Raw genomic sequence first — 144179 nt, forward strand, 5'->3', positions numbered from 1 at the left:
TGTTAATAGTTCAAGGTAAACAGTGTTTCATTGACCCCACAACTGTGAAAACATCAAATGGTGATCATCAGAAAACTCGACCCCATCATTTCAGAATACTGTCAGACGCTGCTGTTATATACACATTTGTTATGTGCCTAATGACAAATTGTCTATTTAAAGGTTTCACTGTTTAGGTCAAAACTCTTAGTTTGCAGAAGCGGAAACAGTCTAGCTTTTTTATTGATCTCCCAAGTTAACAAATCTCATTATCTGTGAAAATGATCTCTGAGATACACAGAGGAGAAAAAAGCTGTGAGCCTTTCTTTCAACATGAGAGGGTTATTTCAAGAACTGTGTCTGGCTCTGATGAAAACCATTAGACATAGGCCTTGTTAAGAGAAGACATAGTTTTCTGATCATTTATACCATAACAGTATGTGGTCTGCACATATTTAACTCGATTGTCGAGCTACTGCGCTGGGTTATTTTCTAATTTAAATATTGAGGATTTAACTCATTTTGGGCTCCGGTGGGCTTTTTTTTTTTTCTGCGAATCTTTTGACAGCATAACAGAGGGTCTGATAACCTTTCAGTTTGTAAATGAAATGTCCGATGAGTGGCACTAAAAGCATGTTCAATTTTATCCAAAACAGATAAAATAAAATATTTTATTAAATTGTTTGTTGAAGACAATTACATGTTTGAAAGACAATTACATGTATTACTCTATGTAATATGAGTTGAGCAAGTAAGAAGAGGCTGATATTAGTACTGGCATTAGTATAGATTCTCGCGGAGTAAAACAGCATACATCATAAGCCAATTAACTGATTGTGTTTAAAAAAGCAACTGTGGCATATAAAAGCATTTACTGAAGCAATCATGCAATTTTAGCTTGCGCCTGAAGTCTTTGTGCTCTTTGTTTCAAAGGACTCGTATCTGAACACTCTGCATCTCAAGTGCAATGCTGCACCAGGTGAGCTACCAAGCAAGTTTACTCTATCATAAAAGTCACATGTGGAGCTGGTTATATGGTGCAAATGTCAAAATGTATTAATTTATGAATCATGCACTATGGTAAAAGCATTTTGAGGTCATAACATAGTAATGAGCAAGGAATCATGGAAAAAATAAGCATTTTTTCACAAATAACTTGCCTCCTAATGATAATTTATGTGAAAAGTACAGAAGAGGATGAGGGCCACGAAATAATAAAAAAAGAAATAAAACCATCTCGAGACTAAAGTCTTTAAATTTAGAGAAAAAAAAACAAAATAAAATGCTGCGATTAAACTCGTTAAATTATGAGAAAAATCGTTATTATTAAAATCAATGTTATTATTGCGTCCTGTTAATGTACAACAATACTGAGGTGCAAATAGTATCTGCCACTATTTATAAGTATAAATAGCATCTAATTAACTACTGTTTATTTACACTTATGGCAAAGATCTGCTACTTTTACATAACGTAATTAGAATGGCTATTTTCACTTAGTGTAAATAGTACATGTCTAAAATGCTGCTGTTGTCACTTATTGTAAAAAGTACATATAACTATTTTCACTGTAAATAGCAACTGGCAGGGGTATCCAAAGTCCAGCCACGGGACAAATACAGCCCGTGGATGAATTTCAAACGGCCCGCAGCTTGTCTATTGAAATGTAGGCTATTATACAGGTATGTGGCCCGCCAATCATAATTTACAAATCATGCAGTTTCACAATGTCAACACAAGGTGACAGCACTAAATTTTAGGCCAGATGTATCAGTAAAACGTGAGTGACAACAATTTGATAACTCATAATCTTGTGTGAAGCGCGCTGCATGGACCGTTATTAGCTCTGCCTAAAGACAGCGCAGCGCAAGCTCAGATAAAATGCGTCTACTCGCAGGTTTCGATCAGGGGACCACTGAACAGTACTGTGAGACGTGTTTGAGTTGAGCTGAGCTCTCCAATACAAACCACAGATGTCACAGTGATTTAAACTAAATGAAACCGCTCTGCCATTCTCAACAACACTGACGCGGAAAACAGGAGAAACACAGTGTGACAACAATCCAGTTAGAATACTTTTCAATCCACAAATTAATATTAACAATGGATTTACTGTAGTAACACTAAACCTACCTAATTAATACATTATTATTAAACACTCATTAAGCAATTGATTTCCAATTTTCGAATGTGATATTTGATGAAGAAAAGCAAGTTCGGAAAAAGATGGACTCGAACCAAGTCGATCATATCAGTCGCTGCTCCAATATGCATTTTTTTTGATGTGATATTTGTTGAAGAAAAGCGAGTTTGGAAAAAGGTGGTTTAGATGAGCAGGTGGAGAGTGTGTTTATTCTCAACTTTTTTCTCAAAATTTAAGAACTTTTTTCTCGTAATTTAATGAGTTTATTCTCAACATTTTTTTTTTTTCTCAAAATGTAATTTTTTTTCTCAAAATTTAATGACCTTTTTTCGTTATTTAATGAGTTTATTCTCAACATTTTATCTCAACTTCTTTTTCTCTGAATTTAATGACTTTTTTTTTCTCTGAATTTAATGAGTTTATTCACAATATTTTATTTAGATTTTTTTTTTTTTAACAACTTTAATCTTGAGATGGTTTTATTTTTTATTATTGCTTGGCCCTAATCCTTTTCCATAGAAAAGGAATACAAGTTGTTGGCATTTCACTGGTAATTTATATTTTAATTGAAGGAAGTATACAATACTTTGAGAAAAAAGCTCAAGCCCATTAATTAAACAAAATGGCAAGAAAGTTAAAAAAGAATTGGGCATTACATGATATTTCCTTATATATACCAGTGTTTTTTTTCCCAAAGATTTGTGGATTTTCTCATTCAAAATATGTGTGTGATTTCACCAGAATCTCAAATACTTCCATTTCAACTTCTGTTGACAACATGATCCCCTAAGTGACCTATTTCTGGATCACCGTGTGAATGCAACACACAAACGTTTGTGCAGTATATTTGGCCATAATGGCAATCGATTCTTTTTGACCTACAGGAATTGGGTGAACTTTCCAAACACACTCCCCTGAAGTTGTTGGAGGCTTAAAGGTACAATTATATGGCTGATTTAATTGAATTAAGCTCTAGCAAGGTTTAAAAGGGTCAGCTTGAACATTCGCTCAAATAAATAAGTTATAACGCAGCCATGCTAATTTAATCTAAGAAGGCAACAGCTCAATGGCACAAAAAAAAAAAAAAAAAAAAAAACATTGTGTTGCTTTCCTCGCTAGACAAGTTTTAACTATAATTGTACTGTTTTTAAGTTCTCCTTTCACGTCCTCTCAGTCGGAGCACCTCGTCTCTTTATGTCACCCTCTTGGACGTCTCTCTGTTCCCACGTCTTGTCTCGGCTGTGGTCAGATGGGAGCAGCTGTCAGTGTCTAACTGGGTAACTCATTACCTGGCAGCTCTTATTGAGCTGGTGCAAAGCTGTGTCGGGATTTGTAAGGCTGACTAAAGGTTATATCAGACTGTAACATGATAATTTGAGGTGTACACAGTGTGTCAGATACATCAAACCTAATTAATGTTGACAGCAAGGTCAAGTGCTCTCCTTCATTCAATTCACAGCAACATGCTAAAGGAGTCTTAAATTATTAAGTGGTTGGAAAAGATAAGAATGATGGCTGTGCAGATGACCAACAAAATAACTCTGGTACCATTCACAGATAGGCTATTCACACTGCACTTAACCCCATGGTTATCGTTGTTTTTTAAAATGTTTTTAACACTGGTTTTAGAAACGTTCAAAGAAAGTTGCCTTTGTGCGTGTATTAGGCTTAAAATGGCTAAGGACCTGCGTGGTGACTTTTTTTAATAACTGGCAAGACATGGGAAAAGCCGTGTAAACAGGTTGCCTGCTTTTCGTCCAGTCAGTTATATGCAAATAAGAACTTTAACCCGGGATTTGGGAATGTACAGTGTGAAACGTCTGTTAATGAATACCCAGGATTAACAGTTAACCCCAGGTATAGTATGGGCAGTGTGAAACGTGATTACAGATAACCCAGGATTCCATTTATCCGGGCTTTAGGATGACCCAGGGTTAATAATTTCAAGTGTGAAAAGCCAAAAGAGTGGATTATAAGACCTAGAGTTTGTTGCATGTTCTTTGTATTTCTGAGAACTGTAATGGTGAATAGTGATTAAATATCTAAGTTGGAAAGCTAAAGGTTTTTAGTTTGAACAAAAACCATGAAACTCAAATTGGGTAATGCATAAGTTGTTACCATTGTGCAAAACATTTAATACCAGGTTGGTCCTGTAATAAGCACTTTGTGGTTCCCATTCTCTACCAATGCCAGCATTTACTGGTGCATGTATAATTAATAAGGTTTGACTGTATGTTTAGTTGTTTTTACAATTTTGTATCATTTATTTGTAACTTCTTGTCTAGTGATGTCAGTATGCATTTGTTCCTTTGTTCAAATTCTTACCGTTGCTGTGCTGTTTTGCAAGTGTTGTCATCTCAGGAGTGTTCATGTAGCCTAATGAATATTCATGTGATTTTATCAATAGTTTAAGACAACAAACTGTTGATTCACAAATATGTTACTGCATTTCTTAACAGAAAATGGGTTTGGAAATCCGAGAGCTTTCTGACCCTGCATAAACAGCATGAAAACAAAAATAACGACTTGTTTTCTAGTGTGCAAAGAAAACCAAAAATAAAGACTTCAGACGACAAATCTTCCCTTCTGTACCAGTCTCCGCCACATGTTCGCGAGAGTATCAAAAAAGTAGCACAAGAAGTATTCTCATAGCTTCAAAAATTAGGGTTGAACCACTGATGTCTACTCAGCTGTCATCGAGTCTGTCCTGTGCACTTCAATAACTGTCTGGTTTGGTTCAGCTACAAAAACAGACATCAGAAGACTACAGAGAATGGTTCGGACTGCAAAAAGGATTATTGGTGCTCCCCTGCCCACCCTTCAAGAACTGTATACATCAAGAGTGAGGAAAAGGGCTCAGAAAATCACTGCATCCCTCACATCCAAGTTACCCCCTATTTGAACTTTTGCCATCTGGCTGGCGCTTCAGAGCCGCAAATACCAAGACAGTCAGGAACAAGAACAGTTTCTTCCCCCAGGCAATCTACCTCATGAACAGTTAAATGTTCCACACTTATGCAATAAAAATGTGCAATATCCTTATATTTTTTTCTTACCCCTCCATCCAAGTACATCTCTGCATCTTACTCTATTCTATTCCATTATCATCTAAAGCACAACTGTTCATACAATTTATTTATTTGCAATTTTTTTTTCTTTTTTTTTTTCTTCTCTGTGTGTTGTTGTTGTCTCTGTGTACTGGAAGCTTATGTCACTAAAACAAATTCCTTGTATGCACAAGCATACTTGGCAATAAAGCTCTTTCTGATTCTGATTCTGAAAACCCCCTGTTTCAGCACTGGTTAGTTCTCACCACTTTTTTTTGGTTTAAAAATAACGCTAAAAAAGTGGGCATGGTGCGGAGTGGAGGGGGAAGAGGGGAGACAGACAACACAGAAAACTTTGGTTTCAAACAGTTTCATTTCACTCCCATCGAGTTAAAAACACAAATAAATGCACAGCCATTTGCACTTTGCATCGAAAACATATGAACGCGCTGTTGCACCTCTGATAACTTTTAAGGCTTATTCTGCTGTGTTTATAGTATAAAAGCCTTCGATGGGTTATATCAGAGCTTTAAAAACGGTTACACTCACTAAGTGAATGAATCGCGTTTGTACCGAACTCTTATTATGTGGTGAAATCTTGCAATATTATTAGATAAATGAATATTTCTGTCAGTTAAACGTTTCTCTCAGTTAATGTGCGCAGTCTTACAGTCTGATGTGCTTGTGAATAATTAAGCGAAGCGTCTTCTCATAGGATAAGAACATGTAGTCTCATGAACAATTTAATAGACACAGACGCGTCATGGATGTACCTTTGCCATGTCACAAATTGTGACGTCGCACAATGTTTTAAACCCAGAAGATGAAAATAGTGCCAAAAAAGATTCAGTTTTCTCCTAAAATTAACAGATGCTAACATGGTCTTCTATGATGTGCAACACAAATGCCTCTGCTAAATTCTCTGAAAAAGTAGTCTTTCATGTGTTTTTCTTTGTGGAATTTGGCACACTACTAGCATATACTGAAACCTAGTGGTGTGGATGCAGCATCACAAACAATTTACAGTTATCAACAGGGTGATAGTATTCACAGTCAGCCATGATTTGTTCATTCTATAAGCATAAATTGTCTAGTAATGTGGGGTTTTGACCGGTCATGTGATCTCAACATGACAGCCCTCATGAGACAACCCACCCCATGTTAAATAAACAGCTCCTATTAGGCTGTACAATTATTATTATTTTATTTTATTTTTTTGTAAAAACCTAATTTATTTTTACAGTGCACTGTAAAATGGTCTTTTTATGAGTTTCAATGTTAATCATAGTAAACTCAACATGTTCTCACAGCACTGTATCCAAGCAATGTCCCTTTTGGTCATGGATGCTTACAAGCACACAAATGTTCATCGACTGGCTTCCGAGAAGGAAGTTCATTGAACTCCATTTGTCAAGAAGTTTTATGGCAGATATTTTATTTATTTTTTTATTTTTTTTCAGTATCAGAGTTGGTATGACAAAACCTTTTTTTCTGCAGGATGAGCTGGGCCAAGAATGATCTTGTCCTTACGTGTACTTGGTAAATTATTCATCTGGGCTCAGCATCATTCACATTCATGGCTGCTGATTACTCTAAATGCTTTAGCCCTGGGGGCTGAACAGTCCCCTGACTGCTCACATTAATAAAAGCTCATTAATGGAAGGGTTGGAGAGCAGTATGGGAGTGATGAACGATGGTTAAAGCTCTGATCAAATACTCGACCATTAATTGGTTTTACAAAGTAATCCTCCACGATCACAGTATCTGCCATGTCATTGACTCTGTGCTGTGTACATTTACAGACTAGAAGCACAATGAGAGAGAAAGATTTTGTGTGTAAGAATCACTTTAAAAAATCCATATTACAGTTACATATATAGCCACCAGAGTGCTGCAGGGATGATGAATTTCTGTAGGCCAAACTGTAAGTTTGCATCACCCTGGTTTCCTCAACAGAAACCCAACAGGATTTTTCATTGAATTTTGAACTATAGAGAGTAGAGGAATTAGCCTTTTTCACAAAAATCGAAAAATTACGTCAGCGCAGGGTAAAGTTAGTTCCGTTACAGGTCTGCACATATTATTTCAGTATGCCCTTTCCTCAAATAATGCTTCTTACCTTTTCTGTTTTGTCTGTTTTCCAAGTTGTTGCTAGATAATCTACAAATAAATAACATTTTACTTGTTAGAAACTTATATGGCCACTCAGACTGCTGACTCGTGAGATAATATGTTCAACATAGCGCCGGATGGTTTCTATTCTCCAACTCTGAGATCCCTTTTTATATAGTCTTTGATCTCCGGTACATTTGAGAGTATTATCTCAATTTACTCGGTCATTTCCCTCGAATCACCACATGATAAATTACTTAAAAATGACAACATTTATGTCCAGATGCACATTTTTTCCAAAAATACATTAAACGATTCTGAGTCTGGTTGAAGCATATTAAACTCAACACAACAACGTAATCTGATAAAATAGGAATAAAATCATGAATCCAAGTCATTTCTTGTTTAATATTTATTTCCAAGGGCACATTATACAACGTACATTTAAACCATCATGTTAATAATGCAAATGACAGCAAGTAGAAAATACAATATTACTTTAATAATAATAATACAGAAAAAATTCACGTGGAGAGTCTTAATGCACAGCCAGAACCAAGGGGACAGAATGGCAAATCTAACTGAATTATAACTGCCACCATTTAGAATTAAACATACTTGTATTTGTAAAGTACTAGCAGTTCAAGCATTTTCATAATCTCTTATTTGTATAAAAAGACTTTGATTCTTGAACTCATTCTTGTTAAGTACGGCCACAGTTTTCACCGAAAAAACTTTTACTCTGCAAGCACCAATCCAGATGCCAGAAATACGGAAGTGTGAAAAAGGCTAATTTTCCTGTTCATTGGGATATTTATTATCCCAGACAACCTTCGTAGTTCTATTTAGCCACTTGTTAGCAACCACCTTTTTCAAGACAAGTAAAAGCTTTAAAACAATTACAAAGAAAAATGTATTAGATATATTTTATGTCATAGAATAAAACATTAAAATATCTTTTTTCAGACATTAACCAAAAGCCTTTTCAAAAATTTAGCCTGCCTTCAGGTTGACGGAGCCTGAAGTGCTAAAATGATAACTGGTTTCTGGGTTTTGGCCTACAAAAATACATCATCCCTGCAGCCACACCAGAAAACAATAACTTTGTTTATTAGTGTGCTGTAGTTATGTCATCTGCCCTTTTAAATGACCTTTAAAGTAGGGTGGATTCTGATTGGCTGTCAATAATTTTATCATTCATCAGCTAAAAAAAAAACTTTTGAAAGTGAGTTCAGTGATATCATTCTTCAGTGTCATTAACATTATAGCTGTAGTGCGGATGTCTCTGTTCACATAGAACTAATATTAAAACAGCTGTGGCCTAATAGTTAGAGAGTTAGACTTGTAACCAGAAGGTCGCAGGTTCGAGTCCCGGTGCTGGCAGGAGTTGTAGGTGGGAGGGAGTGAATGAACAGCGCTCTCTTCCACCCTCAATACCCATGGCTGAAGTGCCCTTGAGCAAGGCACTGAACCCCCAGTTGCTCCCCGGGCGCTGGATATATAGCTGCCCACTGCTCCGGGTGTGTGTTCACTTCTCACTGCTGTGTGTGTGCACTTGGATGGGTTAAATGCAGAGCACCAATTTCGAGTATGGGTTACCATACTTGACAAATGTCACGACTTTCACTTTCACAAAACTATATAATTGTTATAGTTATCCACCTTATTCCTGTAGAGCCCATATAATGTCTTTTGAATTATGGCTGGCACTACCGATTTGGGGAACTTCAATTCAAAAAGACTAAACTAATCATTTCAAATCATAAGGTTGCCCTATAAATAAAGCTCATCCATCTGTTTGACTGAATGAACTGTCAATTTTCCTTCATGTTTTATTTTTCAGACATCATGAGAATAGCCTAACACTTGGCATTTTAACGTGCCAGGTTATAAGAATATCTATGGTAAGAGCTCTTTTCAGTCGCTGCATTCTTTTTCTCATTTTTCCCTTTGAATTCCACTGTAGTATTATGAAAAAAGACAACATACACTGGACATTTGTGGTCTATTCTCCTGATTTAATTTACTGGAATGCAATCTCAATTTTTTTTTTTTTTTTTTACTCGTATCTTTACGTGTTTTTTTGTTTTTCAGTTAAATTTATGTTGTGTGAGATTGATTTGAAATAGCATTACACGATGAGGAATGAACATTTTTGATTAAGGCAATGTATGTTACATAATACTAGGGCTGTGTGATATAGAAGAAAAATGCAATATGCAATATTCGATATGTGTCACAAATCAGAAAATGTAATTTTAACATAAATGTAAACATACAAACAAAAAAAATAATGACACCAATTTCATATCTTTGTTGCTTTGCATTCCATACACCAGGGATCTCCAACCCTGCTCCTGGAGAGCTACCGTCCTGCAGACTTCAGTTCCAGCGCTGCTCCAGCACACCTGTCTGTTATTATCAAGTAGCCCTGAACACCTTGATTAGCTGGTTCAGGTGTGTTTGATTGGGGTTGGAGCTGAAATCTGTAGGACGGTAGCTCTCCAGGAGCAGGGTTGGAAACCACTGCCATACACTTTAAGTACTTATTCATATAACTAAAATTATAGTCTGAGACAGTTCAAACATGATTAAAGGCAAGTGAACAGTCAGTAATAAAAAAAGAAAGAAAAAGAAAAAAAAAAGAAATGCACAATTTACAAGCATAGATAAAATAACAGTAGTATTCAGGTACAGAAATTTAATGATTAAGTGTGAAGGTTCACTGCAATTTGTTCACTTAATGAATTAAATTTAGATTAATCTTTTTATAACTGTTTTTTTGTTTGATTTACATTAGTGACATATTCAGCAGCACACATTTATAGGCTGCTGTCCCTTTAAAACTGACAGCACGGATCCAGTATAATGATACGCATCTGATTTCTTTCTCAGCTGTTTACATTCATTTAAAACATAAACAACTATGTTTACGAGAATGATCGTTGAGACGGGTACTGTTGACATAATTCTGTGTGTATGGGTCTGTAGGAGGAAATGCGAAACGAAAGACGAATCAACTCTGTGTTTGCGCACCGTCTGAAACGCGTCTCTGTGTGTATGCACTTCAGAACTGAAGAGACGCTGTCTGAGATGCAGCTTGTGCGTGCGCTTCAGGTGTGAGTCAGACAGCATGACAAGACAGCAAAGAGTTGTTTTCTGCAACTTATTGCACTTAATAACTCTTTTTAACGTCGAGCAATTCTCTGCTGTATGCGTCGAACTACAACCTTGACCTTTTGCAACGTTTTGATTGAAGTAGCCTATTAATAAAATGATTCAGATATCGCACGCCCTTCAGTATGCTTATTGCGATATTTACATTTGTGGTATTTCAATAATTTTGATATATCGTGCAGCCCTACATAATACAGATACACAGTGATATTTCACCTGTCTGTTATTGCTGTGGAAAGAATCGTGCTTTTGGTGTTATTCTTGGTCTGTTGAAAGTAACTTGTTTTTGTAGTAGAATAATGCCATCTCATTGTACCCAGTTTAAAAAACAAAACAAAAATGTTATTATTGTGTTCATAGAGCGAACCCTTAACTATTTCACTCATGGGGCATAGGAATAAGGTGGATAGGTTTTGTTCTTTGTGTGAACAGGCATCCACTCTGGGAATCCTTCAGTGTTATTAGTTCATAACTGACTTTGAAGCAAGAATCATATTTGGTTATGTCTAATTTGAAATAGAAACCCTTGCGTGATGTATATTTTAGTATTGTGAGGCTTACTGTAGATAGTATATTTACTTATAAACACTGCCATTCAGAAGTTGGGATCAGTCATTTTTATTGATTTTTAAGAAGTCTCTTCTGCTCATCAAGGCTGCATTTATTTTACACACACACACACACACACACACATTACACATTCAGAAGTTGGGATATATATATATATATATATATATATATATATACATACATTTTTGTAAATATTTTATCTTTTCATGTGACAACACTTAAGGAATGACACTTTGCTACAATGTAAGGTAGTGAGTGTAAAAAAAAAATTGCTGTCCCCTCAAAATAACTCAACACACAGCCATTAATGTCTAAACCGCTGGTGTACTCACTTCTGTGAGATACTGTATATACAAAACAGTATTATGAAATATTATTACAGTATAAAACAGCATTTTACTATTTTAATAGGCTATAATTTAAAATATACTTATTCCTCTTATGCTAAGCTGAATTCTCATGGCAAGCCTGCAGGCCGCTCCTATGGTGGGCCTGCCGGCTGTTCCTATGGCAAGCCCATCGGTTGCTCCTGTGGCAAGCCTGCCAGTCGGGGCTCACTTAAGCCCGCTGACCACACCTTTCACCCTGAACCAGAATAAGAATCTAAGGAGCAGAAGGCGGTCGGCTCCAGCCCCAGAGCTCACTCCCGTGTCGGCTCCAGCCCCAGAGCTCACTCCCGTGTCTGTTCCAGCCCCAGAGCTCATTCCCGTGTCACCTCCAGCCCTCAAGCTCGCTCCAATACCAGCTCCTCAAAAGCATCTTGCTCTGTTTGCTCCTCCAGTGCGCCCTCCAGTGCCAGCACCTCATAAGCGCTTCCCAGTTGAACCCAGGGAAGGCTTCTGACTACCCGTCGAGCCCAGTGAGGGCTCCAGATCCCCAGTTAAGCCCAGGGAGGGCTCTGGATCCCCAGTTAAGCCCAGGGAGGGCTCCTGATCCCCAGGGAGGGCTTCTGATTTCTCGTTTAGCCCAGGGAGGGCTCCTGATCCAGCCGTAGAGGCCGGGAGGGGAGCTGGGGCCACGGCCTCGGCCTCGGAGGTGGCTCCGCCTTGGTTTCCTGAACTGCTTGCTCCGCCATGGTCTCATGAGTCTCCAGATCCGCCATGGCCTCCCAAAGCTCCTGATCCACCATGGCGCCTCAAACGGGTACCGCTGGCTGTCCTAAGGGACCTCCAGAGCACCCACCCCCCTCCCTGTTGGATGTTGTGTGGCGCAAGGACACGCCTTCCGGGAGAGGGGAGTAATGTCAGACTCTGTTCCATGTCTTGTGTGTGTTTCCCTCCCCATGCGCCTGTGTTCCCCCGATTGCCCTGTGTTTATAAGCCCCCGTCTGTGCTGTCTGTCTTTGTCCAAGATTGTAGGTCTACACCTCAGTCTCCTGTTTTCCTGTCTGCCCCATGTTCCCCCTTGGATTTATGGATTAAAAGAACCGTTGTGAGTTTACGCCTTGTTTCTCGCTCCTCACCTTAGGGGAATGTGACACCAGCAGTGTACATATATTGTTACAAAGATATCTTTTTTAAATAAATGCTGTTCTTTTTTACTTTTTATTAATCAGAGAATCCTGAAAAAAAGTATCACAGGTTCCAAAAAAGAAAGAAAGAAAGAAAGGGTAACACTTTACTTGAAGGGGTGTGCATGAGACTGACATGACACCTTCATAATCATGACGCGACACGTGTCATGAACATGAATGAGGTTTTATGTGGTGAAGTGTCATTCGCTCAGTTATGTCATTTTTTAATGCAAAGATGACATTGATTAAAATGCCTTTATGACAACTCGACATAAACCAATACATCAGGGCTATTCAAATCTTATCTTGAGGGCCAGTACACTGCAGAGTTTAGCTCCAACCCTGATCAAACTCACCTACCTGTGATTTTCTAATGATCCTGAAGACACTGATTAGCATGCTCAGGTGTGTTTGATCAGGGTTGGAGCTAAACTCTGCAGTGCACTGGCCCTCGAGGGTAAGATTTGAATAACCCTGCAATACATCATAACCTGTCAGTGTCTTTGTCATGACAGCTTGATGTTACCAAGACAACATAACCTGTCATAAATCTATCATGAACATGACACAGCAGATTAATTATCAAAATTAAGAAATTACTTAGCTTTATGGGTTAACATTTACATTAAATTGTCATCTGGTTGTTTTTGACATTGGCTGTCATAAGGCCATTATAATTGTGTCATGAATATTTTTCTGACCACTTTTATTCAATGTTACAAATTGAAATTGTCATTAAAATGTCATTAAGTGTTACTCTGTCAAAATAATCATATAACAGTGTCATGAATAATTTTCTTGACCTCAACTACAGTGGTACAAATTGAATTTGTCATAGAGGAAATCGTACTCCTGAGTCATTGAAAACTCACCTCAAAATGCCAAACGTTCTCACTCTCTACTCGTCACATATTGAAGCTTGCTCAGGACCACATTTGGAATCGCTTTTTGATGCTCAAGGTACCCTTTAGCGTAATTTTTTGACATGCAGGATCCTCCATTGTTTTCAGTTGTTTGTCTTAATTTAATGGTTTGCATGCATTTGTTTGTAAAAAAATATGTGTATAAATATAGATATTTTTTTATATATTTTTATTTTTTTTTTGGAGCATATAACCACCCCTACCCTAAACCTACCCACTTCTGAACACTATAAAACGTAACAGGCAAATATGTGCAGTCACAGGTATTCATTGCAAAAACTGGCCATAAACAAGCAGTAAAAAAGCATTATAAACAAGTTGTGTTGCATTCCAAGTCATTCTGTAGCCATACGATGACTTTATGCGAAGAAAAAAGTAAAATATAAGGTTTTAATCACTGAAAATGATCCCGCTCCATTAACGCACTCAAAAGCATACTACCCGTCCCGTAAAATGATGCAATCAGTCACGAGACATACAAGAGCCAATAGCATTTCACAATCAAGGCTGACGTAAGGCTTCTTCTGGCGGCATTATTTGAATTTGTGCGCATACTGCAGCACACAGGAAGCGCTTTACGGTGGCGGCGGGAGACTGTCTATTCCTCTCACAAATCAATTATTTTGCCTCAGAAGACTTGGAATATTAATACTTTTTGAATAAATTATGACGGTTGTTGTATCTGCATGTTATATGTTGTGTTTTATGGTAGGTTAAGGGGCAGTGGTAGGGTTACATGCTCATAAATGTGTAAATAATGTAATATAAATAAAACGGATAGGTGTAACTTACGCCATTATGATGGTGTCTTAGGTGGACTTATCTATGATGTAAAAAAGCATGTCAAGAAAATATAAATGTTCGGGATGCTGTAATTAACTTATTTTGCAGTGATATGAGCCAAACACTGCATGGCTTAAACCACCATTGTACTGTTTTCATTTAATTTTGTGTGAATTGCTCTTCAAATACAATAAAATATAGTTTTAGCAATTTTAATTATTATTATTAATATTGGACGATTGATTTTATTTATCTAAGACTTTTTTATGACATTTGAAATTGCCTATTATCTGACCTTCTGTTAGAGGAAACTGAAAAAAAAATAATAATGAAAAATATTCATGACGTTGTTATAAAATACAGAGTATTAACACTTAATGATGACCAACTCAATTAGTACCACTGTAGTTGAGGTCAAGAAAAGTATTCATGATTCTGTCATAAAAAAAATTTGACACCGTATTAACACTTAATGACATATTCAGTTTGTACCACTGAGTAAAAGTGATCAGACACAATTATAATGGCTGCCTCATGACAGCCAATATCAAAACCAACCACATGACAGTTAATATAATGTTAACCCATAAAGTTAAGGAATTTTTTAAGTCTGATAATTAATCTGCTGTGTCATGTTCATGATAGATTTATGACAGGTTATGTTGTCCTGGTAATGTCAAGCTGTCACGACCATGACACTGACAGGTTATGATGTATTGGTTTAAGTTGTCATCATAAAGACATCTCAAACAATGTCATCTTTGCATTAAAAATGACATAACTGAGTGAATGGCACTTATTGACAGTTGTCATAAACATGCATAAAACCGCCTTCATATTTATGACGTCATGTCATGATTATGTAGGTGTCATGTCAGTCTTATACACACCCCTTCAAGTTAAGTGTTACCAAAAAAAAAAAGGACTGGTATTCTGTTGACACTTATTCCCCAAATAAAATCTGAAGCAATTCAGCTGAGAATCACTATAATATAAGATTAGGTTAACACATAAACCGAGAAAAAGTCTAGATATGTGTCAGTTCGTTAATTAAAATGCTTCATAGAACTGTGAGATCACACACTTAATTGCAATTAAATGATTCTGCATATACCATATGGGCTTGCTTCTTGTCACATTTTCTCAATATCCATTTCGTGCTAAAGAGCCTTATGTGCACAGCCTATTATCAGTTTCACAATGAGAAGTCATATCTGCACCATACAGTACACAGCTGTGTTTCAGTATAGCTTATGTGTTTGTCATACCCTCTTTTTCACTATGACATCTAATAAAGTCTGTAACGTATGATCTGAACGACCAATCAGAGCATAGCTAATGAATAAGCATCAAGTGGGTCAAGAATAAAGATGTATGTGTCATGTTTTAGTCATTCTTAGTTCACGGTGCCTTTTTATCCTCTGGAAGCAAGCGGCTATATCAAACCTCTCTTTCAGTCCTTTTATAGTCTTCTAGTCGACACTTCCTCTTGTGAAGATTGCTGTGAAGCTGCCGTTTGGTGCCGCCGGAAGGTTGAGACCCTCAGTGTTTTTGTAGAGATCTTTCTTGACATATCCATCTCCGCTATAAAACGGTGCCGTGCCATGATGATAATTACTGCCGTCATTCCCCGAAGGCACCTTTGGTCACCCAGTGCACTACTAGAATTGAGCTTTAACTGACCTGTCAGAGCAATGTGCATATCTCTGTCATGCAGACGGCATATCTCTATCATGGACTATTTTAGCATTTTCCCACCCACCTGCTCAGATAATGTTTGCTCTCATGTTTGTTTATGTCATCCTTCCCTGGGGATGGCAGACCTGTCGGCTGTTGGTTTGATTTTTCTGCATTTGCTGTTCTTTTTCTGTAGTTATGCTTATTCTGGTCCACCCATTTCAGACTGCTGGGGCTCAATATTTCTGTCAAAAGCCCATCTGCCCACTGAGCTGGCTAATTTCCAGCCTATTGAGTTCTTCCTCAATGTCACCTTTTGTATCAGCTTTATTAGCCGCATGCATGTTTCACATCTCCATAATAGAGCACCTAATAAAATATTGTTTGAGAATTCAGCACTCAGGGACTCCAATTTAAAAGTGACAGAAATGTTCAGGTAGTTATTTAAATGGAGTGCTTTCATTGAAATATGCTGCAATTTTGACCAAAAGCCAGAGTATGGCTCCATCCCAATGACTACTGTGCCTAAAATCTCAAGGTAGCATCCTAATGGCCATGAAATCTTCGCTCTGTGTTGATTTAGGGTGCTCTACTTTAGTAGTTCAAACGCTTTGCACACCAATCGAGGGACTTGACTAGCAATCGATTTCAGTGAACCCTTTTCATATTTTCGAGGTTCTCAGAAGCGACAGTAGTCATTAAACTTCTAAAGCAGTGAACAGAAATGACAACAAATATAATTTTTGAGTTCCCATTTGCTCAAATAACAAAATAAAGAATCTAAGATAGCGTTTCTATGACTTTACAAAAGGGGGGAGGGGGTATTGAGATATTGATTACATTGGTCAGAAGAGAGAAATATTTCAAGTTTGCAGTCATTCCTTCGTATATTGTATTAGAAATGCAGCAGCATTTTCAGTATTTTAATGCAAAGGTAATGTAACACCATGTATAGTGTTATAAATGTACATTCATTTTTTTATTAAAATTATAAAAACTTGCTAGATTTACTGTTAACTGTGGAAATCAGTCTGTAAAAAGTCTCTAAATAATGCATCTGATCATGATGCTTTTTTAAATAAAAAGTGTAATGTCATTTAATCATGGATCAACTCGTGAAAGCAGATTTAAAATTTAAATTGTTTTGAAAATGATTACTTAATTTTCCTCAGGGCACCCAGTGTCAGTATAGCCCCAAAATCTGGCAGTAGTTTACACCACATCTTAACCTCAGAGCATATATTCTCTAATCAGCCACTTTTGTCTGTCTGAACCCCCTCAGGTTTTCAAGATGGTGCTACTGCATGGATTAGACAATTACTATAATCCCTGTGTTCTTGTTGCTTAGCAATTTGAGGCAGAATGGAGTTTTCCTTTACTACCGAGTGTAGCTGTGCTAAATTAAAAGTTTATTATCTCTGAAAGATATCAGCATTTAAGCAAAATTAACTTAAAGGGGGACATCAACTAAGAAACCAAAATTCCCTTGATATTTTGATATATGAGGTAATTGTGCTATAAAACATCCTGTAAGTTTCAGAACTCAAAAATTTCTCATTAATCTAAAAACAGCTTATATTGAAGCCAGTCTGCCAAAATGTAATAGTGTGGCTAAACACTGCCTTCCTTTTGATCCCAACATCAGGAAAGAGTGAATTAACTTTATTTTTAATGATGTTCCAAACCATGTCAATAAGAACTCTGTCCTTTGTTCACTTCATTTTCGGATTCATTTTATTTTGGATTCATTCATCCACAGATTAATTTACAAACAAGGCACAATTCGACGTGGGATTTTCAGAAAGACTATATTGGATCCAACAGTAATGTCACAACACACAAGTGTGAGTAACTGTTTTTACTATGTGGTCACTATTGCTTTGTCTCTTCTTACAGATCGTTTGATATGTACTGAGTATTTATGCGTTCAAACATACACAACTTTTAGCCAATCATAGCAGTAGGTGTTTACAGTACTTCCGAGTCTACAATCTGTCATGCCTATTCAAATGAAGTGTTCTGATGAGGGGGTTAAAAACAGGACAGAATATAGCCTATTTCTTCTAAATTATTATTATTATTATTATTATTATTATTATTATTCATGTAAAAATCTTGATAACATTATAAGGGGACCTCAGAGGACAGTACAAAATAATAAAAAAGGTGGTTCATGACCCCTTTAAGCAATGTATTTCATTTATTTTTTTCACCGCTATTTTAAAGTAATATCAAAAAGATACCTCAGCAAATTCACTCAAGCAGTATTCTTGAGCATCAGCACAATTGAAAGTGTCATTTTTTAAATGATTTCTGTCAAATCTCAGAGAGTTTAGCATTGTAATAAACATGTCTTGCTGCAATAGATCTGCAATAGATCTGCTATGCTGCTGCAGCAGAGCAAGTACTAAAACTTACTACTGCAAACACATCCACAGACATGCTGCTGTGAGCATGTAAGAAATACTGCTGCTGCAGGACATATAACATATATGAAATAACCCCCTTATATAACATGCATGAAATCACCCTGTAGCTGATCTAGACAGGTGGAGCTGGGGAAGGTGAAGGGTTTCTGAAGCACACTGAAGCTGCTACAACAAGCTGTAGCCAAGTATTTGAATGCTGAGCCGCAAGTTATTTGGCTGCTGATGTGAAAAGAAATTAATCAGCTGCACCATGTGTATAATGATGTAATTATGTCAGATTGAGTTAGAACCTATCAGACTCCATCTGGAGTTTATTTGAATTAATATTGCGCAACTTAAATTTCAGACGAAAATCAGAGAGTTGGTTTTTAGAGAAGAAGCCAGAAAATCAGACTTTGTAACTGATCTGGACGGCATTTGAAGATATTTTGAAAAATGTTGGTAACCAAACAGTCTTGGTATTATAAGATTTTTCCATCTACTGTATGCAGAGACAGGGAAAACCTGCAAAATCCACACAGAAAAGCCTCCTAGCTCAGGGACTCAAACTGGGCAGCATCTTGCTGTGAAGTCTAAAAATGTTTTGCAAAATGTCATTCTGCATTTCACAGAATGAAGTCATAAAAAATATGGAATGACATGAGGGTGAGTTAATGATGACTGATTTTTAGGTGAACTGCCTTTTTAAGTTAGACTCAAGTAGCAACATTGTGGGACCACTTAGGCACTTAAAGTTGAACTTGCCGAGTTGACCTATCCATAACTTTGTCTAATTTTTTTTAATTTTGATCTTTTTCGTCTCAGATATGTTTTCAAACAGCTAAAGAAACAGTATGCTATCCAATTGTACAAGATTCCATAGGTAACCATATAACTCTTCATTATATTAATATACCATATATTTTTAAAAAGATTGTGCTGGATTTCCAGTGTGACTAGCTAGCTAGTCTATAAATGTAGTCTCCATAAATGTAAATGTTAAAGCCAAATTACTTTAGGTGTAAAATTAGTACTTATGAATGCATATTAATATCTCTTCTTGCATTAATACCGCAGTGCTATTATTTGACCTGTTTGCTATTCTTTTACATACAGTAAGTGCTTCTTTATTTGGCACTTTATTATGCAGTGCAATGCAAATTTCAGCAGATGTTAACCAGCCAGCATGATGAAGTCCCAGAAGGCCACAGGCAGTGCTTGTGGCTGAATGGAAGCTAAATGGATGAGTTCACACATACCTGCATATGACTATGCTTAAGTGATTACATCAGATGGAAGGCAGATTTGCACAGGAAGTTGAGGATAAGTATCACAGGTTTCCATTTTCCATAAAAATAAAGTTTGTATGACTATACTGTATGTTTTCATTAGAAATCTCATTGGACGGTCAACAATTTGCATTCGTTTTGTAAGAAGTTTTACAGTTTATCTTTCTATATTTATTCTATACAAATATGTGATTCAAAATCTATGTTTTCAAATATATTTACATAATGCTTTACTCAAATTATGTTAATGATGTAATATGTTATGAAAACTGTCTCAAATAAGAAAATTAATGCGTTGTTTTGCTGTTTTAAACTGCCCTTGTAGTTGAACAGCAGATGTGGACCTTTAGATTATTAATTAGCTGTCATGTTTTGAGACAAACTAGTGAAGAGAGATAGACACATGATGGTTAGATGATGGGGGAAGTGGAGCAGATGGAGAGTCACTGATGGAGGACATCAAGATGGCAAACAGGAAATAGCTAAATGTAGTATCTCATGGGTATATATTATACTTAAGTTTGTCATTATGCAGTCTAATGATTAAAATCTGTGATTGCAACTTAAAACGTCAAAATTTTTATATTTAACCTTAATAATAATTCAATCTGTTGTACTCTCAGTGAGCACGTGTTGTCACTGTCAATAAGAGTATGCTTGCAATGTGTTGGCCGAGCATTTGTGAGTATTTTTCTGTCACTTTGGATAAAATTAGAAGGTTAAATGCATTAATGATCTTAGGGAGAAAAATAACCCATGAAGCTCCAGCAACAAATAAGCCGAAGCATCAATAAATAGTAAAAGCAACTGAATTGCCAAAGCTGGCAGGCACTTTGACAGCAAACATCTCGCAGCGACAACGTCCATGTGTTTGTGTGTTGATTCCATTTGTAACTGCAAAGGATTATCATCAGACCTTGAGCTGATTTCTGTGGGGCAGCGGTGTTTCTCACAGCTGTTTACTATGTGTTTATGAAATGACAGTCTCTCTGGGGAAAAATCTGATCAGACTTGTTTTCTTCCAAAACAAGCAACATTTAGTACGTCACTTGTTGTTCACACATGATGAGAGACACATTTAAAGTCAGAGTGAAATGTAACCCATTTTTCCTATGTGATGGATTTTTTGGAGCCTGACCAAATGCAAGTTTGCTATTGAGTAAAATTAACCAATAGAGTACAAAAGTCAGGTTCTGGAAGTAAAAATTCCATTTATTTTCTTCAAAGGAAACTCGTATTTAATGATAACCAAAAGAACAGACATACAAGATGTTGATAGACAGTATATGCTTTTGTTGAAGCCATCAGTTTGCATTATTTCAAAACTACATTACCCATGATCGTGCCTCCTTTGTGATATGATTGGATATGACTTATGTTCAGCTGTGATTGGTTCATGTGATAAATCCTACCTGTTGTGTTTGTGTGTGGTCCAGAATCAGTCTTAATGAACAATATAATGGCGTTAATGGGAAGACTAATTTAAAAAAGTAAAGAAACATCTCACACACTAAGATATAACCACTTTGTTTTGTCAAAATAAGACTTAAAATGACAAAACGTGATCTTTGGGAGTTTTTAGTGAGTAATCAGCTTGGTGAAATTTAAAACGTTTAAAAACACAAATTTGATGAGTTTTCTGTAACAGCTAAGATGTAATAAAATATTTTCTGGTCCTTGTTAAGTCTTAAAATTTGGAAAATAAAGCCTCAGATGAACAATATCACATAACATATCACACCTTGTCATTATTTATTTCACAAAAATAAATCCAAGATGGAAAAGCCATGTGTGACAAAGATTGGACACCCTATGATTCAACTGCCTGTAGATCCAGTTTTAGCAGCAATAACTTGAAGTAGTCATATTCTGTATGACTTCATCAGTCTCTCACATTGTTCTGGAAGAATTTTGGCCCACTCTTCTTTACAACACTGCTCCAGTTTTTGAGGTTTGTGGGCATTTGTTTATGCACAGCTCTCACCACAGCATTTCAGTCAGGATGAGCTCTGGACTTTGAATGAGCTATTCTTTTCTTATCAGCCGTTCTGTTGTAGATTTGCTGGTGTGCTTGGGATCATTGTCCTGTTGCATGACCCAATTTTGGCCCAGCTTTAACTGTCCTCACATTTGACTCTAGAATAGTTTGATAAACAGAGGAGTTTATATGGTCAACTCAATGACTTCCAGGTCCTGTAGCTATAAAACAAGCCCAAAATAATCACCGCTCCACAAGCATTTGTGCCTTATGGATTTCAACCAAATATGGCACTGTGCATTATGGCAAAACATCTCCACTTTGGTCTAGTCTGTTCAAAGGACATTGTTCTAGAAGTCTCATGATTTGGTCAGATGCAACTTTGAAAACCTAAACCATGCTGCCATATTTTTATTTTTATTTAATTTTTTTCATAGAAGAGGCTTTCTTCTGGCAAGCATTCCAAACATGCCATACTTGTCCCATATTTTTCTAACTGTACTGTCATGAACTTTATCATTTAACATCTTAACTGAGGCCTGTAGAGTCTGTAGTGTAGTCTAGTTTTTAGGTTATCTGTCATTTCTCTGAGCATTACACGGTCGGATGTGAATTTGCTGGGACATCCACTCGAGGATTGGTGTCTATTTTGAATGTCTCCAACTTGAGAATAAACTTGCTCAATGTAGAATGATGGACTCTATTACTCTTTCCAGTTTAATGGCAGCAACGATTGCTTCTATAAGATGACCGACGAATTGGGATATCGCTTCGATAGACCAATCTATTTTGAGTGTAAACTAAACGAGCCAATGCACATTGGCATGCAATTATTGCATCCAGCTGCTGCTGATCACAGCGTGAGTATAATAAGGCAGCAGTTGCAATGCATACCAGCTTTTTGCTTCAGAGCCGAGTGTTAATATCGTTCTGCTCAAACTGTGTCTAGTTGTGAACTACGAGTTCAGCACGCTCTTGGAAGCTTTGTGTGTTGGTGAGACGGCGCTTCAGTGGTGGTCGTTCCCGAGTCGAGTGGGTTGTGCACTTCAGGCTGCAGTACCAGAGGTCGATCTCAGCATCGGAAGGAGAGCTGTCCGATGAAGATTCGGCCGCGCTGCCACCCTCCGGGACGGTGGCAAAGCCTGAATTGGATCCAGAGATGACAGCTATGCTTTCCCGGGCGGCTGAGTGGGTAGGGCTCAAGTCCAACGCGTCCCTAGCCCTCGAGGTGGGAGGATTGGTTTCTCGAGGTGGCTCGAGCTGGTTATCAGCGCACCGCCCCGGTGCCTTTCTTCCCAGAAGTGCATGACAAGCTTACCAGGTCGTGGACGGCCAGAAACTGGCCGGTTGGCTCCTCCTCCCTCACCACCCTCGATGGCGAAGGGGTATTCGGCGATTCCCCCAGAGCAGGCGGTAGCAGCGCAGTTGTGTCCTAAGTCTGCTTCCTGCTGGTGGGGAGACCCGGTGCTTCCTTCCCGGGCCGGTAGGCATTTGTCTGGTCTAACTGGCAATGCCTATACGGCTTGTGGGGAAGCTGCTTCCACCTTACATGCTGTGGTGTTACTGCAGGTGCACCAGGCCAAGGCACTGAAGGACCTGCATGAGGGTGGTCACGATCCGGAAGTTCTGAAAAAACTCAGAACCGCCACTGACCTCGCGCTCCGAGTGACGAAAGCTACTGTGAGTTATCTAGGTCATGCGATGTCCACTCTTGTGGTCCAGGAGTCTGGTTGAAATGAGGGATGCTGACAAAGATCGGTTCCATAATGCCCCTGTGTCCCAGACCGGCCTCTTCGGTGACGCGGTCGAGAACCTGGCCCAGCAGTTCTCGGCTGCATTGGAGCAGACTGAGGTGGTCCAACCTTCTGCCAGGCGGGCAGCTGCTGCCTCCACCCATCTGCCAGCCACAGCGCCCCAGCCTGCTCGTCGCCGAGGGCCTCACTCATCCTCCTCCTTCACCAGATGACAGCAGAGGGCGGTTCGAGAGTTTCAACAAGGGCCCTACTCACGCACCCCACACTCACACCCCTCTCCGGCCCGCTCACAAGCCGCCCAAATTGGGTCCCTGTGTTCCACCTCGCTGTCCCACTGTGGGTACGGCTGTGGTTCCACTGGTCCTGCTTGTACGGTTTCTAAGCGCCTGGTCAGTGCTACCCAGCCCGTCTTGCTGGCTTCTGCAGACCATCAGCCTCAACTATGCGATTCAGTTCACCCGGCGTCCCACCAAGTTCAGCGGTATCCGCTTCACTACAGTGAAAGTGTCCGATGCCCCTGTTCTGCGGGTAGAGATTGCAGTCCTACTGGCGAAGGACACGATAGAACCGGCCCCTCCAGCTAATATGAGGTCGGGGTTGTATAGCCCTTACTTTATTGTACCCAAGAAAGGCGGTGGGTTACGGCCAGTCTTGGATCTGCGAGTTTTGAACCAGGCCCTTCATTGGCTACCGTTCAAGATGTTGAAGCAGTAATGCATCTTTGGGTATGTCCATTCCCGAGATTGGTTTGCAGTGATCGACCTGAAGGACACATACTTTCTTGTGTCGATCCTTCCACGCCACAGACCATTTCTGCGGTTTGCGTTCGAAGGATGGGCATATCAGTATTAGGTCCTGTCCTTCGGGCTGTCCCTGTCCTTCGGGCTGTCCCTGTCTTTCCCCCAGTGAGCCTTCTCGCACAAACACTGTGCAAAGTCCGGGAGTACGAGGAGCAAGTCTTGATAGTGGCGCCGTATTGGCCCATTTGGACCTGGTTCCCTGAACTAGTTCTCCTCGCGACAGCCCCTCCTTGGCCCATTCCTCTGAGGAGGGATCTACTGACTCAGAGATGGGTCACCGTTTGGCACCCGCATCCAGACCTTTGGAAACCCCATGCCTGGTCCCTGGATGGGACGCAAAGATTCTAGGTGACCTACCCCAGGAGGTAGTGAACACCATCTCTTCAGCAAGAGCACTGTCTACGATACACGCTTATGCTTTGAGGTGGAACCTGTTCATCGAATGGTATTCTTCTCACCAAGAAGATGCCGATTGCTGTCATGCTTTCCTTTCTGCAGCAAGGGCTGGAGCGAAGGCTGTCTGCCTCCACCCCCAAAGTCCAGGTTGCCATTATTGCGGCGTACCATGACCCCGTGAATGGGAAGTCTTTAGGTAAGCATGACCTCGTCATCAAGTTCCGTAGAGGGGCCAGGAGGTTAAATCCTTCCTGGCCCCCCTCTATACCCTCCTGGGACCTGACTCTAGAGCTAAAATCACTACAGCAGGGCCCATTCGAGCCTTTGCATTCAGCTGAGCTAAAGTTTCTTTCATTGAAAACTCTGTATCTGCCTGCACTGGCCTCCATCAAGAGGGTAGGGGACCTGCATGCATTTTTGGTCGACGATTCGTGCCTAGAGTTTGGGCCGGCTGACTCCCAGGTAATCCTGAGGCCCCGGCCCGGTTACATGCCCAAGGTTCCCACTACACTCTTCAAAGACCAAGTGGTGAACCTGCAAGCGCTGCCCCTGGAGGAGGCAGACCCAGGCCTGGCTTTGCTCTGTTCCGTCCGAGCATTGAAGATGCTAAGTAGACGAGACACAAAGCTTCAGGACCTCAGACCAGCTCTTTATCTTTTACGGAGGCCGGCAGACGGGGAATGCCGTCTCTAAGCAGAGGAAGGCCCACTGGATTGTGGATGCCATAATTGTGGATTATCAGGCACAGGGTGTGCCCTGCCCATTCAGGTTGCAAGCTTACTCAACTAGAAGTGTTGCATCCTCCTGGGCACTGGCTCATGGTGCCTCGCTGACAGATATTTGTAGAGCTGCGGGCTGGGCAACCCCTAGCACGTTCGCTAGATTCTGTAACCTTTGTGTAGAGCCGGTATCCTCCTGTGTTCTCACCTCAAACAGGTAGTGGCACCGAGAGGCCCCGGTTAGTGTCAGCTTGCTAAAACTGCTCTAGAGTGTCCGTACTGTAGACCCTGTGGAGATCCTCCATCAGGCCAGGCCTATTCAATTGGCTAATTCAGCCCGCCAATCATCTTCATCCGGCCCGGCAGAAGAGTCGCACACACGCCTCGAATTGTCTTTGCTCTAATTAGTTTGTCCACAAGGTGGCAACACTGGCCCGGGCCGTTGTTTCGAAAAAGAAAAAGAAAAGGAAGTCACTCACCAACAAGCGCTCATGTGAGGGGATTATGAGATATCCGCAACTCTAATTTAAATGAGTATAATGACCGTGGTATCGGCAGACAAAAATGCACACAATTACATCCAAATGTGCGGTTATGGCGAGTTACCTCGTAAACATGGTCTTAAAGGACTGTAAAATTTTGGGAGAAAAGCGAATGTGTGTGTCAGATCCACGTCATGTGCATCAGGTTTTAAAGAGATAGCGCTGCTTTTAAAGTGAAACCTGATGAAGTCTGTCATTGATGGCAATCAAAAACAAAAGAAAAAGGAGAAATTACTCCACTGCTCTAGTCGCTGATTAACTTTTGTAGTTTGAATAATGAGTAATTTATATTAATTTTATAATTTATACATATACAATTTATAGGTTATGTGAAGACTTTTAAGTTCACTTGAATTTAAAGTTGTCATATTTTTCAGAGCCTTTTCTATGAAGTGTTAAAAATAATGGCTTTCAATTATACTGTAATGTTGAAAGACTATAATTATTGGCTAAAATTAAGGGAATATGAATTTAATAGAGATATCAGTAACATTACTGGTATCAATAAAACTGGCCTTCATTATCAGTATGCTACTTAGTAAAAAGATGCCATTAAACCGTATTTAATATATACAATCTTTACGTTATTTCTCATTAATTTGGAGGTTCAGTGTGAAATTATTATAACATAAATATATTAATATGCAAGTAATCGCAATTTATTAAATAAAATAACTTTAATCAATTGATAGCACTAATGTTAACCTTTCAATGATGTTATTGTTGGTATAATATTTGTTTTTTACAGCCGAATATGTTTTTCAATTTAATTTCTTATTTTATAGTCCCCCCACATTGGCATGACCACCCCCACCTGGCCCCCTTCAAATTTTCAATTCAATAATCTGGCCTTCAAATTAAACTAATTGAATAGCCCTGCCCTAGGCAGCTGGATGAGGCGGAATGTCCGGCGCCAGGCCTTCATGATGAATCCGTGAGAACCGTGGAAGGCTCGTATGTGTATAGTCCACGGTATAGCCTTAGAGCCTGTGTTTCCCTGGCAGACTGCTGCCTTCCCAAGAGGGTTTTAATCACCTCCAATTTCTCCATGTACACCTAAATGGATGCTATATGTGTATTTGCTCCTGAAAATTCCTTCGGGAAGGATGGGGTTTCCGCAGCATCCCTGTTCCAGGTGGAACAGGTACGTTTTCCCAGTGTTATCTAATCTCACCCAGTGAGGTAGTGATTTGACAATGGTGAGTGGAACTACTTGTTCCGAGCCTCGGCCTACACCAAATAGGGGTGTAGTAAATTTCCCAATTTATTTCTGTGTCGCAGTGCTGAATTTTCATCAGCCATTACTGCTGTGCTGCATCATGTTTTTTTTTTTTTTTTTTTTTTTTTTGGAACCTGTGAAACATTTTTATTTGATTCTTTGATGAATAAAAAGTTAAAAAGAAAAGCATTTATTCAAAATAGAATCTTTGCAACTTTTACAATAAATGTAAATTGTAGTTTTTTTATATACTCAATCAACATCTATCGATTAAGTTTTATATTTTTCCACTGTTTTTGTTATAATTTTTGCAATGTTTCATGGGATTATGTTCTTTCCCTTATTACATTTGTCACCCCAGTTAACACTTTTTGTTGTTGTTTCAAATCACAGTTTGTAATGTAAATCATCTCATAGCTGGTTGCATTGGTTGATGACTTATAACTTCTTAACAAATCCTTTTTTTAAAAAAATCCCTTTGCAATAAATGAATGGAACAATAGTGCCAGAACCAAGGTAGCTGAAAACATCAGCAGAACATTTCAGGTGAAGATCAAGCTGGCTGTTTCTAATAACACATTGATATGAACAGACCATGAAAACATTTTTTCATTAGAATAATGTTAAACAGGGTCAATAGTGATTTCGTGTTGACTTTAAATATGAAATTTTAGGTTACACAAAGTATTTCAAAACTTATTCCAAGATAATCACTCAGACCTATTTTAATTCTGCAATAGGTGCTGTTAAAGTCATGACTCTTCGAGACATTACTAGGATGTTTTTATTCAGATTTAAACAAATATTTCTGACACATTCTTGAGCCTCATTTTAAAGCATCACAAATGAACCAAGACCTTTTTGAGTCACAGGAGCTGCTATATTTGAACGTCTGAAATCATATCAGTTGGTCTTGGCGGTACTCTGCAAGTGGTATGGTCTGAAACCATTACATAAGAGAGAGGAACAGAGCAAAGACAAAAAAGTAAGGCCACACAATAGATTGCACACTATAAAATACACCAACAATTGACCCTCTCCGAAAATGGATCTTTTGTTCCGCTCTCCCTGGAGCATTTTTCTTTGAATATAATCCAAGTCTTTTGGCAAGAACGAAATGATTACACATAATAACAGCCTAAACATCATTGGCACTGACGGCTCTCCATGGTGATACATTTCACATAGCTCTCTGCTTTTGTTCTAGTTCCCCGCGTCGCTCAGATTTCCAGCACATGCTAAAGGTTCTTTAGAGATAAAACAGGGAAAAAAACAATCTCATATACTTACAAACATCATTATACACATTGTACACAGGGCAGTAGGTCCCAAATATCGCTAGATTGGAGGATCCAAACGTGTTGCGGATGAACCCTTATACATAGTTCACCGGAAAGAAATTTGAGGGCACAAATCGAGATTTCATCCATATTTTTTTTCTTTGAACAAAAGAAACATCTACATGGAATTATTGATAATGATCAAGGCAGTGAGCACTATTGTACTGATGTGTGCGGGTGAGATAGCGAAAAGTTTTGTTTTTATAATGGATGCTCTATATCTCTAGGTAAATATACAGAGTGTTCATCAATGGGTCACATAATTGCATTTTATAGCCTGTTCTCGATCAACCATCCGTCATGATATTGGAGAACCCAGTGGGCTGGTTTCCTTCTAGCATAAGATGTTTGTAGAAGTTATCCATGTTCAATGTTAGCCGCCTGGCGTTCCTCACATTCTCTTCAATGGGGCAGTGGTGTTTCGAGTCTTTTAGAAGCTCCTGCAAAGGATTTGTTGTTTTTTGTTCTGACTAGTTTTTAAAGATGGCGTGTGATTCACACATACACACACACTAAGAGAGAGAGAAAGATCAATGTCACTTTAGAGAAGTTCTTTGAGGTCAGAAGAATCCATCAAATGCTTCCTGGTGTTTTAGGGTCAGGCTGTGTTTACAGAACCTGATTGACCAGTGCAAAGGCCAGTGTCAGTGTGGTGGCAGAAACACTGATTGAAGTCACAGATGAATGTCTGGCTCTGTTGTTGTCAGCCTGGTGAGAGCCCACCGAGTCAATGGATCCCTCCATATTGGGGTTCATCACATTCTGAGGAAATATTACAAGCTTTTTTTCAGTTTTCAGTTCAAGTATTAAGATTGTGTCATTCCCAATTACTCGCCTTCTCATAAACGTTTAAAAATGAATGTGTTTGTGGTATGTCTTTAAAAGTGTACCGGAGACTTTCATAAATGTGCTCTTGTAAAGCTCAGGCGCTTAAACTTTATTAATCTTAACTTGATTTGTTAACATGCTTTTTCACTGACAATGACTGTTGTTGAATTAATGTTTCTGCTGTTGTTTTTGCTGCTGTCTAAGACTTGATGGCTGCTCTGTCAATTCTTCGTCATCAGTCAGGAGCCTAGGTGTGTTATTTGATAGCAAACTTTCCTTAGAAAGCCTTGTTTCTAGCATTTGTAAAACTGCATTTTTCCATCTCAAAAATATATCTAAATTACGACCTATGCTCTCAATGTCAAATGCAGAAATGTTAATCCATGCGTTTATGACCTCAAGGTTAGATTATTGTAATGCTTTATTGGGTGGTTGTTCGGCACGCTTAATAAACAAACTCCACCTGGTCCAAAATGCAGCAGCTAGAGTTCTTACTAGAACCAGGAAGTATGACCATAATACAAAACTCTGGCAATTTAATAAAACCTAGAATATCAAAATCAACTGCGGGTGGCAGATCCTTTTCCTATTTAGCGCCCAAACTCTGGAATAACCTACCTAACACCATTCGGGAGGCAGACACACTCTTGCAGTTTAAATCTAGATCAAAGACCCATCTCTTTAAACTGGCTTACACATAACAGACTAATATGCTTCTAATAACCAAATCCGTTAAAGGATTTTTAGGCTGCATTAATTAGGTCAACCGGAACTGGGAACACTTCCCTAACACCAGATGTACTTGCTACATCGTTAGAAGAATGGCATCTACGCTAATATTAGTCTGTTTCTCTCTTATTCCGAGGTCACCATAGCCACCAGATCCAGTCTGTATCCAGATCAGATGGTCACTGTAGTCACCAGGATCTAGTACGTATCCAGACCAGATGGTGGATCTGCACCTAGAAAGGACCTCTACAGCCCTGAAAAACAGCGGAGACTAGGACTACTAGATGAGCCCCAGATACAGATCCCCTGTAAAGACCTTGTCTCAGACAACCACCGGGACAAGACCACAGGAACCAGTTGAGTCCTCTGCACAATGTGACTTTGCTGCAGCCTGGAATTGAACTGCTGGTTTTCGACTGGCCGAGAGGAGAACTGGCCCCCTGACTGAGCCTGGTTTCTCCCAAGGTTTTTTCTCTATTCTGTCACAAATGGAGTTTTGGTTCCTTGCCGCTGTCGCCTCTGGCTTGCTTAGTTTGGGACACTTCATTTACAGCGATATCGTTGACTTGATTGCAAATTATTGCAAAGATACTATTTAAACTGAACTGAGCTGGATGATGATATCACTTAATTCAATGATGAACTGCCTTTAACTTGAAAAACTTTACTATTGTCATTTTGCATTATTTACACACTGTTTTCCTAATTAATGTTGTTCAGTTGCTTTGACACAATCTGTATTGTTAAAAGCGCTATATAAATAAAGGTGACTTGACCTTTTCCTGAATGAAGTCACGTCCTGGAGCATGATGTCATTAAAGTTAGACTAAAAGATGGAAAGTGATATTGAGGACACTGGAAACACCTATTAAATAACTGCCAATCAAATTGGCAAAATATTTCAATTAGAGGCAGAAAAAAAACCCTAATAATTTCCATTTTTAAAAACTGTGCATTTAATAATTTGACAAAATAATTTGACGTGATTGGCTGAATACCTCAAGCGTGTGACGGAAATGTTACGCCCCTTACCATACTGTGATGCCGTCTCCCGACGCGTTGAGACAAAACCAATTAAACCCATTACAAACGAGGCATTTGTTGCATCCAGTGGGGACATAATTACTGATTATAATGACTTATACTGTCTTTTTACGAGTTGCGTATCGCATTTCTTAAACTTTTAGTTTTTTATGAATTTGTTATCTCTGAAAAGAGAGGTGTGATGTGGTTGTCTACATTGCTCAAAACTCTCATTTGAATCATCAGTGGCAAATTCTTTAAATATAAAAAACGTGCTTACAGGCTGTGAGTCAGAAGCGCCAGACTGTCCTTAGTTAGAACTGCACCACTTTAAAGAAACAGCCTTTGTGCATAGACACATTGTAGGCTACTCTGCAGGTTCAGGAAACAGTCCTCCATAAAATGCGCTGCACACATCTGAATATTTGGGTTGAACTGTTCTTGAACAGTGTTGTAAATACAACTTAACCACTGATCTCTAGTTGTGTCCTCTTTTGGAAGGCCAAACCAAGTAGTTTCACTTTCACAATGAAACACAGAGCGTCACATATGGCGGTGAGTGAGTTACGCCTTCTTTCTTTGCGTGAACATTTGGGCGGTGTTATGCAAATCTTCCCACACAGTGACGTAGACATGTGGGGGCGTGTTTAAATTAGGTGTTTTAGGAGGGAGTGGACAAGTCTTAACTTTTATAAAGAATATCTCTGGGTTTGGGACTTTAGTCTTTTCAACTTTAGGGATCTATACATTTTTTTTTTCTTTTTTTTTTTTGAGAATGTTAGTAAAGACTAGATAACTCTGAATGAACATTCCATTGATGTTACAGGAAAAACATTTGCTCATAACTTTAAGAGAACCTTTCCAGAACTTTAACCAAAGTTCTGAGAAAGGTCCTTATTAGCTGGGTATAGAAATTTTAAGTTTTAAGGTAGGTATGACTTTCATAAATATGTAATAATGTATTGTACAGGTGAAATGTGTCTTACCTCATCAGCACATTCAAAACTGTTAGGACACTTATGCTCACTGTCCTGTGAAAATAGAAATAATTAATATTATTACCATCACGTGACCATAATCTGCATACTGTACTGTTCAGTGTTAACTGTGTATGGCTGCCCTATACATTCGTCATTCCATCATAATCTACTGTACATAATTTCAGTCCTGGGTTTTAAAAAAAATACATACACTTAGCTGTAGTAGACCTGTGTAATATGGATGTTAAAGTTGATTGTTACTTAGCTTATACACAGTTAAGAGCTTAACATGAAGAGACTGTAAGTCATCTGCAGCTTGGTTCCCCTGAGAAGTGTAAACTGTGGCACTCTCAAATAATAGATAGACACAACAATATTGTCTCAACCAATGGCATGCAGCTCTGTTTGGCTGACCAGTGACAGATGGCGGTGCAGCCATTACAAACCTAACCCTTAAATACTCAGTAAATGAGAGAAATCAGCTGATTGTACTGAAGATGGAAATCATGTGGCCAGTCGTCACTTCTGTACAAAATGTCACTCATATCAACTTCAAGGTGTTTTAACCAGGTGTTTTTTCTCGTGCCATAAAGCAGAATAAATGCATTAGATACTCTAACACTTGAAAGATATGACTCATATGCAAACACTTAACATGTTCAAGAAGTTCTCAGCTGGTCATGGTTTGTTAGCTACAAAACAATTATAAACATAACACCTCGTGTTTGCGTGAAAAAACAAAAACAAATGCAGCCTCTTTGATGTAAAACCGTAATTAAGAAGCTTTACGAAAAATCGCACAATGGTTTGCTTGATTGATTCTTTGAATTGCTTATCCCACAAGGAACATGCAAAGTTTTAGAGCTGTTTATGGTTCAGAAGACAATGCTGTAAAATGCAATAGTAAGAAAGAAAGAAAGCATGGAAACACTAATTTTTTTCTAAGTTTTTTTTTTTTTTTTAGCAATAAAACACTGACTTACGACTAACAAGCTGCTTGAAACAAAGGCAAACACACAGAAACCCAAGCAGAACTTCACAGGGAGGATGACATTAATAAGCATAATTAATAACTGATAGTTTCAGTGCCCTATTTAACAGTGCAGTCAAATCCCAGGCTGCATCAGGAAAATGATTAATCTCAGAAAACGAATTTCCTTTTGTACCCCTCTGTAAACATTCCATGGCGAATTCGCTAAACAGATGTGGCCATTTTACATCCACATTATTTTAACACAAAAACCTGTATACTGTATATTCACCCACCACCTGTAATCTAGTTTAACCAAGTGCTTCCTGCTCCTTTGTAGCAACATAAACAAAAAAAATGGCCTTATTCTTTTATAATGTCGTGCTTTCAGTGTTGTAAATACATATTTCCTAAAGAGAGCTGGGTATTTTGTCATATTTAATAGAATCTTGAGCAGTTCCAGTAATCTTTCTGTTAATTTATCCATCTTTTTGGATAGAAAGTAGCTCTTTTGTTTCCACAATGTAGATAATCATGTTTTTCAAAGTTTTTCTTCTTGTGGACAATTGGTTCTGTTCACACATGAACTTTAAACACAAAAATGCAAATAAATTTATGGAAAACCTGCATTTGTGAAAGCGCCTATTGTCATTCTATTCAGTAGAAACATGCCTTCTTTTTATGCAACTATACCAATTTTCTTCTTCATAATAAAACGTTGCCATAGGTGGAATAGCATTTGAACAGAGATTCAGCCAGCACAATTATCAAGTAAAGCAATCTTGAAACAAACAAAATCTGATGTGTTATGCCTGACAATGTCCACCCTAAAATGTCCAAAGTGGGCATTTTTTGTGGCTAAAATTGCACTCAGAAAAAATAGGTGTACAACAGCTTGTCACTGGGGCTTCAAAGGAACACATTTGTACCCTTTTTACTGCTAAAGGATTTATAATGGTACCATAAAAGTACATAATATTATTCTAAGATATTGATATGCACCCTTTAAGGGTAAAGAAGGTACACAAGTCCCAGCAGGCACAGGACGTTAATATAACGTTAGGTTGACTTTGGACATGGCGTCGGACAGATATCGCATTTTGGTTGAGAATGAAATTCGGGTTTGACGTCAGTATTTGACGTTAGCTTAACTTTGGATTACACAGCCTAAAAACAACATATCAACATCAGTTGACATCGATATTGGACATCAAATTAACATTGACATTATACTGTATGTATCAGGTGAAAAACTGAATATTATGGAAATTGATGTTTTTCCCCATTTTATGGACAGCAGTAATATATGCAATGAGATACACACATAATCAGAGACTTGACAATTTTGAGTATGGCTGCTTATTCAATCAACACATTCCATACTCTAAAATTCTTTACATCGAGCGCGAGTTCAATACCTTCAACTTGTAAACGCACCAAGTAATCAAGTAGATACAAGCTGCCATGTCAGATAACCACTTTTCACAGATTGACTGTTGCCTCCTACAACAGTTGCCGGAGACATAAATTAAAATATTTATTTCCCGCGCGACTATATGATATTTCTGTCTGTGGAGTTTTTATAATTTGTTTCAGCATGGATGAGAGAGTACAGTCATTTTCTTCAGTACCCAGGGGCTTATAACTGAATCCTCAGGACTTAGGACAGAACTGCGAGGCACGATAGGATGGAAGTGGTCACACTAAGTCATATCTCTATAATGCAGGTCCTTTCAAACTTGAATTAGCTGACAAATTAGTGTTTGTGATGACATCACTCATTTACATATTACATAGCTTCCTGTAAGCAAGACAAATCATACTAACATCCTTGAAATCAATGCGATAATCAACATACACTATCTAGCTGAGTATAGAGACACGATTTTCATGGGCCTGATTCAAAACGTAATCTTCCATCTGAGCACCAAAGCTCAATATTTCATGATTTTCAGGCATTACAGACCTCGTTGATGTGGACAGCCATGCTGCAGGTCCGCTCTAAATGGCCTCTGTATGAGCTGACAAATGCGCACAGTTTATGAATTATTCACCTGCATACTGAATTATACAGAAGTGTTTTACCTTCCACTAGACACTCTGCATATCTTCAGGTAAAACAAGATTTTTTTATTTTTATTTTTTCCATACAAAGAGGAATTCTGCTTCCCTCAGTTATTTTAATGATTGTAATAGTTGGTGTTGGCCTAGTTTTAAGGGGGAGTTTAATGGAATTTGTGTGTTTTGCTTTTGTACATGCACAAAGCAGCGATACAGGTTTTAGCACTGATCTTGACATTCAGGGCAATTCAGGACTATCCTCTTTGCTATTAGCTAGTCAATCATATAGCACCGCCCCAAACTCACACCATTGGTTGAGCTGTTGCTGTGTCAGGCTGGTTGGAATTCTCAAACAAACAATGTTTTGAAAACACCTCAGCATATCAGTGTTTGCACTTTTTTAATGATATCATCCTACAAATAGCTTTGTATCTGCAAGGTACAAAGCTGTCACTGGGGTGGTGTACTAAGGTTCTAAAAGGTATAGCTGTGTACCTTATTTACCCCTAAATGTTACATATTAGTACCTAAAGTGTACATATAAGTAACTAAGCCTTTGTAACAGTCTTGTACCTTTTTCTGAGAATGTAGGTTAAACTGAAATTGAAAATAATAATATTTAATAATAAAAACGGCACACTTCATCTTTAAATTCACTGGGTAATAATAACACAATGCAGTGAATGACACAAATTTTCAGACCTACCTGAAGGTTAGCGCATGTGGAGAAAACACATGCACTGTCGATTTGCTTGACATCATTTGAGTTAATGACATGTTTGGTGATGATAGCCGGTTGCAGATTGGTCCGTACTGATGGGACCGCTGATTGAGACTCAGTGATGGGAACTAGACCCGCATCCGTGCCATAACCGAATGCCTGGATAGCATTTCCTGCACACCGAAACACACACAAACACATATGCAAATAAAAACACATGCATGAAACTTCCATGAAATTTTCATGTGGCAAAAAAAAAAAAAAAAACCTCAGCATAAGAGATCACATGCCCGTAAAACATAGCATTTCTCATTAATGTGCTATTTAGGTTAAGCCCATAAGGATGGCTATTCAGGCTGTGAGGCTACATGAGGTTTCATCTCCACTCACTCAAGCAAGTGTTCTCTCTGAAGTCTCGGAGGAAGGCCTCGCACTCAGCTTCATGATTTCCACTGCCTCGACAGCCACACCAAGGGGAAATGGTGATGTTGGTGTGGCTCGCATCCACATAGTTTGGAGTCACATCTGATCCTGTAAGGCCAAGGGTAGAGATTCTCATAAATATTCATTAGGTGGGAACATGTTGGTTTATAGATCTCACTGTCTGGAGTATAATGTGCTGTTTGGCTGAGTATAATGGCCAGAGGTTGTTGGTCTGCTCACTTTTAGAGGTCTGTTTGTTCACAGAATGACAGGATTTTTAAGCCTCCAGGATTTATTTCAGGTAAAAGGCTACAACAATGCAATTTAAAATTTTCTCTGATGGTTTGCATGACAAATTTACACAGCAGCAGTATTATTTATTTCAGATTATTTTATGTAAATTGTCAAAAAGATGAAAAAAAAAAAGTCTAGTAGTATTATGACAATCTTTCATTTGAACAATTTTACATGTTGCCTACTTTTTCAGTATAAATATAGCACATCATAATTTATTTACTTATAAATATAATTTATATATAGTGGCTTTTAAATTTTAGGAAAAGGGACTCCAAAGGGATTGTTATATTTGGGGTCGTTGGCTTCAAAACATTTTAATATCCCTTGCCTTCATCTGTTCTCCTGTTCTTTATAATCTTTCTTGAAATAAAATTCCTGATGCATCACTAATTAAAGCAGCTAAAGAAGGCAAAATACATGTTCCAAAGAGTCAGTCCATTAAAATGCAATTCCAAATTCTTATTATTGCCGTGCAGCAGATTTTTCTCATAATCACTCACCAATGAGTCCAACGTAGGACACCAGACAACCGTGGTAGTTATCATTAGGACAGCTTGTTATTGAATGTGGTGTCGTCTGGCAATTCATGTGGAAGTCTGCCAGCCTGGATCTAGTCCAAACACAAAACAAATTATAGAATTTAAGAGGCCTGAAACATTTTTAGCACATTCGACTGAATAGGATTTAGATGCATGCTCAAATAAGCTACTAGACTTTCTATATTTACAAAGCACATTACAGTACATGACGCTGAAGAAAGGATGGATTTTTATATTCTCAAATAATCGCCGTCTGCACCTTCTCTTTAAGGTGCTCCAAGAGTCACACGATTTTGGATCAAGCTATAAGGGAAGATTTATTCTAACCGTTATTTATCACCACAGCTGCATCTGCTATCATCAATGCTCTAATATCCAAGACCGAAACAATACGTAGCAGTGAATGTGCAATATGAGATGCGTTCTGTCAGGCCTAACTAGTGTCTGGTGGGGTTCCAATTCAAGGCCATTTTCTGCTCGACTCCATGTGGTATTTCTCAAACTCAAGCAATCTGCTTCAAACAACCTCTTCCTAGGGGGTTACCTGCATTCAGAAACAGATTGCTCCAAGCACTAGACCTGAGGTGGGCAGGGGGTCACGTTAGTACTTATTCTTGAGTATGAACTCTCTCCCCTAGCACCTTACACACACATAAACTCGGAATAATAGCCCTGCGCATCCTTCCCTCACATAATGCCGGCGAGATGGAGATCTCAGGCTCGCTGCCCTCCTGCGAGACCTTGATTAATAGTGAATCATCGTACACGGCAGTATGGACCCCTGACTCACCAACTCAGCTACGGTGTGAATATTAACCGAACCGTTCTTGCTGTTGGGTCCACAGGTGCTGCCTACTGGGTGTTTACCTCCCAGAACAAAGAATGGTGTCTGCTTCGCTCTCATGAGTTCTTGCCGAAAAGGTCATCCTTTCTGCTCTGCTTTATTGACATGGAAATGGATGTTCCTCTGATGCTTTTTGTGCCGTGTTTTCACCCCAAGCTTTATCTCTAGATAAGCGCTGCCGTGACTCACGGCAAAAAAGGCAAAGGCATGAAGGTGTGTGAAATCAGCAATCAAGGAGCGATGCATGCTGATGAGACTGCAATCCAAAGTGGACCGCTCTGAAAGGGTGAACTGAAGTGCTCCCGAATTATGGCACTAGAAGTTCAAAGATATTACTCAATTATTTAACTTCCCAACTACATCATAGATTCATTTTTAACAGAGCTGGAGTGTAAAACCTTGCTAACATAGTGCTACTAGATAAAACTGTAAAACCTTGCTGTCATTTTGATAATTGATAAAGATGTTGAGCTATCATACATACATAATCACCAGTTGTTTTCGGCTTTGATATTATAAGAAATATTTATTGAGCAGCAAATCAGAAGGATTTCGGAGTAATGATGCTAAAAATTCAGCTTTGCATCACAGGAATAAAGTAAATTTAAAATATATTAAAATAGAAAACAGTTAATTACATTTTATTAACATTTCACAATATTATTGTTTTACTGTATTTTAGATCAAATAAATGTAGAAGATTATAAAACAAATGAACAGACATATATGGGAATTTAAAAAGCACAAACAAACAAAAACAGTTAAAAAATATAGAAATTAAATACTACTTTCTTGTCACATAGTTTTTTCTCAGGATCCTGTCAAAATCTTATTTTTAATCTTATCTTTTTGAAACAGCATGATTTTTAAACTAACATATGCCAAGTTATTTTAGGGCCACTGAAAGAAAGTTTATTGTGAATTCAACATGCCACATCACTTAGCTCAAGTTCTATTCAAAGATCATGAATATTCTATCAGTCTGCCATCATGATTCAACCCCATGAACTTACACAGCCATGTCCTGAAGCAGATACGTGAAGCTTGTAGACATGGCAGTAAATACTCTTGAAAAAAGTGAATGTGGAGTTTTTACCTTAAGGACCTTTTTCTACTGCATCTGACCCTTAAAACTACTCTCAGTGTCTGAATCCAATGTATTCAGGTCTTTTTTTTATTAACATTAATTTATTTGATTTGAAGAAAACAAGTTAAATGTTAAGTGTGTAATTTCACCGAACAAAACAATGATTGTTTTCAAACATGTTTCTAAACTCTCCCCCACCTGCCATTGGTCAACCAAACAGATAACCCCGCCCCCAAACTCACACTATTGGTTGAGCTGTTGCTGAGTGAATCTCAAAGAGAGATACTGAAAACACCACAGAAACCATTGTTTTAAGGAAATGTAGTTTCATAGAAAATAACAAATAATTTTCTCAAAAATATGCTAATTAAAGGAGAGAGCTGTTTTGGGTCTGTGGAACGTTCCTACAGATTCATAATATTATTGTATGATGAGGTTTGAGTTTTTGGCTAAGCAGAAAAGGTGTACGTGGACTGTCTTGTTTTTCTATTAGACCAGGAACATAATAACGATGCTTGCCTAAATTAAAGAATCCCTCAGTGGAGCTGATGATTTACATTGTTAATTACCTTCTGGCTGGCTCAAGGAGGCAGAAGGGTGGGAGATGTGTAAATGAATGCCCCTGGTAACAGGTTTGCAAGGCTGGAGTGTTAAACCGTCATCATCAGCATTAACGTTACCTGCTCCCCCTAGGAGACATCATAAGCCCGCTATGTCATTCAGGGACATCTCTAAACGGATGTCATCCTCTCACTGCCAAACATCATGTGTATTAGTCAGACCTGTGGCGACTTGCAGATGATGAACAAGAGTTACTGAAAAATAATTACCGGGTTTGGTTTTTCATTTTTACTTTGAAGCTGGTCAAACTGATTTAATCAGCAATCCTGTATCAATTAAATGAACACATTTCAAATTTGCTGTTTTATATTTGGTCCAGTTTATTCATAGTTGTGCTACATCTAACAATGGTCTAGATGGTTTATACTCATGAATTGCCACAGATGTAGTCTTATGTAGTGTAGCGACTAAATAAATGCAGAAACTACTAATTTACCTATATTTTTCAGTAGATCTAAATGAGATGGTTTATGTACCCAATAATACTGCTCTGATTGTAAAAATATATTATTCCAGCTAAATCCATCTTAAGTTGGAAGCTGTTATTTGGAACGTGGTAGCTGGTATCATTAGCCCGTAATCGTGTTCCAAAACTAGCTTGACCACCTTCGGCTGATATGGCCATCTGCTTTTGTTGATGATCTTAGACAGTCTAGCAGCTTACACTAGCTAATGATAATATTAAAGCCTATTGGGTCTAATTTTTTTCCATGCAATTTGTCTGTTCAAACCAATGTGTTAAAAAGGAAGATGCATTATTATACAGATGTATTATCTGACAGTAGGTGGCGCTTTTAGAAAAGCAGAAATACCCTGGGTTACATAATACTTTACATAATATAGTGAGCTTTTAATACAGTAATACAATAAGATTTTAATCAAGCAACTCAACGTTCCTTTTTTTACTAGCTCTAAAGTGGCATTTTTGAATTGGTAACGGAGGCTTGGGCTCAACTGTTAAACTGTCAAATTGAGATTTGAATCTGTGGTGTGTGGAAGTAGTTCTGCACAAAAGAGGGTTTTTAAAGACAATTTGTTGACAATTAGTTGTTATTTCGTATGTACACACTTGTTCCATCGAACTATTGTATAATATGTTTACTGTAAAGAGCACTAGCTAAAAGCTCTATATAAAACAAAGTATTATTATTAGTAGTATCAGTACCTTGCAAGGCTGGTCATATGATATAAACATTGTGCAACCCATTGGGGGAGATCCACTTCATGAGGAAAAAGCAACTAATATATCTGAAAGTTTAAGAATAAATCTCTATCCTTTCATTGACATTTCTGTTTAATGTTAATTTCTTTAAGCAAAACATTTTTTAAACTTTAACAAAATTACTTGTGCACCATTAAGATGACAAATGTTTTTCATTCTTCAGCAGTGAATCATGGCAGCCCACTCATTTCCTAACTGGAGTGTTTATCACTGATGATTTAGGAACAGATGGTTGGAGTGCTTGTCCTCTTTATACTCTGGCCTCGGCCCAGCATGGATATCTGCAAACAATAGACAGCACATACTCGGACAAGCAGAGTATCAAGGCCAAATATTTCAGGCAGGCTATGTGTCTTTCTGTTTCTACGGTTCATTTGAAAATGGTGCTTCAGCTGTTAGGTTGTTCAGCTCATTGTACTTCAACTTTAACATGTCCATAGTTTCTGAACATCTCTTGACTGTGCTCTAATAATAAATACATATTGTACATATTTTCAGATTTGGAGTCTTTAGCTATTAAATAAAAGGGAAGCACCGTTTTTAAACTCTAAACTTGTACCTATTTTTAATGTGATTTATTTCCTGCGACTGCATGTGTGTGCATATTTTTACGCTTGTGTGGTTAAATTAGCATCTTCTAAGAAGTCCGGGGGTCCAGCGGGATTCAGGACAATGACCATGAAGTCTAAGCAACAAGACCATGAGTCATTTACACAACTCCTGAAGGCACACTGAATCTAATATCCATGTCACCTGACTCAAATAAGAGTCTACGACTGGCTTTTTCAGCATTCAGGCTTAAGCCAAAGCTTCATCTGTATGTTAGCTTATTCAAAATGCTTTTGGACAATTTCAAAAGCTCAGATTAATCGTATTTGTGTTCAGGTATGAGATGGAAAAGCATCAAAGTGTATGGAATGTATCAAAATGCACCATTAAACACTGGATATCAAATAAATAATGCATTTATGTTAAAGTAAAAGAAAAACTGAGTAAATGAAAGCAGCCAGAAGCATTAATGATTAGAGTTATGTGGCCTCCAAAATGTTTTTAGGCTTTTTAGTGTAAGTAAATGCCACATAAAATCTTTAGATTAGTACTTGGCATAAGAACTGCCCTTTTATTTACTGTACTTGTCCCATTACAACACTGCAGTTGGCCCTTGGATGGATGAGGCACTAATGAATTAAATAAACTATCGCTTACTAGTAAATTAGCACCAGTTTTTGTTAAATTACATATCCAGCTAAATTTAATATTTTGTATTCTTTACATTCACTTGTGAACAAAAATATGTATTATAATTACATGAAGAGGACAATAAATAATGTGTTTTATTTTTTATTTATATTTTTATTTTTTAAACATCCCAGTTTGAAAGCACTTTTTTAAAACTATGGGACATTGAGTGTCTCTGAAAATTCCAGGATGTCCTCCTTAAGATACACTTAGATTACAAACAAAATGCCCTTTACAGAGGACAAAATGAATGACAGGGTCTCAGAAAGTTATTCAAGTCAGGCATAACAATACATATGAGTGTTTCTGTTTACTGTATCCTCAGCCTGGCCACTGCACTCAGTTATCCTCAGTTCTGTTGTTGGATGTCCTCCAGTCTCCTGCTATGAGAAAGGCAAGGTGATTTCTGGAGGCTATGACAGATAGAAAGGGCAGCCAAAGTCCTCAGGTTGGCCTGGTGGGGGCCCTCGCTTTTCTCTCAGTTCACACATCACACAGTGTTTGAGGACAAAGGGTCTGGAGCCTAGTGGCCATACATGTAATAAGTGCAGAAGTTAAGGATGCACCAGACAAGCTTGTTGAATGCAGGATAGATAAAATGTCAAGCTTGCATGCATTTTCCTCGCCTTGATGTTTTATTTGGGTTTGTTTAATAAAGTATATGGGTCATTCCTACGGTGCAGTACATTTTAATGTGAAACATGTCTTATTATAAAAAAGAATACCTCATTTGTTTTAAAGATCATATTATCATATTATTTATTTTAACACACAACTATTTAACCCTGTAGAAGCTGACATAATCCCTATAGCCTGAAATAATACATTGTTGTTTAGTTTATTGTAGTTTATTATCCTAAAAAAAAAAAAAAAAACGTTAAGTATACATAGTGTTTAATGTTTTGTAATTTATCTGATGTATAAGGCCTTTATGGCTCATATAGTATGATATAGTGAGCAAATGGTGCTCATATTTGAGGAGGGGAAAAAAAACAGCACAGTTTTATTCAGAAGCTCCCCAAAAATATGCAGTTTGGTATTTGGATATTTATATGACCAGAAATAATGCAATTCTGATGGCTTATGATGTAAATGAATGAGATTTGTTTAACACTTTAACAGATTACTTACATAAAATGACAACAGCACTGTGGCATTTCGTTTAATGCAATCTTTAGGTCTTGCAATTCAGTTAAATAGTGTTTGTGACCCCCAGCTTTTTAAGCATGAGTAAGAAGCTGGCTTTTAGAGTTGCTTTTTCATTCAGTGTCTTTCAAAGACAGGTTTATGTTTGGGCAATCTCTTGCAGTCCCAGGTGACTGTTGATGAATGGCACATGAACTGAGAGAGTTGAGCACAGGGTCAAAAGAGACTGTTTCATTTGACACAGCCCATCGATTTTCTCCTAGTTCATCATACTAGGATAATTATGATTCCCTACTCGATAAGACACCTATTCTAAATGTTGCTAATAGACGGTAAGTGTTCACTGGTTGCATGATTGCTCACTGATTTTTTTGTACTTCTGACATTAAGTGATAAGACAGGGTCAAGACATTGCATGCTTGAATATAACGTATACTGATCAATTAGCTTTTAATGGGCTGTGTGTTCTTGGCTATTTAGATTACATATCGGTTACTTCTGTATTGAAGTGTTTTTTGACCACTTTAGGATTCAATCTCTACTATGTTTTTGAGCATAAGGATCTCCTACTGATTCAATGTTTGTAATGTGTGTTGAGTACAGTATGGATCACCTACTGACACAATGTCATTTCTGTTGCTACTGTTCCTTCTGAAGGTAATTTATAGTAGCCCTACTATTTTAGAGTTGACCTACAGCAGCAACTCAATAATAGTCAATAATACCAGCAAAAGATGATGAATTGTATTATTTATTATTTAAGTCTTTGCCCTGTTGACTTCAGGGATTCTGCATGTTGGTTGCACCTCATGACTTAGAGAAAAAAAAAAAAAAAAAAAAAAAAAAAACTTAAAATATGTATATTCAAGTAATTTTATTTTATTTTTTAATGAGACTTAATAATTGATATCAGGACAGTTGTGTCATCCTGACATTTTTGATTTTGTGGCCTACAAATATCAAAAGTAATTTTAATTCAGAAATGGGGTGAAAACACAAAAGAGGTATATTCAAGTCATTTATTTGTTTTTATGAGGCTTTTTTACTTAATTATGGTATCAGGACAGTTGTGTCATCGTGACATTTTGACTTCATGGCCTAAGATATATATATATATATATATATATATATATATATATATAAAATACTTTTAATTCAGATAAAAAATAAATAAATAAAAGAGGTATATTCAAGTCATTTAACTTTTTTAATTAAACTTTTTCTCTTAATTATGATATCAGGACAGTTGAATCATCCTGACATTTTTGTGGCCTAGAAATATCAATATTAATTTGAATTCAGAAAAAAAAAAAAACTATTTAAAAAACACTGTGAAAGAGGTACATTGAAGTCATTTAATTATATCAGGACAGACCTGTCATCCTGATATTTTTTGACTTTGTGGACGAGAAAAAAAAATTTGAAATTAGAAATAAGAAAAAATTAAATAAATAAAAGGGGTATAAAAGAGTTCAAGTCATCTAGAACTTGAACTCAGATAAATCAGATATTGCCGTAGTCCTGTGTTTATTAGTCACGTTGAATCAATGAAAGCAGTTAAATCTTCTGTTTATTCAGCTACCGATAAAGGGATCTCTTGGATTTCTTCTGAGGGGCATATCTGGAGTTTCCGCATGAGAGTGCCATCTGGCCTTCGGATGGAGATTTACTACTGATCACAGAACCGTGCTTCACTGAAAGATACACATGATAATTGCAGCTTCTGCCTCATAGCGATTGCGATTTCATTCTGATTTGTCGTGCAGCCCTAATTTAAATTTAGAAATGAAAAGGTAATTTTGACAAAAGTCATTGTAGGTATGAATTGATTATTATAATTCTTTTTATTATTATTATTGTATTTTAATAAATTACTAGAGTCAGGTCAAGTGAGGGATTAAATGTCACTGTCATTGTTAGACCTTCAAATATTTTATAGAGCATGCACATATTAAATCATTTATCAATATTGTTAGCTGCAGCCCTACCAAAGAGTCAGCCTATTTGTTGCATTTCTAGTGCCGTGACCCAGATGAAATAACCTTACCTGCAGAGCGGATCTGAACGGCAGGTCCTCCTTAGCTCAAGGCAGTTTGGTTTTGTCTTCTCCTCAAAAGAACAAGCAGGCATGATGGTTTGCCGGCGACGTTCGGCACATGCTTTATCCCGACAGGAGCAGAAGAGCAGCGGGTAGCTGAATTCTGTTTGCACGCGGTCAAAGAACTGCCGCAGACCCCTGTGACAGCGTTTTCGGTTGCAGGGTTCCTGTGCTTGCTGAATGGGAGTTGCGGGGCTGCAGGTGGCCATGAGTGCAGTACGCTGTTTCTTGCAGGTGTCGTTGAGGTTGCAAGCTTTTGCTGCGTCCAGGCATGGATTGCAGTGCTTGCCCGTGTCAAAACATAGATTCCCTTTTGCAGAAGCGGAGTCCATGGCTGTCGGCACAGATAGAGGAGAGCAGTGAGGGTCAGCATGCTTGGTTAAACAGAGACAAGTCAGATTCAAGTGAAAATACGTATTTAGATGTGTCTACTCAGGCACACAGGTGATACACTGTCAAGGTGCTTCAGCTTTTGAGCCTGCAAATGTCAGTGCACATGTATTCCTCTAATAAAGGTATTTTGCAATACTCGTACATGAAAATAATCAAGACAAGCACATTTATTAAATATTACCCTGGCTGTGCATGCATCCTCCAAATTAGCCTCTATTTACATCTCCGCTTGAAAACCATGACATTTTATGACCTTTTCTGACTTTTTGATAAGAGCTAACATGATCTCTAATAGCGTTTTTCATTTCAACATGCACAGGCGGCTTCATGCTAGTCAAGCTTTTGTCCTTTGAAGCATGTTTAATTAGATTTTACCCAATGAGAACTGCTGGATAAGCCATTGTTAGAACTCTTGGGTGGTTCCGAGTGAAGATAGTCATTTAGAAGATAGTCTCAGTCTTTTCTGAGTTGAAATTCTTACTGAGATGGTTTTGTCATTGTCATGCTCCAGGCTGAGACTTGTCACACAAGCATGATTTTGTGAATCATATTTAATTATCTACTTTTGGAAACACTCTTAGTCTAACGGTTGTTAAGGCAATATTTACACAGTGATATTTAACTTTTTATGTTAGTCCTTTTGGTTTAGATATTTGTGAATGCTCTTTTACATTCAAGTCTGCCCATTAGTGGATCTGGATGCATATTTTGCTTAACATTCCTGGAACTTGCATTTTTGTGTCTATTCTTTTTAGTGAATCAATATTGTATAACCAATGTGGTCTGATTCATGAATGAATTAATCTTTAGGAACGTTTCTTCTTGGGGTCTCAAAAACATGTAGTGCAACCAGTGTAGTAGTCTGATTCCTGAAAGGATGACATTTATAAGTATTTTTTTTATATAACATACAACGTGACATCACTCTTATGAGTTGATTCTTTTTGGTGAATCTATAACATAAATTGTGACTATGTTTTAGTCTGATTCCCAAAAGAATGAACACAATCTTTTTGGTGATTCATAAACATGCAGTCATTGTAGTGTTATTCCTGACAGATGGCTCTTAAGAACAGTGTTATCAGTGTAGTCTGATTCCTGAACAAATGATTCTTAAGATCTGGTTCATTTTAGTGAATCAAAAACATGCTGCACAGCCTATGTATGAGCCAAAAGAAAGACATCTATTTTGGTAGAAAAATATTTTTGTATGTATACTGTAATGAAGTAATCACATACTTTTGCTGTTGAACAGCAAAACACATGGGAAATATTGTTGGGCCAAATACAACGTTTTTTCCTGTGTGAGGTCTGGCAGCAGACACACAGCCCCAGGAGGCCCCCTTTATCTGTAATGTGTGTGTGTGTGTGTGTGTGTGTGTGTGTGTGTGTGTGTGTGTGTGTGTGTGTGTGTGTGTGTGTGTGTGTGTGTCAAGGTACTGATTTATTCTAACCAGTGTGTGTTTTTAAGGAGTCTTAACATCCCACCCCAAAGGAACACCGGCCAAAATTTCCTCATATTTCCAAAACTCATTATCTCATTTTGCATCTTCAAATACGCTGATAAAACTTACAGTTTGCAAAGGGCAAAACTGTTCAAGTGAGAAAAAAAAAGAGGAAAAGCTCTCAAGTTCTGCCAGAAGTGATAAATATTCTTTGCATATAGGAACGCAATGGCCAATTAGCACTACGCCAGAGCTACCTTGTTATCTCTCTGACAGACAAGGTTTTTACAGTATCCCTGGCTCAAAGCGCTTTCTCGCTGCACGCTCGCACATGTTTTATTAAAGCTGAGGGAATCAGGCAGGGGCTTCAAAACAGATCTCACTGAGGCTTCGCTTCTCACAAGGTCATGTAAGTGGAAAGTGTACCTGTCCGCTGATTGCCTCACTAGCAAAAACATCCCTGCTCTCCTGCCAGACAACAGCTCCTCATCCCACTTTCCAAATGACTTATGACGCAAAAACAATCTCACTTCTTCTTCAGAAACCCCTAGAAGTCCTTAGACAAAGACTGTGTTCATCAAAAATCCTGTTCTTAATGGAATTGATAAAAACAAATATGTATTGATGGCCATTGAGAAATTTCTTTGTTCTGACTTAAAAGGGTCATGAATTAAAATCAGATTTTCTTTGATCTTTTGGCATGTAAGAGGTCATTGTACTATAAAATCATGCTGTGAGTTTCAGAGCTCAAAACTTCCTTTTTTCAGGTTCATTGCACCAGATGCCTTCATCATAACTAACAGTGATGTACAGTAAATAAGAAATTTCATTGTGCAGTGTAGACTGCATCATTGATAATAAACTCACGCTGTGTGACTCCAGCGATTATAAAGAGAGCATTCATTGATCATTTTCTGTATATAATTTAATCACAATTTAAATGACTGATTATTTTCACTCTATTAAGAAAAACAACATGTTAGTCTCTAGCTTGATTTACTGATGCAAAAACAGCAATAAATGATTTTGAGACAAAGAACATCTGACTGTACACAAACTCATTATATATTAGAAATCACTGCAGATGAGCTTTAGAATGAACGTGGTTACTTACATGTTGTGGTATTACTGTCAGGTCCAAATCTTGCAGTAACAGTCTGTTTGCACCGAAACTGTGACTTATTTGCCAAATATTCACAGTGAAACACACAAATAATGATCTACTGAGACATCCACATAGTTTAAAAAGCACTTTCCAAGGATTAAAATTAGGGCTGCATGATTAATTGAATGCGATTGTCATGAATCACAGTTCTGTGATCAGTAGTAAATCTCCATCCGAAAGCCAGAGGGCGCTTTCGTGATGAAACTCCAAATATGCACTGCAGAAGAAAGGAAATGCATGTCATCCCAGGGTTGTGGCTAGAAGGGATACCGCTGTGGCCAGAAACTAACAATGAAGTTCACTCACAAGCTAACCAAAACACAGACCAATTTAATAACGCTATTATGATCAATGAAATCGTTCAGCGATTATGACAACAGGTTGCATTGCTTGTCAATGAACTATGGCTCTGTGTAGTAAATGCTGCTCCATCTAAACCTGCTTCTGTATACCATCGAGCCTTTACCCGGCAAGTTTGAGTCATTTATAATGTGCATTTGGAAAAGCAACATGTGTCAAACATCTTTCCAAACATAGGAAAAAGTTATGAACCTCTTGTCCCACAAATGATTTTATTCCAAACTCACTTAGTATTGCATTATAAATATACTGAAATATAACAAAAATTATAATAAGAACTCGGGTAAACCATATATTGTCATAGTCTTGTGTTTATTATTCACGTTGAATCAATGAAAGCAGTTCAGTCTTCTGTTTCCTGGAACACATGCATTACTTTTCTTCTGTGGGACATATTTGGAGTTTCAGCACGAGAGCGCCGCCTGGCCTTTAGATGGAGATCTACTACTGATCACAGAACCATGAGTCACTAAAAGATATGCATGACAGTCGCAGCTTTTAGCATAATCGCGAATGCAATTTAATTTCGATTAATCATGCAGCCTTAATTAAAATCCTTTGGAAAGCAATGTTATTTTTAGCTCTTCTTTCCGTCTCATTTCACTAACACTCCAGTGGGTGGGGCCAAAGATGTGATGACGTAGAAGTGTTGATCTGATTCTGCAGAGGCAGGTTTTCGTTACACTTTTACACCATAAAGTGACAAAATCTGAAATAAAATAAAAGCTGATTTTGGACTAACAAGGGAGTTTTGAGCTCTGAAACGCACAGGATGTTTTTATAGTACAATGACCTCTTACATGTCAAAAGATCAAGGAAAATTTGATTTCTCAATTCCTGACCACTTTAAAATGCTATCATACACCTAATACTTCCTTATCGATTATTCATCACGCTCACCATAAACCAACTCAGCAAAATCTGATTATCATGCATCCGGCTCCAGGTTAAAATAAAAATTAATCCATGCTCCTCAGAACCTTTTCTTGCTTTCAAATCTGCTGGCAATTGCAGAGCATAAACACTCTTTCAACATCACTCCCATCTTAGCTGGCTGTTCCACAGTAATCAATTGGAAACACTCATCGAAAGCATCCTTTAATGTTCCACTGCTCTCTCTAGTGTGGCCATTCTTTTTTTTTTTTAAAGTCCCTTTCTATTATCCTCTTATCTCCCATTCCTGTCTTGAGAATCTATCATACCCATGTCCGATGGCAATTCTTTAAAGAACCAAGCAGATGTGAGCGGTCATCTGTTCATTGACAAATGAACAGGAGAGCCATGTAACAAGATGTCTGATTATTTTTATGTTATGAGTGCTTTTCCAGTTCTGCTTTAAAAGAGAAACGTGTGCTCAGAGGTGTGTTCTTTTGGTCCTGATATTCATCTTATCTCGTGTCAGAGGGAAAGGGTCTCTAACAAATCTTCAAGGAGAGCCAGTTTACAGAGGCTTTCGCCAGAGAGGGAAAGGAATTATGAAAGGAAAATATTCGATTTTGTTTTGGCTTCAGCCCTGAGTGGAGAAAATTTGCTGATTTTAGACTGCATCTTGCACATTTTGCTTTTGATTGAAGCAACTAGTCATATTTAAGGGAGACTAGGAAGTGTAAAAACATGTAAAATTAGTTTTATAATTCAATTTGTGATCAGAAATCTGGTATAATCTGAATCAGCATGTACTGTATTTTTATATATAACATATGCATAACCTTTGCAACTATGTTTAAAGAACAAACCAAAGTCATTCCTTCAAATTGCTCACATACTGAGTGCATTTTGATTTCAAGATGCAATAAATGTGAGGATTTGTTCAAATGTGGCTAACATTTCTGTACAGACTTGCCTTAAGGCAGTTGTTGAAGTGTATAGTAATAATTTAAGCATTTATTCACGTGTTACATGTGCTTTTTATCGTCGCATACAGGCACTTAAGAAGTAACTCACAATCTATGTGCATTATGCAAATATTCAAGGATCAGTGCCGCCCTGTGTATTCAGGTCACTTAGTAGATTATTAATACTAACACCATCTCGAGTGTGCTTGTTGGTCCATGTATTTAGTCTTTTTTTCTTATTCTTGCAGAAAAGCTATTTAGAGGGTTCAGATTTGATTTCAGAAACCTGTAAATGAGTGTTTCTTCAATTACAGGCACATTTGTGTCCCAGGGGTAGACTTTTATTAAAACTAACACCTTTTTCTTTTCTTTTTTGTTATATGAAAGTCACATTAAAATTCTTGGAAACATCTCACTAGGCTTTCCTAATTTATTTTTGCTGCTTATAAAGGTGTGCTGGACCCAGACTTTTAAGCTTAAAATATGAAACTCCATCACAAAATACTAATTAGTAGTAAACAAGAAGAAATAAACAGAGAGAAAAAAAAGAAGCAGATGATTGTGCCTTGAGTTTTATTTATATACTGTTGTAGTATTTATTGATATTTTGAATTGGCTTTTATTTTTAATATTTTCAATTTTCATTTTCATTTTATTTAGTTTTAGTAATTCTGTTATTTTTTAATAGTTTTTTTTATTTTTAAAATGTCTATTTAGCTTTAATAAAGTTTTATTTCAGTTTTAGTTTTAATCATTTTAATATTTATAATAGTTTCATATTTATTATGTAATAGAAATATTATTTTTTACATTTTATGATTTTTTTATTTATTTACTTATTTATCTTTTTGTTGAGGTATTATTTCCATCACAATCAACAATTTCCCACTACTAAAGTTTTTTCAGGAGTTAGCATTTTAATTTTCATATTATTAACATATTATTTATTTTTGCGTATTCAGAATAGATAAAATAATACATAAGAAAGGTAGACACAGGATTCTGCCATGTTATTCCAAAAATGTTTAAAATGTAATTTTACATTTAAAAACAAGCTGCTTAAAATAAAACCTAAAATGAAGCAAATTCACATTTCATATGTTTTTCTTACGTGGGAATATAAAAGGGCAGAACAGAAAAACAGGTGACAAATACTGCAGCAATAATTGAAACTGCCATGCTTCTCACAAAACACCTCCTTGCCTATAACATATGAAAGCATTTTCTAATAGTGCATTTACCACCTAAATGTCCCTGACATACCAAATAATTCTCAATATGATTGCATATGTGCCTGTACATGGTCTGGACAGCATCTGCAGCCTGTAGAGATGGTTTTTCAGATGGCCTCCTAGTCGGTTTTATATAAGGCTGCAGATTACCTCTGCTGTGATCGAAGAAATGAGAAACGTGAACAGTCGCATAAAGAATAGGAAACAAAAATAGCTTTTTTGTGGCTGTGTGGTGGATAGCTTTTGTTAAAAGCCGTCAGCGAGACCGCAGCATGTGTTTAATTTTCTATATATGTGTTTTATGTTTAGCTTTTTCACCTAAAGCCATGCAAATTGGTTTCTGCCTCCCGTAAACTGTATTCCAGCAGCCCCAGCACATCATCATGAGGCTTGGCTGTGAGGAAATGTTTAAAATATGTCAAAATCAAATAACAATGTCAATTTGTAATAATTAAATTTGTAATAATGTCTATTTTTATTTATTTTATAAGTAATATTAATGATAATGAGTTAGGAACACATTTTTGGCTTAGTGTCAGTGATGAGGAGACTAATTAAATATAAACATATAAATATATTGATATATATACACTGACACAGTAGGGATGTTGAAATTAATCGATGCATCGCGATGAGGATGTGGACGATTCTGCATCGATGCAGTAATAGACTATAATCGATTATAGCCTTCTGACGCCATTCGCATTATTAAAAAAATGCAATCGCAGCAGGCACGTGCATATTGCTTGACTGTGCTTCTGTTTGCTGTTATTTTAGTCTTTATGTTTTACTTTATGTTTTCATTTATGCCGTTTGGAATGCAGTAGCCTATGTATAAGATACACGAATATTTACGTACTGACAGACTTTCACATGCGGTTTGTGCTTTTAAATGGTTAAATGCACTTGCATCTACTTTTATGATACGAAATTGATGTAAACAATCAGTTGTTTTTTTTAGAACAGGACAAAACAAACATCTGATATGTCAAAATTGATCTGTGCATTCGTGTGAATGCAGCCTATTAAAGCTGCCACTGTCTATGATCTCATCAGTGATAATCAAATGGCAAAAAAAAAAAAAAAAAGAAACAAAAAAATAAAAAAAACCCTTAACTATGATTAGCCTATCTGTAAACTTTCGGATACTTAAAGCACTCCCAGATTATGGACGTGCCTTTTGTTTATCCCTTGTAATTGTTTTTCCCCCCATTTGCTTGTATGTTTTAAAACCTATATTTACTTTTAATTCTTAACAATAATTTATCAATTATATATTAATTTATATAATATTAATAATTTATTAACATAATTATTTTAAAAAGTAGCCTTCTTATATAATTTAATAAAAATGCGCCAAAAATTAATTTTATATAATTGTGATGCATCATGATATCGAATTGAATTGAATCGTTGTTATAATAATCATAATCTAAATGAATTGTGAAACCAATGCAGATTCACACCTGTAAGACACACACATGTTATATATAAAAGTAATTAATTTTTGTTTGATTGTTGCTTGCTATGCTTAGTGTTACAGACGGGATAAAAACAAGTTTTAAAATACACAGTCTGGATCCACAAAGAAATTACTTCTGGATGTGTTGACACTGAAGCATTTAGGCATATGCAAGCAATAGTTCTTTTCACTGTTGATTGGATACAATTGGACATTTCTATCATGCTGGATGTGCTAATATAACATTACTGCTACACAGAAAACTGTACGTATGTAGAAATAAATTAATCACACTTAAACTGTCTGAGAGTATGAGAAGATGTATGAATATAAAGGACAGTGCTAACCTTGAACAGAAAAACTGGGCTTTCTTTAACCGCTGAAAAAAACATAGAAAAGCTCTTAAGATGTCTTCACTTACCAGAAATAATGGAGGCGAGTCTAAACTCATCAGAGAGATGCATTGGTTCATATGGGGAGGTCTCATACAGTTCTTCTCCTAAAATAACACAAAAACAGAGAAATATTAGATAGTAGCCATGTTTGGATTTTACAGGAATATAATGTCCTGGTTAGGACAGGGCATATGCGTTAATTAATAAGTCGTTTTCGAATACATCTATATCTTGTAAAGGTTATAAAGATAAATACAAATTCTATAATACAAGATTCCTTAATATAATGCTTTCAAATGGCCAGACTCCTCTAAACTCTCACACTGTTTCAAGTAGACACTCTCACAAGAATTACAGCTCAGCAGTCTTTTGTCCAGATTTGTACTGGCCAACAATCACAAATTAGGTCCCCAGTGTTGCATCCCGTTGGATGTGTCCAGAAAGTCTGCTGTTTTTTAATCCAGGGCCTTGAGCTGGAGCCCACAAAGAAGTGCAACCAATCTGCTAACTGGTCCCAGCAGAGGTGCCGCTATAACAATGAAAGCTGTGACACTAGACCTTCAACAGGCTGATGTGGGGCTTTCAGATGAAGACTTCCAGCTGTCTAGCTCTTTAATATTTTCCTTCGAGATCAATAGAAAAGGTTTCTGTTGGGTGGTTAGCACAAATTCTCCAGACACATTAACACATGGTGCTCATTTGGGAAATGCAGGATTGAATGTGCCCTGTGTCATGTACCAATTCTAGCAATCTGCTTCTAATCTGTCTGATTAATATCATTAGAGTGATAGTTCAAAAATGAAAAATGATCCTTTTGTCGTTCCAAACTTATGACAGTCTGCTGCACTACATATTTTTATTTTTTTGTTTATTTCAATTTAACTAATAGTAAAATTCTGTCAAATTGAACAATCCTTACATATTTTAATTGAATGATTGAACAATCCTTTATTCAATTAAATGCGTAAGGATTATTCAACTCATTTTGATGGAAATGTACTATTAATTAAATGGTGTAAATCTTAAAAAATGTTTTTTTTTTTTTTTTTTTTTTTTTTTTTACAAATGTGTACAAACATAAAAAAATAAATATAATCTAGACTTCAGTAGCATTTAAACAAAATACTGTGGAAGTCAACTGCTACCATCAAATGTTTGGTTACAAAAATTATTCAAAATATCCTCTTTTGTGTTCAGCCGAAGAAAGAACGTCTCAGATTACTTATATAACCATGGTTCCCTGAGTAGGGAACGAGACACTGCATCCTCTAGGGGTCGCTAAGGGGAAATGCCTCGTTGTGACCCGTGTCTGAAGCATACATTGAAAAACACCAACAACACGTTGACCGGCGACAGCCCATGACGTCACTACCGGTGCGACTATAGTATAAACAGGCACCGGGAGAACATGTCATCCACTTCTTCATCTGAAGCTTGCGTCCGAAGAATGGCAGGAAGCTAGAGGACTAGAGGTCCTCTAGATGTCGCTATGGGGAACGGTATACCAACACCACCATGCTGAGGGGAGTGCAGGCCAGAACCATGGCAAGCACTAAGTACCAACTCTACCATTTTTCATGGGAGTTGCCCCTGGGATGTTAGATGGCTGTCCGTGACATTATCCCTTATGGCCAAAGGCCTAGGCTACATAACCAAACTTACCTGTTAAGGCCAGACTCCTGGGCCCGGGGTACAGCTCAAGGCTTGGAATAAAGAATAGATTCCTTTAAGGGGATACGACCAAGAGCCTAGCATCATATTAAGTCTCGGTGTGTCACACAGGGGCTACCGCTTGCTCTCGCATAAGCTTGCTGAAAAAATTGTGTCAACAGATCCCTATTAGCAACACACTGTTTAAATAGGTATTCTGAGGTTACATAGATGGAGTGGCGCCCAAGATCAACGGGGCTTTTACCAGCTCAAGAAAGGGCATGAAGCAACCGCGCAAAGCCCTCGCCATATAGGATTTTAGAAAAGAACGCAGAGTACTAGTGTGTGAAGAGAGAGAGAGAGAGAGAGAGAGAGAGAGAGAGAGAGAGAATGGATCATACTCACCCACCATGGTTCCTGCGCTGGAGCCCTGCTCAAGGGGCAACCCAAAGAAGTCTCTAGTCCGGACCATCAGTAAGGTGGTCACTATGAAGCCATAGAACCAACCAAAACATCATAGGTCCAGCATAGAAGACTGTAATGCAGGAAGTTCCCTGCTGATGGTTATAGGGGAATTAGGAAGGGGAAGATAAGGGCAGATGTAAAACCCCCAAAGGCAATGAGTAGATACTCAAGTATCAATCTGAACCGGACGAAGGCGCTGACGCCTTGTCTGGATCACATCCCTTAGGCCTTGCCTACCTTCCTTTGACCCGCGATTCCGCCTTCGCCTTCCTAAACTTCTCGACCACCATCTCAATGGAGGTACCGAAAAGTTCGGAAGGTGAAACAGGAACATTGAGAAGAAAGCCCCCTTCTTTCTTCCCGATATCTGCCAGGTTCACCCAAAGATGTCTCTCAGTTAATACCATAGCCGCCATAGACCTGCCCTTGGCGGAGACGGCCTGCTTAGTAGCACGGAGAGCGAGATCAATGGTGCGGTGCAGTTCGGCTACCTCATCAGGAGAAAGGCCCTCGCCTTTATCCAGGTCTTTCAGTAGATCAGCCTGATATGTCTGGAGCACCGCCATCATGTGCAATGAAGCCAAAACCTGACTTGCTGCTGCATATGCCCTGCCATTTAAGCAAGATGTATCCTGAAGGGGCTTAGATGGTAAGGAGGGAGTATTAAGAGAGGACGTCTCACCCATAGAGAGATAGCTAGCCAGCGTCTCTTCTACAGGGGGCATCCTCTCATCAACTCGATATTGGCATAACTCGTATCAGGGGTCTTTCCTTCATGGTTCCTTCTCCTTTCTTAGCCTACTTCCACAGCAAGTCCAGACTCACCATGGCGCGATCCATAACCTCCAACAGCTCATCATACGCAGGGCAGGAGGATTGGGAAGGTTCAGCCTCAGCTTCTTAGCCGTCCTCAGACATCTCCTGCTCTTCCTGGGCCAGACCCAGCAGAGCACTGGCCCCCAGATTAAACGATGTTAGAGAAATAACATCATCCTCCAGTGGCTTTCACTCGTCCACAGCCGACAAGCGCGAGAGGAAAATCCCCTCTTTAAACTCATCGGCCATATCCACCTGCAATCCCCACGAGCTCATTCTCCTCCGTGCCTCAGCAGCGGTGGGTCCTGAACCGCGGGAAGCAGATGGCTACCCCTCTTTCCTTGAAAAAAGAGACAAACGAGAACAGTGCTTTTTTATCGGAAAACGCTCACAATGCATGCAAATTGCCCTCTTAAGGACATAGTGTCCATGCTCTTCGTCCAAACAAAAAATGCAGAGATCGTGTGTGTCATCAGGTGTCAAATAACGACGACACAGATGCACACATCCTCTAAACATTTTGCTACGTCAGTGAAGATGAAGAAGAGGAGGACGTTCTCCCGGCGCCTATTTATATTATAGTCGCACCGGTAGTGACGTCATGGGCTGTCACCGGAGTTGTTGGTGTTTTTCAATGTATGCTTCCGACATGGGTCATGACGAGACATTTCCCCATAGGGACCCCCAGAGGATGCAGTTCAAAGTTCCCTTGAAAGGGAAACTCATACAGGATTGGAACAACTTAAGTGTGAGTAAATGATAACAGTTTTCATTTTTCTCATTCATCTCTTTAAATGGATAGTTTGATATCCACCACCCCCCACCTTTTTTTTTTTAATAAATAAATATCATTATTTACTCAATCTCATGTCATTCCAAATCTGTATGACTTTCCTCTGTGGAGCACAAAATTATTTTATTTTTATTTTTATTTTTACACTGAAAGTTATGGAAGCCCATTTTTGCCATTGAATAAAAAATAAATAAATAAATAAATTCAACTTTTTAGCTCACAATTGTTACTTTTTTCTCAAAATTGTGAGATATAAACTTCCAATTGCGAGTTATAATGTCCAGTTCTGAGGAGAGAAAAAAGACTGTTCTCAGAATTGCAATATCTTGTTTATATCTCACAATTCTGATTTAATAACTTGCAATTCTGAGAACAAAAGTCAGAATTGTGAGTTTTATTACTCAGAATGGCAACAACTGCAGAACTGCATATTTTTCTCACAATTTCAAGTTTATATTGCACAATTCTGAGAAAAAAAAGCAATTGAGCAATTGCCTTTAAAAAAAAATAAAAAATTAGTGGTGGAAACGGGCTTCCATAGAAAGTCAGTGGGGTTCAGTGTGGATTGTATGGATACTAGCAGATGAAACATTCTTCAAATGTTAAAACTTTAAATATATTAGAATCAAATTTTTGAAGAAAGTAAGTTTATATGGGTTTGGAACGACATGAGCTCATCCTTAAGTTGACCAAATTTATTGGTGAACTGCCCTTTTAAATGGGAATTTTGAAAGAGTTAATGGGTTTGGATCAGTTTTCCAGTAAAACTGGATTTTAGTTTATATTTTTTGAAGGATAGATGAAGATCACATCAGTTACAGATTGACTTTGTTGTTCAGCTGTAAATAATGACTTGTGTGCAGTGGCTGGGCTTACGTGCCATATGCCAGTCACAGCTCCACATCATAATGCCAGGTGCTCCCGTCATCCTATGATGCTTCTCAACATCATCATCATCCCCAGCTTGCATGTCCCTATTCCCAGCCCAGTGGGCTCAGAGGGCCCTTTGGTCTCGGCAGTGTCTTTGTGTGCACCCCAAATGTACCTCTGGCTGGCAATTCTTTTATGGGATCATCCTGGATCAAGAATTTATCTGCTGTGTCACTGTAGCTCTCCGCTATCCGCCTCCCAGCTCTGCTGCTGCTGTGTGGCCACCTTTATGTTCTGTTCCTCAATGAGTTAATCCTGCACACACAGCCTTAATCTCTGCTGTACCAGCCCGCAGTGCCTGCGCAGGGAAAATATTGCCAAGTACCAGAGGGGGAACAGCTAGTGGCATAAAATAAGTGGACAAATAAATCTCGGGATAGATGCGTTTTTTTCCCCCGTCATATTTGTGGAGTGTATTAGGCATGTATTTAGCATAAATTAGGTGAGTGTAATCTTCAAAACTTGATCCTGCTGAGAGTTTTCAGCAGGACATTACAGAGCACAGATGCAGACATGATAAATGCAAAAGAGTGCTTATTGGCCGCGAGTTACTCAAGTAAGCAGATTTAACAATTCAGAGACCACAAATGTACACTGACATCGTCCTTGCCACTGACTTTGTCCGTTGCACTGTGAAAAAATGCTGTGACTTGAAGAGTTCAACAGATGGAGAGCGTTCCCAAGATGCTGAAATTAGACTCGGCATTGGGATGCTGGAAAGATTTCAAATGTGTGAACTGCCATATTTTAGAGTCATACAATTGACCTATCAGGATTTTTACACTAATGAGGAGTTTATAATGAATTATGTCTAAAAATGGATCAAAATAAGAGATAAAATGACCTTCAAACATCAAAAACGACTTTGCAGCCACTGGAAAATCACATCATGATTGGCTGATGGCAAAACCAGAGTGCTCACGATGCAAAACCCTTTGCTTGTCTCTATCCTGAGGGCAGCAGATCTAAACATATAAATCCAAAGTTCTGTCATGAAACTTTAGATGGTGCAGGATGATAGGTCCTAACTCAATGTGACATAATCACATTAGAATTCACATGGCGCAGCTGATTGGTTCTTTTCGTATCAGCAGCCAATGAGCTTGCTGCTCAGCATACAAATACTTGGCAAGTGTTTGCTGTAGCAGTTGCAGCTCGCTTTAGAAACCCTTCACTTTCCCTAGCTCCGCCTGTGTAGATCTGCTAAGGGGTGATCTCATGTATATAATATGTGCAGCAGCAGTATTTCTTACATGCTCACAGCAGCATATCTTTAGTCCATCAGCACCCCCAAAGCTTGCAGTCCTATACCACTTCCTGGGTCGACATTTCATTCAGTAACGTTAGGATATTTATTAGTTATTTTACATATGTATCTGCTTACATATGCAATCACTTGTTTCTGCTTCTTCACTGTGTTTTGATCCAGAAATTTAGTACTTTTTCAGAAGATGTGTAATAACGCATCCTACCATATAACAGTGAAAACACCAAATGCCAGAAAATTTCATCAAAGTTGGGGTAAGCGTTGTTTCATAAAAGATGGAATGCTGATGTTTCAATTAATTCATCTGATTAATCACAAAATAAATTTGACAATAAAAATACCCACAAAAGATTATTTAAAGCTATTTTGTGTTAAATGAGAAAGTAACAAGTAGACATTTCAAATTTTAGCTTTAGAAATAAATATTTTGTTTGATTCAACATAAAATTTACTACACACACATTTAGGGCTCTATCATACACCCGGCGCAATGCAGCGCCAGGCATGACGCAAGTGTTTTTTGCTAGTTTCAGGCCAACGCAATGGCATTGTTGGCGCATTGTTATTTTGAGGCAACTGAAATAGACTGCGCCATTGACCAACCAAAACCTTGTCTAAAGTCAATGGGGCAGTAGTTTTTTTTTTGTTATTTAAAGAGTGCGTTAGTGTAGGTGGGTCCACAGCACGCGTACACTCTGCTTATTACACACACAGGGACGCACAGCAGCACACAAACATGCCAAATATTACAAAATGAAAGGATTGCAATATAAAAGATTATTATTGTGTAGTCAATGAAAGTCATGGGTAACCAAAGCAGCTTTGTTAGCAACAGTCTTCAAAAAACCTTCATGTTCCACAAAAGATAGGTTTGAAAAGACATGAGGGTGAGTAAACGATGACAGAAGTAATGGCCTAATGGTTAGAAAGTCGGACTCATAATCCAAAGGTTGCGAGTTCGAGTCCTGGGCCGGCAGTAATTGTAGGTGGGGGGAGTGAATGTACAGCGCTCTGTCCACCCTCAATACCACGAATGAGGTGCCCTTGAGCAAGGCACCGAAACTCCAACTGCTCCCCGGGCACCGCAGCATAATTGGCTGCCCACTGCTCCGGGTGTATGTTCAATAAAGAAAACAGCTCTTTTTATGAATGGGGCTTTGAATCATTGATTCACACGATTCATTCAAAATGCTGATTTATTCAGAAACTAAACACTGCTGTGGCGCTTGGAGATGCACAACAATTCTGCTATGGCTTTAAAGGTAATATGTTCTCTGCAAAATTTAAACATTGATATTCGGGACAAAATTCGCACTTATATGATATTGATCTCCCTTCTCGTGTCGTGTGATATCGCTTATCATATGATATAAAGATGAGACAAAACCCCATAGCATACAGGGGCATTTTTGCACCAATATCTTGAATTTAGCTTGAATAGGGCATAACTGCATGCTTGAATAGGGCATTAATTTGTTAATGGTGTTGTATATGAAATGTAAGATGATATACAAGTTTGGGGGTGAGGCTAGTGCGTTAACGGTGTTAAATTATTTTAAAGGGGTGATATGATGCTGCTAAAAAGAACATTATTTCGTGTATTTGGTGTAATGCAATGTGTTTATGCGGTTTAAGGTTAAAAAAAAAAAAACACATTATTTTCCATATAATGTACATTATTGTTTCTCCTCTATGCCCCGCCTTTCTGAAACATGTCGATTTTTACAAAGCTCATCATTCTAAAAAAGCGAGGTGTGCTTTTTGGCCAGCTATCCAGTGCGTTGTGATTGGCCGAATGCCTCAAGCGTGTGACGGAAATGTAACGCCCCTCAACATACTATGCCATCTCCCAGGCCAGCAGCAGGAGACTCAGTCCAGCTGCTCTGCTCGTGCACATCCCATCGTCGGTTGTCTTTTAGCAGTTCAGTCAATGTACTGTTAGGAGTAACTGAATAACTCAGGATATTGGTTTATTTCGCGTCAGAGGGAGTGTAAGACATGTTTATAAACGGAATAACTTAAGTAATTTGTGGATCAGTGCGTACTGGAGACGCGAACCGTTCAAATGATTCAGTTTGATTTGGTGAACTGGTTCGAGTGGTTCACTAAGAAGATCTGGTTAAATAGAAAGATTTGTTCATGATCCGGACATTACTAGATGAGACAAAACCAATAAAACCCATTACAAATGAGGCATTTGATGCATCCAGCGGGGACATAATTACTGATTATAATGACTTATACTGTCTTTTTACGCGTTGCATTGCGTATTGTGCTGCATAAACATAAAAACATGTCTGCATTTGTGATCTGAGAAACAACAAACAATAAGCCTACTCTACTGCTCGAAACTCGCGTTTGAATCATCATTGGCAAATAATTTAATTATCAAAAATGTACTTATAGGCTGTGAGTCAGAAGCGCCAGACTGTCCTTGCAAAGTCTGAACTGCCAAACTTCATAGAAACAACCGTTGTGCCACAGACGCATTGCAGACTACTGGTTCAGGAAACAGTCCTCATCCTCCATAAAATGTGCAGCACACATTTGAATATTAGGGTTGAACTGTTCTGGAACAGTGTTGAAATACAACTTAATCACTTATTTCTAGTTGTGTCTGCTTTTGGAAGGCCAAACAAAGTAGTTTTGCTTTCGCAACGAAACACACAGCATCTTCACAACATTCTGGCAGCGGCAACAGAGAGAATTAAAGTTACGCCTTCTTTCTTTGCGTAAACATTCTGGCGGAGTTATGCAAATCTTCCCACATAGTGACGTAGAGATGCGGGGGCGTGTTAGAACGAGCCGTTTTAGAGGGGTGTGGTTGACTCTTAACTTTTATAAAGAATATCTCTTTGGATTTGAGACTTTAGTGTTTGCAAATTTACAGATCTTCTTTATGCACCAAGAGCTTGTAACACTCCAAAGAGAAAGGAAAAATTTAAATCGTATCATATAACCCCTTTACTCACGTTATTTTTTTCATAACTAATTAATTTAACTTGTTAAACTGACAGCCCTAAATAATATAATATAATATAATAATGGTTGCAAAGGGGCAGAACATTTTATTTGGAATGGAATGTTTCTGGAAATTTTCCACCCCGGCTAGTGCTAATTCTAATAACTAATTCTTATTTAACTAATTTAAATTTTAAATAATGATGGCTTTTTCTTTGGGGGGTTATTCCTCAGCACAAATTGACTTATGATTTTAAATAACGATTAATTAGATTAATTCATTGGCACATCATATAATTAATTAGATTAAAAAAATTTAATTACTTGACAGCCCTAATCAGAATACATTGCTGCTTTTAAAAGGCTGTACATGGAGAAAGATGGGCAAACTGACTCCTTAACCTGCCAAACACTGACCTTGGAAAAACAACCTGATTTATACTCTTCTGTGGTCTGCAATAATTTCTATAGTTATATTATGTGCATTGCAGAAACAGATTCAACTAGGGCTATGGGTTTTCATAGTAACCAAGCTGAATATTAAGTTGGCTCGGATGGATAAAAGTCAGCAGACACGAGTCAAAAAAGCTGCCAAGCCAACTTGATTAAAGTGTGCCATTACATTTTCACTGTCTTTGTGTCACCACTTTTAATTACCTCTGACAATAAAGTTGGCATAATTTCTAATTAACCTCTCTGTCATAAAAACCCACTCGGTGCTTTCTTCTTGTAAGCCAGGGCCTTTGTTAGAGAAACATCTTCAATGGCATATTTCAGACTTGTTCTGGGAGCACGACTTTCAGATAAAGACTGTCCCCATCTCATCTTCAGCAGCCTGTGTCTTCTCCTCATGGAGGCATAGATGTAACAGCATTGAAAAAATCCTCTCTTTAGCCCATGTATTTATCCTCTACTGGCATTAAACTTTAACTGTGAAGATGTATAGAGCTGTGTTTCCCAACCACTGCCTGATCAGTGAGACTCAAAAACCTCTTCATCCACACCAGACCAAAAAATGTGTTCCTTTTTACCTCATATACTGTAATACTGGATATTGTTTTGCATTACCATTAATATTGATTTATTTGTTTGTTTTGTTTTCAGGTCTTTTATTGATGATTTATTTTGAAACGTTTACTTTTAATATATGAGTTCCTTTTATAATAATGAATATGATCATGTTTATTTTTTACACTTTTCATATTTTTATAATGATATGATGATTTTTTGAATGTCATTAATTCATAATTATAATTAATTCATTTTGTCATAATGATATTATAATGATAATATATTTATATTTTATTAGTGATTTGCAAGCCGCTTTGGAGTTTACTAAATAAATACATTTAAATGTATAAAATATATTTTATTTATAACATTATTAGATTTACTTTTAAGTCTTTTAATCTTTTCATTATCACCAAATTAATAATAATAATAATCACTTTTTTTATTCCTAATATTTTTATAATGATATGATTATTTATTTAAAAATGCCATTAATTCAGTTCACAATTATAACTTATTTTATTTTTTTAATAATGATATGATAATGAAAATATAATTTTATTTATTCATACATTCATAAATCATTACATTTTTTAAAGGTGTCTTTAAAGGGATACTCCACCCCAAAATGAAAATTTTGTCATTAATCACTTACCCCCAATTTAAGATATTTTGGATGAAAACCGGGAGGCCTGAGACTGTCCCATAGACTGCCAAGTAAATAACAGTGTCAAGGTCCATAAAAGGTATGAAAGTTGTTGTCAGAATACTCCGTCTGCCATCAAATGTGCAATCTGGGTTATATGAAGCGACTGGAACACTTTTTGTAAGCGAAGAAAACAAAAATGACGACTTCAACAATTCCTTTGTCAACATTCTCCTCTGTGTCTGTCCATATCACCGAATGCTGTGTATGCTCTTCTGTATCATCTGCACCACAAGCTAATACAGGTAGAAACAGCGCATCCTTGTGGCACGGATGATACAGAAGAGCATATGCAGCATACGGTGATATGGAGACGAACAAAGCTTTTACGGCTTTGGAACGACATGGGGGTAAGTGACATAAGTGATTAATGATTTTCATTTTGGGGTGGAGTATCCCTTTAATGGAAAATCCTACATCAAATATTCCATTTAAATCTATGACTTTTTAAATTTTCAAATGCATTTATGACAGAAAAGGACAAAAAATTAAATGGATCAATTACCTTCAAAGCTGTTCGGATGATGTTTAGATGATGTTTAGATGCATAACCATTCAATAAATGTGTTGAGATTTAGTGACATCTATGGTGAAGATCAAAACTTAAAGTGGCGGCACATTTTTCTTCTGGAACATTTAGTGCATCAGTTCTTACACCATCTCATCTGATGTCTAGTAAGGGCACTTGATTAAACCTCAGGTCGTGACATATTTACTTACTTAAAAATACACATGTGATGCCTCCACTTATTATAAGCCACACAACTCCATTATACTGCCTTATGGAATTGGGAAAACAGTAACTGTTGTTATGAAAATGTGTCCCTGCCATTATTTTTAGAAAAATAATACATTTGTCACATACATAATTGAGAAGCACCAGGATCTGATTGAATAAAACATTTTAAACTTTTGAAACACTAAAATGATTAATTACTGCCAGTACTTGCACTGTGATTAAATTTGATGCAAAAAAGGCAAAGTTGCATTTAGACTGACTTGCATTTATGTACCAAAACAAACAGATTGTATATGAGCAGGTGAATTTATCTGATGGGAGAAGGGTGTCTGTCACAAACAGCACGTAAGTGTTTGCGCTTATATGAGCCTGATCTATTATTATCACTATTAGAACTGGTTCAGTCTAGCTGAGCAAGGTTCTGTCACTGCATTTCTTTTCTCTTGCCACCCCCAGATATGAACCAATCCAGTCAGCAGTAATCAGAACAACAACGCTGTTCAGAAAGAGACTTTAGGGGATGCTTTTGAAATTGCTTTCTTCTTTTAAAATCAATTAGACCACACAAATTCCCTGCTTGAACAAATTATGTAAGGGATATATATATTTAAAATCAATTAGACCACACAAATTCCCTGCTTGAACAAATTATGTAAGGGATATATATATGTGTGTGTGTGTGTGTGTGTGTGTGTAGGTGGGTGTGGGTGGGTGTGTTTGTGTATACACACATACAGTAAAGAAAGATTTAATTATTTTAAATATATTTTATGATTGTATTACATGTATGTTCTGGTTCAGGTCAGGCATGTTGGCTGGCCAATAAATCAGTAATATCATGGTCAGCAAACCACTTGGAAGTGGTTTTGACTCTGTGGGCAGGTGCTAAGTCGTGCTGGAAAAGGAAATCAGCATCTCTATAAAGCTTGTCAGCAGATGAAAGTGCTCCAAAATCTCCTGGTAGATGGCTCCATTATTTGTGGACTTGATAAAACACAATGGACCAACACCAGCAGAAGTCACGGCACCCCAAATCATCACTGACTTCAGAAATTACACACTGAACTTCAAGCAGCTTGGATTCTATGCCTCTCCAATCTTCCTCCAGACTCAATAACTTGATTTCCAAATGAAATGAAAAATGTACTTTCATCTGAAAAGAAGACATTGGGCCACTGACCAAAAGTCCAGTTCTTTTTTCTCCTTGGCCCAGGTAAGATGCTTCTGACATTGATTCTGTTGCAGAAGTGGCTTGGCAGTGACTCCAGCTTCATTGCACTCCTTGTGAAGTTCTCCCAAGTGTTTGAATCAGCTTTGCTTGACAGTATGCTCAAGCTTGCAGTCATCCCTGTTGTTTGTGCACCTTTTCCTACACAATTTCTTCCTTCCAATCAACTTTTGCATTTAATATGCTTTGATACAGCACTCTGTGAACAGCCACTCCTTTCAGTAATGACCTTCTGTTACTTACCATCTTTGTGGAGGGTGTCAATGATTGTCTTCTGGACCATTGTCAAGTCAGCAGTCTTCCCCATTATTGTGGTTTCAAAGAACAAGAGATACCTGTAATTTATACTGTAGGGACGGTCATTTAATGAAACTCAAATATAAATATTTGAGATACTGGATTTTTGACTTTCATGAGCTATAAGCTCTAATCATCCAAATCAAAAATAATAATAATAAAAAAAAACTTGAAATGTTTTACTTTACATGTAATGAATCTAGAATATATGAAAGTTTCATGTTTTGAAATAAGTTACAAAAAATGAACTTTTTATATTCTAATTTTTTGAGATGCATCTGTATATATATATATAATGTATGTTAACAACAACAATCATAATCATAATAATAATAATAATATATTATAAACCTCAAAAGATATGTACCTTAAGATGTTCTTGTGTAGAGAGATTATTACCAGACTAATACATACAATCTATATGTAAAACGCATGCAAAAAAATCATTTGGTCAACAATGGCCTATTGTTTTCTTAGTTCTGATGGATTATAAGTAATGAGGGTCACACCAATTGACCTAAATGCCATTTAAAGATTTAATTTTGCTCATTTAATTTTGCATGCGGTTGAGTAATTGAATTTTCAAAGCAAAGTATGCTGATGCTGGACGTTGGGCTCATTGAGAAATGGTTCGTTACGTTAAGATTTATTATGAAAATATCTCTGAAGAGTCTGGAGACAGTTATTATCTTATTTTCAGGAGGAGGTAAAGGCTTACGTTTCCCCCATGTTGTGCCTGCTGGGAATCAAAGGATGCAATTAGCAAACAAAGAACAACTGCCTGATACATTGCCTCGACGGAACAAAGTAAATCTGTTGTGGAGTCTAAGCAGATTCATTAATCCACAAATACCAAATGACTTGGCAGCGGAGGTCCCAGTTTTGCTTTACAATTTGTCAGGTGCACAATAGCTAATGAATTCTGCCCTTTTCCCATCCTCATATCTACATGCTTGTTTAATTAAAGCTTTGAGAAAGGGTGGACTACACTGATATTTGATTAAGCATGCTGTTTAAAAACCTGCACCTCCATTTCGGTGAAATCCTGGACTATCTGGTGTACTTTGCTAATTATCTTCAATCAATTTAGCTCATAAAACGTGGCTTGGTTAATGCTAATCTTCTGATAAGCTGTAGGAATGTAATTAGTACCGAATCAGAATAAGTAAAGCTGGTAAATTCATAATGATGGGCTGTTGCTTTACATATTTATTTTCTGACTCACTGACTGCTGTGATGGGCTCGCTCATGTATCATTACCATACACAGAGAATGTTGCTAAAATTAGAGCATATGACAAAATGTCAATATTTTGATTACTAATATAATTATGTACTGAAATACTTATGAATGCAGAGCGCATGTGGGACTGCATATTTAGTTAATACATTTACTTCAGTGAGGGAATGAGGAATATATGATGAGATCAATAGAGATTTGATTGGATCATGGATGCTGTCCATTAAATAACAGCGTTAAACAGTATTATTATTTTATATGTCAGTGCATTGATAACAGGTACTGTTTTAGCTCATAAACCGCTGAATTTCTGAGCTATAAAAGTGATAACAGTGTCATCGCAATGTCACATTGTATGGCACAAATGTAACAAAGAACAGCTGTTGAGTTTTTCTTCATTTAGAAAATAACTAACATCACTATCATTGACTATAATATCTGTTTATACTTTAAAAGATTGTTGTTTTATTGTGTGTTCTTCTCAATTTACACATTTAAGCCACAGCAGTCTGCTCATGTGCTTGTATTGGCTTGTATTAAGTGTAATTTTGAGTTTTGCACTACAGAAGAAGTCACAGGACTAGCTATGTCAAAGGACATTCTTAGTTGCTTTATTTAACGTCTAAATCCTCTTTATTTAAAATCTAGTATAATGCCCTAATTAACATGGACGGCTATAATACAAATTTGCATAGGCTCCGGCTAAGGTCAGAGGCTGCAGATTTGACTGTAATTACATAATTGCCCCCAGTGTTCAATGACAGAGATACAGGCAAACTACATGCCAGCAAAAATGTGCTAATAAAATTGTCAAAATGAAGGTGGAGAGGGAAATCACTAGGTTTAGTGTAGATTACACTTCATGCTCTATATCTGTTTTACACAGCGTTCTTTTTATTCTGCTGGAAACTATGATGTTCCATTAGTACATTTTATGTTTATTGGGTTCAGTAAATACACTCAAAAGTTTAGGGTCAGAAAGATGTCCTTAAAAAGGTTCTTATGCTCACCAAGGCTGCATATATTTGATGGAAAAAAAAACAGTAATTGTGAAATTTTATTACAATTTACAATAACTTTTGCTTTGAATATATTTTAGAATGTAATTTATTCTTGTGATGCACAAATTAATTTTCAGCATTATTACTCCAGTCTTCGGTATCATGCGGTCCTTCAGAAATCATTCTAATGTGCTGATTTGCTCCTCAAAAAACATTTATTATAATGTTGAAGAGTTGTGCTGCTTAATATTTTTGAGGAAACATGACACATTTTTTAAGAATTCTTCAATGAATAGAAAGTATTCTTTTGAAGAAAAAAATCTTACTGCACCCCAAACTTGAATGGTAATGTAGATTTAAAACATGGTGTACCTATACAAATACAGCATGTATATATCCCGTTTCATGTGGTAATATCAAGATTAACTTACATTATTTTTGAGTGGTAATGTAGATTTAAAACAAGACACAAATAGCTTCCTACAGTAATAAATGCAAATTACATTTTTCCAGATTTTATTAAAAAAGTGCAGTGCAGGCGTGCAGTGCTTTTCCCATAGAAATAACAAATATGCTTAATTATCAAATAATTTACAATAATTATAACAGCCATTATCTTTCCATTAGCACAAACTAATCATTACGCTTTGAAATAATCACACTATTAATGTATTCATTAGTGTTCCACTATCAACAGTGCATACAAGCCATCCAGTTAAAATTTACCTTAGCAAATACCAAATATTTAGTTTGTTATCAGCAATAACAAATCAAAATGTTTGTTTTAGGGTCACCATGACACCACAGCTCATTTAACATAATATTCTGAGCTTCTTGCTCAAAGAGCCAAAAATCACCCTCCTGCCTAGCTTAGTTTGTTTCTTCATGGCAACAGATTTCGAGAAACCTAGCATTATATCACTTGCTCACCAGTGGATCCTCTGCAGTGAATTGGTGCCAACAGAATGAGAGTCTAAACAGCTGATAAAAACATCACAATAATCTACGAGTAAACCACACTCCAGTCCATCAATTAATGTCTTGAGAAATTAAAACCTGCATGTTCATAAGAAACAAATCCATGGTCCATTTTCCATAATAATGTTTCCTCCAGTAAAAAATGTTCATAACCTGTTATCCTCTCACATCAAAATCCACCGACATATTTGTTTTTAACAGCAGTGCTCAATCTGTGCATATTTCTCTCCTGATTCAGACATTGCAAACACTATTATGGTTAAGAACCCATATTTCAGCAGGAAGCAATTACTTTCAGATTATTGTGATGTTTTATTAGAAGCTCATTATGACGGCAGCCATTTACTGCAGAGGACCCATTGTTAAGAAAATAATGTAAAATTTCTCCAAATCTGTTCTGAAGAAACAAATTCATTTACATCTTGGATGGCCAAGGGTGAATGGGTGAGCTATTCCTTTAACGATTCTGCTTTCACCACCTGATGTTTGGCCTCACAAATCCAGTAGGTTTGTAAATCCTGGTCAACAGGAGGTTTTTGTGGAGACGGAGAGCTTCATGCAAATTGCAAAGCACAACTAGGCCTGTGTTTCTAAATCTGGAGCAGACATCCCAGGCATCCTAGTTGGCAGTGTCTGTTGGTGATTTTCTGAATGCCACAACATGTCTGTCTGTGTTATGGATCAGAATGAATATTGCCCATGCTGCGAGGGCTTGAACTCAGCAAGAGGGAGTGATCGAGGCAAAGGAGATATGCTCCAACAGAGCGCTGACTCGTTTTAGCACTGCAATGAGGGACAACTCTGGCTTCTTGCTTGCTTTGGCAAAACCTCAAACCTCTGAGCTTGCGGCAACTTCAGTGCCTTCTCACTTCAATGCCGTTCCCATGTTTCTCTTCTCTTTTTTTCTACATCCTAACTCATTTTGACCAAGATTTGACCTGTTTTGTTTTGTTTTATGGAGGCATGTTTCTTTAGAAATAGAAAATCCATTCCATTCAAACTGAATGGCAGAAAGATGAACCTGTGATGGGGCCACTCTTAGTTTGGCTGATTATTGAGTGTTCGATGGGCCAATTGTGTAGCGTCAGTGGATTTGATAGAGTTCTGTCAAGGTGCAATCATTGCTGCATGGTCCCTCACTGCCACTTGAGAGCAACCTGTATTTTTCTTAAGCCAGTGAAATGGCTGGAGTGGATTGAAGAGCAAAGTCACAAGAAAAACATCATAATGAGGACTGGCGCTGTCCAAAGTAGGACACAAAACTGGGTCCAACCATTTTCAATAGAGAAACGCTCAAGGAACAAACTGTTTGTTTGGAAACTGAAGGCAAAGTTCATATAAGTACAAGTTGCTTCTTAACTTCTGGAACACTAGAACAAGTTTTTGCTAATTGTAGCATTCAATGCTTTGTATGAATGCCTTCATCTCTGCCAACATGTCTGTTGCATCACTTATTATTCTCTATTTCTTCTAACGTGAGGGTTGGAATGTGGCACATTTGCATGGCATTAACTTTCTGCAGTACCTAATCTGTTTGCAAACAGCTTCTGATGAAAGGAAGCTGTGTGATTTTTATTTGTTCCCCTTACCTCAGCAGGCAGTAAGCGGGCCCAGCAGTCCACAATGCCTCATTGAAATGCCAGACTTGAGAGGGGCAGTTGCTTTAAAAGGCTCTCTGATTACTCGCATCAATAGGACCCTATTTGTTGTGGCTCCCACAGCAACTGCCAAAGCAGATGGGTTATAATTCAGGCCGATTTGCACTGCTTAAATCCTATAATGATTCCCCTACACTCCCAAAGGCAAATGCTAACTGCCATTTCAGAAGTCTGAACGCTTCTGTAATGGGCTGACTGTAAAGAGAGCAGGTACGTGTTGACTTTCTCTGCAATCTGGTTAATTGTCTGGACCGCACATCGATGCCACCCTAACTCTATGCTACCGATCTCCCTTGTGTCAAGTAAAAAACAAATCTTCTATTATGCAGCACTTGGAAAAGCAACTCACAGCCATTTGTTTCCAAGATTCCAACAAGATCATTTTGATGCACAATATTTCAAATATCACTTAAAGGAACAGTTCACACAAAAATGAAATACCATGTCATTTCTACAGAGCCCCCGGACATGAGACGAAGACAAAAATATATTTATTGAGGCCACAAATTAAGAACTTGTTCACTTGTTTTATTACTCCATACCCTTGTTTTAGTTAAAGAATTCTAATACTAAAACAAGGGAACAAATTCTTAATTTGCTGCCATGATTTAATTAAAATGAAGGAACCAATTAGAAAGTTGTAGGAACGACTTTACTTGACTGACTTTCTTCTGCTGAACACAAAAGAGATTTTGAAAAATGTCCATATGTGAAAGTCAGTGGAATCCAGTTTTTTTTTTTTTTGGCCCCTATTGACTTTGAATGTATGGACAAAAATATTTTTCAATATATCATATTTTGTGTTTCACAACAGTGTAGCATTATGTTTTATACTATCATAGATATTAATATTTTGAATTTGATTTTTTTTTTTCAGTTTTAATTCTATTTTTAATTTAATTTACAGTAATTTTAGTTGTTTTTATTAGTCTTTTTTAAGTATCACTGTTTGTTTAATTCAATTTTATTTCCGTTTTATTTCTTATTTATTTCCAGTTAGTCATTTTAGATTTTTTTTAGTGGAAGATTTTTGTCTAAAAATATTTAGACTTTGTATTTTATATTATTGCAGCTTTATTTCAGTTAACATTTTCTATATATAGTTTTAGTTAAAGATGTTGTATCATAATTTTTTGACTTTACTAAAGCAAATAAAAATGGCATAATATGTTTTCAGATATTTAGGAAACATGCTAAGTTCACATACTTGTTTCTCCAAAATAAAACAATGTTACAGCGAGTTATTCTACTTCGAAATGTGCATTCAGTTTCAGAATGTCTGCTTTTGTTTTGGTCTGGTGGATTCCGCCCACTGCCAATTTACCCGATAGTATTTCAACACCCTGGGTTGCCAGTTGATTGAAAACACAGCATATTGCAGCCATGTAATCCAGAAAACAAACTGTTTCAGAAATTGCAGATTCTGCCCCTACCTGAAATGCTGTGGCATCCATCCAAAAAGCTCTATGACAAGAGGCACATTACAACAAGTATAAATCAACTCATCAACTTCATGGTTAATTGTGCTTGTTCCTGTTGCGTGTCCTCAATCTGGCAACCCATATGTACATGATGTACATAAAGACCAAATGCTAATTTTTGCATAAACAGACACTTTATAGGCAAAGTGTGTCACACTGTTATCAAACTGATTGTCCCGCCCCATACTCACACCATTGGCCAAGCAATTGTTTGGGGCTGAGCAAGATTCCTAAACAAACAATGCCACAGTTTTTACACTTTTCACAGAAATAAACCTTCGAAAATGGCTTGCATATAGGATGGGACAGAAAAAAACTTTAAGATCAAAAATGCAGCCTTACCTTCATTGAGACCCATGTGAATGCTCCAGTAGCTCTGCAGGCATTGGAGCTCTCTCTTCATGCCCCTCTTGCAGCGGCAGTCATACAGGGGGCTTTCTTGCAGCACCTCAAGGGCGGCCTGACACTCCCTGTTGGCCAGCATGGTAGTCCTGTCACGACCTACCAAGCACTGGCGCATGATGCGGAAGCGTGAGCTGCACTGTGCGTTTTGGTTGCACACCTCACTGGCCCTCAGGCAGTCCATGGGGGCTCTCCAACCATGAGTTCCCAGCCCTGACAAGGCAGAATGGCTGGCCATGGAAAGTACCACCTCATCTGTGGGAAGCCATGGGCATCATCAGACCGGGTAAGAGGTCGTGTGAATGAAGTTTTATTTATTTGTTTTTAATATGACTGATTAATTTAGAAAATAACAAAACCAATAATATTTATTTAGTATTTTTGTAGAGACCCAAGAGAGTCCTAAGGTACCATTTTTTCCCCACAGTGATACAGCAGAAAGCATTAAACCCTAATGACAGAGACTCCTGTCGGTGGGGCAAGGAACTGCACCAGATGGCAGTGAATTGAATTACTCAACATTACCGTCATATCAAACACATTATGAAGAAAACTTTTAAGTAAACATTTAAAATGTCACTATACAATAGTAGTACAACCTAAAAACGTGGATGAAAAAAAAAAACCTGTAGGAGTTATTTTATTATAAGCCTCTAAGAGGTTTTTGTATGTTTTCAGCACCATGGACAGTTCCTCTCAGTGGTTCTAGGTTCAAATTACCTGGGCTAGATTTCCCAAAACACTAAACAGAACTTTAATAAGCGCTTAAGTAGTACTAAGTCTCTATAGCATGTTTCCCAAAAGTGTCATTATGTAATTAGCACGTAAAAACGTTCTTTAATTAACTAGAGCTTCACGTTCACAGGTTACAAAGGGACACTTAATAAATAAAAGAAATGCATGTGGATACTTCACAACTGTCTGTGCATCCCACACACTAGGCCTAAATGTAGCTACATGACCGCCCATAAGTTTATGCAGGCCTATTTTAAGCATAAGTAACTAAGTGCAAATAATGATACTTAATGGGCACGATCTGTTGAGGTTCGTCTTGTGGCCTTATTGTCAAAGCTGTCTTGTAAAGTTTTAATTGCTATTTTGGTGATATATTTTAGATGTGGTGCTTTAATAAAATTATACGTAATAGCGTTGTAGCGTTTGATAGGACACCGAACCAAACTGAAAGTGCGCATGAGTTGAGTATTGTTGCTATGGTTACTTGAGCCGAACGCAATTTCTGGTATCTCTGAATTTTTGGATCGCCTTTTTTGGATACTTAAACGTATTTATGTACTTTGCATGTACGTATCCCATTCCTTCTAGACCATTCATTAATCAGTCAATCAAAATAAAAAACTGCATGTTTTTTTTTTTTTTTTGTATTACCGAAGCCAAAGTGCATTTATGGTTTAGAAATGTTTAATTTCAGCGTCTAGAAAAGTTAAATATATATATATATATGTATATATATATATATATATATATTATATATATATATATATATATATATAATGTTTGACAACATTGTCACTCCAAATTTTTTTTTTTTTTTTTTTTTTTTTTCCAGTTAAGTTTTGACACTGGTCTCAGCACATTTAGACCTGATAGTTAACGCAACGATGCCCAGGAATTCTTCTAAATAACGAGCAATCTTCTAGTTGGGAAACGGTTTGCTACATCGTAAAATAACAAGCGTTGCATTGCAACGTAAACCCAGCTTCTGTAAAATTACACGGTTTGTATAATCTTGATCGTTTCTCTGACTGAGAGATGAGACTACTGAAGTATAGAGGACTGCCAGTATGAAAGACTGAGTTCATTCTGTAAACTGTCTCTTTGACCGTCAACTGTATACTTTACGCAGGCAGTTAAACCATATGTCTACACTCTCTTAAAATGATAAATGATTGTCCGCGTGGGTTCTCATCACTCTTTCATCCACATGGATTATTACTTTTTGTCTCTCGTATCATTTATGAAACATTCGATTCATCACTTACCCAATAAAAACAGGACGCTCAGAATATTCAGTAAAATCATCATAAATCCCATTCGATCTCCCAGAGAGCTGTTACGATCCCAGAATCCGGTAATGTTCGCCGACAAATCCAACGGATATTTAACGGACGTGTTCTTCACACCTCAGGTTCATTTCCAACAGTGAGTCGCTGGATGAAATAGCGTCAGAAATAGTTCAAACCGTACAATTCCAGTACTTATATATCTCCTTTTGTGACTTTTGAGAAGTTAGTTAAAAAAAAATAAAAAATACTAATTGACGTCTATTTGCTGAAACTGTCAAACATATCCTTTCCACAAGACCGTCGAAGCATTCCTCAAATTTGGAACAAAAAGGTAGCACGAGCCCGCGTTTGAGTCCGCGTTTCTAATTGCGGTTGATATTTGAATATACGAACGTTAGGTAATCTTTAAAACTTTAAATTCAGAGATGTTACGTTACAAATGACTAAACTTAGAACGTCGTTTTCGTCTTTCATATTATCACCGGTTATTCCTCTGTCGTGTAAACGCATATTTAAGCTCTTACAAACAGAAGTTGTTCGCGTGAACTAAAAATCTCTCCGGACTCCCGTGAGAAGCAATAAATCTTCCTCGCTGGATAACCTCGACTTTAAACCGGACAACCTTGACTTTCATCAGAAAATCCTTATGTGTCCACCAGCGTGCCTGTGGCTTCAGAACTGCCGTAGTTTTTCCGAGTCGGTGATAGAGAAGAAAACAAACAGGGAAAGGGCACTTCCAGTTCCACTTCTCGTCTGTTTTCTCTGGCGCAGGGAAATGCTTTCTCCCACGAAACTGAAGTTACACGTCCGACCCTCGGGGCTCTGTCTCTCTTCACGTCAGAGCGGACGCAATGAAAACATATCACCGCATGAATCTGACCGCTGCGCACTGGCTGAGTGCACAAGGGCATCGACGCACCACAGCACAGTCATGTCTGAGACGACCTTGCGCTCCACAAATAGGACTTTTTGACACTCTTGGTGGGGTTTTTTCCTCCTCCTCCAGCATTGGAGCAGCTCACATTTAGTATCATTAAAAATAATACATCTGGATGTTCAGATTAGTTAATAGAGTAAGTTAATGGAGGATAATTCGCCACTTTTAAGTGAGAATTTTTAGTATATACAGTAGAATGGCATTTGCTGCCAGTTACATTTCTACTTCTTAGTGTGAAATGTGTTAAAGGGGTCATATGATGCGATTTAAATTTTTCCTTTCTCTTTGGAGCGTTATAAGCGCTTGGTGCATAAAGAAGATCTGTAAAGTCTTTAATCCAAAGAGATATTCTTTATAAAATTAAGAGTCAACCACACCCTCCTAAAATGGCTCATTCTAACACACCCCCCACATCTCTACGTCACTATGTGGGAAGATTTGCATAATGCCACTCAAATGTTCATGCAAAGAAAGAGGGCATAACTTTTATTCATGCATGCATGTGGAAATGCTGTGTGTTTCGTTGTGAAAGTGAAACTACTTTGTTTGGCCTTCCAAAAGAGGACGCAACTAGAAATCAGTGGTTAAGTTGTATTTACAACACTGTTCCAGAGCAGTACAACCCAAATATTCAGATGTGTGCAGCATTTTACGGAGGAAGAGGACTCTTTCCTGAACCAGTAGCCTACAATACTTCTGTGCACAAAGGCTGTTTCTATAAAGTGGGGCAATTCTGACTCACAGCCTGTAAGTGCATTTACATATTTAAAGAATTTGCCACTGTTGATTCAAATGCGAGTTTTGAGCAGTGTAGAGTAGCACTTGTTGTTTGTTGTTTCTCCGATCAAAAATGCAGACATGATTTTATGTTTATGCGGCGCAATACACAACGTGTAAAAAGACAGTATAAGTCATTATAATCAGTAATTATGTCCCCACTGGATGCAACAAATGCCTCATTTGTAATGGGTTTTATTGGTTTTGTCTGGTCGTACTGGGAGACGGAATCACAATATGGTAAGGGGCGTAACATTTCCGTCACACGCTTAAGGTATTCAGCCAATCACAATGCATTGTATAGTTGGCCAATCAGCGTACACCTCGCATTTCAGAACGATGAGCTTTGTAAAAATTGACACGTTTCAGAAAGGCGGGGGATAGAGGACCAACATTAATGTACATTATTTTGGTGTGTAATGTGATTTTTTTTTTGATTATTAAGCATAATAATATTGTTTTATTACAAATAATAAACATAATGTTCTTTTTAGCAACGTCATTGTCACGGATCTGCAGGAAATGGGACCCAAATGCAGAATGAGCAGACAAGGGTATTTTATTAACAAAACATAGACTGGAACAGCTGGAGTAATTTGCAGTGAAACAGTTCAAACAGGGGCAGGGCAGACAACAGGCAGGAGGGATGGCCACAGAGACAGTCCGAGATGACCACAGGCTCAAGCACAGAGGAGGCAGCTCAAGAGGAAGGACCAGGCAGACACACAGGAAACCCGTAGCTTTAAGTGACACTCTAATGTCACTAGTCTAGCCGCCAGGTAGGGGGCTCACGGGACCAGAGTCTTGACACGTGAGAGAGGTGAGCTGCTTCCAAGCAGTGGGGTTCAGTGGCCAGGGATTCGGAGATAGGGTAAAGACAAGACAAACACAAAAAACAAACAAGACGAGACTCAAAATGCCACAACAGTAAGACAATTGAAAACAATAAGAACAATGCAAAAGAAATAACCAAAGCTACCCAAAGATATAATCAAAGAGTAAAAACAAGAAGCCAAGATCCAAAACTGGAATCACTTAAACGAGAGTAGAAGAAAATCTAAATCAAATGAGAAACAAAACTAGATTAGAATGCACAACAAATTTCTTTCTTTTTCTTTCCATTCTTAAAAAAGGATATAAATATCTAAATAAGAGATCAAAAAATAATGATCAAGATCAAAGGGAAAAATTCTGGGCCAAGAGACAGGTAAACATCAAAAACGAACCAGCAGAGACACAAGGAAAGGAAACCCAATATATAGATCGGCACACATGAGGATCAGGTGAAAACAATCAAGTAGACAAGGGCTAAACAAGGGGGCGTGACCAAGGGAAACCAGGAGGTGGGACGAGAGGAGCATGTGGCAGACACAAACAGAGACAGAACCATGTGCTTAGACACAAAACAAACAGTGAAACATTAAACAAAGACAAGACTGTCAGGGCAGGTTCCTGAAAGTCATATGACCACTTTAAAGTACTTTACTGACAATATAATGCAGAAAGAGGCTGGGCAAATCGTCTCTGAAATATAAGGTTTTTGAGTCAAAAGTCAAATATGGTTTATAAACATTAAAATAGCAATATCACCTATCTATCTATCTATCTATCTATCTATCTATCTATCTATCTATCTATCTATCTATCTATCTATCTATCACAAATATTTTCATAAACATAAGATTATTATCAGGCAATTATCACATTTTGTTAGTGCAGGTTGTTTTATTTATTTATTTAATTAATTTGACCAAAAGGTTTATTATTATTATTATTTATTTATTTTTATATAGTGCATATAATACACTATATAATGGCAACTTACCCCATATCTGTTATTTACTACAGGTATATGTTGCCACTACTGGGGCATGCTGTCACAAATGTTCAAAAGCAAGACGTTTTTTTGTCACCCTTAAGGTGTAGGTCTAAAGTTTTATTGTTATTATTATTATTAATATTATTATCAAGTCTACTCTTAGTTACTCTTAAAAAGTTTAATTCATTCATTCATTTCATACATTTCATACTTTCGTACAAATCAATATGTACAGTATGTCTAAATGAGAACATGAGGGAAATTTCAGTTATATAATGGTGTCTCTAAATGAGTTGAGCTAATTAACCATATAAACAGAGACATTTGTAATTTGTAAATTTGTAAACACGCATTGCCTGTCATAAACAAACTGTTTAAGATTTAAGTAAAGGCATTCAATTCAAAAGCTTAATCAACTATATCATCACTCCAAGCAAGTATATGCTAATTCTTTTGCAATGTCCTCTGGAGAAATTGCATATTGCATTTATTAAAAATCCCCATTAAATAATATAATTAAGAATATTTATTGATAGTTTTCTGTAATTTTATGTAGAGATTTCCATGAACCCACAATGCAGTGAAATGTATAATTTAAAATGTAGGTGAAAAACCTGTAAAAATAAATAAATAAATAAATCAATACAGAAAATTCTATAATATTAATACAATACATTGTGCCCTAAAGAGAGAGAAAGAGAGAGAGAGAGAGAGAGAGAGCGCTTGTCACCTGTATAAACGGATATTAATTTTATTACATCATCAAAAAGCTCTGAGTAAAATAAATAATAAAAGTGAGTAATAACATTTGCACGTGGTCTGTTTCAGAAGGAAAAATAGGTTAAACAGAACTGTTTTTCTGTCTGGTGAAAGCATATTCAAGTAGTTCACCTCTCATTTCGGAGTGATATAGTTAACAAACGCATTGCTTTTTGAAATCGACCGTCAGGGAAGAGCAACAGGGCTACTTTGTCAACATGTCATCGTGCAGATTCTCCCCCCTAAGCCTTTTTAAAGTAGAGAGGGGAAACAGGCAGCTGACATAAAAGACGACATCCTGGGCTCCTCTTAGCGAGCAGAAAGCAGCCTTTGACAAGCCCATTATGAGAAAGAAAATAATTGTCTCGCTTCTCGTTGTGCAGAAGCCTTCAAGGTCCCCCAGAATCCAGCACAAAGCCAAGACGTTTTGATGTAGTTATCTAATGCAGTCATCAGTAATGTACATTTCCTCCTATCTGCTCTGTTTACTCCAGCAGTGCTTAACAGGGCGGCTGCATACCGATGTATTCCTTTCACCTGGGTTCAACCGTCTGTGAAACACTTCGAATGATTTTACTCTAATGGAAAATGACTGTTTTGTGCTATAAGCGTTAGAATTTCCGGCTTTCTAACAGCGAAATGCTGATTACGGATTTGTTGTCTCACACACTAGATGTTGCCAGTCCTATCAATATTTATTATATACAGTAGCTCAATGTTCTATGTAAAACTGATGGAGGTATTCAAATAAGCCAGGCTTTTACTGCAGAGGGGGATGGAATATCATTATCTCGGCAGGCTGTTGTGCTGTTGTCGTTTAAGTGCATGTGATATTTTTTGGCTCGTCTCTCAATCTTCCCCATCAGCATTCGCTCCACAGGATCAAACTGGCACGCTCAGTGGTCTCATCATTCTGCTATCCTGAAAAAGAGTGACTGACTGTGTTTTGGTCACTATTATCTGATGCAATAATCACGTCCTGTTTTCATATTTCACACACAATAGCATAAGCCACCATCTTTCATCATACATTATGCAGACTGAGTCATTCTGTGACTCAACGTGCAAGATTCTCAAAGAGTTCAGTGGTTTGAATCCATGTTGTGTATTTTAATGATGTCTTCACTGTGTTTGGCTAACCGTTTTGAGTTCTGGCTGAAATGGAGTGCGTCAGTAAAATTATATGTTGTATGCAGTTGATGGTGTATATAAATATACATACCTAGAAACTGCATTAGCAGCTTTTCCTAATTACCACACATCTGTGTGACGGCCATATTGGAAAGGTCAAGAGCTGGCTGTGAACACATGAAAGTGAACTGACAGATGCTGTCTGCAAAAGGCAGTTCAATTCCATCGCAGTTCTGCATATGCAAATGACTGTTGATGGTAAAGAAAAAAAAAAATTTAATCATTTGCCAGGTTCTTAGGGATATATGTTTTGTATTTTTGTATTTTTTTTTTTTTAATAGTTTTTAAATCACCTTTACAAATTATTAAATGTGTTAAAATGTAAAGTGGTGTAACCATTACATCAAAACATATTCATAATCAAAACATATTAACATATTCTCCGTGCATCTTGAATACATGTGATATTATATTTAATATTGTTAATATTAATAATTATCATTGATTATTAATTCGAAATATCATATAATTTATATAATTCATTTTTTTTTTCATCACATAATGTTTTACAACCTGAGCTAAACTCATCATAAAAAGGGCAATTGTTCTGATATTTTTACTTAATGACCTTGATGCTCACTCACAAGGGTCTGAGGGGTCCATTCAGTCATATTTCTTGTTTTATTCATTTCTTTCTATATTTATGTGTTGGTTGCAAAATGACTCCTTTATTTTGTTGTTTTTTCTCTTTATCTCTCTTCATTATGATATCAGGACATTTGTATCACAAACACACACAAAAAAATTCACATTTATAAACATGCACATCATACTGTATAAGAGGTATAATCGTGTCTCTGTATGAAGCACATTTTTAATTTATATTTGTGTCTTTGTATTAATAGAACAGCAGGAAACAGCAGCTGTGGTTGCCAGAAATTCACCTTAAAAATAGGGTGACAATGTTTCAGGTATTAAGGGAAGACATTTTGGTGCCTGTATATTTTACTAAACTATAAAATGTTAATTAACATTGTCACTCAAAACACCCTAATGTACACTACTAGTAACAAAAATAAGAAAAAAACATTCAAAAATAAAATAAAATCATATGATGTGTCGATCAGGGACTTTTGGAAATGTCCTTTTACTGTTTTTCACCAGAAATTGTTTGGTAATTTGTTAATTTTTACCTGAAAACACTAAATATGTTTTTTTTTTTTTTTTTTTTTTACATCAAAATTACATGTCAGGTTAGAACACAGTTTTTCCACTGTATATAGTAAGGTAACTTACACTTAACCAATTAATTTTACTGTACCATCTTTACAGTAATTTTCTGTAAAAAAATAAATAAAATAATAATAATAATAAAAATACAGTGCACATATTAGAATCTATGACGTGTATATAAAAAATAATCAACTCTACCCTAGCACTCAGTACTCTTTTGACCTGCAGGCTTAAGAATCTGCGTGGGTTTGTTCGCTCAAACCCAATGCCCATAAACTGCATGACAAGGTTATACTCTGAGACATACAATAGCAGCGAAAGCAATGGCATATTTAAACAACACACATCACTCACCAGTCACACAGCAACAGTCCTTGCCCAGGCTCCAAATCTGAAATCACTGACCTTGTCATCAGCACAGACAAAGGTGACTTTAAAGTGAGACGAAAAAGCACACTCCACCTCCTAATCTGTCATCAGCGATGCAGTGATGTTTGTGATGATGGGAATGGAAAGGATGTGACAGACTTTCCTAGTGGAAAACGCTCTGTCCACAGAGACTGTCCACATTGTTCACATGTCAGTGGGGCGGCACAGGCTGTTTGTACGCTAATGAGAAACATCTCCCTCTTTTTCCGCTACCTCAACTTGACAGCGTTATGATATACTTACATTATTTCGTATTTTTTTTTTTTTTTTTTGTATTTTTGTCTGTAGGCTGTGTCCCAAATGCAGTTTTAACCCCGTAAAGCTTAACATATACTATAATAGTCCGAAAAAACAGAACAGTTTGTTGAACTTTAAGACAAAATCTAAAAATATATGTATATATACAAAGTTAACTTATGTGTTTTTGCTGAGAATCATATTTGATACATCAGGTTTGTATGACTCATATACAGTAATATGAATTACGAGGATTTAGAGCTCATATTACGGGAGGAAAAACACCTGAAGACCCAAAGTGAACAAAAATATGCAATTTGGTGCAGTGGCTGCTGATGTTTTTATGGCTAAGATGTAAGATTAAATTCTGATGGCTTGTAATGTGAATCAATGAAATCTTTATAACAGTGTATTTAAATTTATATTCATTAAATGCATATAAATATAAATAAATATCAGTTGTCACTCTATAATCTCCAAATAAGATGATATTTAAATGCTTAGTTTTATGATCAAGCTCTGTATTTTGTATTGTGGGGGTCAAAACATATAATGCAATTAAATACAATGATGATGATGATGATGATTGAGAGATGTACAAATAAATGTTCCTCAAAAGCCTGATGGATCATATATGATACTTAACATTTCAACATGATTTTTCCCAAAAATTATGTACGGAAAATCAAATAGTTGCTTCAGTCTAGTAAGGGTTTATCTTGAAATATTACTATCAATATAAAGTCATTTTTATATTTACTTTATAAAAATTAATAAAGATTTCACAGCAAAACTCACATGAACCATAACCAGAATGCATGCTAGGAAAAAAAATCTATATCTATAAATAATCATATGACTGAAAAAAAAGCATACATATGACAGAAAGATTAAAGTATAAACAATCAGATGACAGAAAGCATACAGTAGATTGTGTACAACAGGTTTTTGCATATCAAATATGGTACAATATGCATTAAGGTGTTTATTTTAATCTTTTTTTGTTTTTTTGCAAGCAGGGTGTAATGGTGTTATTTGGCTTTTTGTGTTTTTTTTTTGTAGGTGGTTTGAGATGATGTTGAAATTTTATTTGATGCTGTATTTTCTGTTTTGAGCATTATATGATATTTGCATTTTTATTCAGTGATTAGTATGTGAAGGCTTCCACAAACTATATACAAGGTTGTCTGAAATCATTTTCGGTTATCCTAAAAACGCCACAATTATTTGCACTTTTTTTCTTCTATAGGTAAAAACAGTGCTTGTTTTGTGATTGCTGTAAATGGGAAAAACACAATCTTACCTGTCAAACTGTCAGAAAAACAGGCATCCTCATTTGTGCACTGCAATGAAGGGCATGCCATGCAGAGAGGAGCTCCTTAAGTAATTTTCAGCAGTACTGCTTCAGGTAAATTGATTGCTGAACAACTGTTTATGTGTGTGTGTGTGTGTGTGTGTGTGTGTGTGTGTGTGTGTGTGTGTGTGTGTGTGTGTGTGTGTGTGTGTGTGTGTGCATGAGAGAGATAGAGAGGACTCTGTGGCTCCGTGGGGAGTTTTGCACTGTAGTGGCTGAGGTTTATAGGTCAAAGATGATTAAAGTTTGGGATGCCCCATACCGTTCTGAGAGTAAGTTCTGATGAAAGATCAGAGCAGTGAGATTGTAGAGAAGGTAAAGCATGGCTGGGATTGCAAGGATGGTTTATTGAAAAAGCCAGAGGAGTTTGGCTGTGCTAACTCTCTGAAAGTGTCCTCTGGAAATTAACCAATCAGCTTCTGGCATACGAAAGGGCTTTGTGTGAAGGCAGGGTTTTAGCAAGCAGCTTGTTTAGTCTGGTATATTGTAAGGATAAAAAAAAAAAAAAAACCGTAGGGATCATTCTAATATGACTTGGTGCTCGAGACTAATTTCTTATTGTTTTCAATGTTGAAAACAGTTATGAGGCTTGCTATTTTGTGAAAAAAATTACTTTTATTCATCAAGAACACATTCAGTTGATCAAAAGTGACAGTAAAGACATTTATAATGAGAACATTTCTACTTCAAATAAATGTGGTTTCCACAAAAATAAATAAAAAAAAAAAAAAAAAATTCACAGCACTACTGTTTCCAACACTGATCATAATAAATGTTTATTGAGCAGCAAATCAGCATATTAGAATGATTTCTGAAGGATCATGTGACACTGAAGACTGGAATAATGATGCTGAAAATTCAGTTTTATCATCAAAGTGGCGGCAGGGCAAAAGTATCAGTTATTATATTATATTATTATTATATTAATTTAATAAAATACTTCTCTTCCCGTCCCATTTCTACCAGTGATCTGTTCCTTCCCACGGTACTCATCACTGTTGTAGGTTGCCAAAATGACGGGACAAATGGGTTGAAATTTGTATGTGTCGATTGTGTGAGAAGGATGTGTTTCATACAAGATCTGGCAACTGGGCAACCTTGGAATTTTTTTACGTGATTATTCTATTAATGAGGTTTGGGTTTGGGCCATACAAATTATGGGAGTTTTACCAGAGGCGAATGTAGCAAACATATAAAATACACCCAGTGGGATTTTTTTATAGAAAGATTAAAAATACGGTAAAATATTTAAACGGGATGATAGCAGGATATAATGGTGAAAAATTGGGGGGTTGACAGGTATGCTTTGATCTGGGTAACTGAAACCAGCACTACTTTCACGTATCTCTAATGTCACACCACTCTTTCGTTTCATAAAAGCGCAACTGCTGCCTTTTTGCATCTCAGTTATTGACCTCAGAAGACTTCACTACTGATATTTTATAAATAATGTTCGCCTTGCCACCAGACCAATTATTTTGTAAAGGAGAAGCTTCAAGGTAATGCAGGTTTCAAATCAATATTTAAGTATTTATTTATTGATTTAATGGCCACTGAACTACACTGTATAAAGTGCTACATATTTGAACCTGACATAACCCATTAAAATGGTTTTGTTTATTTATTTATGTTGATTTAGTGATATTATTATTATTATTTTTTTTTTTACTTTTTAAGGGGAGACACTGCAGGTAAAAACACTGCACAGATTTTGGGCTTTTTGGTTTTTAAGATTTTTTTTGTTGTTGTTGTTGTTGTTGTTGTTTTCAGACTAGTGGAAAGAAAATATCCAAAAGACACTGTTAAGTGTTTGTTTTATAGCACTTTATCTATTTGTTTCAATTTCATTTACAATACATATTTTTAAAGGCCATTTTCTCCTACAACGACCGATCCATAAATCTCCACTTCAGTAGCATTTACACACACCAAACTTTACATTTTTAGTCCTGTCTATATCCTGAAGGTTTTTACAGAGGGATTTGTTCATATATAATTTTCTTGATTATATACGACATATATTGTATATAACATATTATATACCCCCAAAATTGTAAAAATTTATAGTTTTAATTATTTTCTAAATTATGGAATGACAAAAATGAGATGCTCCAAATTCCCTCTGTAAGAACATTTGACTCTAATATGTCAAAAAAAAATTTAACAAGTACTTTGAAACTGACTTCATCCAGTGTTCAGATTTTTGTACTAGAAATGCATGCAAATTAGCACATACTTCAATAAATAATGCCTCATTTGCAAATTAAAACCTAACATTTTATACATTTTTTTTTTACCTATTCACCTGCAATGACTCGCCTTAAAAGATTTTACAATTTCTTATATATGTAATTAAATAAATGAATGTGAACAATGAACATTATTAATATTATGTTAGAAAATATACACATTATGCACGAAACAAGCAAAAACTACCACAGCTACTGTATGTAGGAAACTGAGAAAACAATAAACTATGCATTTTAACATTGTATAAAAATATTTGTCTTCAGAATGTCCTTATTGACCAATCAGAATCAAGAATTCCAGTGAGCCGTGTAATGTGTGGTTTGAGCCAAGTTCACATACTGTATTCGAATCAATAAAATTTAAGACAATTACCATGCAAATAGCAGAAAAGCCTTTGAACTTGATACGTTACTTAATTAGAAATGGCCAACGATAGCACTGTTATATGTTTCATCAAGCATGCCAAAAACTCGCTGTCTGTGCTGTTTAATTAACGTTAAGCCAATTTAAATCGCCTTTCCCAAAGGACGATTCCTCTTGCAAAGATTCAGCCGCTACTCATCCTCTCCTCTGACGATGTCTATTGTCATAATCTCCTTGATTGCAATAAACAAAAGCTCTGAAGATATTATTTAAGATATCAGTGATTCCAGGGAAGCATATGGTGGGATATTGCTTATTATCCACACCTAATACACAGCGATCAAACTTATGAACAAAGTCTTGAGAGACACTTTGCTGCCTCATTAGTGCCAATTTCAGAGTCTGTATTTTGTTTGTGATGCCACAAGGGACTTCATCATGTGTCAAATAATATCCAAAAGAAACAATTATGGCAGATGTGCTAATTGCTTTATGTAAAGGTTTTGTTTAGGTAACCTGTATCAAATCTGTTCATAGCTCTTTGGCACAGAAAATGCAGCAATTTATGAACATAACATACAGTAGAAAGTTACCTACAGAGTATTTTAAAGGAATCGTTTAATCAAAAATTATAATTTTATGAAAATGTACTTACCTTCAGGCCATCCAAGATGTAGATAAGTTTTTTTCTGCATTGAAACAGATTTGGAGGAATTTAGCATCACATCACTTGCTCCTCACTGAATACTTTGCAGTGAATGGGTGCCGTCAGAATGAGAGTCCAAACAGCTGACAAATACATCACCATAATCCACAATTAATTCAGACACCTCCAGTCCATCAGTTAATATCTTGTGACGTGAAAATCTGCTTGTTTGTGAAAAACAAATCATTAAGATTTCAACACTTTCCTTCGTTATCCATAATATTGTTTTCAAGGAAAAAGTCATCTTGTCTGAATCAGGAGAGAAATATGCACAGATCAAACTCTGTTTACAAACAATCCAAAACAGCTCTAAACAAGTATGTCAGTGGATTTTGATGTGAGAGGACAACGGGGATGCACTGTTTCACTGGAGCAAGCTTTACTATGGATAATGGTCAGAAGTGACAATCTTAAGTTAAAACACCTTAATGATGGACTTTTTTCTTACAAACACACAGATTTTCACCTCATAAGATGTTAATTGATGAACTGGAGCCCTGTAGTTTATTAGTAGATTATTGTGATGTTTTTATCAGCTCATTTTATCTCTCATTCTGACGGCACCCATTCACTTTAGAGGATTTATTGGTGAGCAAGTGATGTAATGCAAAATTTCTCCAGATCTGTTCTGATGTAGAAACAAACTCATCTACATCTTGGATGGCCTGAGGGTGAGTACATTTTCAGGCAATTTTAATTTTTTGGTGAACTATTTGAAACCTTTGTATTTTTATGCTTTATGCTTATTATGCAATTAGCTTAGCCAAACACTGTTGAAGTTAATTGTGAGCCAAGTGTGTTCTCTGATGTTCATTTATGATAAGATGCTGTTTTAAAGTCAGCTACCTAAGGTTTTGGAACAAAGCATTAGTCCCATCTCTCTGTTTTAATGAACAATAGTTCTGCACAAAAGTGTTTACTTCTTCCCTTTTTGTGATTTTGTCACAACAAAAGCAACACTTACAGGTGCATCTAAACAAATTAGAATGTCATGGAAAAGTTAATTTATTTCAGTAATTCTACTCAAATTGTGAAACTCGTGTATTAAATAAATTCAGTGCACACAGACTGAAGTAGTTTAAGTTTTTGGTTCTTTTAATTGTGATGATTTTGGCTCACATTTAACAAAAACCCACCAATTCACTATCTCAACAAATTAGAATATGGTGACATGCCGATCAGCTAATAAACTCAAAACACCTTCCAGTTGAGTGGAAGGAAAAAGTGTGGAAGATAAAGATGCACAACCAACCGAGAGAACCGCGATACTGTCAAGCAAAATCGATTCAAGAATTTGAGTGAACTTCACAAGGAATGGACTGAGGTTGGTGTCAAGGCATCAAGAGCCACCACACACAGACGTGTCAAGGAATTTGGCTACAGTTGTCGTATTCCTCTTGTTAAGCCACTTCTGAACCACAGACAATGTCAGAGGCGTCTTACCTGGGCTAAGGAGAAGAAGAACTGGGACTGTTGCCCAGTGGTCCAAAGTCCTCTTTCAGATGAGAGCAAGTTTTGTATTTCATTTGGAAACCAAGGTCCTAGAACCAAGTGGAAGGGTGGAGAAGCTCATAGCCCAAGTTGCTTGAAGTCCAGTGTTAAGTTTCCACAGTCTGTGATGATTTGGGGTTCAATGTCATCTGCTGGTGTTGGTCCATTGTGTTATTTGAAAACAAAAGTAACTGCACCCGTTTACCAAGAAATTTTGGAGCACTTCATGCTTCCTTCTGCTGACCAGCTTTTTGAAGATGCTGATTTAATTTTACAGCAGGATTTTGCACCTGCCCACACTGCCAAAAGCACCAAAAGTTGGTTAAATGACCATGGTGTGCTTGACTGGCCTGCAGACTCACCAGACCTGAACCCTATAGATTCTCTTCTATTGTCAAGAGGAAAATGAGAAACAAGAGACCCAAAAATGCAGATGAGCTGAAGGCCACTGTCAAAGAAACCTGGGTTTCCATACCACCTCAGCAGTGCCACAAACTGATCACCTCCATGCCACACCGAATTGAGGCAGTAATTAAAGCAAAAGGAGCCAAACCAAGTATTGAGTACATGTACACTAAATGAACATAATTTCCAGAAGGGCAACAAATCACTAATTTTTTTTTTTTTTTTTTTTTTTTTTTTCATTGGTCTTATGAAGTATTCTAATTTGTTGAGATAGTGAATTGGTGGGTTTTTGTTAAATGTGAGCCAAAATCATCACAATTAAAAGAACCAAAGACTTAAACTACTTCAGTCTGTGTGCATTGAATTTCTAATTTATTGAGATGCACCTGTATGTCTAAAGTTCCAGATGCCTCCATTTCCCTTCAAACCTAGATATTTCAGAAAGGGGATGTATTTTTATACCTGACCTTGTCGCCTCAACATTTCTAAAACCGGGTCTCTTTACCCAAACACTCACTCAAAACAAAAACTCCTGTTCTCTCAGTCAGGAAAGACACAAAGCAGTACAATCTCTTCTCTCTAAGCCTCCAGTCACAGCCTATTCTTATAAATCTCCCCTTCAAGCTCGTTCACGTCCCCCTGAGTCCCAGAGTCCTCCATCTACACTCTTCTCTTTGCTGCCTATCAGTCAGCGCACTGCGTCTTTAAGTTAGGGACATGCATTACGTGGACTATAATAACTGCAATTTCTCTTGCACAGAATGTTCTTTTCTATGACTGCTGCAAGCACTGTTTCACTTGTCAGCTAGTCTGATATCTTCAAGCAATTCTTTCAGAATCCTGTTGCCAAAGCTTTTTTAGCTATCAATATAATTAGACAACGCGAGAGCACAAAAAGGAGCAGAGGGACTGTGGGAAATATGAGCTGGGTACAATGATGGGGTTGGTCCGTGGCTCAGAAGATATAGAACTCGATAGAAAAGTTCTAATTAAAATGCATTTCAGCACATTTGCCTTAGCGACTAAGCTTTAATTTAATTTAACTCATTCCCCAGTGAGAAACTGAGATAAAATTAATTAGTTTTTTCTTTCTTCCTTTTATTTTATATCTAACATATATAAATCTATATTCATTACATTGTTCGTCCGATGCAGAATCTACTGCACCTGAAAATTATACTTAATATTGGCTCATTTTATGCCACTAACTGCAAATCAATGACGCAGTCATGGAAATATACTACATTAAATTATCTGTTAGAATATTTACATGTAAAAAGGACGTTCGTCTTTTTTTTTTTTTTTTTTTACAAAGCCAACAGAGGTGTCAAAAAATAATAAATAATTAAATACAGAAATATACAAATAAATTTGCTAAATTCATTCATTCATTCGTTTGTTCTATGGAGGATCTTCTGCATGTGGAAATTATATTTAATAGTTATAATTTTATGCCTTCGACAGCAAGTCGACACAAATCATGAAATGGATTACATTATCAGTTATAATATTCAGATGTAAATGTTTAAATAGTTTTGTTTAATTTTTGTTAGTTAAGTAGTTAATAAAGGTAACAAAATTGTTAAATAAATATGCTTTTATTCATTCATTCATTCATTTACTCATATCTATCTATCTATCTATCTATCTGTGTGTGTGTGTGTGTGTGTGTGTGTGTGTGTGTGTGTGTGTGTGTGTGTGTGTGTGTGTGTGTGTGTGTGTGTGTGTGTGTGTGTAGTCATAGGTTTGAGAACATAATTGTATATTTGATTGTAATTTAAGCTTTTTTAAGATTATGAGAAATTAGAGACTCATGAATAACATTATACTTTTAAAATTATACACATACATACATATACATTATATTTAACAAGAAAAGGGAAAATAATGTAAAGAGTGTACAAAACGTCAATGTGACCAGCTGTGTCCTCATGCTACACAGGACCTAGGACATTTCTCTTAGCGAAAAATGAATTAAAATTAGACTTGACTTTATATTTTGTTTGGAATTGAGGGTTTGTGTGTCCTCTGCTGTCTCACAGACTGTCCTCTGCTCACCTTCTTGCCTTGAACAAACATTGTATTTTATTGGACCGATATATGGAACTTTATGTAAAAGGATCATCATGAATATCACTAAACAATTGTAACAACATTATACAGAGGTTATATGGGAATTCTCTCTCTCTCTCTCTCTCTCTCTCTCTCTCTCTCTCTCTCTCTCTCTCTCTCTCTCTCTCTCTCTCTTTAAGAGAATCATCAGGACAAAATGGATTCAGGTCACAATGCCCATTGGATTCAGACCTGCATCTCCTGCATAAGTAGCATGGCCCAATATTTTGGAGTGTTTGTAGGTTAGTTTTTATTTGGGTCTATTTCACAGACAGTGAGGAGTTCTTGTTTCACAGAGTGACTATTAATATCTCTTTCCTCAGACACAGCAGGATCATCTGATAGTATTGGGAATACACACAAACATAAGCGCTTGATTATGAGCAAGAAGGGGACCTTCCAAAGGTATGAGCCATAGTAAAGGCACTCTGCATGTTGGTTGTGTAGACTTGTGTCATTGTTGCAGGGTCACGAATGTTACATGAAATCACTTTCTTTACTGTATTGATGTATTTCCTATTGAAACAGTATATAAGGCTTTAAAAAATCCAGTAGCCTGTATTCCACAGCCATGAACATGATTTGCTACTTGCTATTCAAGGAGATTAATAGGAGGAGCCTTTTCATTCTATAGAGATTTTTAATTGACACCCCCCCCCAAAAAAAAGGATGCGTTCTTGAGTGCACGAGAAGACATTTGTACTGTTAAGCATGAAAATACTATAAATATGTGCAAAAAAAATTAAGTATTTATAAAATATATAAAAAATATTTGCATATTTAGTCAATTAAATTGGTACCATTGCACTATTAGATGTATAAATATGAAGAAGAAATGACCAATTAATCTAAAGATTTCAGAGCATTTTTAATTACAAATTAAATTATATTATTTATATAATTTTTTTTAATTATAATTTTATATAAAATAGTAATAATAATAATAATTATTATTATTATTAATTTGTTTGATCGTTGTTATTACTTGAACACTATTTTGCTATAAAATTTCCTACTACTACAATAATAATAGTAATATTAATAGTAATAATTATTATTAAGGAAGTTTAGATTAAAAAAATAAAAATAATAATAATAAAAATAATAATAATGATTAAATAATTGATTATTATTAATGTTAGGAAAGTTTAGAGCTAAATAGTGTTAATAATAATGGTAATAATTTGTATTTATTTATAACTATTTTTAACACTATCTTTAACACGGTATCTCTCTAAACTTTCTCCACTGTGGACTGTTAGGACCCCCGGACCCCAGTTTGAAAACACATGTGTTGTCATGACCTCAGGGGCGTGTCTACATGGTTGCCAGGGGTGGCACCGGCACCCCCTTGAAATTTGTCTAGCCACCCCAGCTGCCACCTTTGCAATGTGTGTGTGGCTGAAAAACAAAGTTCTACATTTCAAATGGATTATAGACTAGAAAGCTTGCAAAGAGTGTTCATAACCACTAAAAAGCTGTCACTCTTTGATTAGTGAGTGTATACATGATGTATTAAAACATACATCGTGCTGTAAACCAACACCCCCACCCCCGGTCGGCCATCCTCTTTTGATCCAGTGCCCCCGCTCATTTATAATTCTCTAGACATGCCCCTGCATGACCTCAGGCCTAACATGGTGTCAGCAAATACACTGGAGGACACGGAGGGAGATAAAAACAAGACAACGAATCCAGGTGAGTATATGGGGAGTGGCAAGGGCTCTTGGTTCTTATCTGTGAGATAATGAGCCCTTTTCCAGAGAATCCGAGGGGAACAGTGTAGCGTGGGGGTGGTGGTGATGGGGAGCAGGGGATGATGGGTAGTGGGTAGATGGTAGATGATGGGGGTTGGGTGTTGGTAGGTGAAGGTTAGGGTAAGTCAACGTACAATGTTTGAGACCAGACAAGGACTGTGTGGGAGGAGTGTGGGGGTATTGTGATGTTTATGGTTGTTTTGATGTGTTGTTGATTGTTGTTCTGGTTGATTGAGATCTGTTCAGCATAGTTGGTGGTGACTGTGACTCCCTGACACATGGACTTTAAGTCCTACTTTATTTTCATGATGTCTTCGAAATCAAAATGCTCTTTCTCTTGTTATCGTTTTCTCTTTCTCAGCCATGCACACATGTACAGTTAATTTAAGTGCTCAGCATTTAAGATGACAGACAAAGTGCATATGGTATTAAACAGCAGGTCATATGGTATTTTAAAGTGTCCTAATATTGTGTTGGAGTCCCCCACAACAGGTTTAAATGCATCTAAGGTCAGAAAACATTGTAATTTTCTCAAAATATACATTTAATATTAGAGTCATTTGCCAATGATTTTGAAATGATTAATTCCAAGCAAGTTCGGAGCAAACTCCTTCCTTCCATGAACCTACTCTGCTCTGATTGGTCAGCTGGCCAAGCCTGTGGTGATTGGCACAGAGAGGAGTCCTTGAGCCAGTTAGCCAGGGCTGCATTCAGCCCCGACAAAAATGGTGCAAAACGTTTTTTAAAAGGAAACGAGAAAACCCTGTTCAGATGACGCAAGAGTTGCAACTATGGAAGCTGAGAAGGCCATTCTTTGTGTTATTTTTGAAGAATTTTCGGAGCCTGATGAAATCGGTATAAATGCATGTTTAACGTGCAAAATACGCTTAATGTTACAGTCACTGCCCTTGCCCTCCAGAATAAAAGAGAAGACCCCAATCGAGTGAAGGGATTTGTGGAAACTGTGGTTCCTAATTATTGTGATCCAACATCCTCGCCTCGCATTTAAGGATGAAAAGACAAACATTTCAGGTGAAGGATAATCCACTTCTTACCTCAGAGACTGTGTTATGATCAATACCTTATTATTTTTTATTGTGAGTATTAGGCTTATCATTATTGCTGATCACTGTTGTTGTGCAATGATGTTGTAATGTTTACCATTATATAATCAGAGGGGTATAGAAAAAATAATGAAAGTGTCACTCCATAATACAATAGCAAAATATATAAATATGTATAGTATTTTTATGGTACATTCATCAGTATTTAGCTAAGGAAAGGATATGGACCAGAAGACATGACAATTACTAAATAATATTTAGACAGACTTAAAGAAGTTCCAGATCTATACTTGTGCTCTTATTATTTTAGTTATTGTGCCTTTAATATAGATAAACATGTGCAAACAATATACTTGCTCTCGTGAATTTATTTAGATGTTAATTACATTGTGTGAACTGTCTCTTAAATACCGCATGGTTTATATATGGCTGACATGTTTGACACACCCACCAAACAAGAGAAAACGCACCTCAAACCCCGTTGCACACCGTTTACAGGAAACATGTCGTTCAAACCGGAAACCGTAGCAAAACGGTGCACACCGGTTTGAGTTTGAACTTGCCCCAGCGCTACCATTGACAAAGCACCTTACTTAGTGCCTTAACTAGTGGAAGTGTTTGTGGGCATGTCAGACTCTGTTCGTATATTGCGGGCAGGCGGGAATTATGCAAATGTGTTACCCAGTCACGTATACCGGTAACAGGCAAAAGATTCGAAAATATAACGACACGTTAAGGTGATTCAGAACCGACTCTATCTTTTGAGAGGCAATATCTTTATTTATCATGCACTTTTTTGATTAACAACTTTGCAGATTGTTTTCATGTAAGGATAGTTACATTAGATTTGTTTTTTGCATTTCATTTGTTTTTTGTAAATATTGTAATAATCTGTTTGCATAATAAAAAAAAAAAAAAAGTAGTAAAATAAAAACAAATTCAAAAAAAAAAAAAAAAAAGGATAGTTAATTTTTAAAATGTTTGAGGGTTGTTTTTATGTAAGGATTGTGACCTGCTCTTTAAAGTTTTGGGTCACCCTGGTCCTTTTATGACCTTGTACCTGGAGTGCACCTGCTATATTCAGCCGAACCATGAGAAGTAAAACTTTGATTGAGGCACATTTTTTACCATAACAGTCTATTAGACTGAGCAGAGTGGAATCTCCGAAAGAAAAAAATGCCAGCTCTGAGATGTTTTAATCTCTCTAGTCAGTCTGCACTATGCCAAGAGTCATTACACTCATTTATTCAGTGTCTTCTCCTGAACATAATGAACTCTTTGCACTGGACCTTGGTAAAGATGCTATGAAAAGATATACTTTTGAACTAAATTTGCTGCATCATGATTCTTATAGTATAAATCATGGCTGTTGAGTGAAATGGCTCTCTGAAATAAATAGTAACGCCTTTGAAGATTAGACCAGCATACGTCATGGCAATGGCCATGGCCAGGCTTTGAAAGTTAGTGAGGTTAGGTGTGTGTGTGTGTGTGTGTGTGTGTATTTGGGGGTTTGGGGGGGTAACAAATTGGGGTGTTAAAGAATTGTGCTATAATAACCCCCTACAAATACAACTCATTATATACACTATAAACACTTTAAAAGAGAGGTGATCATTTTTAAACCATACCCTATTTAATGCATTAACATTTGTAAATACTTTACTATGGGGTGCATAATTTTATCAGTTGCTTATTATTCATGCAGCAATACATATTACTTTTATAGTTTTCATTAATAATCATTGCTGTATAGATGATATCTTTGTCTAGTGCTCTTATGAATGTTTTTAGCGTGACTTTGTGAATTAACTAATAGGCCTATACTCAATGACATAGCATAAACTTTTTCATGGCTAGTGTTTGCAGATTTCATTTCATTCTGTACGTTCATGTTCATTTCATACATGTTCTACAGATCTGTGTACTAGTGTTACATGCTACTGTTTTTGAAAGCATTGAGAATGTTTCTGACAGATAATATCATGATATATATATATATATTTTTTTTTTTTTGTTTCCCTTACCAAATGTCGTATCCTGTCAACAATAGCATATCCATGGGCTTTATATATTACTGTCAGTTTAGTGCCGGTGATGCAGTGTTGCCAGATATTGCTATTAAAACAAACAAAAATTGAAAAAAAAGTAAAAAATAAGCCTAAATTATTTCAAATCTTTTGCAAATGAGATAAGAGAAAGATATCGCTGATGCTTAACGGCAATGTCCCACTTTATTAACTTTCTAAAGTGTCAAACTAAGTGGATAAGACCAAAAACACTTATAATAGCTGGATCTGGAAACACGGCTCCCGCTCCCTCACTCACGAGTCACAACTCTCTCAAGCCTCGTTCACTCTCCCAGCGTCTCAGCGACTCGCAGTGATCATTTTCATACCACGGACACTAACATTCTTGCAAACTATATAAATGGAATTATACATATTATGCAGACATTCATATGAGTTTTAAACAGCAAATAGTCATTCATAGAACAAATTTTATTTTTGAAAATGATAATTTTACTGAGGTTCAGACCTCAGTGACCTCGTAGCTGGCTATGAGCCTGGTCATGGCTGTTATTCAGAGACACATTCCTATTTTGCTATGATCATTTCTTAGTAATAGAGTCTAAGGCCAGTCAGGTCAACACCACTCAGACACTGTAGGATATTAACTGTCCATCGTCCAGTTTATGCTTAATTGCTAGTAAAAACCCTCAGGACTCAAATCACAGCATAATACAGTTCAGAGGGCTCATAAATGTCCATCGGTAATGAAACAAGATTCATTTCTTTCATTAGCTTATCTCCATGCTAATACAGTCTAGCACTCTTCTGTATCCAATAAGACTAAAATTATCCCCAAAAGAGTCGCTAGACCAGTTTGATCTGAGATCATAGGAGTTTGTTTGCTTTAAAGATCCCATGCAGTAAAAATAAGAGCTTTGTGGCTTCTAGCCCATGTCTGTTTGCTAGTGTAAAGTTAGCAAAGTCAACTTTTAGCAAATAAACATGTTTAATATTTCCCTTGGAGCAAAATATTGATGATTAGTGTGCTAAACACAAATCAAATGCTCTCTAGAATGAGAATGCATGCCTAATACGGTAGAGTATTAAACTAGAGTAATTTAAAAAAAGAATATAATTAATAATTACAAATTACAAAATTATAATAGCCTATTTGAAAAATTTTGTTAGCTGATGTTAACTGGCTAGCTAACTAGCCAGCTGATGCTAACTTGATGTAATTTATAAATATAAAATCCAAATATTTTTATTCAGCCATCTACACTGTAGTTAGAATATATTTGATGGAAAAAAACAAAGGATTTGATGTTCAGAACAGAATAACTACAGTAATTGCTCATTGCTCCCTGGGGGCGTTTTATCCCACAGACTAGGTTTGAAAAAAAAAAAAAAATGTCATTCTGAAAATATAATTATATTTTTATTAAAGGGGTGCTATTATGCTTTTTCCCTTTTTCAACTTTAGTTAGTCTGTAATGTTTGCTGTTTGAGCATGAAAAAGATCTGCAAAGTTAAAAAGCTCAAAGTCCCACTTCAAAAGGAGTAAACTTTTATTTTCACTCTTCAAAACTACAACGAACAACTCGTTTTGGACTACAACGGCATACCGGATTTGTGATATCCAAAGATCGCCGACACCGAATGAGACGAGACCTGGTTGAGCTGCACTAGAGAAGGCATCGAGTGTTATCACTATGTCAGAGACACACTAGCTTTCCCAAGGCAGACGGCTCATCTGGGTTTAAATCGCGCTCAAATTGATTTGATTTTGACGCCATATTTACACTGAATCTCGCAGGCGGCTATGGTAAGGGGTATAACATTTTCCAACCAGGCCCCAAGTGCTGCCAATCACAACACACACTGGCCCAGCTACCCAATCACAGCACATTTCGTATTTCAAAAGGCGGGCCTTCATTTGATACAGAAACTATTAGAGTTGTTCATGCCAGTCTGGGCAGAGAGGTGTTGTAATAATGTAAAATATGTGAAAAATAATGTGTTTTTCGAACAAACTAGTATGAGAGCCTGTTCTAGTATACCTGCAAAACAAAATCAAGACTTTGTAAAAGTGCATAATAGGACCCCCTTTAAATAACACATTCTCCCTATCTACAGGCCCTACTGTTCTCATATCATATATAACTGTGATGTTTTACAAAACAACAAACTTTAAAAACTTTTTTTCCTTACTGCTGAAAATTATATAATTTACTGTGAAATCCGTTTTTATCACCAGTGTAAGCTTCATGGTGAAAACTTCTACATCTCTCTCGTCAACATCCATAGTTACAATAAAAATTTATCTTGACTTCATCTTGTGGTTAGTTTGGGAAAAACAGTAGGGGGTGTTTTCCCCCACTCTACCCTACCATCTGCACCTGAGTAGCAAACAGCAAACAAGTGATTTAGCTTGTTAGCATATCCACAGTAGCTTTTGCTCTAACTTCATGATCTAGTTCTAAAAAGCATTATTATTCATAAAAAGCATTCTCCAGGTATTCTAAATGTCATTAGTAGCCAATTATGTTTTATAGCAGTGACTAGGCTCTACCACATAAAAATGGATATACGTTAGCAATTTCCTGTTGTTTTTAACATCACTGGAACTTATATTTTGTGATAAGATATGCTGGTGTGCGAAATACAAATACTTTAAAAAGTATTTCGGTTAGGACCACATTTAGGACAAATTGCAGAACAGCATTTCCTAAGTGTGTTATCTTATCTTAACTACAGATAGGAAGGGGATATTAAAGAAACCTCCTAACTTGTCATAAATTAATATAAATTGTCTTAAATTTAGTAAAAACTGACAGCTGTCCTAACTTAAGAATTATTTGAAAGCTAACAGAAAAAAACACTTAAAATTGCGTTTGGGGCGCATAAACAGCGCACAAAACGCATTCTGTCTGATCGGGGCCTAAGGGAACATTCTGTTATATTCTGTTAGTTATTTTTAGGATCTTTTAAAAATAACCATTCCACAACGTTCTGGCAACGTTATTTTATGGTTGCAAAAAATAAACCTAAAAAGAACATTCCTAGAATGTTAATTCTTGGTTCTCAAAAAAAATAACTACATGGGAACCAAAAACTAACTTTAGGAGAACGTTCTGTGTTTGATGGGAATTGGCTGTTGTAGTGATGTATAAAGCACAACTCAGACACAGAAGTCACTTTTAAACCAAGCAGCTTTCTGTTGGTCAGTGCAAATAATCCACCAGACTAACTTGAACCTGTTGCGAAATCAATGTGGGGAAAACTTTCACCCTCACGCGAAATTCCCAAACATGTACAATAAATGGACCAAACAATGGTAAATATGACTGCATGGTAATTTCCAAATAATTACAGCTTTGTCACAGTCCATGGTCTTTTTGCATTTTATGGATTCAGCTTAGTCTCCTGGCACGATTCTGCACATCTCCCATTTTTGGGGGGTTGAAAAGCCTGAAAAATGCGAGCTCAATTAAAGAACAGTAGGATGCTCATATTGCTGTGGACTAAGTATAGGGTGTAAAGTGTAATTAGCGTAGCCATATGCAAAAACACCGCTTGTCCTATCTGCTGTGAGCCAATCATCAGACGTCATGTACTGCGCAGGAAATAATTGGGTCTCAGTCAAGCTTTTTGCGCATTTCGGCCTACATAATCACACACATCTACCATTACAACACACAAAAAAGTTACTAGGCCAGTTATTTAACAAATTTTTCGAATGTTAAATGTGCACTTTTTAGGGAATATCACTATTAGGGTCACCACATAAAAACAATTTCTTCAGGGCACTAGTTCAGCTGCGGAATAAATTTGTCACATTGTGTATAATGAGGATATCCTTAACCGAGACATAATGTAGGACACATAGGCTCACTGAGACCATAAGATGATTTACAAGCCCACTTAGCAACTCTGGTCCTCTGTAAAGTGGACACACATGCTGTAAATTTTTACAAAATCATGACCAACTTTCTTTTTTTTAACGCTGCACTACAAACAAATCATCTGTTTTGTTCTTTACCTCACACTTCACTTTAAAAGGCTATTGAAAGTCTTCAGGCATTTCCTTGTATACAACAACTTCACAGTTTACTCAAGAGCTTGGGTATTTCTGCTAGTTTTGTGCAAACATCAGAGGCGATGAAGGCTGTTAATTACTGTGCGATCTTAATGGGTCTGGAATTCCTCACAAATGACTGCAATGCTTCACTATGGGGAACTTCGGGAGCATTGTTGCATTTGAGAGCTCTTTTTCAAAGCAAAATTCTTTCTTTCTTTCTTTTTAGAGATATATAGTAATTATGTTGAATAGGCTGATGGATGTTTTCACGTTGTATTTGTTCTCAATGAATCTGGATGTGAGTTGTGTGCCAGTTTACTTACTGAGATGTCGATTGCTGTGATTTGGTGGAGAAATATCACCCTGCATAATCATTCATCTGTGAAATTACTAATTATCTTTTGTAATTACAGAACTCTTACTTCATACTCAAAGTCGGCTACACTGGTATTTTCATTTTCAGGTTTATGACGTGTTTCAAATGTTTGATTGTGTCATCAACCCCAAAATTTGAGGGCCAGTTTACTGAAATATTGTGTCACTTTTGCATTTTATTTCAGCTCAAATGGGCGTCTTATTCAATAACCACCCACTACTAGGTGCTATCTGCGCTGGTATAGTATATGCCTCCTTTTTTATGTAAATTAGGCTTGTTTTGTGTCTTATTTATAAATTTCAGAGATATTTAACACTGTGGTATTAACACCTGCAGAAAGTGGGTGGTCATGCTGGCACAGTTCATTTTTAGTGCATTTAGAATTTCATGTCTACAGATATATTTCTAGCCAGCATTATTAGTGGCATAATGATTATTAACACAAAAACTAACTTACACATGTCTGTTGTTGTTGTTTTTTTTTTTGTTTTTTTTTTATAAATATATGGATTATAGTGAGGCATGTACAATGGCAGTGTATGGCAATGACACGTAAACATTACAATACTCATAGTGTCATTTTAATATTATTTATATACTATTTTAGTATTTATTAATATTTTGAATTAGATTTTATTTTATATTATTTTATATTAGTTTAAATTATAAAATGTATAAAATTATTATTTTTATTATCATTATTTTAAGTTTTAGGTATTTTTTTATGTTTTTTTTTTTTTTAGTTTTTGTTTGTTTGTTTCTATTTAGATTTAATTTATTTATATTATTTACTGTCTTCCGCCATTTAGGAGAGTATCCACTGAACGTAAACAACATAATCAGCATTGTTTATGTTCAGCATGCGTGCGCTGTCTACTGAATGTAAACAACGCTGATTACGTTGATTACGTTCAGTGGATACTCTCCAAAATGAAGACGGTAACTCGGGAAGAAGAACTGTTGAATAAATTATGTTATTATTGTTTTCTTTGCGCACAAAAAGTATTCTCGAAGCTTCGTAAAATTACGGTCGAACCACCGATGTCACATGGACTATTTTACTGATGTCCTTGCTACGTTTCTGGACCTGGGAGCATTGCAGTTGCATTGCTGTCTACGGAGGGTCAGAGAGCTCTCAGATTTTATCAAAAATAGCTTAATTTGTGTTCCAAAGATGGACGAAGGTTTGGAATGACATGAGGGTGGGTAATTGATGACAGAATTTTCATTTTTGGGTGAACTAACCCTTTAAGTTTTAGAAATGTTAGTACTTCAAATTAAACTTCTTGTATTGTGGTAAGCTGCCAAGGCAAAAATTGTTTTTTTGTTTTTGTTTTAGTTGATCTAATATTTATATTTTGTTTAACACAAAATATTTTTAATTTTAATAAAAACACTACTGATTACTCATTTTTTTCAGTAGTATTGCCACAAGCCATAAACAATATGACTGTTAACATTATTTTAGTGTGAAGAAATTGCTGACTTACCTTTTCTGTGTGAACGTATATCCATTTTTATAAATTTATTGCCATAACAACAAGAAACCTTAAACCAAAAACCTGAAAATGACTATAAAAAAAAATTATTTATTTACAAAAAACTTTATTTTATTTACAAGACGCTCATAATGTATGTATGTGTGTGTGTATGTGTGTGTGTATGTGTATAAATATATATGCTGTGGATTCAGAATATTCCTTTATTAATTATGACAAAATTGCCTCATACTTTACATCAATAGCACTGTTTGAACACCCATATGGATTCACAATTAGTAAGACTTATCATGTTTATGTCATTATCGATTTGTATCATTAAAGACTTGATCTTTCCGCAGCTTATAGGCAGCCCAGAGTGCTGGTTTTATTTTCTAATAGATTGTTGCCTTTGGCGAGTTTCAGACTCCAGCTCACTCAAGTCTGGCTCTTAGCTACATATTGAACGTTTTTGTCAATGACTTTGTAAACTGACCTGTCATAGACAGATAATCTTAATCGTTTTGTAACATAGCTGTGTGCTGCTTTTCTCCCCTGTGTGACAGGTTGGTAGTTTATTTGAAAAGGTATCAATATAAGCTGAACAGAATGAGATATGCCAGGAAAATTAACATGGAAGAAGGACGTATAAATGGTAGGCAGTCATTATAGAGACTGACATTAAGACATAAAAAAAATAAGATTTAAATGTATGTTCTTGACAAAAACTCTTCTCTTCGAGAAGTGCACATATTGTGAAAGCAATTACCAGAACGGGTAGCTGGAAAAGATGTGAAAGATTACCATTCAGTTCTTGCTTTATCTGACGTTTACTGTCACTTACAGTAAGATTCTGCTGACATCCAGCAAAGTCTTTTTTTCACATGACTTGCTTCAGGGCTTTAACGCACCTCTCAACACAAACACCATGCTTGCTTTGACCTATGCTTGATTTGATGTGCAGATTGAAAAGGGGTGGAGATAGTTAAGCAAATGGTACATTAAAAAGAAAACCTTATTAACTAGCTTGGCGTAATCGTTTATTATAACTTCTTGGAAAAATATTTGAAACTGCTTATTGATATTTAAGGGTGTAAAAAAAAGTTTTTCCTCCAGATCTTGTGATGCAACCAACAATCAGAAAAATTCAATCAAAAATTATATCATAGAGTCGAAAAACAGTATGTTTTTTCAAATATCAGATAATGTGACCTTTTTATTACCAGACATTTAGTTCAGGTTACGAAATTTTATGTGGTGCAACTCCCCAAAAACATTTCATATTTATGAATTAATAATTCACATTTGTTTAAAAAATAAAAAATACATTGGATTTTTTTGTTTTTTATAATTAAATTATTATTATTAATAAAATAATTATTTTTGGAAATAATTTTTTGTGTACTTGCATATATTAAAATTAAAAGTGGAAAAAAATTAGTTATTTTATTACATTTTATTTGTTTTGATATATATATATATATACTAATATATAATATATATTATATATATATATATATATATATATATTGAAAATGGTACTATTTTACTTTAATACAAAAAGTACATTTCTGATGGAAGTACTTGTTATATGTGTTTAAAATATATTAAAATGTAAATATGATATGATTATGCTTTTTATCTTATTATCTGATTATTTTTGTCTTATCACATACTTCAGAATCAAAGATTTAAATATAAACAATTTAATGTCTGTTACTTCTCCAAAATCAAATAATCTGAGCAGTTCTGTCCACAATAATATTATACTGTAGCTCTATAGTCTCACTTTATGATAACAATTGTCTCTTTGGTGTCTATTTTATTACTCCTGGGAAAGAGGAAGAAAGAACAACTTTGAGCAATAAAATTCCCCCCAGAGATGGTGACAGCCCAGAGGAGATATTAATATAGTTATGTAATGGCGTGATTTGAGCTATATGGAAGATCTCTTCATGCAGCATCTAATATCACTGGGTTGCTATTATAAGAAAAGTTTTATGTGGAGTATAATATTTGTTTATTATGAGCAATCTTTTGTAAATATTGCATTACAGAAATAATGTTCATTGAAACATAATGTGTGTTCATAGAAACGTATATAAACTGTATTTATTTCATTTTTTGCAGATAAAATAGTAGTTCATTGCTTATTTCTTGGGCTAATTGTGCATTTCTCTGTTTCTCTGTGCGTGTCAATTATTTACTCTTTAAGATTTTTGTAAATGTCAATTACTGAAGTGCCTAAAGCTCAAAATATAGGGTTTTCTTCTTCATACGATAAGAAAAAATTGCACAGCAAATCTCCTGATGCTAAGTCTATGGATGGTATATGCCATAAAGAGTTTTTTTTTTCTCTTCAGAGAGAGTGGCAGTCAAATTTCAGCCTGTAGTTTATCTGTGAGTCTCTCTATGTGCTTGGAATGGAATGGAAATATTCATTCAGCAGCTTCAATGGAAAAGCTCGCTAAGGTATATACTTTTTTCCTCTCAGAAATGAAGGCCTCTAAAGAATTTTGAATTTCACACATAAGAGAGTGTGACAGGAGCGAACTATTGCAAACATACACCGTATTATTTTGTCTTCACTCTATTGCTGTGCTGCTGTGATGTAACCATGACTTTGAAGTATATTGTACTCATTCAGAGATCAGTCTTTTCTTGATTAAGGATTAGATTATCTATTAATTATCAGTCATTTTTCAATGCATTCAACTATTATCAAATAGCATAACTCTTTCAGCACCCGTTGTTCGTTTATATGTATGTATGCATGTATGTATTCATTTAACAGACTTTTTCAGTCACACTTTAGTATGGTGGACCAATTCTATTAACCAACCATTAACTATGACTTTTGCCTTGGTAGCTGTAGTTGTTAGGTTTTGGTATGGGGTAAGATCTAAAATAGAATAAGATATTAATATGTGTTTTAGAAGTATTGATAAACAGCCAATATGCCAGTAATATGCATGCTAATTAGAAGCTTGTTAATAGTGAGAATTGGTCACTTTTTCTCTTTTTTTTTGGTGACTGCTGATAACTTGTAAATTGTAAATGATACTGTTTTGTAGCATATTTAGATTGTTTGGTCATCAAATGATCAACCAGCCAGTTAAAGGCTGATTTCATTTTTTGATAACTTAACAAATGAGCCACTTTTGCCATTTCAAAAGATCAAAGTAATGATTCTTGACTCACTCTGAGTCATTCATATTAAGTTCAGAGAGTGAATGAATAATAAAAATGAAGTTGTCTGATGATTCAGTCCGTGACTAAGACAGATGACACTCTGTTCAATTCAAACTGATTGTCCCAATGGTTTCATTCATTTCAGTGATTTGGTTTAAACTGCAAAAAGTCTAGGAGTTTTTTTATTTATTTTTTATTTACAATTTGGATTGCATGTTAGAAGTTGCAACGGCTAATAAATAATAATAAATTATTATTATTATTATTATTATTATTCATTATATATAAATGTATATATCTCCTGTCAGAAAACACTGGTCTTCTCAGCATTTGCTCTTCCTGACTCTTAAATTGTTTTTATGTCCTCAAGCTAAAGGACATTGGACATGGCAGGCTGCTGTGAAAAATGAAAAATAGTTGAATCAGTGTCATCTGATATAGACATACTGTATTTGACAGTTCTGCTGTAGCGAATGAGGGAAAAAGTCCAAAATGTGTAGGGAGCAGTGAATTAGCATTGTTTTTTTTTTGTTTTTTTTTTTATACAAATTCCTTCCTTTACCCTGTTTTACTTTTCTTTTCTGACTCACAGTAATATGTCATTTTCACTCTCTCTGGTGTCAAAGTGGTGTTAATATCACAGTATCACTGGGAGATGACACTGAGATGACATAAATAAAAAAAGTATTCATACCCCTTCATTTTTTTTTTTTTTTTTCACGTTTTGTTGCTGCCTTATGCTTTAAATCACTTCAATTTACACTCCATACACCATAATGAAAAAAGCAAAAACAGAATTGTCACAACTTTGTAAATATATATATAAAAAATATATATAAGCACACTGCATAAGTATTCATATCCTTACCTCAGTTCTTAGCTGAAGCACCTTTACATGCTCAAGTATTTTTGGGTATGATGCAAGAAGCTTTGCACATCAGCATTTGGCAATTATTTGCCATTCTTCTCCTCGCCTCTCCACCTCTCAAGCTCTGTCAGGTTGGATGGGGCCAGACCAATGGCGCGGGAAGGGGGGTGCAGCGGGGGCTGCAGCCCCCCCCGTCATAGCATCAGCCCCCCCTGGTGGGGGGCTGTGGACTAACCTAATATTGTACTTATAAACGTGAAAAAAAATAAAAATAAAAAAATAAAAAACAGACATAACAATGTGTTTAATGTGGCATTAAGATATAGTGTATAAGATATAAACTAATGATTAATATTTTAATATTTCGTTGATAAAAGACTAACCTAGCCTCCTCAGGAATGCTTCCGTCACCGTCAGAATAATTGGCTTCCGTCAGAATAATGGGCGTCTTACTAGCCGCTCTCAAGCGCAGGACCGCATGCATAATTTTGCCACAAAGAACCGGCTGAAGAAATGATTATGAATTTGTCAAAAATAGCAAGGAGACATTTATTGTTATTAATAAAATGGTGTTTTCTGTGTCGCTGTGACGATGCGGACTCGCCATGAACGCCAGAGAGAAATGCACATTTCATATGGATTAGGCCTACATATTCAGAGAGTAGCCTATTTATTTTTTCGTTTTGAATATTTTCGTTTCAAAAGTAGACATTTTTAAGCTTTCTATAATAGATAGCCTATATTTCTCAAAACTGTCTGTGAGGCACAAGCTGAGTTTCTGCGCCCTCCAGTTCACGTGCAATACAAGTGATGTGCCGGCACCTTATTACATTGTCTGCTAATATATTTGCTTGTTTATTAAAAACAGGCAATGGGTTGATAAAATATTGATCAAAATTAAGATACAATTTATACAAAACGAAAATCTTTTAAACAGAGTCTTTCTACAAAACAAAACTCAATAAAGTGGTCAAAATCATGTCTTACCTACTCCATGTCTCATAGGCTTATTGAGCATGATGTATCATATCTTTCTCATGCTGCATGCTCACTTTCATAATAAAGATTGATTAAATAAATAACAAAAATTACATTAGCCTATAATATTTAAACAAATATGAAACCAAATATGTTTTCTTTAATGGCTACAACACATAGCTTAAACAGTACAGATATTTTTTTTAATTATTTTTTTATTTATTTATTTTTATTAAACATCAAAGTACAAGTACATCAAGTACAATTTTTTGTGTATAAAACAGTAACAATCACGCCAGGGGGAGAAGACTAGTAGAGAAATTTCATGTCGTCAGTCACAACATAATGACGTCACATATTTTCCAACCAGCCCTCAGCCCCCCCCCCCCCCCCCACCCCCCCCCCCCCCCCCCCCCCCCCCCCCCCCCCCCCCCCCCCCCCCCCACCCGCCCCCCCCCCCCCCCCCCCCCCCCCGCATGAAAACAGCTTCCAGCGCGCCTGGGCCAGACACACATTTTCAGGTTTCTTCAGAAATATTTGATTGGGTTTAAGCTCAGGCTGTGGCTGGGCCATTCAAAGACATTCACAGAGTTGTCTATAAGCCACTCTTGCTGTGTGCTTAGGGTCATTGTCCTGTTGGAAAGTGAACCTTCTGCCCAGTCTGAGGTTCTGAATGCTCTGGACTGGGTTTTCATTGAGGCTATCTCTATATTTTGGTGCATTGAGCTTTTCTTCTACTCTGACGAGTCCCTCAGTCCCTGCCACTGAAAAACAGCCAACAATTGAAGGGGTATGAATACTTTCTCTAGGCACTGTATTTTAAAATGTAATTTATTTCTGTTATGCAAAGCTGAATTTTCAGCATCATTACTCCAGTCTTCAGTGTCACATGATCCTTCAGAAATTATTCTAATTTGGTGTCAAAGGAACATTTCATATTATTATAAATTAATTTTGAAATTTTTCATATTTATTCTAATTATTATAATTTTTATTTTTTTTAGTGTTTATTTAATATAAACAGCATTTCTAACATTATGAATTACTTGACTGTCACTTTTAATAACATTATTGTGTCCTTGCTAAATAAAAATATAAATTTATTAAAAAAGGTAGTGTGTATTTTTTGACAACTAGCCAAACTCTTTTATTAATACCATATAACATGACTAAATGGTCACTAGCTCACTCATCTTTCTGCCTCTATATACAGTATGCAGGAAAGTCTTTAATATATTCATAATTTTACATATTATGCAAAACCGTGTAGTCAACCTGCAGGTATGACGGCAGCTACAACACGTTAGTCACATCTGCTTTCATTTAAATTGTGCAAGTCCTGCTATGTGTTGGTTAAAAATCAACAACAGAGTAAATGTATTTGCATTTTAATGAGGGAAAGCTGAAGCATTTGTTAACGTTGTTCGGTGGCAGGCCAGAAGAATTGACAAGCTTCTAAAACGTTGAGTTCATGGTGAATAGCGCATTAATCATTGTGACTGGGCTTCCATTACAGCGAGTGGTCTGGAAGTAGCGTTCCACTTCATTATCTGTGTGCACAATGCGCTGTCATAATAGGCCGAAGAGAAGCGTGAAGACTTCAGATAGAGGAAGCAAAACAACTGCCTCATCTCATTCTCAACAATCTGTGTGGGGGTTCAGTGATAGTCCTGCATGCAACACGACTGCTGTATCAACTTCATGGGTGGTAGAGGAGTTTCAGATAGAGACTGCCAGTTTATTTATGTGATTTATTTGATTTGTGAGGGGAAAAGTCATGACATTATACAAATATAGGCAGGATTTTTAAAATGTTTTTTTTTTTTTATTTTACTTAGAAATTGCTACATTTCACAAATAGTTTCAAAGAAATGGCAAATAACACATAAAATTATTTTTATTATTTCATGAGAGGAACTATTATAGATGAAATCAGATGAAAAAAAAAAATCTTTAGAAATGCTTACATTTGTCAATATTACAGTCTGCAGTAAATATGTGCATATATATAATTTTTTTTTTTTTTTTTTTCATCAGGCCAATGAAAAATTTATGGTAGTCTTCAGTGCTGTCTTATAATAAACCTGTAACTGTCAGGATTATGGACCTTTTTTGTGTGTGTTGTCTCCCTCATGTGCCCATATTTGGTCGTTCCTGTTCCTGTTCTCATTATCCCATTATTCACGAGTTCACGCTAACATATAATTAGCTGAAGTATGATAATGCATATTTGGTGTGCTGTCCGGGGAAGGGCTCCGAGCTCAGGAATGGCCCGAACCTAGAGTACCCCCCTCCCTGTATAAGTGTAATTTGTTTTTTTATTGTGTGTATGAGTTTTTTTCTTTTTTGTTTCTTCCATTTATGTTGTTGTTTTTTCCTGTGTGTTAGATTGAATAAATGACAGTTTCGATTATCCATGGCTCCTTTGTTCCTTCTGGCAGCGTATATAGTGACAGATGACCCGACCTACAAACAGTATTACTTTGTGTTCCCCCTCTGTTTTGTTTCCTCATTTTATTAAGTTTGTTGTTGTTGTTGTTGTTTTGTTTCCGTAGTTCCTAATGGATCCCCTTTGCCCGTCCAGTATACCTCCTCCTCCTGTTGGAGCAGGGGAATAGATCTCTCGAGGGCCATACCAGAGTGTTCCTGGTCCTCACTAACCTCACCAGCTACCCGGACGATGTTCTACGATGCCAGTTTGAACACCGTGTACAGAGCGCCGTGGTCTGAAGATGGCCCTAGAGAGGACTTTGCTGCCTTTGTGGAGTGGACACTTGCGAGAAACGGATCTCCGTCCCCATCTGTTCCCTGGAGAATCTCGCCAGTTCCACTCCTGACCCAGTGCCCAGCCCTGCATCTTCCCACTGTGCAGAGCTTAGGCCCGAGCCACCCCTGATGGAGAGCCAAAGCCCATTGCACCCGATGAGTCATCGCATAAGAGTGCGACAGAGCTGAGAATTGCCACAGAGCCAGAGCATCACGGATCGGCAGACCAGGTGCAAGATCCAGCTACAACGCCTGCCACAAGGGAGAAAGCCATGGACAGAGAGAGTGTGGAGAGGAGTTCCGCCCCCTGCGCCATCGCTAAGGGTGAGCTGAAAAGGGATTTGGGAGAATGCAAAGTGGAGGAAAAATTAACTGACCTGTTTACCGACCTGCCCCCTTTCCTTACTCCTCTGTTGGTGAACTCTGTCCCTCCCGTTCCTGAGTTTAGTCCAGAGAAAGTTCCTGTTCCCATGTCTAGCCCAGAGAAGGCTCCTGTTTCCACGTCCAGCCCTGAGAGGGCTCCTGGTCCCAAGTTAAGCCCGGAGGCTCACAAATGCCTGACCACCCACCCTCTCCTGCCTCCTCCACCGCTGTCGTCTGCCAGCCCATCTGCTCGCCCCCAGCCCACCATCAATATGGTGTGAGTTGGGCTCCTCCGGCTGCACCTCGTCCCTCCGTCCCTCTGGCTCCATCAGTCTCCTCCTTCCCTTCGGCTTCACCTGGGTTCTCTGTCGCCCCCTCGCGATCCTCCCCGTCACCCCAGCTCATCGGCTCTCCTTCTCCGCCTCGGGCTCCTCCACCATCTGCTCCGCCGCAGTTGGTTGGCCCCCTGGAATCATCAGCCCTTCCTCTTCCATGGCTCCTCCCTCCGTCGGCTCCACCGTGGGTCGCCATTATGGCTGTGGCCTGGGTCCCACCCAGCACCGCATGCTCCAAGTCCCTCCTGTCATCTCCCTTGCTCCTTCCTCCGTCTGATCCGCCCTGGCTCCTCCCTCCATCGCACCTTTCTGAACTCTGCTGGCCCCCTCCTGGTGTCCATCCTCCTCCTGAGCCTCCTCCCAGTTCTCACACGTCCCTCCCTCTGTTGATTCTATGGCGTGAGGATCCACCTTCTGGGAAGGGGGCAATAATAATGTTTTCTCCCTCAAGTGCCCATATTTGGTCGTGCCTGTTCCAGTCCTCGTTATCCCATTATTAGTTGATTCCTCTCACCTGTTGATTCCTCTCACCTGTTTATCCCTCGTTAGGTTTAGTATTTTAAGCTCAGTCTGCCACATGTTTCTTTGTTGGGTCAACCAGTTGGGTACGTTTGTTTTCCTTCCCTTCCAAGTGTGGATCTACCCTGTGTGTTGGGTTTAATAAATGACGGTTTCATTTATCCACGGCTCCTTTGTTCCTTCCAGGAGTGTATCATGACAGTAACTCAAACATATTATATTATGTTCTGTTCTGTTCTATTCTATTTATAAATTAAATTTTAAATCTTCAGAAAAGGCTACATTTGTAATTATTATAGTTTACAATATGTATATGCTGTGTGTACAATAAACTTAAAAAAATTATAATTGTCATCTGCTGGGTTTGATAGAAATAACTAATTCAACAAGCCAATCAAAAGAAAATCATATGATGGGGGTCTTCAGTACTGCTGTAATAATATCTCATGAACTGATGACATTCATCACTGAACTCTTGAAATTGAGTTTAAGATGTCCAAAGTGTTTTACAATGCACTCATACTTTTTTTAAAAGTTAATGTGAGAGCAAAATTGAGCCCATTTCATTTCATAATGCATTCCTATAATAATTCATAATTCCTGGTCTTATTATATGTCTGTCTTTGCGATTTTTAATCAAAATGTAATAACTTTGTCTTCTGAATCTGCTGTTCTTCTCTGTTAAACTGTGAACTTTGTTGCCCAACAGCCAAATATCTATTTAGACATTTAGCAGACTCACATTTAGTTTGGCTCAATTTTGTATTGCAAACCAAGACTTTATTTAAGTTTTAACTTTTTCTCATTTAATATGCTGTTTTAATTGAAAATATGTCACACTACATAAGTAAAATATCCTGCAAATAGCTATTCATATTGACTTTAATAAAGCTCCTGCTTTTTGACATAAAAGTGAAGCTAGGGTGCAAAAACCAAAACAACAGAATTCTAGAAATTATGCAACTGTAATACTGAATAACAAGTTTTGATACAGAAAGTTTGTGAGATTATTATTGACCATTATTTCATATGAAATTAATCTCCTAAAATTCAAGTTTGTTTTCTTTTGTGGACACATCTATTTATTTATTTATTTATTTTTCCTATATTATTTCTTATATATTTTGGAACCTAAATTACTTGTACATTTTGCTTGCACCACTGTATGTTCCATGGTATTCTTGAAAATACCTTAGTGTTCTATGTTCTGTCAGTGCCATACATATATTTCAGTACCAGTGTTTGTATTGAAGTGCAGGAGAATTGTATGTGACATTATCTAAACAGGAACACTGTATTTTTGAACACCATGTGGCATTTCAAGCATTTACTTACTGTAACTTTGCATAACTTCATTACTCAAGGAGCCAGATGCACCCACCAAAAACCAGGCAACACTGGATTGAAACAGATTGTATTAATTCCTCATCTTGGGCTCGTTGGCAGCTTTTCATTTATTCAGCTGTATCTGAAGTGAGCTTCAGCTAAAGTTTAACATTCAATCTAGTCAAGAATGCGTTAACAATGTACAAACAATTAAAAATATTGCTGGGTTGCCAAATTGCAAATGCGCTATATTGGTTAAAGAATGCAGGTATAATTGCAGTAGCCATTTTGAAGTTGTTTTCTGGGCTGGCATTAAAAATGTTGAGTAGAAATTCAAAATGCATCAGAAGGTTTGAGCAATAATTAAAGTGATAATTTCAACACAGCAGTGGAGAAGTGCAGTTGTATGGCTTGAACAAAAGTTAATTGAGCAATCAATGTGTTTTTAATGAATGGCTGTCTCCAGAATATTTATATCATAATTTATCTCTGGATGCACCAAGGTTACTCACTCGGTGTCCTTGAAGCGAACACGGACACCGGACCGGTGTTTTCAAGCATCCTGGACACAGTCTACTGCTAATCTGATTGAGGACTTTGACCACAGGCCATTTCCGTACCGCTGGAGAGACCCGTTTACTGATCTAGACAGCATCTAATGGGTTGCTTTAAATAGACGTGTCCTAAAACTGGTCCTGGGCAACCCCTACGGGTCCCTGTACCAATACCCTGACTATAATATATGACAGCTGTAGTGTAACAGCAATTAAATGTAGAGTGGATTTTCTACTTCCTGCGTCACATTGGTTTTCCAGTAGTCTAATTTCCTGGTATTTCTTGCATTGCCTTATGTTACATTTGCCTTCTGTTTGAAAAAACAAATCACTTTTAGAATATGTTGTCATGGTAACAGGAATGGTTGGCAGGGTCATCACTCCAAGGGCATGGTGTTATGAGAAAGGAAAAATAATGGCACAGTAGATGATCCTTAATGGCCTTGACTATTAAGTCAAATCACTCCAATAATAGGCAGGTAAGTGCAATGCAATTTCACTCTGTTGGTGGCCTCCCTCTTCGCTTTCCCATTTTCATTAATATTTGCATTATTCTTCCCCAATCTCACCCTTATTTTTCTCTTATGTAAGGCTGAAGCAGAGAGGACAAATGCCTGCACCTCAAAGAAAACCCAGTGCTATTGACTGAGCGGTCATCATTATCATGGATGTAGACGTTTTTCGGTGTGTAAAACGAGTGAGTGATCAGAACTGATATCTGTGGGAAACATGCTGTTTTCAGCAGTGAGTTCCTCCTATACATAGCTGCAAATTAGCCTCCAAGGTACTGGCTCCATGGCAATTTATTTATATAAAGCTGCAACTATACAGTTTTCGTGCAGAGCGATGGACTTCTGAAACGAGGAGGCAGAGTTTTCTCTCTCTCTTTTTCTCTCCCTCTCTGTCTCTCTGTGTTTTAGTCCAATACATGCAGCTCTGTTTGATGTTAACCATTCCGCATGTTAAGGGCATATGAAATAGAATTTATCTTACGCCATACAACAAGCAACCTATATATATATATATATATATCCACCAATTCGCTACCTCAACAAATTAGAATATGGTGACATGCCAATCAGCTAATCAACTCAAAACACCTGCAAAGGTTTCCTGAGCCTTCAAAATGGTTTCTCAGTTTGGTTCACTTTGGGGCGTCATCTGCTGGTGTTGGTCCATTGTGTTTTTTGAAAACAAAAGTAACTGCACCCGTTTACCAAGAAATTTTGGAGCACTTCATGCTTCATTTTGCTGACCAACTTTTTGAAGATGCTGATTTCATTTTCCAGCAGGATTTGGCACCTGCCCACACTGCCAAAAGCACCAAAAGTTGGTTAAATGACCATGGTGTTGGTGTGCTTGACTGGCCAGCAAACTCACCAGACCTGAACCCCAGAGAGAATCTATGGGGTATTGTCAAGAGGAAAATGAGAACCAAAAAAATGAGAAACAAGAGAGAGCTGAAGGCCACTGTCAAAGAAACCTGGTCTTCCATACCACCTCAACAGTGCCACAAACTAATCACCTCCATGCCACACCGAATTGAGGTAGTAATTAATGCAAAAGGAGACCCTACCAAGTACTGAGTACATGAACAGTAAATGAACATACTTTCCAGAAGGCCAACAATTCACTAAAAATGTTTTTTTATTATTATTTTTTTATTATTATTATTATTTTTTGTTGTTATTATTTATTATTATTTTTTTTTGATATTGTGTTTTTGTGTTTTTTTTTTATGTGTGAGAAAATATTATCAATTAAAAGAACCAAAGACTTAAACTACTTCAGTCTGTGTGCATTGAATTTATTTAATACACTAGTTTCACAATTTGAGTTGAATTACTGAAATGAACTTTTCCACCACATTCTAATTTATTGAGATGCACCTGTGTGTGTGTGTGTGTGTGTGTGTGTGTGTGTGTGTGTGTGTGTGTGTGTGTGTGTGTGTGTGTGTATATATATATATATATATATATATATATATATATAGTCCAATATTTATTGCGCTACATAACAGGCAATAATACTGTAAAATTTGTATGTATCTTACACTATACAACAAGCAGTCAATACTTGTCAATATATATATATATATATATATATATATATACACACAATTATTTATTATTTAAATGTATAATGTATTATTTATTATTGAAAGTGTATGATCCACACTCACAAAAATAAGTCTTTTTTAACACTTTACTTTAAAAATTTTTCACCAACAGGACAAAAACAAAAACACATTATTGAAAAAAGTTTTTTTTTTTTTTTAACTCACAGCTTTATTGGCTGATGTCACTGTTGGATGGTGCTTCATTTGGTAAAGTGATTTAGAAATGATTCAGTCTCATATTTCTTTATATTTGTTTTATTCATCTTGTTTTTGTTGTTTATTATCTCATCCGAAATATTGTTTTGAGGCACTTTCTCGCTTGATTCCTCAGTGAAAACACCTCTGATGTACTTCTGTAGCTTATTTAGATGATCAAAATAGATTGCTTACTGAAAGATGTCCTTCCTTGACGTCAGCTCTTTACTCTGCCGTCTAGGTTATTCAGATTCCAGAATCTAATATAGAGTCTGTATGACTCCAGAGTGCTTTTACCCTCCAACAATGTGAAATGATTGCTGTGAAAATTGCAGAAAACATATCAGCCACATTGCAACAGCAGGCTATTACGTCTGTGTACATGTGCCAATATTAATTTCTGTACGCATGAAGAATGACTTATAGTATCAACACACAGCAATTCTGTGTTCACTTCATCTGGAGTGGGGAGGCAGAGACAGGGATATCATGTAACATGGAAACAGTGATGAATCTTAGAGAATACATGGGGTTATTCTTTAAATTGCTATCTATATAGAAACATTTCTTCCGCCTGAGGGTGGCTTTTCCTTTCTTTTTTTCTTTTCTTTTTTATGTCATTGTCAGCAAATGATCTGTGCTAAAAATGTATATTTAGATAAGCTGAAATATAGTGTACAATTTATAAAGGACTCCCCTGGTTAGCATTCACTTTTAATGTATGAAAACGTAACCTCAACATTGTACTAAATTTCTCCATTTGTGTTCCACAGAAAAGAGAAAATCATACAGAAATTACATAATCTTTATTTCTTTTTACTCCAGGTTAAATATATTCAAGTTAATTGGTAACACTTGTTTTACACTTGGTCAGTTGCTGTAAGAAATAAAGATAATGTTTTCAATGCTCTGTTTTATTTTTTTATTATTATTTTTTTGTATGTTCTGTTGCAGCACAAATGTTTTTTTTTTCTTCTTCAGCCTCAGCCATTTTCCCAGAGGATTGTTTTTCAAATATAACAAACTTGTAATTTTTTTTCTTTTTTGTTATATAAAGGATGCAAGCATTTCTAACAATGTGAATAAACCATATACAAGATATACAATATATATATGTATTTATGTGTATGTGTATATATATATATATATATATATATATATCTATATATATATATATTAACTCTCCGTTGAGTCTCTGTTGACATATATACTCTCTGAGAGTTTAGCTAGGTAATGTACATGTCAATGTTAATGTGTTTGGTCTTAGCAGAAAAGACCTGCTGAACTGAAACTTTCTACTGCCAATATATCCACAGACATGCTGTAAGGATTAGCATGTAAAAAAAATACTGCTGCTGCACATATAACATATATGAAATAACCCTTATATACAGTATAACACACAGGAAATCTCCCCATAGCAGATGTACATATACAGGTGGAGCTGGGGAAGTGGAGGGTTCTTGAAGCGCGCTGAAACTTCTACAGCAAGCACTAGCCAAGTATTTGAATGCTGAGCTGCAAACTCATTGGCTGCTGATGCAAAAAGGACTCAATCAGACCAGTTCATGGCTGTGCAATGTGAATAATGATGTGATTATATCAAACTGAGTTAGAACTCACTCGGCCTGCATTAGAAAGCATATATCATGTTGAACTGGATTAATGACTGCTGCAAAATCAGCTTTGCCATTCCAGGAATAAATTATTAAGATGTTAAAGTTGAAGAGAAAATGTTACAAATTATAATAATATTTCACAATATCATTTCTTTCAAAAACATGAAAAAATCTTAATTATCCATATTATACAGTAATATGTAATATGTGTTCAGTATTTTTACATAAATTACATTTATTAGAAATAACAGTATTCAATATTTTACACAAATTATCTCCCTCAGTTGTGGTGTAATTTCAACAATTATTCAAGACAAAAGTTCAAAAAAGAGCATGTGTTAGAAAAAGAAATTTAAATTAAATTCATGGTAAAATATTAATTCATTCATTCTATTGTTACATTTGTTCTTTTAAAGCATTTTGATCTAATGTTACAGCACTAGGAACTGAGATCCATTGCAGCTGTTTCTTATCTGGAGCCTCACTCTTCTCCATCCGTCACTGTTTTCATTCTTTGATAAGGTACAACCACAAAAAATGAATGCGCTCGTCTCTACTCTCTTGATTCTGTCCCATCTGTCTTGTCACCGTCTCAAAGTTTACCGCATGTAGTCTGGCCATGGGAATTTGGCGATTTCCCTGCACATTACAGTAATATTCTGTCTGACTAACATTTATAACCAGTGAAAACCCTGCTGTTTGCTCCTCCACTGTGCCACGAGAATTAATATCGGCCTCATTTTGATAAGCAGAGCATATCAAACAACAGATGCATTGTTAGTTAAACACAGCTGCACCTACAGAGAAGAAGATTACACATTTCTCACAGACATCTGCCTGTATGTTAGTTCAATGCAAAATCAGTCAGAATTAAAGGCTCATTCTCTTAACTGTTTTTCTGTTGCAAGCACAAACGTGTTTTACAATTCACCTTTTTCATAAAGATTACCCTCTGAGTGGCATTATAATCTGCGGACCTGTTTATCAGCGGTACTTTACAAGAAAAGGATAAGCGGCCAGTCTGTTTAATCACAACTCAGATCAAACTGAGGTTTTTAATTATTTTTAAGGTCATTTGGCCCTTATCTCTGCACTGATTGGTATGTCTTACGCTTTTTTCTTAGTGGCAATCAGCAAGTCTTTAGCATAGCGAGATTTGTTTCGGTCAAGCTTATTTTCTCTGAAAGAGCAATTCTTTTGCTTTGTCTTCTACCTTTTGACTTTTGTGAATGTCAGTTGCTTTTTATATGCGAATATGGGCAGGGAACGATAAAGACCTTGCATCAAATGGACTTTTCAAACATGTTTATAAAAGCTTTTTGATGACAGGTAAATAGAAGTAAATTGCATTTTGAGTGATTGTTTGTCTTTGTTTTGAATTCTGCCTGGATAATGTGTGCCTCTATGAATGGCAAGAAAATTACTTTAAAATATGCTTGTGGGGATATTGTATGTCTCTCAAGATACCCGGTCAATATTTATCATCATTATTTTTGCTGCCAAATGTCATTTGACAAAATAAGAACCAGTTAAAACTAATTTTCCCCCTAAACTTTGGCATGTGTGACGTCACGTCTGAAAGGAAAAATAGACATTGTTGACTTTTCAGCCATTGTTATCTGTTATAATTCTATGCATTCTTGTCCATGGGATGGCATTCTACGTACGTAGTGAGGGCAAATGGATTTGAACAACAATTATATTATTTTCATGCCTATGAAACTGTGTTAATGCCTGCTTTGTGTGGACAGATTAAAAAACGCTGACTTACCAGTGGGAAAATCACAATATCAGCCCACATCTTAAACACACCCCCTCCTTATTATTATTGTTGATCAAAAACACTCTCTTTTTTTTTTGTGAGATTTTTTTGTGTTTTTCTCATATGAGTTTTGTGATGTTTACTTAAGAGGCTTTTAAAGTACAGAATGCAGTTTTTTTTTTTTTTTTTTTTTTTTAAAGCATCCTTGTTTTTTTTTTTTTTTTTTTTTTTTTTGGTTTGCTGGTCTCTGGGACCAGTTTTGATATTGGTTGGTTTAAGGTGTAGTTTTTTCAAAAATATAAATTTGCTGAAAATGTACTTACCCTCAGACCATCCAAGATGTAGCTGAGTTTGTTTCTTAATCAGAACTGATTTGGAGAAATATAGCATCACGTCACTTGCACACTCCCATTCTCTGCAGTGAATGGCTGGCGTCAGAATGAGATTTCAAATGATTGATAAAAGCCTCACAATAATACACAAGTAATTCTATCAGTTAATGTCTTGTAAAGCGAAAACCTGCATGTTTGTTAGAAACGAATCGATCAAAAAAGTAATCTTAACATTAAACTTCCACTTCTGGCCAAAATACGAGTCCATAATTCATAATAACGCTTCCTCCAGTGGAAAAAGTCCATCATCTGCATTGTCTTCTCACAAATCATCCAACATATTTGTTTAGGTCCATGTTTTTGTCTGTAAACAATGTTTGATCTGTGCACATTTCTCTCCTGATTCAGACAAGACAAGTTTTTAATGGAAAAGGAATGGATTAAGGACTCATATTTTAGCTGAAAGAAATAGTTTGAAACACACAGTTTTTAACTTCACAAAACATTAATTGATGAACTGGAGTGGTGTGGATTACTTGTGGATTATTGTGATGTTTTATCAGATGTTTGGACTCTCAATCTGACGCCACCCATTCACTGCAGAGGATCCAGTGGTGAGAGAGTGGTGTAATGCTAAATTTCTCCAAAACAGTTTGAATGAAGAAATAAACTCATCTACGTTTTGGATGGCCTGAGGGTGAGTATATAAGCAAATTTTCATTTTGAGTGAACTATTCCAACTATGTTGGTTTCTTCTGGAGTTAAGTGTTCTAATTGTTACTTTTGTTTATAATATATCCTGATTGGGAATCCTTGATCCATGGAAAAGTCTATGATAGTCTGTGGAGTTCTAGCTCTACTTTTCTCTTACAACTTGTAAATATCTGTAATGGACTGGGCTTCCATCCAGATCTAAAAAGCCACAGAGGACATACACACTATATGGGCGCTGAACTTCAATTGATCGCAAATTTATCACAGATAACATCTGTAAGCCTTTTTTTATTTTTTATATCTCATAGCTATTACACCTACAGCTTGGTTTTGAAACTAGCAATCACATTGATCAACAGTGCTGGTATTTTGGGGCAGATTAGTCTCAAATATAATTCACGCAAAAAACACGATTCACACATGCGTAGACAATTTCACATGCACCATGCATAACCTAATTCACGTACACACAAAAAAAATTCACGGGCGTGAAAAAAAATATATATTCACAAAAAGCAATTCACATGCGCAAAGTAAAATTATATATTCATAAAATACATTTCACAAATGCAAAACACAATTCGTAGATATACAACTGTGCACAAAAACCTTTGAATGTTTAAAATGTACGAGTGTCTGAATGTACGAATCGTCATTTACTACGAATCCACTCGGATTGGATTTGTGTGTGTGTTTTTGAGACTTTCCTGGCAGAGCTCTCTTCCCACGTGGGTCTGTCGTACTCTTTAGCCAATCAGCGAGCTTACCATTCAACCAATCATATCATAAGCCACGGAGAGTGCATTCATGCATGTGAAATTGTCTACGCATGTGTGAATCGTGTTTTTTTGCGTGAATTATATTTTGAGAGACTATCACATTGATCAACAGTGCTGGTACATCAAGTACATTTTTTGCTGGTACATTTATTTTATTTTTTTTGCTGAAAATTTGTAAACACTATACAGTGGTCTCAAAACTTAAGAGTTTGACTCTTAACCCTAAGGTTGTGGGTTTGAGTCTCGGGCCGGCAATACCACGACTGAGGTGCTCTTGAGCAAGGCACCGAACCCGGTGTGTGTGTGTGTGTTCACTGCTGTGTGTGTGTGCAATTTGGATGGGTTAAATGCAGAGCACGAATTCTCAGTATGGGTCACCATACTTGGGTGTATGTCATGTCACTTAAACTAGTTTAAAAAATATAACCTAAGTTCTCAGAAATGCCCTCTATTTAATTGTGTTGGGTTTTTAAATATCTATTTTGAAAAACTTTTGTACAGTTTTCAATAGAAGTTTGAATTTAATGTCTCCAAAACTGTCATGTGGTTTAACCAATTTTCCTTACACCTTGAATACACACGACTGTAATGATTTATATATATATATATATATATATATATATATATATATATATATATATATATATATATATACTAGATATATATATATATATATAATTTATAAAAAAAAAAAAAAATTCAATACAAAATGTAGTTTTTACAAATATCACAAATGATTAAGTCATATTTATATATAAAATAAAATTGGGTAGTCGCACCACATGAAATTTTACACTTTCAACCAACCTTACTTTAAGTCAGTGACACAGTCATGAGGGTCTGCAAGGGTCCTCTTTATGACATAATTTCCAGGTTTTTTTATGTTGGTCACACCATATGACATTTAGCGGACAAAGTTTTTTTAAAAAAAACAATAATAAGCACTGAGAAGATTTTAATATTATTTAAGAGAGTTGTTTTCTTCATTATATTTAGTGACATTTTTTACTTTACGCCTCAAAAAAATATGTAAATTCATTTTAATTCAGAAATTAAAAACATGATACAGGTCCTTCTCAAAAAATTAGCATATTGTGATAAAAGTTCATTATTTTCCATAATGTAATGATAAAAATTAAACTTTCATATATTTTTAGATTCATTGCACACCAACTGAAATATTTCAGGTCTTTTATTGTTTTAATACTGATGATTTTGGCATACAGCTCATGAAAAAATTAGCATATCATGAAAAGGTTCTCTAAACGAGCTATTAACCTAATCATCTGAATCAACTAATTAACTCTAAACACCTGCAAAAGATTCCTGAGGCTTTTAAAAACTCCCAGCCTGGTTCATTACTCAAAACCGCAATCAAAATTTCTGAACTAATAGGCTGTTCCCAGAATGCTGTATCAAGGCACCTCAGTGGGAAGTCTGTGGGAAGGAAAAAGTGTGGCAAAAAAAACGATGCACAACGAGAAGAGGTGACCGGACCCCTGAGGAAGATTGTGGAGAAGGACCGATTCCAGACCTTGGGGGACCTGCGGAAGCAGTGGACTGAGTCTGGAGTAGAAACATCCAGAGCCACCGTGCACAGGCGTGTGCTTTTGAACCAGAAACAGCGGCAGAAGCGCCTGACCTGGGCTACAGAGAAGCAGCACTGGACTGTTGCTCAGTGGTCCAAAGTACTTTTTTTCGGAATGAAAGCAAATTTTGCATGTCATTCGGAAATCAAGGTGCCAGAGTCTGGAGGGAAGACTGGGGGAGAAGGAAATGCCAAAATGCCTGAAGTCCAGTGTCAAGTACCCACAGTCAGTGAAGGTCTGGGGGTGCCATGTCAGCTGCTGGTGTTGGTCCACTGTGTTTTATCAAGGGCAGGGTCAATGCAGCTAGCTATCAGGAGATTTTGGAGCACTTCATGCTTCCATCTGCTGAAAAGCTTTATGGAGATGAAGATTTCGTTTTTCTGCACGACCTGGCACCTGCTCACAGTGCCAAAACCACTGGGTAAATGGTTTACTGACCATGGTATTACTGTGCTCAATTGGCCTGCCAACTCTCCTGACCTGAACCCCATAGAGAATCTGTGGGATATTGTGAAGAGAAAGTTGAGAGACGCAACACCCAACACTCTGGATGAGCTTAAGGCCGCTATCGAAGCATCCTGGGCCTCCATAACACCTCAGCAGTGCCACAGGCTGATTGCTTCCATGCCACACCGCATTGAAGCAGTCATTTCTTGCAAAAAGGATTCCCGACCAAGTATTGAGTGCATAACTGAACATAATTATTTGAAGGTTGACTTTTTTTTTGTATTAAAAACACTTTTCTTTTATTGGTCGGATTAAATATGCTAATTTTTTGAGATAGGAATTTTGGGTTTTCATGAGCTGTATGCCAAAATCATCAGTAGTATTAAAACAATAAAAGACCTGAAATATTTCAGTTGGTGTGCAATGAATCTAAAATATATGAAAGTTTAATTTTTATCATTACATTATGGAAAATAATGAACTTTTATCACAATATGCTAATTTTTTGAGAAGGACCTGTAAATCATAGAAGAATGGTTGCATAGAGTGGTTGTATATAAAGTCATTATATGTATGGATTGTTTTTTTTTGTTTTTTTTTTTTTTTTTTTGTTTTTTTTTTTAGTAGTAATAGATCCAAAACTAATAGGGAGGGAAAATGGACTCATTGATGTGTCTGAAAAAAAGATCGCCCTCCAATCAGATTTAACATGTTCTTAATAGTGACATCAGTCACATTTTTTTTTACCATGGTGACAGGCAATACACATGTTTTCACAAGATATTTTTTCAGTCCTCAGTTTGAGCCACTCAGATGAATGTGCATGCTAACGGATAGCTCTCTCCGGGTATTATAGACCTCCCTGACACTGATATCACCACACCAGGATTTTCTCTCCTGTCTTTTCACAATTCCGTGGTGGAAGCAATGACATCATTCCCAGCAGTGTTGAAGAAGTACAAGGTGGTAGCGCCATATTTCATTCTGAGAGTCCTTGAAGCATCACGCTTGAGCACAATACGGCTCCATCTTTTCTTATGAGGTTCTGGCCTCTATTAGCCAGCTGCCTTCACTGCCATCAGGTGCTGTGTGTTTTTCCGTGGAACTTTAGCCAACTTCAGTTTGTTTCTGGAACAAATTACCATGCATCTATTTCAGAGGGTTTGGTGAAAGCGTGCAGTAATATAGAAATGGGCCGCATCCACAATAATTGCCCTTGAACGCTTGACGAGTCTGTCCACAGGCATTGGATGTTCATTTCCTTCAAACGGAGCATAAGAAACACATTGAACTAGCCTCCAAAAGAAAAAGTCCACACAAAAATATGTTATTTTCTCCTCCTTATGTTGTTCCAAGCCTTTATGACTTACTTTCTTCTGTAGAAACAAAAAGGAGAATTATTCAAAGAATTTCCTGACTAATCTTGTCTATATAATGAAAGTGAATGGGGACTGGGCTGTCAAGCTTAAAAAGCAGGGTTTAAAGGCACAGTTCACTCGGAAAATGACATTTCTATGTTGTTCCAAGCCTAAATAAACTTACTTTCCTCCATAGAACACAAAAAGGACAATATCTAAAGAATATCCTAGCCACTCATTTCTGTATAATGAAAGTGAATGGTGACTGAGACTGTCAAGCTTAGAAAAACGATTTGAAGGCACAGATCACACACACACACACACACACACACACACACACACACACACACACACAGAGAGAGGTTCCAAGCCCATTTGACTTTCTTTAATATTTTCAAATATTTTCTAATATTTGAAAAATATACTGGCTGCTCATGTCTGTAAAATGAAAAGTAGGGTTAAAGTAGGGTTAAAAAGAACAAGTCCCGCTAATCTATTGTATAGAACACAAAAAGGACAATATTTAAAGAATATCCTGACCACTCATTTCCATATAATGAAAGTAAATAGGGACTGGGCCTTTCAGGCTTCGAAAGCATGGTTTAAGAGAATAATCCACAAAAAAATTTATAATAATAATAATAATAATACCAAGCCTATATGACTTTCTTCTTTAAAACACAAAATGGAGAATTATACTGTATAAAGAATATCATGACCACATATAATGAAAGTCAATGGGGACTGGGGCTCTCGAGCTTCAAAGTTTAATTTCATTTAATTAATTTCAGTCTGTTCCTCACACAAAATTGCTTTTTAAGTTAAGAAAACGTAAAATATATTGCACAAGTCGTATGGTTTATGGTGTTTCTCTCTCTCTCTCTCTCTCTCTCTCTCTCTCTCTCTTTCATTATATGGAAAAGAACGGCCAGGATATTCTTTAAATAATCTCTTCGTTTGTGTTCTTTCAACGAACAAAGCCATGCAGGTTGGGAACATCATTATGGTGAGCAAATAATGATAATTACCTCCCCAAAATCAGAATTTTAAATTCTGGGTGCACTGTTCCTTTAAAACCTTTCATCCTTTATGGAGATTGTTTAAAAATCACATGTTTTTGCCTCAGGCATAATTGTGTATAAACAAAAAGGTGGAAACATAAAAGACTAACATTGCAATTACTAAATAATTGAAAAACACAAAACCATGAGGATTTTTACGATCGACTCTAAAACAAATTGCACTCTCCTGCATTAACTCATTTGTAGATCCCACACCTGCTTCTGTTTAATATGCACTACAATGAGAACTCAAACGGCCTTGTGCATTTCAGTTAGCTAAGGGTAGAGAGGATGTTCGAGTTTGAGATTGTTATTTTACTCTGCACTGATAATCAATAGTGTCATCGCGCTGTAAACTTTAACCTTGATTTTCTAGCCACTGGCTTGTCCATTAGCTAGAATGTGCTCTGCACCTGTAATTCTACTGATGTTATTAGTGCCTTTATGAGTCTGTGATCATTTAGCTGTATAGGCATTTATTTAGATATAGAATCAATGAAATTTAGTAATTAATTAAAATAAGAGGCTTGGGGGAGTGGGTGTTATGCATATTTGCACATCCCATAATTACAGCTGATATAGTGTATAGGCTATAATGAGGGTGTTATGTAAGTGAATGCATTGTGTGCTTGTCCTGCCCTTCTGCACATTACCTGATGTGTCTCACAACACTGAATTATGAGCAAAAACTGGATGTCTGACAGACCTTTACATTGCAAGTAGGATGTATTATCATATACCCCATAGATGCCTGTCAGTGGCAGTTAAAGGTGCTGTAAGCAATTTTTTTTGAATACCACTCATAAAATGTCTCCACTTCCTCACAGATATCACCGAAATAGGTCTCTTGAGAAAACACACACCAGTTCCTGTGACAGTTACAGGTTCTGTAGACAGTGAAAAAAGAAAAGTAGCCAATCTGAAATGTCCTCTGCCTGTGATTTCTTTCATTGATTTCATTTTCATTGCATTGGGTGGGATTTTAGAGAAAGTCCAGGTCGTCTAAATCTTGGAGAAGTCTGGTAAAAGTACAGTAGCTAAAACAGCTAAAAAAATCTTGCAGCACATGTAACTACACATACTGAGTAGGCATGTTTGTGGAACAAACATTATCTTCTTGTTGGTCCTGGAACAACATAGGCTACTTGTCAAACTTGTCACAGTGGGCAGCTGTGGCCTAATGGTTAGAGAATTGGACTTGTAACCATAAGGTCGCAGGTTTGAGTCTCAGTGCTGGCAGGAGTTGTAGGTGGGTGGGGAGTGAATGAACACTTCTCAATGCTGTGTGTGTGCACTTGGATGGGTTAAATGCAGAGCACCAATTCTGAGTATGGGTTACCATACTTGGCAAATGTCATGACTCTCACTTTCACTTCACTAAATCTAAACCTGGCTCTAAGACTAACCATTAGTTGCACCTAAAAAAAGTACTACAGCCCTCAAAATCACTTTTAAACTGCTGGCTTATAGTTAGTTCATAATTGTTGTTAATACAATAATAGGCTACAGAACAAAAAAATTGTTATTCAAGTAAAAAAAAAATAATAATAATTGCTCTTTAAAAAGGAGTATTAAAAGAGAACTAAGAAGGATTAAATCAAATTGTAAAAAAAAATATATATATATAATCTGACCATCACTTTAAGACACCAAAAAATAAACATATGAAGCGAAAAGCTTTTTCTAGTGGTTCTCAATACCAGTCCTCACGTTCCCCAGCTCTGCATATTTTGCATGTCTGTCTTTGTTAACACACCTGATTCAGATAATCAGCTCATTCGAAGTGCATGAACTGTGTTCCCATTGACATGGTCCCTACACAGTGTTTACTGCTTCCTACTCCCTGAGCAGAGGAAATCTGTTGAAGTTTACTTCACTTCGGAACATTCATTTACGGATTTGCGCTGCGCAACATCTTCACACAAGTGTGACATCATCTACCTCTGTAAATAAATATAATTTAAATTCACGTCTCACACACTTCAATGCACTTTGAATGGAACATTTACAATACTTTCGCTTTGAACTGGAATCATGGCGGAATATCCTGTGATGTCCACTTCGCAGGGCACCTACGTTTGAATAGAACAAACGTCTGAAGCCATAAGAGAAACATACTAAATATGCAAAGCAGGGGGCGCGAGGACTGAAATTGAGAACCGCTGTAATCTAACATTAAGTAATTTTAACTTCAAACCACTGATAAAACCCATACCCTGTTGTCCTCTAAGATCAAAATTCACAGGCATATTTGTTTTTGGATAGTTTGACTGTAAACAGTGCTTGATCTTTTTCACTAGAGAAAGCAATATTATGGATAGAGATTTTGTGTTTTAGCCAGAAGCAATGGTTTAAAGTTTAAATGCCTTGATGTTGTGTCGAATATTGTGATGTTTTATCTCATTCTGACGGCACCCATTCACTGCAGAGAATTTAATGGTGAGCAAGTGATGGAATACAACATTTCCCCAAATATTTTCTCATGAAGAAAAAAAAAACTACAAATCTACATCTTTAAATGGCCAGAGGGTGAGTAAATTACTTTAATTACCATCTCTCTGATTTTTAGTTACACTGTTTAAAATATGGTAAATTCTTGATGACATGCAGTTGCATTTTGGGCCATTAACGTGTGTTATTCTCATGATGGTAAAGCAATGCATCTCTGGATGTAATTAGTTCTTTTGTATTTTAATAGGGGACAGGTGTCTCCAATTTTTTTCAGCCCATTTGTGCATGTGTCTGGATATTCACCAATACCCAGGCTGATGCTGAAAGGGTCATAGACAGCTGGCTGTTAGAAATGTGGTCTGTTAGCAAATACAAGGTATCAGTAGAGTAATGAATAATAAGTGCTGATTTTAAAAGGGCTTTTTTCCATATGTATTTGTAAGTTGGATATATAAAAAACTGTTAGATGGTTTTTTGTTTGATCTAAATGCATTTTTGGCAGCTTTGAATCATTTTAATTTGCATATTGTTTAGAAATGTTGTGTTCTGTAGAGCTCAGTGCCAGACTGCTGTGCAGTAGCATATACTATTTTATAATAAGCGACAAATCTTTTTGTGTGCAGGTGCTACAGCAGTAAAGAGCCTCTCCACGTCTAATGGATCTGTTAAAGACATTGGATGTATTTCATGCATATACATCTGTTGAACTATTTTATATTGTTTGGCAAAAAGTTTAGCAGTTGTAAATATGGTTATTATTTTACATTGTTAGTGTTGTAGACTATAATACATCAGGATATGTATAAATTCTTAATGACATATTTATGGCATATTTTGTGATTCATTACACAATGCAGTATCGTCAAATAGTCTTCTTTTAATGGAATCAGCATAAATCTTAGCAAGTGCACTCATATAAAACAAAGCCAAAGCAGTCTAGACTTTGAAATGTATCTTTAGCTAATTTCCCTTGTCTTATTTAATGCTGTATTTTTCTAAGGGTCAGTGTGGAGGGAATATGTTTTTAATGGTGTCAGGGAGCAGGCACACAGTCGACTGCAGAATTGGTTGAAATTCACCTGCAGTGCAACAGCGTTGACCCTGAAGGCCAGACTAATTCACCTCACCACTATTCACTGCTGTCCTTCCGATTTTGCTTCTCTATCTCCTGTTGTATCCATGTCTCTTAGTCCAGGTTTTTCTGTCACTGTTGAACAGGTCGTCGCATCAAAGGTTAAGTAAACTGATTCATGTGCATCCGTCTCTCATATGCCCTGATGTGACTACCCATTTGCTGAGGAGTGTGATGCACCAATGTTGCCTTTCCCACACTTGTAAATAACTTTTGAAGCATCAGTTCATTTGATTGCCATTTAATTATCACCAGTTGTTTTAAGAAAGGATGCACAATATATTTTGGTTCCATATCGATTATCGGGTCACTTTTTACATTAGATTGCTATTGCCGTCTAACAATTAAAGTGTATCTTTAAAAAATAAATCATTTAATTAATCATTTAGAGGAATAGTTCACCTAAAAATTTAAATTTGCTAAAAAAAATTACTCACCCTCAGGCGACCCAAGATGTAAATGAGTTTGTTTCTTCATTAGATTTGGAGAAATTTAGCATTACATCATTTGCTCACCAATGGATCCTCTGAAGTGAATGGGTGCCATCAGAATGAATGTCTAAACAGCTGATAAAAACATCACTATAATAATCCACAAGTGATTCATATGACTACAGTCCATCAATTAACATCTTGTGAAGGGAAAGGCTGTGCGTTTGTGACAATCACATTATAAAGTCCTTTTTTACCTTCATTGCTTCCAGGTAAATTAGAAGTCCTTTTATTGTGGAAAGCATTATTAGGGCCCGAGCACCGATGGTGTGAGGACCCTCTTGTATCTGCTTTGTTTATTATTCTTCTTCTTCTTCTTCTTCTTCTTCTTCTTCTTCTTCTTCTTCTTCTTCTTCTTCTTCTTCTTCTTCTTCTTCTCCAAAATGAATCGCATTTTTGAGGGCCTAAACATGCTCGAAAAGTCCTGAAACTTTGCACACGCGTCAGACCTGGTGAAAATTTACGTCTGATATAGGTTTCAGAAGAGGGTGTGACAAAATGGCTCGACAGCGCCACCTATCGTAAAAAAATCAACAGCCCTCGAGCTGTGTTTCACGTACATGCACGAAAATTGGCACACATATGTAAAGCATCAGTACCTACAAAAAAGACTCTTGGAGCAATATCCGAAACCCAACAGGAAGTCGGTTATTTTTAATTTTATGAGCAAATTTTGCATCATTTTTTGTCATTTGCATGCCCTGTATTTTAACGAACTCCTCCTAGAGATTTATTCAGATCAACACCAAATTTGGTATGCCTAATCTAAAGGCCTTTGCGATGTTAAATTGCGAAGATCTTGAGTTTTCGTTGAAGGGCGTGTCCGTGGCGGCCTGACGAATTTCGATGATTAGCCATGAAAAATGAAGTTGCTATAACTATAAATTTTACACTGTAACAAACTACCCCGAGAAATTTTACGACATACATTTTTTTTTTCAGTCACTCTATTCTAAAGGCCTGTGCGATGTTAAATTGTGAAGATCTTGAGTTTTCGTTAAAGGGCGTTTCCATGGCGCCGTCACAAAGTTCGATGTCTCGCCATGGGAATAAAAGTTATTGTAACTCAGGCATAAAATGTCCGATCTTGCCCAAACTTCACATATTCGATAAGAGTCCTGGCCTGAACACATCTGAAGGCCAATATTCCATTGGGTGTGGCAAAATGCCTCGATAGCGCCACCTATACATTTTCAACGGAGTGCGCCTCGAGCTACGTTTCATGTACATGTACAAAAATCGGTACACACATGTAACACACCAGTACCTACAAAAAAGTCTCTTGGTAGGAAATTTGTGTCGTTTTTGACATTTTAAGGGGTTGTACTTTAACGAACTCCTCCTAGAGATTTATTCAGATCAACACCAAACTTTGTCAGTGTAATCTAAAGGCCTTTATGATGTTAAATTGCGAAGATCTTGAGGTTTCGTTTAAGGGCGTGTCTGTGGCGGCCTTACAAATTTCGATGTTTCGCCCAGAGAAAGGAAGTTGCTATAACTCAGACATACAATGTACAATCTGCCCCAAACTTCACATGTTTGAGAAGACTCCTAACCTGAATATATCTACATGCCAATATTCAGATATCGATATAGCGCCACCTGCTGTCAACAGGAAGTGACATGTATTACGCCGTAACAAACTACTCCTAGATATTTATGACATTTTATAATTTTTTTTGGTCAGTCTAACCTAAAGGCCTTTACGATGTTAAATCGTGAACATCTTGAGGTTTCATTAAAGGGTGTGGCCATGGCGCCGTGACAAAGTTCGATGTCTCGCCATGGGAATAGAAGTTGTTGTAACTCAGGCATAAGATGTCCGATCTTCCCCAAACTTCACATGTTTGAAATTTCATATGCTTGATAAAAGTGCTGGACTGAAGAAATGTACATGCCAAAATCTAGTTATAGTCATAGCGCCACCAGCTGGCAGCAGGAAGATTGGCACACATAAATGTCTTTGACATATTTCTCTTATATTTACCACATTAAATGCATATGTCTCGCCTTTCGCTGTTTTACAAAAGCCACCCGCTGGCGGTGAGCCCGGGTGTGAGGGCCCATTCATCGCTGCTTGCAGCTTTAATTATGGATTATGACTTATGATATTTTGGCCAGAAGCAAAGGTATAATGTCATAACACCTTAACAATGGATTTGTTTCTTAAAAACATGCACCTTTTCACTTCACAAGACATTAATTGATGGACTGGAGTGGTGTGGATTATTGTTATTTTTATCATCTTTTCTGACGGTACCCATTCACTGCAGAGGATTGATTAGTGAGCAAGTGATGTAATGCTAAATTTCTCAGATTCTATGTTGATGAAGAAACAAGCTCATCTACATCTTGGATGATCTGAGGGCTAGTAAGTTCAGCAAGTTTTCATTGTTTTTGTGAACCATTTGTTTAAATGAGTTTCCATTTGTTGCAGAATAAGCTACAGGCATTTGTTTATTTTTTTTTTTTTTAATTTGTGCTAATTACAGCATGTAAAGAACATGTATCTATGATTTTGGTAGCTTTTTTATGGCATCCTATGTGTTGCGTATGTTGCATACTCATTTTTGCACCCCTGCATATGCCAGTTCATTGCATTTCATGTCAGTAGAAGGAAATTTGATCTCTTGTTCCATCCTCAGTACATTCGGCACCAACTCGAGCTGTTGAACTAAGTCTTGAAGTGAGATTACTTTTAGGTTTTTTCATGCTTGAACTTATCAAATCCCGTCCCGATGTTCTGTGACAAAAACAAACGGCATCCAAATTCCAAAGGTAATGAAATTTAAAATGCTTGAGTGTGTCGTTATCCTTCGGCCGACTTTATCTCTTTTCATTAAATTGTACATACGAAAAATATATTTTATTGATGTCTTCTCACATCTTGCTTTCTCACAAGAAACTACAAGCCATGCTTTATCAACCACATCTGTTTATCCACCTGTTAGCATCGTAATGAAATGTTTACACCAACTGAATTAATCATGTCAAATCCCATGCTGTTTTAGGTAATTGCCAGGCAAAATTTGCCAAAGAAAGTCTTTGTTTGTCCTCATAAGCCAGGCAATGGTTGGCTGGAGAGACAGTTGTCAGACTGTCGACAGTCTCGGCACCACTGTAGGCATGCTTAATGATACAGTGGGGAATAGCGGGGCTGCCACTGCCAGTACTTCCCTTTAGAAGATACATGTTGAGTGGATGAAGAGGAAAAACAACATGGGGACGCTGCCAAAAACGCGTGCGCACAAAAGAAGGGACTAGGTTAAAGAGAGAGGACTTATTCACAGATGGTTGCCATAGCGACACAAATTGAAAAGAGGGTATTTAATGCAAACAGCATCTGGCCGTAGTTATTTTTTTTATATCTAGTTGATGTGACGTTGGCGTTCAACTGCAGATGCATGCTCAATGCTGCATTATTTCCAATGATGTTTGACATTTTCAGCAGCTTCATTCAGTCCTTTCATTTTTAGCTTGTAATATAAATACCTGAGATGCTTAAATTAGGCCCGGTGGGAGTTTGGATCCTCTGCCAGAATTTGGGAGATGCAAATATGTGCTTCACTCTGAAATGACAGTGGGACTTCCAAGCTGTCCTGTCTACATCCTTGTGGTGATGCTTATTTTTAGCGTGAATGACTGCAAAAATAGATTTTAGCATTTTGGAAGGAAGTATGGTTCTGGAACAATCTACATTGCTATGTAGTTGATAGGTTGCTCTAGAACAGTGGTTCTCAACCGTTTTGACTTGAATGCCCCTCAATTTCCAACACAATATTTGATATCCGATGCATAATATAATATGAACTACATTAACTAGTAATATATTTTCATCAGGAACTGGGAGTGTTGATATAGATGAATAAATAGAAATTAAAGTTTTAAAAAAGTTATGTTCTTCCATTAAAAATATTTATTTATTTATTTATTTATTTATATGATGGCAGATATTGACATGCTCTTCATCAGCACTCTTGGAACACTGCTCAGCCAATTAGATTTGAGAAGCAGAACTTACTATTGTAAAACTGTAATTGCTGCAGTTTGGGGGCTGTCAGCATTCACACAACAAATGCTTTTGCACAATCCCTTAATTTACTTCTGCTGTTATTCTGGCCGTGTGTTTTCAAACAAAAGCCTCAGGGTGACTTCTGAGTTCAACTGATCTCCATCCAATAACTTGAAAGAGCAGCATGGTGGAGTCATTGGGAGGGTAATGAAACTGTTACATAAGATGTGTGTAGATCTTCTTCTTTTGCCAGTCTGCAAAGAATCTACAATGCTAATAGCTTAGGCTAATTCAGATTCATAGACTATATGTGTCTATATGTGTCTATATGCACTACTGTTCAAATATTTGCGATCAGTAAGGTGTTTTTTTAATTAATATTTTAATTAGGAATTTATACTACTATTGATCAAGGATGCATTAAATTAATCAAAATATTTATGTAGCAAAGGATTTCTATTTCAAATACATTATGTTCTCTTTATTTTCTATTCATCAAATAATCCTGAAAAAAAAACTGTATCACAGTTTCCACAAAAAGCACAGCAGTTTCCAAAAAAGCAGCACAACTGTTTTCAGCATTAATAATAATAAATGTTTTTGAGCAGCAAATGATTTCTGAAGGATGATGTGACACTGAAGACTGAAGTAATGATGCTGAAAATTCAGCTTTTCATCACAGGAATAAATTACATTTTAAATTATAATATTTTTCAAAATTGTACAGTTTTTACTGTATTTTTGACAGCCTTAGTGAGCCTAAGAGACTTCTTTCAACAATATTAAAACCTCCTGAGACCAAACATTTATATGGCAGTGTATAAACGCAAAATGAGAAGGATTGCACATTTTAAGATTAGAGGTTCCTCAGGTAGCAGTCAGTGTTATTGTGCATCAACTAGCTGAGTCACAATTAGTGTAAGAGAAGCAAAAAGATAAGCACCGGATTGCCTTGGGGCGTAATTGCACACCCCTGAACTTCCTTTGAAACGATAGCCAGTGTGGAAAGAAAGAGGCACAAAAGATATGACAAGAGGGTTCATCTTTGCAGTTTACACACACGTCTCATGGCAAACGAAGAATTATTTCTCAGAAGCCCCGTAGCAAGAACATAATGCATAAGAACATAAGAAGCACACATACTGAATGGGTGGGGAAAAAAGCCATGCGGCATGGCAGTCATTTGCTCCCAGTTCACATCAGTGTTGCCATTGAGTGTTTGAAATTAGAAATTAAGTCAAAGCTGCAGGGAGAGAAAGTGCTTCAAAGGGTCTGATGTCAGTAATGTAGTTTTTCTCCTAGTGGGGGGCCTCACACGTCAGCACGTTTTCGTACTTAAAAGCGTAACTGCAGGCAAACCTACCACAGGGACACAAAAACCTTCCTTTCTGTGATTTTAAGCATTGAAATAAAGGGCAAGGGGGTGAAAACAAAAGGCGAGTGCTTTGTTGTCAGCCTTAAGGAGTCTGATAGACACTTGCACTCAGATTTCCAGTTAGGAATCAACACCTGAGATCTGCAGCTGCATCTTGGACAAGCTTGAAAATCAACATAGTTGCACGCGTGAGTGAAGAGCACTCCACCACTGGGCCCCGCTTCAAAAGATCTACCTCCTCTTAGGTACATGTGGCGCTTTACATCCCTAGTTTATAGCAGGTCTTTATAATAAATCCTCCCTTCCCTGCGTTCCTGACCCCAGCGATTTGGGAGCGTTTTCGCAAACTCTTTGATCTGACTTTGGTTTGAAAAGTTTTCAGCCAGTTGTACTGATAGCATTATTAAGGTGTCCTTTATAGGCAAAGGCCATTTTTCGATTCCCAGGGTCTATTTGCTTCAATCTGTGATGCACAGTGAAAGCAGCGCTGACATGCCAGGTCTGTTGAAAAGTGGGGGTTTCAGGAGCAGGGGTTTTTTGAATAATATCATAATTTCGGCCCCTACAGTCATTCTGTGAACACTCTTTCTCCTCGGTGAAGTGCACCTGTGTCGGTACGGCACACATGCTAAGTAAGTGTTCAGTACATGCCACTTTTCAAAGTGCAGATCAGATGACATACAGTATATATATATATAGTTTTCCTTTTAATTTTAGGAGTTTTGTTTTTTGCTTTTGTCATTTTTATTAGCTTTGTTTTTGTTTTTATATATTTCTATTGAGTTTCATTATAATTTTAGTTTTAGTAATTTGATAGTTTTATCAGTTGAAAATTTTGAAAGTTATAAAGTTTGAAATTGCCTTTTTTTTGAGAAATAATTTATATGATGACACATTTAGCTCAGTAATAATTAGGAGGGAATTAAGCAGCCCGTTTTAACCCCTGTATATATGTTTACTTGAAGCCTTTATGTATAATGCATTATATGTTGCATAACAAGGCATAATTAATGTATTAAAACTACTTTTAAAATGTGTTACATAATACATAAAGGCTATAAGGAAATTGTTTACAAAAATGCTTAATTGCATTGTTATAAGGACAAAAATTTATATATTTAATATATTTTGGACTGTGGTTTCATAGCCTTGTTGTATGTAAAGCTGACAAAGGTAGACATTCAATGCAAAACCTTCCTCTCTTCTGACTGCCACAATCAATTTTTGTAAAAGTTGTGGAAACAAGGACTTCTTTTTTTTTTGCTGTTGGAACAAAAGACATTACTGATATATTATGTGGTGTAGTATTGTATTTTTATTCTGTTGATGTTGCTGTGCTATTGCTTTTGTTTATTTATGCATTCATGTAATTGTGAAAAGGATCCATTGAGAGGGCTTATATTACTTTTCCCAAATTTGATAGGAAACTATTATATATAATCATGTTGATTTCCACAATTTTTAAAGCTGACACATTTCAAAGTACAGCAAAGATTTTGATCTGCACATATACATTAACAAAATGTCTTCTGAGTCCATTAACCCCACAGTGCCTATTAGAAGACAACAACCTTCGATTAGCACTGTATTATTTCATAGTAAGCTGTGTATTTTAATACTCCTCCAGTTTACATGCTTTGGATTGAGTGGGGTGAATTAGGGAAATTTTTTTATATAGACGAGGAGGAACAAGGGATGGTTAATTTTAATTACAAGTCTTTTTAATATGGCCATTACATTATGGTTTACATGTCGCTTTTGACTGCAATGTTTACCAAAGTACGGCAGTGAACTTTACATTTTCTGAAGATAAGATTTTACTGGAAAACCGAAATTTAAATGTCACCTACATGAAGATGCGGCTTAATTGTTTTCATGTCCCCTCGCAACGTAGTTTGCAACCAAATTGCACATTGCTTCTTGATACCGCATTTGTGATGCTCCAACAAATTGCATTAGCCTGTAACTCCATCACGTTGCAATAACAGCTGCCCAAGATGATGTGTAATCAGAGGGGCAGGGTAATTAAAATGCATCCGCTGTGTCTTTTTTGTGAGCTATATTAAATGAGGAAGGCCAATAGTGGAGCTCATTTTCCATTTACAGTGTCTGGCCATTGAACGCATGGTATTATCTGATGAAGTAGGCTACAAGAGGGCAACCAAGCCAGGATAACACTAAACGTGTGAGAAGTTAGAATGATGATGATGAGCATCAGAAAACATTCGAGAATGCTAGCATCGGCTGCGCATAATTATCTGAAGGACATTTGCATTGCGTCTACTTGACTGTTCTTCACTGTAATTAGAGGGGTCTCTTGGGCCTCACTGTCCCAGTCTGTTCGATCTTGCCTTCTTTAGAGTTCCCTCTTTCTGTCTTCCCCTCACCATACCACAGGCATAATGTTAACGTAGTATGTTAAAGTGGAAGTTCACTGCTGATGGGCTTTTAATAAAACTTGGCTGTTTGTGGGGTATATGCGAAAAAAAGTTTTGAAATCTGTGCTATATGACCACAGAAAACCTGCCAAAAACGCGCATAATTCACTTTTGATCTTGCTAAATGCTCTGTTGATCCAACTGTCCATGTTCAGGAATACAAAAATGTGAAAGTTTGATTTGTAGTTTTAACAAAAGCATCATCCGGCAAATTTTTACTAAAAAATAAACCAGGAAAGCTGGTAGGGTGACCATATGCCATTTTTGCGGGGGACTTGTCCTGGACAGAATTGCTAAATAGCACAAAATATGGGTTCCTAATCCTGTTTATGGAGATCTATCTTCCTGCAAAGTTCAGCTCTAACCTGATCAGACACAACTGAAATTAAAAGGATAGTTCACCTTCAGTTGCTGGTCCCCATTGACTTTCATAGTATGGGGAAAAAAAACACTATGCAAGTCAGTGGGGACCAACTGAAGGTGAACTATCCCTTTTTAGAAGCACTTAATAACTACAGACAGGTGTGTCTGATCAAGGCTGGAACTGAACTCTGCAGGTAGGTAGATCTCCAGGAACAGGACTGGTAGCTTACACAAAAGTAAACTGTTGGTCAATGAAGCAAATTCACTTGACCAACTTGAACATGAGCAAAATCTGCCTGGGGACCTTCTCCGTCCTGTTGCGAAACTCCCGAATTTGCAGATTCCTATTGAAATGATTGGGTTTTGCCTATGAAATTTTAGCAAGCAGCAGTAAATCTGTAGCTTAAAGGGATAGTTCAGTGTTTTTGTCAAACATTCACATTCATGCTGCTTCTTTTGGCCCAGAGACAGCACATTACACAACTTCAAACACAGCGTGGAGTAAATGTGTCATCTGCGTCAGAATGTTATGATTGGCCCAAAGTTCGTCTTACGTCAGTGCATTCTGAACTCGTATGTGCTCATACCAGTAATCTTCATTCTGAATTCTGATTGGGCAAGATTACGTCTTTTGTCTGTTAATTTTGAAATTTTTTGTGTTTACATTAAATTTATCGGTTCACATATGATCTCTTTACGGCAGTTTACTGGTACTTTTCCAGTAAAGTCCATATGTGTGAAAGGGGCCAATGTCCTTACTACCTTTCTGGGCCTTAAATGTGGTAGTTGTGTTTCTGTCTATGGAGGGTCAGAAAACTCTCGGATTTCATAAAAAAACATCTTAATATGTGTTCTGAATATGAATGAACATCTTAAGGGTTTGGAACTACATGATGAGTAATTAATGACAGAATTTTCATTTTTAATTTCCCTAATTCTACTGACATTGTAACAATACAAGGCTGGTTGAAAAACAACAAACTTATACTTTATGCTGGTAAAGTCTGAAGCGCCTGGGTGCCTTTACTGCCATCCATCCATTCTCCAAACTGCTTGTCCTATGCAGGGTCACATGGATGCTGGAGTCTATCCCAGCATCTATGGCTGTAGGCAGGGAAATACCCTAAACGGTTGGCCTGTCCATTACAAGGCTTTAGCTTATGGCACCTGGAATTCACCGGCCCAAGTACTAACGGAGCCAAATCCGGTTTAGCTTCTAAGATTGGATGAGATCAGGTGAGCACATGGTTGTAAGGTTTACTGCTGTTTTACATTATTTTAAACTGGATCAGCTCCATTTTCATGTTGATTGCTCGTTATTAAGGTAAACTTAATAATTAAATTAATAATTTAAATATTATAGGCCTATTATATAATGCAGGGGTAGGCAACGTCGGTCCTGGAGTGCCGCTGTCCTGCAGAGTTTAGGTCTAACCCTAATCGAACACACCTTAACAAGCTAATCAAGGTCTTCAGGATTACTAAGGTTACAGACAAGTGAGGGTTTTTTTCAGGGTTGGAGCTAAACTCTGCAGGACATCGGCACTCCAGGACCGACGTTGCCTATCCCTGATATAATGTGTGAATCACTGATTTGGAATCTAAGTGCTGTGCAATAGCTACTTTTGATTGCATCATGCAATATGTGACTTCCATGATACAGATGTGACTTGAATGGTCTACTGGAAAAGAAAAAAGAAGATTATGGGGTGGAAAGTGAGAACTTCAGTGCCTAATTTTTTAAACATTTGCTCTAAGATAAAGTGTTCATTGACTTTGCAGTGATCAACAATGTGCTTGTGTTTCTGATTAACTGTGATAGTATTGAGAAAGATCTATCAAGTTGGACGTAATGGACTTATAAGTGGTTTTCTATGCTTGTTAATTTACAAATGTTTTTACACATGCTCCTTGGATAACATTGCTTTTGAGATGAATTCTGTAGAGATTAAGTGCAATTAACATGCTACTAATCTTCTACTAAGTGCTTTGGGAGCCCAGCCAAGGTTGATGGATGTGTTTGTAAAGGCATGAATGATCATATCAGATCAAGAGTTTTACATTCTATACATAAACATGTGAATAGCCATGTTGTTTCTTACTGAGAAGGTGGTATGTATCCTATGGAAAAGGTGGCAGGAAAAAAAAATCTATGAGCAATTGTCACATTCCAGAATGTCTCATACATTTGTATGTCCTTTTGTACTTCATTCCGGATGGACAGAGATGTTACCTAGCAACTGTGCTGTCTGAAAGGGTCTGCGCTTTATGGTTGTGTGAATTGCTTTAATTGTAAGTATTGGGGAAGTACAACCAATTGGTGAAAAGTAACACAAGGATAGTTTTTCAGCTGTTGAGACACTAGAGATAAAAGACATGTACAGGGATGCTGTATGACAAGGATTTTGTTTTGAAACCACTGATGGTTTTAAAGGCAAGATGGTTTAGGATGAATAGCACAATGATCCCCAAAGACTAAAATAAAAGCCAAGGCATAACTGAAAAAAAAAAGTAAGCAAATTTTAAAATAGATGAATTGTTGTGCATCAGCACTCACATTGGTGATTTCCTTGAGTTTTAGCAGATACTGTATGCATTTAAAATATAATTTTTTTTCCAGAATAACAGATCAAAAATAATGATGACTAGGGATGCAAAGGCTACATTTCTCGAAATTTTCTGTAAATTTTATGAAACTTTTGGAAAGTTTCTGGAAATTTTCCAAATCTTTGCAATTCTATTGATGACTCATTCTGTACTAGCCTGATTTATGTCCAATCAAATGCTCTCTAGAATGAAAATGCCCCGCCCCCAATTCCAATTGCAACTGACTATAAAGCAGAGTTCATGACTGTGACGCAACCAAATTTTATTGGCAATTTTAACAGAAAATGGATGAGCCATTTAATGTGTCCTGCCTCCACTTCCTCTTTCAAAAGGAAATATGTCAACACCAGAAACAAACTTTTAATAATACTACACAACCTGTTGAAGTTGCTGTACTATATCAAATAACCTTTTCCTTCACTGTCCTTGGTGTTGATGTCATGGTTAATTGATATTTTAATCATCTTAGAAGGTGACTGCAGTCCAGACAATTAGTTCCAGTCTTTTTGATGCGGTGTTACTGAAACACATGCGCAATGTGATTTTTGACATTGCATGTAATCAGTTTGTTCTTCGGGTGCCATTTAATGATATTTGGGGCGATGAATTCTTTTAAAAAGAAACTCGTAACAGAAGTATTTACATCCAGAGAAACACTGTTGGAATAAACACCCTTTTTTCTCTTAAAAAATGTCAGCGGGGTAAATGTTGTGACCCTTGTGCTGTAGATTGCAGTATGATGGGTCTTCATATTAACATTTTGCACCATTTGAATATGTATCAGTGCTGTGCCTCTAACTGGTGGCCTTGTTTGTTTAAGTATTCCCCTGATTAGAGATGCACCTCAGGTTAATGAGAAATGTAAGCTGTTTATGCTGTAGTGTGCGTGATTAAATTCAAGTGGGCTGCCGTAATGATTTTTTGCCTGCTTCCAAGTGTGTAATCCTGCTATGATAGAGATATGCACCAAGAGAGAGATGATTATTAGATCTCACTCAGTGCTGTTGATGTGCATTGAGATTCTTTGTTTTATGTTTGCGTCTTTGTATTTGTTTCAAAAGATGCGTATTTAGGTAACAATCATTTTGCGATTATGTTGCGCAGTGCTATGTCGGGCAAGTTGGTATTGATGCACTTGTGTTTTTTTTTTTTTCCTTTTCAAAAAGGAGAGATGTTTTTGTTTTTTTTGTTTTTTTTTGTTTTTTTAGGGGTGTTATGTTGTGATTTTTAGTTTTTTTTTTTCTTTTGAGTGTTACAAGCTGTTCGTGAATAGATAACATCCCTAAAGTTGCAAAGACTAAAGTCTCAAACCCAAAGAGATATTCTTTATAAAAGTTAAGACTCATCCATGCCCTAATAAAGTGCCTCATTTAAATACGCCCCCACATGTCTACGTCATGATGTGGGAAGATTTGCATAATGCCACCAAAATGTTCACACAAAGAAAGAAGGAGTAACTTTGTTTCTCGCTGTAGTATTGTTGCTGCCGCCATGTTGTGGAGGCGCTGTGTGTTTTTATTGTGAAAGCGAAATACTTGTTCAGCCTTCCAAAAGAGCACAAGTAGAAATCAGTGGTTAACTTGTATTAACAATAATGTTCCAGAACAGTTCAACCCAAATATTCAGATGTGTGCAGCGCATTTTATGGAGGACTGTTTCCTGATCCTGGGAGAGTAGACTACAATGCCGGCTGGATTTGCCAGGATTTGCCACTGATGATTCAAATGCGAGTTTTTTTGGGCATAAACACATTTCATTACACCAAATATATTTTACACCATTTTTTTTATCTTTTTAGTATGATAATTTTTTTACCTTTTTAAAACGTTTGGCATTAACTTTTATTATTTTTATTAACATGGTTTTCACAAAATATTAAACAGTTTTTCAAAACTTAAAATAATAAATTAGAATGATTTCTAAAGGATCACATGACACTGAAAACTGGAGTAATAATTGTAATAATACAATTTTCAATTGTAACATTTCACAATCACTGTTTTCTGATTTTGTTCTTTCAAAAGCATTTTCAAAAAATTGAAACAGAAAAATTTAAAAAAACTTTTGAACAATGATGTATACTGTTTTTTTTTTCTTTCCCCACAGCAGTATGAGAGAATGATACCTAAATTAGTCATTTGAGACAATTGCAGGTGGCTGTTTTTGTGTATCTGTATGTGTTGCATCCAACTGCTTCCTCTCTTTCCTCTTACTTATCTGCCTGCAGGGAGGCTTGGAAGAGGCTCTATTCCCAGAATTTGTTTTACGTCATCTTCACACACCTCTTTGAATTACTGTTCTCACCATGCCTGCTTTATCAGCAACAAGTAATGCCAGCAGACTGGGGATGCAGCTTATTTCGGATGTCACAGTCAAAACGCAGCCTTGAGAGTAAACAACATCTACCAGAGCTGACAAAAATAAGATATGGAAGGGGATCTAGCCTGCTGAAGTGTTTTTTCTTCTGTGTCAAAATGAGATTTCAGAAGTTCCATCAGCTCGTCGTCAGGTGTTTTTGATCACTGATTGTTAACAGAGGAATCACTGTTGGGAGCCTTACATGAAAGAGGATGCTCTTCCTTTCCCTCCAGCGGAGGAACAAGCAAAATGTTTACATTCTCACAGCTGTGATGTGTTGTACTGCATCTCAGACAGACTTAGTGGAACCAAAAGTATATCAAAAAGGGCTTTGACACAGTGGTAGTTCCAATAGTGAAAAATCTTTATTTCAAACCCTCGTTTTACAATTTCTAAATCTGTTTTTAACATTTTACATTTGGCACATTCCATACATTATTTTTTATTAATTTAAATAGAATGTGCATAAGATCCTGCTGCAGACCACGTAGACTTGTTTCTGCTAAATGATCGGACCATACAATTAAAAGGAAACATGCTGCTGCTAGAGAGTGAAAGATACCCTGTAGTTCTAGACAGGTGGTGCTGGGGAGGCGGTGGGCTAAGATGAGGATGTGTAATATGTTATAGATTTAGAGGTAAATTGTAGTTATTGTATGGATTTGATTGGCTGGGAACATTAAATTGAATAACCCAATTAGAAAACAAGTCAAGTTTCATGGCTGAACTATTCATTATAAATAAAATAAAAGAAATGTATGCATTTATTTATTGTAAAAATGTTTAGAACTATTGTATGTTTTCTACAGCTAGTTGGAAAGGCCGCATTTCTTATTTTAATTAAATTAAAAAAAGTTTATTTTCAAGTGATCCAAAAATCCAAACAATAAACAAAGACTTGACTAGGCATGAACAGACTTGACGTGAACAGACTAGACTCACTGACAGCAGGTTACAACATTAATACACGACAAGAGACAATGGCAAAGACATGGCTATTTATACAGACAATGAGGGTCAAATGACATGAACAAACCAATGAGCAAACAGAACTGATAATCACATGACAAGACAATAAACCAAACAGAACATGACACAATGAACAAGAGGAACCAATAGCATGAAGACAAGAGGGCAAGGGAAGCATGACACAAACAGCAATCAAACAACAACAAAATAAAAGACATGAACATGACAAACCAAAACATGAAACAAAACCCACATTACAAACATAAATGAATAAAAGCTATATAAACAGACAAAAAAAAAAAAAAATGACTAATTACTAATTGGAAAATATAAAAACTATAATAGGAGCTATTCAAATTAATTAAAAAAAAAATCTATAAAAACCTCAGAATTGTAGTGTTGCATGCACTCATCTAGTTAATGTTAATTATAAAAAGTGATCAAACTGAGATATATCTATTTTTTTTTGAAATAATATATTTAATGATAATTTTTATATGTGATCAAACTGAGATATATCTTTCAATTTATGGAAAAATTGACTACAAACCTAGATTACATTTTCAACCCTATTAGCCTGCTTTTGTTGTTGATTGCTGTTCATTTAAAGTTTATCACTGGGAAAACAACAAAATTACACAAATTATGGTTTTAATCTGCATTTTAGAACTGTATTTATATATAAATTTATGATATAATATATATATATATATTAATATTTTTTGCATTTTGTAAATGGAGCATTTTCAATAACTACAAACCTACTGTAGATTACATTTTCAACCCTATTAGCCTGCTTTTGTTGTTGATTGCTGTTCATTTAAAGTTTATCACTGGAAAACAACAAAATTACATAAATTATGGTTTTAATCTGCATTTAGAACTGTATTTATATATAAAATTTTAATAACTGGGTTGAGCAAAATCCACTAAGAAAAAATGGAATTCATTTTATAATAATTGGCCAGTTTTTTTTAAAGATGTGCATACCACGACTCAAACCACTTAACTGTGATATTGTGAAAAGAAAAACAATATGAGTTCCATTTTTCATGCTTTTATATTTGATGTAATGTTTTATCCAGTGTATATAGAGAAGTGATGAGGACATAAAATGTACTAAGAACCCTATATGTTAATATTCATGCAGAGTCAAAATTTGAAAAAAATTGTCATCAGTTGGAGCTGTTGACCCATAGTCTTTCCTTG

The 144179-nt window shown here is 36.7% G+C and overlaps 1 protein-coding gene across 1 annotated transcript; it reads right to left on the reverse strand.

The window, feature by feature from the left end:
• Positions 1-27795: 27795 nt before the first annotated feature.
• On the reverse strand, positions 27796-76139 carry LOC109097868 (GDNF family receptor alpha-2-like). The gene is made up of 9 exons (XM_019111487.2): positions 75107-76139; positions 73047-73361; positions 53511-53588; positions 45147-45531; positions 36902-37011; positions 36072-36212; positions 35667-35854; positions 31936-31980; positions 27796-29131 (listed from the first exon to the last, which is right to left on the reverse strand). The coding sequence occupies exons 1-9, from the start codon at positions 75156-75158 to the stop codon at positions 28979-28981; spliced, it is 1467 nt and encodes a 488-aa protein (XP_018967032.1). The 5' UTR covers positions 75159-76139; the 3' UTR covers positions 27796-28978.
• Between the last annotated feature and the right edge of the window lie 68040 nt (positions 76140-144179).

Source organism: Cyprinus carpio, chromosome B10 (genome assembly GCF_018340385.1).
Source record: "Cyprinus carpio isolate SPL01 chromosome B10, ASM1834038v1, whole genome shotgun sequence".
Taxonomy (NCBI): domain Eukaryota; kingdom Metazoa; phylum Chordata; class Actinopteri; order Cypriniformes; family Cyprinidae; genus Cyprinus; species Cyprinus carpio.

Bases quoted from the DNA above. Each gene is read 5' to 3' on its own strand.
- LOC109097868 (XM_019111487.2), bottom strand. From the start codon at position 75,158: ATGGGATTTATGATGATTTTACTGAATATTCTGAGCGTCCTGTTTTTA. The intron at 45,532-53,510 runs GTAAGTGAAGAC...CTGTGCCGACAG, and splicing joins ACTCGCCTCCATTATTTCTG to CCATGGACTCCGCTTCTGCA. The intron at 36,213-36,901 runs GTGAGTGATTAT...TTGGCCTTACAG, and splicing joins GTCCTACGTTGGACTCATTG to GATCAGATGTGACTCCAAAC.